The sequence below is a fragment of the Varanus komodoensis genome, unplaced genomic scaffold (assembly GCF_004798865.1).
Source record: "Varanus komodoensis strain SLA01 unplaced genomic scaffold, ASM479886v1 scaffold5, whole genome shotgun sequence".
NCBI classification, from domain to species: domain Eukaryota; kingdom Metazoa; phylum Chordata; class Lepidosauria; order Squamata; family Varanidae; genus Varanus; species Varanus komodoensis.
In genome coordinates this window covers 34,219,316-34,363,494 of record NW_025336087.1, presented here as the reverse complement: position 1 = coordinate 34,363,494, position 144,179 = coordinate 34,219,316, and the positions used below count along the sequence as shown (strand labels likewise).

Below are 144,179 nucleotides of genomic sequence, written 5' to 3'. Positions count from 1 at the left end.
GATTAGGGGGGTTCCGAACCCGGTTCTATGGTTCGGACGGCTGATTTTTTTTCCCCGGGAATAAAAAATAAAAAGCCAGCGACATAGCCAGTAATCTTTCAGAGTCGAGAAAAAGGAACACCAATAACCCAGCAACGAAGGGCACGCTCGTGGCCGATTCGCTTAAATGCATTGTCAATAGCTGAATTTGTCTTCCAGGCTGTTGCAGAAGGACAGACGGTTCGATGAGGACGGATTGACTAGCGGCTCTCGGCCAGCAGGAATCCAGCGGAACCGTCTCGGAGCCCACAAGCGAGCCCCGTGAGCTCGGCGGCGAGCTTCTCCTGCAGGTCGCTGCGGGATTTAGGCGCGACTTCAGAGGAGGTTCTGCATGAGCTGAGTACAAAAGTTTTGCCTCTCCCGCACGCAAAAACCATTTCCTGAAGCCTTAAGGCCTGGGCACGTGCGGAGGAGCAACGGCGCTAGAAGCTCTTCCCCCCCAAGATCACTTCTCCAGAACTCTCCGGCAGGTTTAGACCGGGCTTGCTGGACACGTGCCGTCCCCCGCCAGTTTCTGGCTAAGCCTGGGAATGCATTGCTGAGCAAGCGTCGCTTAACTGTCACTAATGCGCAGTAAAGCGACCTACTCAGATCTGTGCTCGCTGGGGTTGATGGGAGTTGTAGTCCAGCAACACAGCTGGAGGGCACAAGGGTAGGAAAGCCTGGCCTAGGCGGGCTTTCGCTTGCTGCCTACGGAAAGGAACAGGATTCAGACGCTGCGAAGTCCTGGCCACGAAAGGGCAACGCGACGGCTCAGGAACGGCGCCCAGGCGAAGGGCCCTCTCCGCAGCCGGGCAAGGGACGCAGCCTGCGCCCTCGCCCGCCGGAGCCACCGCCTGCTAGGCTGGGGCGAAGCTGTAGAAACGGTCCGGCGGGAGGGTGCGGGCGAGGGCTGGCGGCGGGGGGACGCAGGCGCCCGGCGATCGGTGTGGCGGTCTGTGGAAAGCCGGAGTGTGACCAAGCAGTGACCCTGTTACTTCGCGTCTTCCCTCAGACAGTTTGGTCTGTCCCCGCCTGTGTTATGTCTCGCTTTTCTTCGCTGGTTTTCTCTTAATACGCCTCTCTGGAGGATTTCAATGCTGTTATTTCTTGCTAGTTTTCAGAATGTGACTTCTGTGCTTAAAGAGGCGACACAGCTATACCTACATCTCGCTAGTTCTAATCGGTTTTTTTTAAAGATGATTATTTATAAGACAACCATTGAAACAAATCAGATCGACCGTTTCGAAAGCGATCAAACTTTGGTAAAAAAAGAAAAAAAAGTCCACCGCCCACACGAAATCGATGGGCGAATATTTGTTAGGAATCCATTCCCAGAGAAATAAATAAGGAAGGGCAAAGAGTATTACATGCAAAAAGGTGAGACGCTGAGGTGTTTTTCTTCATTGATTAATGACCTCTAAAATAAAACAAGCGGGAAGAGGAGCCAGGATCGATAAATTAACTACCCCAAATCCATCATTTTTTTCCCTGGGAATATTGCACGGCTCGGCTACTCGCCCCGCCCCCAGGATGGGCATCCTCGGCCCCGCGTCTTTCTTCCCGAGAAAGCTGAGGGAACGCGCGCGGGGCGAGCGAAGGCCCTGAAGAATCTATTGAATCGGGGAGACCCTATCTGATTTCGTTTGACACGCAATTAAAAAAGTTTCCTTTCATATTAATTAATTCTCCCGATCCGAGGGGGAAGCCAAAGGGTCGGGTGCCTCTGACAGGAGACCGATAAAGGCTTCGGCAGCTCCCCTCCTGCCCTGGCGCCTCTTCATCCCCCTCCCGAGGTCAGGAGAGCCGAGTTAATAATGCATTAATAGAGACGTTTCTGCGGAAGCGGTTCGTGCCCGGCGCCCGGCCCACCCCGGCCTAGGAAGGGTGAGCACTAGTTTTCTGCTCCCTGCAGCTGTGGAGCGTGGCCCGGGAGGGGCAGAGCAAGGCGTGCAGCCTGGTCAATGTCCCTGCCCTGAAAGCACCAGGGGGGCAAACAAGCTCCCTGCTCTTGAAGAGGAGGCTTCCAGGCCGAGGCCATCAGAGAAGCTGGCTGGCTGTCCTCCTTCCTTCCTGTGCAGCGCAGCCCTCCACAGCCATTAGAAATGTGCCTTTCCCTTGACCCCCTCACCCCACCCACCACCTCGTCCCATCTGCCGTGCATCTCTCTGGTTTGCCGAGTCTCCGCCTTTGGACCAAAAAGGTATGTTGGGATGGAGGGTGGGAATCATCTGATGGGCCCCTGGAAGTTCAACTGGTACGTTAGGGCTGGACCCAGAACAGGACTGGACATCCTGCTCTTAACATGAGAGCACCCTCATTTTAGGAATATATATAGTGAGAGAAAGAGGCTGGGCAGGAAAGAGTAATAACCTGTCTGTGTGTAGCAGAATGCAAGAAAAGGCAGAATTCCTTACAGTTCAGAGCTTTCAACGGAAGGGACATGGTGCAGTCTTTCACCCTTGTCACAACTGTGCAGAACATGCAACACTTCTCTGTTTCCTGGCTGTGAAGGCACAAGAGCACTTTTCTCCTTTTAACTGCACTTCTTATTTTCTTTTTAAGGAGAAAGGTATGCATAATATGAAACAATAAGTATTGTGACCTTTTTGCAGTTTCCCACAAGGCCCTGGCTCCTCAAAGTTACTGGGTAAGTCATTCTTCTGATTCAAGGAGTCCACAACTTCCTATATACTCCCCAAATTTATTTGCTGCCACCACGTACTAAGTGCAGTAGAGAGCAGTAGGGAACTCCATTTTATAATAAATGATGGTGAGCTTCAAAGTCACTGGTGGGGTGAGATACTGCAGCCTTAGAATCAACCCAGACTGAAACATGGGCTGTCAAAACATTAAACATACATAAATTTATGAACAGCATAAGAGTTACTCATCTGATGTTGGTAATGACAACAATGCAAATCATATTCTGATGACCTAACCTAATGCTTCTGATCCCACTTGTCCCTCTTACTATCTCTGAATCAACCAAAAATCTAGGTTCCAAATTCCGACCCAGTTAACTTTCTCGTCTTCTAACCCTCCTGTTTTCTCTAATCCTATGCATTGGGACTGGACAGCCCACATTGCAGCTCAGCACGGCTTAACAGGACACACTGGACAGGGGTGAATGTGCAAAGTGCAAAGGCTTTCCAGGTGGCCACTAACTCCACCCATCGCCCCGTTCTGGGCTCTCCTGTTAATTTTTCTTTCATTCATTCTTCTGTTATACTCATGTCATTGGGCAGAATTAAGGGCTGGTCTGAATCTAAAACAGTTTAAGACAACTGTCCCACTCTCATTTAGCCTTTGTGATATAAGCTGGACATTATCCAACACCACGTATTACTTCCACTTGACAGGTCAAACTGTGAGCTGGTTCATACGTGCAAGTATATAATTTGATTAGCGTACACTTGCTGACTGGCAGCTGAACGGTGGTACTGACTCTGTTGAAAAGACCTGGATTTAAACTTACATTGTGAGGTCATGCAAACACATCGGTGGTGGTATATCTGCAATTAGCCCATTCACATCTGTCAGTCATCACTTGATATTGCTGTCACCAAGGGATGAACATACAAATTGAACCATCCCTGTGCCATCCTGTTATAGGTGAGTCTAGGGCAGGTGTCGGCAACCCACGGCTCCAGAGCCACATGTGGCTCTTGAATGCCTCTGCTGTGGTTCTGTCTCTCGCGTCACAGCCGCCGGCCGATCCGCAGCCCGTGCCGGCACAGCGCTTGGATAAATCAAAGAAAAGAAACGTTTCTGAAGAAAACCAAACGCCTAATGGTACGTGGGTAGATTCATTTGCTTTTACTGCTGACAAACTTATGGGGTTTGCTGTTTAATGCATGCAGCCCTTTAGCACTGACTTTGACTCTTCAGGAAGCTGTTCTCCTATTCAAAATATATGAAAGGAGTCCTACTAATTTATAATGTAAGGTTAAAAATAACAGTTTTTAGTGACTGAACAAGAGCTGCAGCTAAATCATAATGAAGATATACATAGCATTAAGGTAAAAAATGATATATGCAGTGCTATCTTCATTTTAGATGTCAAAAGGGTTTTGTGGCTCCCGGTGTTTTCTTTTGTGTGGGAAACGGGCCCAAATGGCTCTTTGAGTGTTGCCCACCCCTGGTCTAGGGGAAGCATGATGATGATTCCAAGTATAATTGTAAGTATGTTCTAAAGAGGGCTGGGATGCCAAGGTCTTACAGCTCAGTTCTGTGGCTTCAGTTTCCACTCAGTCTCCAACTATTTATGCAGTTAAAAACAAACTAGTACGGGCTTTTTGGAGATAATTTAAACAAGTTCTTTAGTCAAACACTACAGATTCAACTGCTTCCCCAACCCTTTGAAGAACTCATTTCCTTAATAAACTAAATTTTGCATACTAAGATTGCAGCCTTGAATTCTCAGCTACTTACAACAAGCAACTGGCTACACTAAATTCAAGGGAAAACCTATGTTTCAGGATAGCTTATTCTCTAAAAATGGCAGAGATATTCTACAAGGATCTGTAGAGGCACAGTTATGGTCACAACCTGGGAGTAAGTCCCACTGAAGTCAGTGGATTTTTCTGAATAGACACAAACAGGGTTGCAAAAATAAACTGTGGTACTAAGCACACTTACCTCTGAAATCAACAGGATAAGCTGCTGAGGAAATATGACAAGGATCAGGTGGAAATACAGAAATTCAGGGGCAAGCTAATCTAGGTTACAACAGCTTTCCCCAAATTGGTGCCCTCCAGATGTTCTGGGCTACAACTTCCAGCTTTCCTGACCATTCTGCACTAGAGCTGGAGGGAATTATAGCAGAAATATCTAGACGGATTCAGGTTAGGGAAGGCAGGGTTGGGGTAATCACTCTATATCTGCAGTATGCGAGAGGATAAAATCACCCCTGTGTTATAGAATACTGTAATCACTGCACTAATGAAAATCTGGTTACTGTTTCCTAGCTTAGAAGTGTGTTAAATGATCTGGAAAATGCATTTCCACACACATTATGGATCCAGCATTTTGCTTCTGGGACAGGTACAAACCTAACCTGGTAGAGGAAAGAATACATTTGGATGTCTTGTCGTATCTTTAGATGGAAGTTCTTGTGGATTCCTTTTCTTCTTTATTTCATTTCTTGTTTTGCCCAGTAGCTGAAGTTCTTTGGGCGGTTTAGAATAATTAATGTAAGCACAAACCACAAATACAATACAAGTTTTGATGTACAAATATTAAATATAATTTAAAACGATCTGAGCAGCTAAAACATTTTTAATTAGATAATTATAAAAGTACCCGTCCAATATGCCACAAAAGGTCATTGAATTCAACAGAAAAGAGAGCATTCCTAACCTAGTGCTGAAAAGATAACACAATTGGCGCCTGGTGGGCCCCAATAAGGCTATCAGTCCATGATTAGAGACCATCTCAGCCCCCAAAGCCTCCCTGGGAGGGGCACTTAGGCATGGTCTCAATTGTGTATGCAGAGGCTGGGTAGATTCAAGCTGGAAGAGACATCCTATTGAGCACTGTGGTCCCAAGCTGTGTAAGCCTTTACAAATTAAAACTAGCACCTTGGAAGCAGGCAGGTGGACAATGCACACAGGCCAGAATCGGTATTATATGTTCAGAATTCCTGGTCCCAGTTATTAAGCTAAGAACTTCATTTTACACAAACTACAGCTTTTGAACCGCCTTCCAGGTCAACCTCATATAGAATGCACTGCTGTAATCTACCCTGGAGATTACCAGACCATAGAAAGCAGGCTATCTCTGCTCACGAAGGAGCATGGCTGGGCCACCAGCCCAAGCTAGTGGAAGGTACACCATGCCACTGAGGCCACCCGAGTCTCCAGTGACAAAATAATTGGTAGGACAACAAAGCTACACACCTACTCCTTCAAGGGAAGTGCAGCCCTAACCCAGAGCAGGTTGAACACCATCCACCTGGTTAGAACCACCCACTAGTAGCATTTCACTGTTCTCTGGATTCAGTTTTTGGTGCTTGCCTGACCTCCAGGGACAGAGATTTCTGCAGACAAAGATGTATAATTACTCCACAGTTCTTTCTCCTCCTTCATAGTGAAAGAAATAATTTTGTATTAAACCATTGGGTTTATCTCTCATATCCCAGGCTTCATTTTTACAAATAGTGCATGAACAGCTATGCCATTTCAAATTGCAGTGGGCTCATATGAAAATTTCTGCACATAGATACCAGCACATGCAGTAGAAGCCTAAATCAAAACACTTTTTCCTGGTATTATTTTATGTGTGCATTATTTTATTAGTTCTCTATTAGTATGGAGAAGAATTAAACCTTGTAAGCATCTTCTTTCAGTCTGAAGTAGATGAGGTGCAGGGTTATTAATGCATAGGCTGTTTGTAAGAACAAGGTCCCAATTTAGCAGGGAAAATATTTGCATGGTTCTGTTGGAGGGATCCTTTCCATTCTCTTTGCCTGTATAGAAGGGAAGGGAAAATCCAACTTCCCACAAATTATGGTGCTGTACTTGTTCACAACATAAATTAATTACTCTTTAAACTACTGGTTTTTCAAAAAGTTTTAATGGGCTTGCAAAAAATAAAAAATAAAACTCAAATTTTGCAATGAATGGCAAGATATCTTGTGCAACTTTTCTGTGAACAGCACCTGTCTACTTGGTACCAGTCTGAATCTGTCAACTGATTCCACAAAGGCCACCAAACAGATGCCAGACAAGTAATGACTTTCTGCCACTATTGACCTAATACGGATGTGATCCACTGACCTTGGAGGTGAAAGGTCATGTATCTTATTACCAGTTCCCTTGGCCACTTCCCTTCTCAGAGTCCAATATTGGTGTCTGTTATTACAATATAATAATATGACCTCTAGATCCAAACAAGAAAAAATCAACTATAAAACTTAGTGCTGGAAAAAATTAATTTGCAGTAAAAGTTATTAGGCTATCTAATCTCCCAATAGCTGTGATGGTGCTTAAACCAGTATGTTTGAGGAGATCCTGATTGCTTTAGGTGACACTTTCCAAAAAGAAAGAGAAATCTCCTGTCTAATGAGTTGGCAGCATTTAGAATTATTTCCAATTTGAAGCAGGAGTTTCAGAATTTCAGAGTAACCTTCTCTAAATAGTCCTTTCTTCAAAACAATGGTTTAAAGACAATACACTGTAATAAACTGGGGTGCAATTAAACTCACCTCTGACAGTGACAGCAAAGCATAAAGTACCATGTAGATCAAACGTAATGATCTTGTATTTCCTGGGAAACGAATTCAGTTATGGCTGGTTGTCATTCACCTGTGAGTGGCTGATACATCCTTCATATCACCCCGTATGTGTGAGCAGAAGTGCAATAGGTTCTCCCTTTGCTCTGATGTCATGTCATGGCCTGGGCAATCTGGGTTCGGAAGCTGAACACTGGTGCAGTCTTAGAATTATAATTCTGATGCATCAGTGGCATGGGCTTTCCACTGATACCTTGTTGGTGCTGACGAGGTGAACAATTTTTGAACCTTTCAGTGTGAACAGATAGAAAACCCTTTGACTTATGGCACAGTATATGCAACAAAGTAGACGTGATGAGTGCTTTTGGTCAAAAATCAAACTTTGACTCTATCTCTAACAGAAATGTTGGTTATTGGAAGTTATGGAATAATTTAAGCTCTCTCAAGTTTTGAAAAGCCTTCCAGATAGCGATCAGGGTGTTAGACAGAGTCTTGTGGATCCAGTTTCTAGTTTTCAAATGGTCACGAAGCTCACTGGGTGACTTGGAGCTAGTCATTGACTTTCACTTAGTCCTGGGGCTGTTGTGAGTATAATGTGGAGAGAAAATGGGTCATGTGGCCAGACGGTGTTCCTTGCAAGAGGAAAAAAGTGGGATATAAAAATAAGAGTGAATACTTTAAAATCAGTTACATGTGTGGAGGATGTGATCAGATATTGAGGCAAAGAGTGGGGGAAATGAATGTCATGGATAAGGTGGATATTCTGGGTGGCATCCATATCTGTTTGTATGGAAACCATTAAGAAATTTCACCATGTTCCTGTTACTTTCATTGTAGCTACAGGTAAAAGAGTAAGCTGCCCACAAACCATAAATACACGCGCCATATAAACCACACTTGGCTAAAGGGAGATGGGACCTAATCAGTCATACTCTTTCTTCTGAATTTCAGCTTATTTTAAAAGAAGGAGAAAATAATATGTAATAGGCTACAACAAGAAGTTGGAGTGGGTAGAAAAGGATTTCAAGAAATATTTTTGAAAAAAGCATTCTATTTCAACATTAAGTGATCACACAAAAGAGTCAATTAACAAGACTAATAAGAACAGCAGGGCATCAAGTCATGTTCCTAACGGATGAAAAGATATACATTACTTGCAATTATTGAGGCCTGGACTGGGACAATATTAGACCTGTTGGATTAACAGACTATTTGTTGTGAAGATTAGTACTGTGATGCTGAAAAGGGCTATGTAGCTTTCTAATAAATACCTTTATAACTGACTTAGGGAGCACTCCTATGAATTGTTACACAGCAGAAAGTCCTACCACTTCAGCATTTTTGCATCGGTGGGTGGGGGAATGCTGAGAGTTCTAGGACTTTTTTTCTGTTTAAACATGCTTAGGGTGCATGTTTGCACCTTAGGGTGCAAACCTGGAAAAGTACCACATCAGGGCTGAACAAGAACCTCTCCGTATTACCTTCTGAAATTTGAGGTGCTTCATCTGGAGGTGGGGGGGGGGAGCCCTCTATAATATAAACATTACTGTTTTTGTGACAGCAACAGTCAAATAGGAGATGGACTCATTCCCGCTTTCCAGACCTATTTCTGTTGCTAGAAACACTAGCAGCCGACCAGTGAGTACTGTTCATTCAAAGAGTTGGAATTGACTGGGCCGCATCTCCAGTCTCAGATCCAAAACATACATTATGCTACAGGTAGCAGCCATGTCCTTTTTCTTTCTTTAAAGAAAGTGCAGGGCCCCAGTCTGGACCTTAATATCTGAACACATCCTCCCCTTATATCACTGATTTTAATGAATATATTCAGTATTACATTTATTTCCCACTTTTAGGGGGTTAGTCTTTAACACTTCCCTGCTTGCTTAGGTCTCAATCCTGCAGTAATTTATAATTACAAATAGTGATCCGTTAAAACAGATTCTAAAACCAAACTGTGCTGATTGTGACTCTCTAAATGTTTTGGCCTGCAATCTTCCCATCCCTTATGCACCCACCCACTCACGCACACTATATATATAGCTATACTGGCTAGGATTGATGGAATTGTAGGCTAAAATATCTGGAGTGCCGTAAGTTATCTACCCCTGCATTAAAGCAAATGGATCATATATGAACATACATTTTGCAGTGACAGGTTTGTGATCCTTCTCAGGATCTCAATGGAGGATGAATTGAGGATGTTCCCATCCCTATGGTAAGGTCTCAGTCTAGGTTGGGGATCCTGCACTTAACCCAGAGCAAGCTACAATATTATAGTAGTGTTTGCTTTGGACCTAACCTATGAACATCTGTTCCACAACACTCACAATAGAGGGGGAGTTACATTCAGAATATGCATGCAGGAAAACATAGTGAAATCTACTGAACGTTTTTAGTCAGTTTGGTTAGGCTTGGGGTATAAAAGAAAAAAAAAAACTAATCAACTTCTGTTTGGTTAGCATTAATGCTACCATTAGCACGGATAGAGACTACTTCTGCTGCTTTATTTCAAAAAGATCCACGCTGCAGACCCCTTTCATTTGTGAAATATCACTGTGACTTTTTTCCTAATGCAATTGCTTCTTTATGGACACCTGCTCATAAATACAGTGCAGTATCCATTGCATTTATAATGGGAACTGGTGCCACACAACAACTGTAATTGCAAGTGTAGAGGGAGTCTGAAAGGTTCTGTGTACTTTACATTTGTGCTTTGAGTTTGCACACTGACACAGTGTAGCAGTGCAGTTGTGGAATGGCTGGGAAGTTGTGTTGCTGTTCTGGGTTGTTCCTGCTGCTGCTGCTTTAAAAATGAAGTCCTTTAACTCCATTAAAAATGAAGTCCATGGTTGCAAATGAAGTCCACCTTTGCAACTGTGCAAGAATTGAGGTTTTTTTTTTAAAGTGAGGTTATTCACAGCTGCATAGTCTTAAAAACCACAGCTATTCTGAGGAGGAGATAGATGTGTGTAGGGGAAATGTCACAAAATAGGTTCTCAATTTTAAAGCCCCTCACTCATAAGAGCTATGCTATTGCTGCATTGGAACACGGAAGACTCAGGAGCACTGAAGCACACAGGTGCCGGAAAAAAAATAGGCTATTGAAGGAGAAATAGTGAACTATTAATCACTGCATCTACTTAAGATTCGGGTTCTATAGGTAAAGCTTTTCCTTCCCTGCATTTCCATTATATGATGTCTAGGTGGAGCTATGCTGTAATGAAATAGGTCAAATACTCAGGGATAAACAATGCTAGTTTCCTTGTTCTAAAATAATATCCCATTTCCAAGCTCTAAAGTAAAGCAAAGCAAGTGAAAAAATAGAAGCAGAACTGGAAGATCAGGATGTCTTATAAAGAGCTCATCAACAACTGTAACTAAGAAATCATAAATGCACAACAAATGCCTCATTTAGAAAAGCTCAGTGTCAGGATAATGAGTTGAGGAGTGCATTGTGTGCTATGCAAGTGAGCGGATGTTACAGTGCTGGGATCAAAGAATACTGTAGATCAGCCCGATCTCTTTCTTCCAGAACAGTGATGACACCTTTTTTTCTGATTCTCCATTGACTGAAAACTCTTTATTTCTGCCTAGTTTGGATTCTGTCCCACTACTCTCGCAGTTCCTTACTGCTGATCCTGCCTGGTTTAGAGAGATTTTTTTTAAAAAATCCTGCCTTCTTAATAGGTTAATGAAGCATATCCCCCTGCCCCCTACTCTGTGTCATAACTAGGAATCACAGGAGAGTTGCAGACTTGAAAAACACATATCAGACAGTTAAGCACAAGCCCTGTGAAATCATTTTAATAGAGTCTTAAGTCATGCCTTGGGACTAAAGTAATTCCCTAAAATAGCAATTTAATAGGGAGGAAATTGTTCCTCAGCTGAAACAAAATGGCCTGAAGAGATGACAGAATCATCATTACTTTTTTACAGCTTATCCCAATAGTATAATTGTCCACAAAAGAGGAATAACAACCACAGTCTGATAAGGCCTATTTATTATTTTCTTTCACAGGAGAACCCCCTCCCCATGTTTTCCTGTTCTGTAGGTTTACTACAGAAAGTGCTCAATTCTGTAATGATGATGACAAAGTGCTCAATTCAGTAATGAGGCATTTAATTTCTACAGAAATTTCAAGAGATAGTAGTTGATTTTAGAAATTAATATAAAATGGAATACTCTAAATAATTATTTGATAAGTCAAGTGGAGAGCAGACACTTTTGAGGATTGATAAGAACAATGCATGGTCCTCTCCTTTTATTTACTGCATCTGTCAGTTGTGTTCACAGCAGAGCATTTAGTATGCTGAGGCGATTTGAAAATTCTTTTTGTCTCTTCTGTACCAAGAAAAGCTTCTGTGCTTTCTTTAATGGCTGTTTCATATACGTATCTGCAATCACATCAATATTAAAACCAAAGTAAACAGCAGTAAAAATAGTCAAGGTATATCAGCAAGAGCAGGCAATCAAAAGTTCTGTCTATGAAACACCTGAGTCTTAAGAGCCTATTTAAAAGACAAAGCCAGATGAACCTCTTTTGGGAGATTGTTTCAGATCGTGGATGCCACAGCTCAGAAGGTCCTGACTTATTCCTAACAATTCAACTTCTGGAGGTGAAGGGTTACTGATGAAGACCTTAGAAAACTAGCATTGATTTTATTGCATGCTGTAGAGTTATCCCACTAAAATAAAGTGGATTTCACCAGAACTAGCTCCACAGAGAGTTACTGAAAACTGCTTCTTTGTGTGTCTAACTGTGCCAAAGGATCTGGTTTGCACTCTTCAACAACATGCTTGGCAAGGAAAGACAGAATGGGAAAAGATGATAAGCTTTCAATGAACAGAAGGTGGTATGCAGGGCTAGCTCAGGACTCTGCACCACCTCAGGTGGATGGGCAGACCTGCACGTCCTGCCTCCACCCATTCTGACTGTGTTTACTTGTGTGTGTTTTGCTTCTGCACGAGTGGTAGAAACACAGCCGATGCTATGATTTGTGGGGACAACCCATCTGTCAATGCTGCACTCTGAAGGAATGGTGCCTCATCAGAGTGAGGCACTGTGGATAAGGGCCCCCAGGGGTCAGCTTTAGTGCTGATTCTTTGCCACACTGGGGGAAAACACTGTTTAAAGAGATGTTAAAATTTAAAGTTCATTTAAACACCCAGCACACATTGGGTGGGTTTATATGACATGAGAAACTATGGTGAAATCTTACCATTGGGGTTCTGTTCTTTCATCCAGGCCCACTTCTGGAGTTTCTCTGTGGTAGGATTAGTTTTCTGGAACCCCAGAGAGAATCAGTGGTCTGTTCTAAGGCTTCCACATTTCATTGTAGCTTCTCCAATCGTTCAAACCCAGGATCACCGCTTTACCATTATTGGTATGGAAATACCATAAAGTCCCCCGACAAGAGTGGCTATGAAAGTGGCTGCTTCTACCTTTCAGTCTCTACTGCTCTCAGCAGCACAGCAACAGATGCATGCTTGCTTATTTTATTCTCATTGGCTGAGCAATACATTTGTCTCCCCATTTACTTTTGGAAACCGGGAGACCATGCAAATGTGCATGGAGGAAAAAGGCGGGAAGATTGTGAGAAAATTGTTCATTTTCATTTAATAAAAATCTCTGTGAGGTCTGGAGCAACCAGGAAGAACTGCAGGCATGCAAGCAGATTTGAGAAGGGGAAGGAACACAGAGGCTTCTGTGGTCCATAGACAAGAACAGGGAAAGAATTTTGCTCTCAGGGCTGCCAGGATGTGCGGCATGGCTGGGTAGACAGAGCAGGGGCAGGCACAGAAACTTTGCTGTCTGGGTAGCCACGTGATCATCTAGTGGGTTATTTCAGGCAAAACTCCATGCACTGTGGAAACACTGCAGGGTGGCTTGCTGTGTCGTGTGAACCCAGCCAGTTTCCGAGTGAGGCACAGGCTGGGCTCCCTGGAGAGCACCCGGGGCTGCTTTTCTGCAGCACCACTCCACAGTGGCTGGCGGATGAGAGGTGCTCATTGTGGTAGCAGAGTTGCATTGTGGGAGATGCGTGCTCTGTTGCTTCACCCAGCACGCCAACTGAGCCATGTGGCTCCTCATGCTTCATGGCAGGGCCGATCCAAAAGGTATCAGAGGAAGCTGGAGTTGTTTATTGTGGCACCTGCATTCCTTTTTCCTTTCCCCAATGCGCTCTGATCAAACCAATTTTTTTAGGTGGTTGTGTTGTTTAAAAAAAGCAGCAAACCCTGTTTGACCAGAGGTAGCAAGAGAACCAAAGGATCAGGGAAGGATGCTGTATGGGAGCCGCCGCCGCCTCCTCTGGGAAAAGGAGTGCCTCACGTTTCAGCACGTCCTGCTGCGCAGCTCCCCAGCCACAACCCACTTTTTAAAGGCTACTGTGAGATATCAGCTGTGACGGGCTACACTGACATAACTGACATACATGGAAGAGGGAGGGAGGAAAAAGACCTATGTACGTAGACCTATCCTACGCATGGTTATTGGAAGCTACTCCTGTGGAGCATTCTCCCTTGTTCAAAAGTATCTGCTTCCAAATAAGTAAGTCCCACTGAATAGAGCCCCACATTGCTTCTAAGTAAATGCACATTAACTAATTAATTAATTAATTAAATGCTTTTGTATGCCATCCTATTATACAAGATCTCAGGACATAGGATTGTTAGTCTGCTATATAAAGTAAGTCATAGCCGTACCATACAAAACAGCTCCACACCTCTCTTCCCATTTCTATAGTTCCGTAACATACATTTGATGCTCCTGTACTATGTAGTGACAAAATGGTTAGCAGCTGAGCAGGGTCTATTGGAATGAGAAATGTAGCCATGTTGAACTATTCTACAAATTCTGCATGCAGCGTGATTTTAAATTAGCTTACCTATCAATTTGCTTAGTGAGGAAAAATCCATTAAAATCCATTATTTTGTATTTTTTTCTGCACAATTGTGTCTGCTTAATATTATCTATTACTAAAATGTGATTAATGTTTAGGAAAATTGCTACTTTAAAGAATCAGCTTGCAGCAACTCCACTTTCTAAGTGTAGCAGACTATATTTGCTGTCTCAGATATTTGTTTTCTTGTTTATTATTTTGAGTTATTTTGATGTTTACAAGTCAGACTACATTTTAAAGCCAGTGTTTTCAATTAAGATACATAATAGACATCTGTTGTACTTGGCTTTTTAACCACAACATCGTGTCAATTATCTGTATAACATTCTAAGTAGAAATCTGGTTGGATTAAATCTGGAAGACTCATACCTCAAATGTATTGGCCTTGATGTATCTGCCAGCAGTGCTAACATCAGGGGTGCGTTCGCACAGTATGACAAAACACGCTGCAGCACAAACCATACAATTGGGTTGCTTGCCTGAGGGCTCAGGAGGTGCCCGGCAGGTGATCAGACATATCACGAGTCCTTGTCCTGCTCCTCGCCTTTCCTGTGTGCCTCCCAGGCGACTCCAACGGGCCGCTGAGGTTTTGCCCCTTGCTACTGCTACAAGGGGCCCAAAGGGATGCAGGGAGCAGGAAGAGCTGCCCCAGCTCAGGAGTGAGCAGCAGCAGTCTCTTCTGCTTGCCACAGCAGTGGGCTGAGGGCCTCCCGCCATGATGGTCACCTGGGGAGCAGCGATTGCTGTGCCTGCAGTCCTCACTGCTGTGCCGTGCCCAGTGCTGGGGAATGTTGCAGCAGTAAGAACCAGTGGTTGCCACATCTGCTCCTCTGTTCCCTGCCACCACACCAGGTCCCAGTGGAGAAGCCTCTGCCGGCCACCTCCAATCCACTCGGGCACCTTTGGGGTGACTTTCACTGGCACTCACCTGGTGGCCACTTGGCAAAAGCAGCAAGGGTTTTCTTGCTGTTGTTTTGCTGTTCTTTGCAAGCAGCTCACTTGCAGGAGGGCTTGATCATGGTGGCATATGTCATCCAGGTTTGGATAATGTAACAACTTGTCAAACAAACCTCACTACATTGCATGGCTGGTTGAAGTACAAAATGAGCCACCGTAACAAGCCCATCCCAGAATTGCACAACACTATGACCAGCATGGCTTAGAACAGGGGTGGCCAAACCAAGGTTCGGGAGCCACATCCAGCTCTTTGAGTTTATTTTGTGGCTCTCTGCTCACTGCTGCAGGTAGTCATGGGCCCACTTGTGCCTGCCAAGATCTCTCAAACATCTGGCCTGTATGCTATGTGACTCTTCTGTTGAGCAAGTCTGGCCACCCTTGGCTTGGAAGCAATGGTTGGTTGTCATGTCGTGTGACCCCAGCCACTGACTGGGTTTTCACAACTTAACAATTCATAAGTGTTGACAAGCTAGTGTGGGTTATCCTTGTCATGGTCTGGGTTGTTGGACAGCAGGAAGCAAGGCAGATGTACTGGAACCAAGAACTGAGGCAGCACAAAAGTCCAGAAGCCAATAGTGTGCAAAAACTTTTAAAGCTTTTCTTAAAAAGGGAATTGCAAACCTGTGACAGTCCCTCCAATATGCCTGCTAGGACTTTGGAGGGGCTGACACTAGGTGTTCCTTCAGGTATCACAAAAAGGGAAGGGAGAGGAGGCAGCTTTAAGCTTCCAGTCCTCGGGGAGACCAGCTGGAGAACCAAGAAGGAACCCATGATGAGGCCAATTGTCTGTTGAGTGCACTATCAGCTATTCGGAGAACAACCATCCCATCCTTGGTTATTTTCAGGGTGGTTAGTGTTACATGAAGAGCCGCACAATGCCAGCCTTTGAGAATCTAGGTTACCTATGAACAGCAAACCTACCTTGAGTACTTCTGAGTTGGTGTCTCAAGCATGAAGATTCCTGCTACAGAATAAATGGTCTAGGAGGTCCACAAGGAACATAATAAAGGAGAAAATGCTATGAGAATATATACAAGACACAATTGTGAAGGTCACAGGCATTACTGGGTGCCTGAAGAACTGCAGATTTCCCTCCTTACATCCTGTGAACTTGTTGGCAAGCACCTGTTTCCGTGTGCAGAGCTAATTCTCTGGATTGTGGCCATTCTCTTTAAAACTAACGTAATTCGGAATGGAAATAATATGGTACAAATTAAAGCAGATGTTTATAGTTAAACTAATAGAGTCATGCAAAAATAACCCATTCTTGCATCAGTTGGCAGCAAAAGAAACATATATATGGGCACACATACACACATTCATTATACTGCATATCCAAAGTGTGACTGATGTTGACATTTGCATGTGAATGTTCACAATGTCATGTAAATATTGGGAACATGTGAGCACATGTTGGTGCAGAGAGGCACAACAGTATAGCATCAAGGTGGTTCTGCAGCCACTATTGATGCAGTCAGCCTTCAGTTAAGACATATAAGAAAGATATAGGTAAATAGATTAACATTATTTGGAACACACACACACACACACACACACACACACACTTGCTGACAATCACATGTAAGTGATGGATGCACATGTAGTACGTCTCTGAATTTTCAGAAGTTCACAACTGTGTTTGGGATAGCTGGAGTGTGCATATTGTCACATAACCAATGTTAGACATTCACTGTCGAATGAGTGTGAGAGAGACAGCTGGGGGAGAGGAAGGGAGAATATGTTTCTGCCAAGTGAATAACTGTAGCTAGTTGTTAGCTGCCACTTTCTGCAACCGTGCCCTCAAAGGGAATGGAAAGTTCCTAATATGTATATGTGCCTGTAGACATTCAGAACTCACTGTTCTTTTGAAAAAACTTCTCTCTCTCTCCCTGCTTCATGTGCAGGAAGAATCTTCTGTATTTTCTGCAGAATGCCTGTAAAATCATATGGAAGTGTTTAATGAGGCCCGAGGAATATAAGTCTGCAAGAATTTTCATGCACATGAAAATAAATGAAGAGAAAGATTTTAGGTATGTGCACAATGAATATGCTTTATCACAAAATCAATAGTTCTAGATATTTATCTGTAATGAAGAGAGTTAAATGTGATAGAAGTTAAGCAGCTTGGATCTTAACTTCCTTTCTGTGAAAAGAAGAGAGTTTCATGTGGGTTAGAGTTTCCCCCTTTCTTCTGCAGCCTTATGAGTTCTTCAAACATCTTCTCTTGGCGATTGGTAGACTCATGGGAATCATGAATGATGGGCTGGGCAACATGTGGCTGGCAGATTGCATGCAGCCCCTGCTGCCCACTAAACGGATAATATTAAAATGCAGAAATCATGACAGCTTTGGAATGCCCAAGGTTTGTTTATTTGCAAGCTAAACGTGGCCCATGTGGTGTCCCACAGTGGTAAGAGAGCAGCAAAATGGGTACTTTTAGCTTGTTAACAACCTAAATGGAATTGAAGTAGTGCTAAAGAGCACTTTGCCACCAAATGTTGCTGGCAAACACCAGTGTTGCTCTCTTTGTGGGGGAAGAGTGTCCCAAGGCAACGTGGGGTCTGAGGCCCCCAGACCTCTTGTATGTACCCACCCCTAAACTCTAGGGTGTAGGAAAGAGTGCCAGGTTGAAGAGCTGCTGCATATGGAGATAGGAATTAGCAGAAATCACTCTCTCCCTTATGTGAACAGAAGAGTAATGTTGGAGGCAAGCCATTTTCGATACTATTTTGAATGAACCTAGATAGCATTCCTAGAGACATCTGGTTCTAGGCTTTCCTTGCAGGGCCAGCCAAGACATTTTGCCGGCTCTCCACACACAGAACACAAGCAGAGTGTAGCTCAACCTAACTTCACCCAAGGCGATGGACAGCACCAGTAACATAGCACTAGGTTTCACTGTACAGGCTTTCATAGTGGCAACTTCATAGCCATGCCTGCAAGAAGAAGCCAAAACGTTGGGCAACTGGGTTGTTCCATATCAACCAACTGATTTTTGATGATTTTACCAAATCATATCCAGGAATTTTCAGCTCTGTGAGGAGCAGGTCTTTCATGAAGCCAATGGCTTAATTACCACCCAGGACCCACATCCTCCAAAATACGTTGTGTTGTTGCACAGAACCATGTATGCTAACTGGCGAAATTCCTTCCTAGCTTTGGTGAGAATTACCAGTAAGCTCACAGGGGGCAGGGAATTCTGAGATGCCATCAGTGCCCCTGCTGGGCAAAATTCCCAGTGTTGTGTCCCTCCAAGCCCTGGCTCGGCTCTACCACGGGACCACGCTATCCGCCACACCTGAGGGCAGCAAACTAGCACCCAGCCAGCTTAGTGGGTGGGGGGCCAGGGCAGGCAGCATAGCAGTCACAGCTCTCTTCTGTCATGCCTCACTGGTCTCCCGCATCCCCGCTGCCGGAAGCAGCTGCCTCACTCTGTTGTATGGTAGGGCCAGCCCTGCTTCACTGAAAGTGCAAAGAAGACCGTGTCCATAAGCAGTGTTACCACACAGACCTCTGTACACCATTTCTCCATTTTCAGTTTGGTGCAAGGCCACTGGAACAGTCCTGCGAGCCATCCTCTGGCCTGCCTTTGTTACTAGGGATGCTTCACAAAGGCAGGCAACGACTTTAATTAATTCCTTTAAGATGCTTCTAGGCTGGCCTTTAAAGAGAAAGACGGACTGCGGTTATGATAAAGCCATTAGAATTGAGTAGCAAGAGCCAATGTCAAACAGATTTCCCATCAAGAACAAACGAAAATTAATTGCATTTCAGGTCAGTTTCCAGTCAACACACCTGTGAGATTCATACTTATGTAGATTCACCTGGATCATCTACAGTGACTAAATAGGTTGAGTCTGGTCGCTCTGACAGCCTTGCCTTACATACCAGCTTAGGCACTGGATTTACCTTAGATTTAGAGTCCATGCTTGCCATAGTCTTCAAAGTGGAGGCGGGGAAATGATTTGTGCAATTCAGATTGGGCATAGTGACAGATTTTATTTTCTTGGGCTCCAAGTTCACTGCAGACGATGACTGCAGCCAAGGAATTAAAAGACGCTTGCTCCTTGGGAGGAAAGCTACGGTAAATCTAGACAGCAGACTAAAAAGCAGAAACATCACCCTGCCAACAAAAGTGCGTATAATCAAAACTATGGTTTTCCCAGCTATAATGTATGGCTGTGAGACCATAAGGAAGGCTGAGCGCCGAAGAACTGATGCTTTTGAATTGTGGTGCTGGAGGAGACTAGTGAGAGTCTCTTGGACTGCAAAGAGATCAAATCAGTCAATCCTAAAGGAAATCAACCCAGAGTGCTCTTTAGAAAGTCAGGTACTAAAGCTGAAGCTCAAATACTTTGGCCACCTAATGAGAAGGAAGGACTCCCTGGAGAAGACCCTGATGCTGGGAACGATTGAAGGCAAAAGGAAAAGGGGACGGCAGAGGACGAGGTGGCTGGATGGGGTCACTGGAGAGATGGGTGTGGGGTTGGGCGTACTCCAGGGGATGGTGGAAGACAGGAGAGCCTGGAGGAATGCTGTCCATGGGGTTGCAAGGAGCCGGGCACGACTTTGTGACTGAACAACAAGAAGACTTGACTCAAAAACATCAACAATTGGGGGGGGAACTTGATATCACGTATTGTCATTTATTCAGAATGATTTGGAATCACCTTTTCCCATTTAATTGCAATTCCAAAAATCTCTCTTGATGTGACAGAAATCATAGTTGATGTCAGTTGGTATACGCAGCGTAAGCAGCTTTTTATTAGGCTACACTTGATTAACTTTGTGTATTCAGTCTAGATGCCTGGTATGCATGGGAAACAATGAAACAACCTGACTGGAACGATGATTTGACTCTTTAAACCCCCCAAAGAACACCGAAATGGCTCTGCTTTGGTGACTTCATGTTCAGCTTGATGAAACTCAGATCACTTATTTGAATGTCCCGGATAATTTCAAAATATTGTGGCAAATTGATGATGACATAAAGAGGGCTTGAGTCTATAAGACATTTAAAATAATCTAATCTACAAAGTGGAATGAATCAGCATTTTGGCAGCGGTTTAAAACACACAAACAGTGCAAACTAATTCCAAAAGTTTGGGGTTGGCGTTGGGTTTCGGAGAAAGCAAATTTAAATCTCTTACCTATTCAAAGTGTACAGTGTAATGTATTTTACAAAATTACACTTTCTTTACAACCTCAATCTAAAATTATTTGGCAAGGGTGCACATAAGGAAATTGGTTACAATATATCTGAAACTAATGACTGACAATTCAAGTTTTTATGGCTGCAATCCTAAACACACTTACTAGAGAGTGTTCCATTGAACCTAGCGATGGTGATGGTGGGGGCTTACTACTACTAAGTATATATGCTTGTGGTTGCACAGTATGAGATGGAGTTACCATGAAGAGAGTTTAGTGATTTTGCTGAGCAACTAAGAAGAATTCCACCATCAGAAAGAGGTGGAAATCTGTACCTTTAACTGCAAGACATCTATTATGATGTCCATGTTGTGTCTCCCAGTTGTTAAAGGGTTTTTCCATAAATTAAATTTCAATAAAGTCACCAAATCCAGGTGCAGACCTGCTGCTTCTATGGAGAGAAGTGGGACTCATATCTGTACAATGAATTCAAGAGACCATGACAGAAAACACATGATATGTACATTAATATATGTGAACAAGGAAGCACCTTCAAATGAAGTTAAATGTAACCTATCATGGGAGGGATCTACTGGGAAAGACGGGATACTTCAGAACTTACACTGCAGCATAAAGGAGCTGGGATCTATGGACCTGGGGTAGGAAGGGGCTTGGAGTTGGAGCCTGGCGATGAGACTCAGGGTGCAACTCTATACTGTTGGGCAGAGAAAAGCCCTATCAGGCTGAGCATGTCCCAGCTGAAAATTGAAGAACTATTCTCTGTCTAAGGCATAGGATTGTACCTTTAGGGTATAATGCATCACTGGCTGCAGAATGCTTATTTAGCAATAATGCTATTTCTGGCTAAACATGCATAACATTGCACCCTTCAAGGATTAAATCCCCACTTCCTTTGGCCTTTGGTTGTGTTCATGGATTCCATGTATAACATGGAGTCTCAGTAAGTGGTAGGGAATTATGTGGGCTGATATTTGGGCATTTACTAGTTGTGGGTGCCTTTTTGGGCCAATTGGTTCTGGATATCGAGAAGACAAAACAACCCCAAAGCAGCTATGTTAAAGCTTAATATATGCCTCAGTATGATTTCAACATAACTGAAATAAGTTATCAATACATGACTATGTTTACAAATGGCAGTCAAACTGTAATTTATTTGATTTCAGATTAGCATTTATTGTGTCTGTATTCATTTATACATTTATGTTTCAAGTATGTTTAACTGCTTTTCACAGAGGCATCAAAGAAGTGAACATAAAATACAATAGCATAAAAACAACAATAAAAAAACACAGAGTACAAATGGATCAGCAAAAAAACTGCATGCTTTACTGGGTGCTTCCAATCATAGTTGGACAGGTCACACTTCAGGGAAAGTGATGAGAAGAGATGAAATTCTCAGTGTCAGAATTGTGGGAGCCTATCCAACGTCAATTCATAAAGTGTTCCAGAGGGTGTGTGCTGCAACACTGATAAACTGAAAGATTTTGTGAATCTCTGCTGTTTTTAATTTCACCATATAAAGTCATAAATTACAGAGTCTGGATGTCAGTGCATAGAAATACTTTAAGTGAAAGATACTACTTAGAGTAATAACTTGTTTTGTTAATGGTATGGTGCATGAACCAATGGGATTTGGTGAGGTAAGTAGGATTATCAATCTTTAAAATATTTTGATTTTAAAGCAACTCTGTAATAAATGATTTATTATAGCTTTATATGTTGTTTTGCAAATAGTGTATATATGTATGCATGCATCATTCTTTTTTCAGAATGGTGCTTCAGCCAGCTTGATTCACAAACAAATCATTTATTTATTTAAATAATGTTTACCCTGTTAATTAATGAAAGACACTCTCAAAATGGCTACATAAAATCAAGAAAAATAAGATAGCACCTAACACAAACGTAAAAGGGGATGAAGAAGAAGAGGAAAACACCTACACGTAGTTACAAAATTCTTATAAGGGCTGGCTTGAATGGAAACAGTTTAGGGAAAGAATTGAATTAATTTCTGTTTCTTGCCCTGTTTTCCATTTCTCCCTTTGCAGAGGTCTGATGAAATGGTCGCTGGTTGCTGTTCTCTGAACAGGTTAGGAAGCTGAGGGAACTGCTTTCTCAGCAGAGCTGATGGAGAAGTTCTGCTTTCCCCCTTCCCTTTCCTGCAGCCTAAATGCCCCTGAATCTAGTTTTAAACTGATTTTGTTCTACTAGAGTAAAGGTTGGCTTTTGGTTTCAGTAGTCCTATTCTATATGCAGAAAACCATAGCAGGCACACAAAATTAAAAGAGGATTAATTAATTAATTAAAAGAAGACTGATTAACTCCCCCTATAGGCAAAAACACCTGTAATTCATAAATACATAAATGGACCATAAGTATAAACCAAATATTTCAAAATCAATCAACCTGTTGCATGGACAAGAATTCCATGTGATAGTCTCTTTAGATTACACTCCTACTCACTCACTGAGAACTAAATATGGATGAATTTAGTGGGCCTTGCTTCTGAGTAAGCATGTGAAGGACTGTGCTATTATAGTTCCAGAACATACTGGCTTGGATCTAAAAATGAAAGAAATGATATTTCTCTTCTGTGAATTCTTGCCTGAGCTGGTGGAAGATCCACCATGCAGTGTCATAATGTTTTTGGCAATGTGTCGCATTACAGTGTGAAAAAAGTACAGAAGAAAAACACAGACTGTTGCCCTTAAACTTTATTGGGCTAAATAAAGGTATTGTGAAAGAGCGTGTGCAAAATCTTGCACAAATAGAAGAATTTCTGAGGAATCACTCCTTTTACATGATGCTTTTCCACTAGAGTGCAAACATGAGTGGAACAGCATCTTTGACTTTAAGTCAATAAAATTTTTGGAGTAAAAATAATAGAATAAATAATCACATGACCAGCTCATATTTTTGAAATTGTGGACATTTTTCATCTCCTAATTACACTCCAGGTTTTTCTGCACTAGTGACAGTTTTGTCCTCAAAGTGGGATACAAGCAGCTTGCAAATCTCTTTTGGAAAAGGAAAGGCCAGATTAGATGGTTTCCCCATGGTAAAAAATAGTTGTAACAGATCAGGGCAGTCTGCCCGTTCTGCAATTAAGTTGGAAGAGTAAGCAGATCTGGCTTGTTTCAAATGTGCCTGTACACATTTATATGTCTCAAAACTCTAAATGTACATGAAGTCAAGAAGCCCCCAAACAGCATTTAAGTTATGGTGTATACCTTTGATATTTTATGGCATCCAGCATGAGAATACAAGAGCAGCTGCCAATAACTGGAATAATGTTGAAACTTTGATTAGTAGTGCAAAGTCCAATCAATGCTTGTATCATGGAGAGTGATTACTATCCTTTCACAGGTTGAAGTCACATTTTTAAGAAGCTTTGCATACAGCAAACAGGGCTTGGGAGCTGATTCCATGACCCTGGCCAGCGTTCCAGAGTGCCCAGTCATCATGGGATGGTATACATAAGGAGGGGAAACTAAGAATGGTGGCTGTACGTTTATCTGTTCCCCTTTGTGTAAGACCTTTCTGTCTTACACAATCCAGCTTGTTGAGTCACTTAAGCATGAAGCCTTGGTGCCTGGTAAACTGGAGGGGGTCTTAATTGCAGGAGTCCAATTATTTATTTAAAACATTTTTATCCTGTCCAATAGCATGGACAGTGATACAATAAGCAGCACACATAAATAGAATATTAATATACAATAAAAACAATCAAATATACAATAAAAACAATCACTAAAACAGCATTAAATGTTAAAATGTAGGGAAAATGCCAGGGTTTGACCTGGCACCGAAATGAATAAAGAGTTGGTAGCAGGCGCACCTCTCTAGGGAGCAGGTTCCAAAGCTGGGGTGCCACTGCATAGAAGGTCCTTCTCCAGGTAGCCACTCTTCTGGACCTCTGCTCCAGATCTTATTGGCCAGGCAGGTATATAAGAAGGAGATGCTCCTTCACATTAATGTGCCTAGATTTTTAAAATTTCAAATGTCACCCAGGAGCTGCTGGGTCATGCTTAGGCAGGGTGCATTGGGGACAACCCATTCATGAAAGACATGCCATGGCCCCAGTGAAAATCATTCCCACTTCATAGAGGACCATTAATAGGAAAGAGCCATGAGCAAGAGACAGCCATTGGTATGAACATGTACTAATTTAGTAAGCTGTGGCAGATAAGGGGGTGGTAAGCAAACAGTATAGACAGGCAACAGATAATATTTGTTTCTTTATTCTTGGGTATCCTCTTTCTCAAATGCACCTATTTTAATAACAACATTTGCATTAATGCTAGCCAAGATTGCAAATCCTATTCATATTAACTCAGAAGTAAGACCCAAGGTCCAAAGTGTTTATACAACTACACTCTTAAAGTAACAACAAATGGAGGTAAAGGATTAGAGTCTCCAACTTCCAAAAAGTTGGTTTTTATTGTGTTGTATCACAGAGGTGTTGTGACACAATTGGGTGGCATACAAATGTTTTAAATAAATAAAGTTGAACTATGCTTGCTTTTAATACTAATATTCTCCTCCTCCTCTCAGTCTGTGACTGGTCCAAAGCCGACCAGTTAGGGAACTAGCATCTAAATCTTCTGAGTCCAAGTCCTGCACTCTTAGCTGCTACCCAACACTGGTTCAGCTTGGATTCCAACTCTCTCTGTATATCTAAACTAATAAAAACATGATATAAGGCTTCTCTGACCTTTGCACACACACATATTACCACTGCCCATTTACTGTCTGATGCACTGTAATGTTTAAGAGGTTGCACTGGGAAGCCCATGACTTGAATCTTGCATAGCTGACCACCTTCCCTACAATACAAAGGGCAGTCCTCTAAAGGACTGCTAGAGGACCATCCTCTTTGAAGACATCTTCTCTATAAAGATCTGTCTGGTGCGAGACCACTTTAAAGGCACGGAACCCTAAGAAGGGAACACAGCAGGTACCTTGAAGTAACTTATCAATGCTTAGCACATGGACAGCAAGCACCATTTTAAAAATAACATTACCCTGAAATGGGATTATAGGAATTAAGATTCTGCTGAGGAATATGAATAGCCTTTTATTGTCTTGAGATGGCTTCATAGATTGCATGGAAGAAGGAATATTTTTCTCCCGACTCCTATATTTCACCATGAGAAATACATCATCACCACCACCATCATCGCTACCACCATTTTCATCATCATTTAAAAGATTTATATTCAGTCTACCATATTTAAAATTACCTCTGATGCATTAAATTAAGTTAAAATTTATCAGGATAAATACAAAACCTTTATCTAAAGCATTTCTAGGAGTATTAAAACCACATTAAACAAAATGGCAGCTCTACCCCAGCATTGCTGTCGGTTGGAGTGGGAACTGCCTATGGCCTAGGCCTTATCTCATGTGGGTTGACAGAGAGGTTGGGTTTCAGCCCTGGCTCCATGCACTGGTTGCATCCCTATTGACTTCACCCATGGGTCACTGGCCCTTCATAGGAATGCACGATCTATGCCTCACAGCAGGAATGGGGAATCTCTGGATAGGGGTGGGTTTCTATGCAGCCTGTGGAGCCCTGGACTTCCTCTGTGGGTCCTCCATCAGCCCCATGTCTCCCTAAGCCCCCTGTCTAGAAGGTGGCCGGCAGGTGAACCCATTTCTCCTCCCAACAGATCAGAGTCAATAGCAGAGGTTCCTCCTACTTAACCTGCCACTTGTCTGCTCAGTTGGAAAGACAAGGAATGGGTTATGTGCTTCCTGAGCTGAGGTGATGATGGTCTGCTCCTTCACCTAGCCCCTTTGCTTTCACTAGCTGGGGAGAACTGCATGGCAGGCAAAGCTGCTGCAGCTGAACGTGGCTGAACTTGCTGCGAGCACCTTAGCCAGGTCAGCTTTGCTGTTTTGGACTTCCTTGGCCAAGGAAAGCCCACATGCAGAAACCAGTGCACTGCTACACTTCATCTGAGCCTTTCCAGCTGGAGGGAGTTGAGGCAGCTTGGCTTCTTCTATCCCAAGCTCTCCCCAGTGGGGGGAAATGTGCATGAATCACCACAGGGCACCTCGGAATGAGGAATGTTTCTGTGCAGCAAAGGCGGATTGCTAGCCAAAGCCCCCGTATTGGCTGGAAGCATTTCAAAGCAATTCAGCCCACAGCTAGATGATGTCCAGGAGGATAGCCTGATGTTTCTTGGCCAGAGAGGCCTGGCCAGCTGGCTGGGGGTCCTTCTGCACATTAATCAAAAGTATTCCCTCATTCCTGCTGCTTGTGTGAATGCTGCTTCTATGTGGCTGGATCCCAGCACTACCTGGTATCCATTAAAGAAACAGAAGTCTCTATGTCAGTGCCATAGGGTGCCAATGTCTTCCCATCCCACACAATTCTCTTATTCAACTATGATGAGAGCAACAACAAAATTCCAGTTATTTATACAGAAACCTAAGTTCTTCAGCCAAAGGAATGTATGTTGTGAACATTCTTGCAATTGCCTTTTTGTAGTTTCTATGGAATTGAGGTGCCCACTTGAAACTTGAACTTGCAGTGATTCTTTTAAAAATTATCCCCATCTCCCATCCTGCTCCAGAGTTCACTAATACCAATGAGAAATGTTTCCCTTGGTTCCTGTAGTCAACAGCTGAGGGGCTCTTGGTATCTCGACATTCTCTGTTCCTTTCTTTGTTGCAGCAGATGCATTTCCCATTTTAATCTCCTGGGGTTCCATTTTATTTTATAAGGCAAATACTCAGTATCTTCAAGTTCTCTGTTCTATTGCCAAGTTTTTATATTAGAACTAGATTTACTTCCTAATATTTTTCATATCCATGTCAAAGTGTATTCTGACAGTCAGGAAAACCCAAAAAGTAAAAACCAGTTGCTTAAGAGGTCTTCTTGTGAGTGACCCAAAAACTTGAAGTATCCGTGAGAAAAAAGAGACTTCTGGCTGCAACTTGCTAGCTTATTGAGCTCATAGGCTTTGCGGAAGCCAAGCGTACAAGGTCAGGTGAATTAAATGTGTCTGTATCTCCTTTGGAATCCTGGAGCATTACATATAGCAGAACACCAAATGGCTAAAGAACTTACACCAGGTTGTAATAAGCCACAGTTATAGCAATGCATACTGGAACATAATCATTTGAATGTAGCTATGGAAGGGAACTTGTCACTGTATAAGTTAAGAGACCATTCACATACTTACACAGACTTTCTTCTCGAGCATTAAAATAAATATTTAAAAACTGTTTCTGCATGCTAGCGAACTATTACAGCATCACAACACATTAATGAACTGTATCTCGAAAGCAACAAGAAATCTGAGTTATCTATATCAGAAGGGTTCTAACCCATGCAAGGCATTAATTAGCCTTTAATTGCTAGAAGAGTCTGTGTTTTTTGCTACAACAGATTGACATGACTATTTTGGAGTTGCCTTGGGTTACTTGCAAGAAAAAGGAGGGATCTCACCATTACCTCCATCTAACAAACAAGCAAAAGAGATGAACTGAGACTGGGCTAATTTGATTCAAGGTGATTGCTCACATGAGTGACTAGATCTTGTAACGGGACTTTATTTTCCCATTCATTTGTCTTTCAGTAAGGCTGGAGTTCGATGACACAAGCAGACAGCGTTGAATACTTTCAAGTGACAAACATGATGTGGGGCTTCTATGGCATATTGTAACTGTTGTTACTGGACAGCATCCATTGTTGCTTATCTGTGAACAGATTCCCTGGCTACTTCAGTTCTGTTAGGGAATTGGCTATCCAATGGTCAGCGGTCCCAGTTCCTTGTGGATTGGAAATTTTGTGTTTCCGGGACACAAAATATTTACGCAGTGTGTTTCCATGGAACATTGTCTTCTGGAATGAAGAAGGTCAGTAGAGTTCCTCTATGCAAGCTCCATCAGCCCCAGCTAGGCTATTGTCTGCTCATTTCAGGTTGGTTCCATTCTGCCAGCAATGACTGCCACCTCCAGGAGAGAATTAGAAGTCAATGGTCTCTATTGGGCACTCCCCATTAATATATTTATGCACTTTTAGGGTGGAAGAAGATCTCCCTGGGAGATTTGAGCTCCCTCCTCTCTGCTGTGTTTCCAGCAATGGTGATATGTGCATTACCACCTTCCCACCCCATTAGGGCAGAAAGAAATGGTCCTCTGCTGCTGAGTTGCCTACATAAAAGGGCAAGCCAATGGTAATTGCAAAGAGTTTCTGGACTTGTGCCTGTCCTCCTTCTGGGATGTGGCCAAAAGAGGCATTCAGTGAAAATGCATGAGTAAGAAGAGGTGGTACTGCAAGAGCCACTGGACACAGGGCCTGATCTGGGTCACGTGGAGAGGCAGCACAGAACCCATCTCTTGCACCAGCTCACCCTCTCCATGTCTGCTGGGCGTAACAGACAGGCAGGACCACTGAACGAGAGCACGGAAAGCTATCAAACCATCTAGCTCAGTACTGTCTGAGTGGCACTTTCCAACCTGTCAGACTGGGGCATTTCTCAGCCCTACCTGGAGATGCAAGGAAAGGAATCTGGGTCCTTTTGCAGGGAAAGCATGTGCTGTGCCACTGAGCAATGGACATTCTTCACAAAGAGGAGAGGAGACCCACTGCAGGCATATTGTCACCTCTCCCCCACCAAAACTGGCACTGGCTCTATCCTATACACCCTTTCCAGCTCGATCTTTGCCTTTGGCTTTCACTACTTTCAGTACAATGGTAATCTGAAATTCTATTAGCCATCCTTTATACTTTTGAAATAAGAATAAATGGTGACACTGAGAGAAATGAACTATTTGTTTTGAGCCTAGAAAGCAGTCATTCTAAGTAAGAAATTAGATTTTCTTAGAACATGCCACTGACACTGAATTATAACAAACCAATTCAAAACAACATTAGAGTGAATAAACATTTATGTTTAATAATACAGTAACAACATGTATTCAAGGACAGCTTTTGAACCAGACATTTTGCAATAGCAGGGGATTATGGATATACTGAAGTAAGAGGAATAATAACTCATTAGAAAATTGCAAAACAGTTTAAATAAAAGTAGGCCATAATCTTAATGCATATATAGACTGGAAAACATTCTATATATGTTGTAAGACTTTGTCCCAGGAGTTGTAGGACTTTTCCTGTTTAAACAGAAGAAACAGTGCACCCATATGTTTGAAGTGGTTATATGATTTAAATAACATTGTGATTTTAAGTAAATAAGTTTTACTTTGTTTATATTTACAAGCCACTATTGTGCCAAAGGGAGTACATAATAAAAATGTATTACAATGAAACAAAGTTAGTTAGATCTTTTAAAAAGTTAAAAGATCAAAAAGTTAAAGAATAAAATTAATGATCCATGTCAATACTAAATGCAAATCAAGCAGCACTAATGAACCAGTATGAAAGAAGAATAGTAGAAAGAAAAATAAACTATTACAAGTTAAAGGCAGGAATATCAAAGACTAATACTGATTGTAAACATGTCAAAAAAGTGGGCCTTGTGTTGTTTTCTCCTTGAAGAAACAGGCTCAAGCAATCTTCATTAACATAAACAAAATATATACAGTAAGTTTTTAAAGAGAGTGCATTTTTCCAACAGAGCTAGATTGGTCTCTCCATATCATGAGTCCTCAAACTACGGCCCACAGGCTGCATCCGGCCCGCCTCAGAGGTTTTGAACTCCCTGAGCTCGCGCCCGCCGCCACTACCCGCCTCGTTGTGACTTGCATGGGAGGCAAGGTGGTGACTTGCTCGCTCAGAGAGGTTTTGGAATCGCTCTGAGATCTCCGAGTGAGCAATCCGCCACCGCCGCCTGCCTCACCATGTACATGGGTGGCAAGGCAGCAGCTTGCTCGCTCGGAGATGGTTTTGAACTTCCAGGGAGATCAAGTGAGCAAGCGGCTGCTGCGTGCGCCCGCCGCCACCTTGCACGCACCCGCCACCACCTCACCTCACCCGCCACCACCTCACCGGCCTGCGCCCATTGCGCCGCCTTTCAGCTGGCTCCCTGTTGAAAAAGTTTGAGGACCCCTGCTCTATATCTTGGCATATTCTTGCTCCCTACATTTCTTCTTCCACCTAAAGCCTGTAATCCTGTGTTGAAAACACTGCAACCTGATTCACACATAATAGTAAGCCATGGTTTATTTAACTTATGGGTTGCTGTAGGTGCAACGTGTACACCCAGGAAGAGAATCCATGGTTAGGTCTTGCTGTGAGCCGCCCCGAGGCTTTGTTGCGATGGGGGCGGCATAGAAATGTTTTAAATAAATAAAAAATAAACTCTGAATGGCTTAAACAATAGGTTGCCCTTATGTGCAAACCCAGAACCATGGGTTGTTTCTCTGGGTTACAGCAGCCATGAGCAAACTGGGTAGCAAACTCGCTCACACATACTCAGTCACTCTACGTGCCAGTAACTACACTTTTGGGATACAAGCAGGGAATGGGTGAAATAAATGGATAACAAATAAACCGAAGACTGAATAACCAAAGCAGGATTTGTTTGACTACCTGTCAATCTCTGGATAAGACAACAAACCATGGGTTACCATTATGTGTGAGCTTGTTGTTTGGTATGCAATGCTGAATAGCCTGCATTCAGCAGTGGCAATAATGTGCTTCTTTGTCAGTGACCACTTTTAAAATGGTCTTATAAGGAGTTGGCAAATGTGGAGCAACTATTCTTTTAAAATTTCAAACACTTCATTTTGTTCTCATCATTGTTTTGAGTCTCATTTCCTAATTAATGACAATATAATTTATTCCTCATGTTATTAAAAGACAACACTTTTGAAGAGGATGACAATGTTTAGCTTCCCTGGGAACACGGGTTGCTTAAGACATAAACACATCACCAGGATGTTTATGAAGTGGCTGCCAATTAGATTTCTGATTTCAAAAAGTTTTACCAGTTTGAATCTATAGATTCGGATTGTATAAAAACTATGGAAAAAAGTAGAGAGCACTTTATCTTTCGCTTCAGTCTGATTTTATGGTTCTCTCTTCTCACAACAGTTGTGAATATAGACTGGATTTACAATTCTACTAAGCTCTTCTACCAGGAGACACATATAAAGCTGTCATTTGGCTGCTTATGCTGTCTGAGGTTAGTGGATGTTGACAAAGAACATTGCTAAGACTGAAAAAGCACCGACTTTTCTTCCAGTAGAGAGTGAGACAGGACTCAGGCCCAAGAGGCTGGTGGGGGAAGGTATTGGTGAGTTTACTTAACCGTTCACCATAACCTCCCTGACTCAACAAGCATCCAGGGCTGGCAATCTTAAGAATGACTTTTTTCTCACTTGTCAGATTGATGGAAGGAAAGACCTGAAAGGAAGAACCCTGTAAAAGCTAATTTGCTAGAAGCCTGTGTATGTAATGGGTCCGATGTAACGATTAGAATGCTAATGTTTTAGAAAGCTTGAACATTTTGGAACGCAGTGGAATATGGACTGTATCAAGCTGATGTTTTAATGAGGAGAAAAATGCCACCAGTTGTCTTGCCAAGCCAAATCCTTCTGCTTCTAAGAATACCATTGACATGTCCCTAGATACAATCAAAGAAACATCTGTACTCCTTTCAGGCTGCTGTTGCTGCTGCTAGAAACCAGGGACATATTCAGACATATGCAAAAATGGATTTGAGTAAATCATTCACAGAGAGACATTTAAAACCTGCATTTGAATCCCCAAGACTAGATGTCTGAAGAAAAAAAACCCTAAGAACATCAGAGAATGTTATTCTTAATATCTCTGAGCAGATTTGATAATATGAGCATAATTTCTTAACATTATAAACATGTAAGGGCTTTGTAATAGAAGAAAAATTCTTCAGATATGTCTGTGCAGCCATTTGATTCATTGTAATTCATTGATTTTTAGAGATAAAGAGATATAAGGAGTACAATCACTGGAGTCCTAGCATGCTTTATTAGATTATTTAGTCTTCCATTATCTGAAAATATTCTTCATCAAGGTATGTCATAAAGCATGCTAGAGTTCAGGGGACCGCTGTCCTTACATCTCTTCATCTCTAGCAATGTCAATGAAGTCTACAGGATTATTTGCAGAGTAAGCCATTTGTGGATGCTGATGAAGATACTGTGTGTGCAGGACCTAAAACCCGAACATTTAATTTCATTTAATTTCATTTCATTTCTGTACTGCCCAATAGCTGAAGCTTTCCAGGCAGTTCACAGCAATAAAGCAAACCAATACATCATTTACAATAAGTACATAATATCAATAAGAAACAAATCAAACAAGTACAATAAGTACACAATTATGATAAGAAACAACCCAAATGATTTTAAATTGCTGCAGAAGGGGGAATTTGCAAGGCTTGAGTACCTGTTTGAAAAACATGACCTCGAGAATACAACTGTCCTTCTATTCTAATGTATTTGTCCTCAGTAAGTGGCATAGTGCTGATTGTAATTTTTCCTCTGCCACAGTGCTGTTGCCATATAAGATCAGTGACCATTAAAAAGGTGAAGAAGACATCTCTGCAGATCTAGCTCAAGCCAACTTGAACATGAATGAAATAATACCCAGGCAAAGGAAGCTTGGCTGCCGGATGATATTCGGTACCTGAGATGGAAAATCCAACTGGCTCCTATACGACATGAACTATGTAACACGTGACATAATCCATGGGGTCAAGGTGAAGAAAGCAGAGGTCTCCCAGAAACTTTATTAGTCTTGTGCCTGTGTGACATATTTTAGCAAAATGCAAAGTGTAGCAGTACAGTTCTTCCTCTTGAGTTCTTCATGGCAAGTGCCTTCGATCAGAAGATTTTGACCAGTCATAAAGTTCCTCAGTTCCTTACTATTATGTTTAAATAGTTCAGATCAGGGCAACAGTGGATAAAATTAGTATCACACATGAGCTGTAAGAGTGTGTAAGGAACACACATTAACAATGAAGTACATGTTGGAAGGAATGTTGAACAGTAAATATAGAAGGCTTATTCTCTGGATCCTGGACTATGTTGTCAATTGACAGGGCCTTCACACCCATCCATGCCTAACTATAGCCTTTGAGTTGATTTTAACTGTAAGTCATTTCTTGACCAGAAAGTGGGGCATGAGTACAAATAAGGGTGAAATCTTTTGGTCCCTTCGCACTCAGAAGGCTCCTTGCAGGAAGGGCTGCCACTTTTGCTCCTCCATAGGTGCTCCTCACACAGTGGGAAGAGGCATTCTGGGTGGATCAGGGGGATCTTCTGAATCCAAAGAGCCCCACACCCAAAGAGAAGTAGGTTGGCTATTGAGTAGGCTGGCTTTGTTTCCCTGCTTGGGGGAAACAAAGACATTTGCAGCAGGAAACAAAAACAGGAAAGATACCTTAGTAAGTTCTTTACCACATATTCTTTGCCACCCACCTCCTACTGGAATATTTGGTTGGTAAACAAAATGGCAGCACCATGGGTTCTTCATGCTTAGGAAAGTGTCAGATTAAAAAAGAAATAGCTGTCTTATTATAGTTATTGGGATAGAGAAATAGTTCAGGAATTTGTGTCCAACTTTGATCAAAGACAAGAAGCTGCTTTCCTTGCCAGAAATATTCCTGAAATGCATTGCTTGAGTCAAGTGATTTTTAAAAGAAGTTTATTCATTGCTACTATGAGAGCATAAGCAATTGGGTATGACTAACTTAAAAGTATAATTCAAAAGAAAACATGTAAGTATTTTTGTCAGATTTATTTTGTGGTTATTCTACCAGCAGGCAATTCTGAGAAATTTAATATCTGATACTGTAATTTTTCTGAAGTTACTTAAATGGAAAACATCCAAATCACTTGTTAAATTCTTGATCAAAATCCCATAAAATGCATGTGGAAGGCATTGTTGTTTCTTATGTATGCAAAGCCAATTGTTTGACTGTTGTCATTCCCAGTTACTACTATAACTGAGCAAAACATCATGTTTTCCTTCACATAGGTTTACTAGGGTGCCAGTAAACTATAGGTATCCTATTTCATTGAAGCATATTTAATATGACTAACCACATTTATTGGGCTTCATAAACAAATATTAGCTGTGAGCTTTGAAAAAGAATGCCAAAATGCATTATCTGAATTGTTGAGTGTATGGCAAAAACAGGTCTATCATTGTTTATGAATGCATCATCAACTACTATTTTATAAAATATCCAAATATTCATAGCAAATGTGAATAATGGCTGCATTTGGATGATTCAATCCTGGTTTGATAAACCAGAACATGAATGAATTCCATACATCCACACACAGCCCCTCTGCTTCTGCTTCATTCCTTCCTTTGCATGAGAGGATAATGAAACCAGGAAGCTGCAGTTAATCATAGCTTTCAATCATGGATGACACAGAACAATAACCTATACTTTGGACTCAGTTTGGGTTATTGTTGAATCATGGGTTGTTGCTAAGTGAGAATCCTGCACTGTGACTTCACTTTCAGGTTGCTGACCATGAATAAATCAGTGTTCATAATCCAACAAGAAGCCATGGGTTCTCTTCTCAGGACTTTCACGGTTAACAAGGGTTGGTTAAACAACACAGGTTTCACACGACACCCCATGACTAATCAACAACCACAATTCAACAACAACTCTGTACTCTGGCTTATTGTTATCTATGCACTAAAGCTATATGTGAAATTCTCACTTCCAATATGTGACAGTTTGGAAGCTATGTAAACCATGTCACATACTTGCAAGTTTCTCTCAAGATCTGTGGTTGCATCAGGATTTATTTTCTACTTCTAGACATCCAGTTCTCTAACAAGGGCTGCTGTCAGGAATGAAGGCATTCCTGTTTTTCAGTTCCCTTTATTCCAGTCCATGTATGAAATTGCAGGAGTGATTCTAGGAAGACTCCATTTGGTGAAAAATGGAGTGCCAAATACCATTATTAAAGCTTCCAGCCAAAAAGCGAAGATCCTCTGAAGAAGCTTCACTGGCTCTTGTGTGCTATGTTGGAAACTGGGAAGGTTTTTTCCTTCCATTTTTTGCTATATGTAAGTGGGGCCTGGATCAACATATTGCAGTATGAAGTGGACTTAAGGGTTCTAATCAGGTGGCCACTCCATCTTTACTTGTAAATTGGGGAATTCATGCAAATCACTCTTCTAAAGACTAGTGGCTGAATGCAAAGGAATTGTGGTGCCTGAGGAAAGGAGGATGAACTGCATCCTTCCCACTCTATTGCTCTGGGTAAAAACAAAGTTCCTTTTTAGACACATATTTTCTGTGCACTGTGCTATGTGATCAATGATCCACTCTTGTCCACATGCACAAATAGTATTACTGAACATGAGAAGGAGTGCCCAAAACTGTAAAAAGTGATCACTTCATATGGCTATGAAATGGGGGTACAAATTGGTCAACATAATGACCAGCCAGCCTGAAAACTAGTGGCTTCTTTTACTTGTAAAACTGCAGTTTAATGCTGTTCTTTTCAAAAGGTTGAATCGGGGTGAATAAATATTTGTGTTAATAATATTTATAGCCAAGCGCTGTTCTGGCAGTAGTTAATTGTTGACAAAAGGAGCTATGAAAATCTAAGCTAGGACCACTCTGTCACAATCAAGGTGTTTTTTTTACCTGGAGCATATGATATATTACTATAGTTTGTGTGTGAAATATTTCTTTATCTGTACAATAAATCATAGCAAACAGATGCATTATGTAGCTGAAAGGAAATATTGCTTATTTCATAGAAATCAGAACATACAACTTATAATATGGTTTAAAAGCCATTTTATAGTTTGAAAATTAATCTGAAGTTTTAAAAAGATCACTGGCAATGCTAGTTGTTCAAATGATACTTATCACAGATTGAACCTGTCACAAATAAATAAAAATGGGGAACAAGGGAACATTGCAGAAAACATTTGGAAAATAACTAAACCATTTTTGTTCTGTCAAGAGACAGCCTTGTTCATATTTCTTCCCAAGGCTTCAACTTTCTGGAGGAATCCTTGTATTTTTCTGGTTGTGATTCTAAAGCCTGAAGCTGTGTCCTCATTTGCTGTTTGTGAGGCCTCATTAGTTGTTGGCCATAATGCAGTTGTCCTGATTGTGCAACTGAGCATTTAATGCAGGTATTTTGGTTGCTTCTCCAGTGTGAGAAGCAACACCTCATTCTTGAAACTTACTCTCCGGTAAGTGACAAAAGACTACAAGCCTGGTTTGTAATCCCATGTGAACTTAGTTACGATTGAAGCAAGCATGCATAGGAGCAGGTTGCTAGCCTTGGTCCATGGGCTAAATCTTGATAAGAAACCTGTTGCATCCAAAAGCTAAAACTGGACTTAAAATAATGGCACTGAAAATATGGACTCATACTTCTCTTGTTAACTTAGTTTTGCTCCCTGACCAGAACCTGCTCTGCCGTTAAACAAAGAGAGGTGGTTGCTTCATATGGCAAATGATGGGTTTTGGAAGAGAGAATGGTATCTTGCACCCTACCCTGTGACACCAAAGCTTGCCTACTGTCTTCGGGTACGGTGGAAGACCCCACTCTATCATTGGTGTTGAAGAAAGATCAAAAGATAGTCTGACTGGCTTTTTGTACATGGAATGGGAAGGGCTGCTGTTGCATTCTCTGCCTCCACGAGCAAATACCTTAGGTTGACCCTGTCTCTTGATGGATCTCTCTTTCAAAATGTTTTATGATGTAGTTCTACAACTTCTTTCCCAGTTGTTTTTAGATTGCTCTAAAACGTCTCCAGCATGTTCAGATCTGTCAAAATGTGATAGCTAACAAAGGGTACAGTAAGCCTTGGCAGTGAGAAATGCCTGATGTTCAAACTGGACTCCAAAAAGGAAAAGAGCATGATCTCACACATAAACACAGGCTACTGGGGCACACCAAAGGATTTCCTAAGATCTTTTAATGTTTTATATAGTACAGAAAAGCCTCTGATTGTCTGGATCAGAGAAGTTATTCAAGGCTTTGAAAGGATGGGTGTGCTCAAGTGTTGATTTTCCTGATGTGTAACCTGTATAATATACAAGAAGCAAGTGTTAGGACAGAATACGGACAAACAGAATGGTTTCCCATGAGCAAACTTGTCAGACAATGGTGCAATTTATCTCCCAATCTGTCCAATCTGTATGCAGAACATGTCCAAAGGAAATAGGACCAGAGGTAGAATGAATGAAAATTGGCAGAACATGGATCAAGAATTGAAATCATGCTGATCATACTATATTATTGGCAGAAAGCAGCAATGAATTTAAATGACTCCTGATAAAAGTGAAAGAGGTGAAAAGGGAGAGCAAAAGTGAAGGTGGACATTAGGCAAACAGAAATCACAACTACAGAAGAATTATGTAACTTTCACGTAAACAATGAAGAAATGAGAATTGTGGAAGATTTGGCATACGTTGACTCATCAATTCAGAGGGAGACTGCAGCCAAGAAATTAGAAGACTGAGACTGGGAAGGGGAGCAATGAAGAAAAAATAATCATGCTAGTTATTTGCTAGCTAGTTTTATGCTAGTTATTGCATTTGATAGTGTAAACTTGCTTTATAGTTTTATGCTGATTGTTTTGGCCGTTATTGTGAGTTTCTCAGAGAGCCTCTGGGCTATGGGGCAGCATACAAGTGTAATAAATAAAATGAAATGGGATTACTGAAGAAAAAATGGTACTTGGAGGAATCCCAACATTTTCAAAAATAGAAAATAAATGGTGGGGGGCAATGAAGCTAATCTTCTGCAAATAAAACAGTTCAGCTCAGTAAAGACTGAAGATGTTCAGTGGAGGTGCTTGCAGGTGGTAGAATGGAGAGGAACATTCTGACACAACACACAACTAGGGGCTTAACAGGAGCGTTCCGCGCTGCAAAACCTTGCACTGCAAGTCCTCTTTGTGCATGCATACTGGTAACTCTTTTTAACTGATTGTTTGAAACTTCAAACATGATACTTCTTCAATTATAGCAAATTAAAATTTAACCTGCCTGCGCTTTCAGAAACAGAACTTACTAACAATAGATGTTATTTCCTCTTGACTTACATCTGCTGGCAATTTGAAAATTCTTGGCAACATACACATAATTGCCTCTTTGTAACCTCAAAATAATCTTACAATAAAAATATTTTACTCATTCAAAGTGTGTGTGAGTGAGTGAGAGAAAGAGAGAGAGTTAGAGTTGAATGAGTGTCACTATCAGTTAGTAGCATCATGTATTTTTCCATCTTTACGGCTTTTCCTTTTATATAACATTTAAATTAATATTATTCCAAAGATAATTTAACTAGTAAGGTTTACACACTTCCTAAGTAAATTTAAAACAGAGTCTACTATACTGGTGTTTTTTCAAATACAGTTTTCTTTTGATACTATCCAGAGTCTATCCAGATTTTTTTTTCACAATTCTAAGATGAATTTCACCTTGTAAATCCATGTATTAATAAAATGAAAAAAGCATCTGTTCAAAATCTTTTTTATAAGATATTTAAGACTGGAAGTTTAAAGAATGTGTGATGTCTTCATCCTGACATACTATTAGTTTTGCTCCAATTGTTTCCATTTCACTAGCCAAACTATGTTACATTTTCAAATGTGGAATAATCTTATTCAGTATATTCACTACGTCTAAACAATATAACTGTAGTGTTATATAGGAAATATAACATCTAGTTTACATTGCAAATATGATGATCCTAAGGTCTAAGCGACCCAGAAAAGTCATTTTGCTAAGTTGTCTTATTAAACCACATTGCCCATGCATTTTCAGTGATTTTGCTTATGTCTTCCACTTAACACTAAGGCATTAAAGCAAGAGTATGGGATGCTACTTTGCAGTTTAGCCCAAAATAGCCTTAAATAGAAAATATTCACTTATTGTAGCTCTGCTGCTCATTAAAACCTCTAAGGACAAACACTAGATGTCTAACAACTGTGCAATTTCTTAGAAACATACACTCAAGGAAATTGACCTATGACCAAAAAAGAAATGAGTTTCTCAGGACCATAAAGCTAAGGAATTCACAGAAAAATCTATCATACACAAATCTGTATCCGAGAGCCACATATGACACAGTAGACTGGTGATAGGAATATAGGAAGTGGCTGTATCCCAGGTCAGACCACTGCTGTATCTAGTCCAGTGCTGTTGACACTGACAGGCAGTAGTTCTCCAGGATTCCAGGCAGAGTTTTTCTAGCCCTACTTGGATATTTTAGAGGTTGGCTCCAAGACCTTCTGTATGTAGAACAGATACTCTACTGCTGACCTACAGCCCTACAAGTTAACAGTTAAATTTGCTTTAATTATAATTTCTCAATTTGTGGATACCCTGTCTCTTCTGTAAAGTGTGAAGCAAATATTTACCATGGTCTTGACCTGTGCCAAGGTATGACAAGTGGCATCATGAACAAATATAATAATTATCACAACATAGTAAACTTAAACAATCTGTACATCGCTCATTGTTCCTATTCTGTCAGTGTAGCTTCATGCTAAGGGCACAATCCTATACATGTCAATATTGCAGCAGTTTAAGTTGCCATTCTACAGGCTAGGGCTCGTCAGCAAGTAGGAGTGATGGAAGGTTTTTGTCGCTTTTTAATTTTTTAAAAAATTCTTCTCTTAAAAAAATGAAGTACGGAAAGGAAAAAATGTAAAAGAAAAATAAGAAAACCAATGGATCTTTCACAAACATAATACATTCACAATCTGCAAATTCCCCAAAACGCCAAAAATTTCTATCTTTCTGTCAATTAGTACTTTGATGAGGCTCACAAAAAAGATAATTACTGTTCTCTAAACCAACAAATTTTCCAATAACTTTGAATCAATTAAAAATCATCAACAATATTTTACTAGCTTGCTTTTGTTCTCTTAATTAAACTGCATATAATAGAATTTCCATTTATCATTAAATTCTTCAAGCAGTCTACTATTTACACAATTAATTTTGCCATCACTGCAAACCCAGCCAACTTGTTTTTCCAATCTTCAATTGTTGTACAGTCTATTGTTTTCCATTTAGAAGCAATTCTAATTCTTGCTGCAGTTGTCATATATTATTGCAGTTGTGATATATTATGACAAAGTCTCTGGCATTATATTCAAAAGCATATTCTTAGGACTCATGGGAAAGTTAATTTTAAAGTATTTATGCATGTGTTAGTTTCCAAAATCTTTTAATTTTATCACAAGTCCATCACATATGATAGAAAGTCACATCTACTTTTTTACATTTCCAACATTTTCCATTATAATTCTTGTCCATTTTTTCCTATATATTTTTTCTATATATATATATATGTATCTGTAAAAAAATTCTTATACTAAGGGGGGGGGGGTTTGGCCTCTTTATCCTGCTTCAAAGCATTTCTTGTTAGGCCGGCTTCTGAGCCCACTGAACATGCTTTCTGCACTGGGGCCAGGCATGGGGGCCATGTGGTCTTTAGATCCAGTGAACCATGGCCTCACCCATCCATGTCCACTGCCTGAACATATGCATTTCTCCCTAGATACAACACTTGTTCACAATGTCATGTTAACAGATTCTGACTATTTCACCTGAATATTAGGTAAGCACCCTACAGTGTGGTTTTCACTCCATAACAGCACCATCCTCAATAAAGTATTCAAGAAAGAACAAACACTTCACATACATGCTGATGGGGTCTGAACTGGCAGCGACTGACCAAAAAAAAAAAACCCAAACAGATCATGGGATTGTGCTAGATAGCTCAATGAAACGTTGGCTCAAAGGCATGTCCCTTGGTGGGTGCAATTCCAGGAGCACGTTCTCTCAGCTACGATTCATTTACCAACTTCAGCCCTGCCTTGCCTCAATCGCCCACACTTTGGCGACCTCTTGACTGGACTATTGTAACACACTTTACAGTAGTCTTGGGCTTGAAAATGGCCTGGAAACTTCAACTGGTACATAAGTGGGAGGGTGGCACGACTGCGTGCCTACATCATTTCAATACCTTACCAAGTTCATAGGTTACCAGTTCAGCTCTGGACCTAATTTAAGGTGCTTGTTTTAACATACAGAGTCCTAACTGGTTTGGGACCGTCCACTTCCATCTGCACCCGCCCAACCCCTAATATCGGGTTTGGAGGCCCTTCTGAAGGAGGGTAAGAGGTAAGCAGGCAAGGAAGATGGTGAACAGAAGAGTGCTAAAAATATGAGGTTGCTGTCGCACTAGTGCTCTACTTGCAGCGTTTGATGAATATTTAGCTAGGTACAGGAGAATATTGCATTAAAAAGGCCTCCGATTTCATCCAAATCAACTTTGATGTTCTTAGCACGCTATTTCTTAGTACAGTTCTTGCTTTAGAGCAGAAGCGCCCAAGACATACAACGTACAAGTGCTTGCAAGAAAAGTGATTAGACAGCTGGGCTTCGTCTATAAGGAGCCAGAGAGCCGCCCCTAATCCCTCTCAGCTCTTCTAGGCTGCTCCTGCCTCGTCCCGTCCCGCCCTGCGCCGCGGCGAGCGCTTCTTTCGAGGCCAGACGCGTGGCTGGCTGGGGCTAAAGCGAGACCCCCCCGCTCCGCGTCTCCCCTTCGGAAAACACCGCGGCCCGAAAGAGCCCCCGGGCCCGCTTCCCGACAAGCGCAGCCCTGCCGCTGCCCGCCCATCCCAGAGCAGCCCCCTACGTCCCCCCCGCGCGGCGCCGCTTCCTGCCACAGTGTCAGCCGGGAGGGGCTGCCGGGCCGGGAGAGCCGCGCAGGCGCCTCGCGCGTCCCCTTGCAAGCCGACGGAGGACGGGATGAGCTCTCCCGCAGCGCGCTCGCACGGGCCGCTCGCGCTCCTGGGCCTCCTCTTATGCCTTTGCGGGAGCTTCCCCGGGGGGGAGGGCTTCAGGAAGAGAGGACCCACCGTGACCGACAAGGTGACTATCAGCGTCGCGCCGCCGGGAGCGACGCTGCGAGGCGCTGGAGGAGTCCCGCTCCGCTCTGAGAGCTGGAGCAGCGCCCCCCCCCCCCGCTTGTATGCTGAGGGCGAAACTTTCTCCTCGGGTAGCTCGGTATTTCGGTGACGCGGGAGGATCTCCCACCTTCTCCTAGGCCTTTTCTGGCCAGAGCTGATGGGAGGCAGCATGGAGGTGGGAGGGCTTCTTCCTTTTTCCTGACTGGGCTACCCGACAGACCAAAATTCCACTCAGGAGACTGAGCGTGTTGGAACTGCATCTCTTGGCATCTTGCTGGCTGTCGTTGCCGCGGAGCTCTGCCAGAAAAATGTTGGTTGCCGTCCCTGTGTGTGAACTGTCGGTGCGCTTGCTCGCCTGGCTGATTAAAGGGGGCAAAAGCCACAAAGCAATGCTACCCATGTTTAGGCAAATAAAGATCCTAGCATGCCCCAGCCAGCATGGCTAGATGGGACATACTGGGAGTTGTAGGACTTTTTTTCTGTTCATGCATGCCTAGGATTGTGTCCTGACAAATTACTTTCATGGACTTCCTAAGTGGGCCATCTTCTGTGAAAACTTCTGCCACAATGAATTTGTTAGTCCTTATTTTTGCTGCAGTAAAATAACAGCTAAATGGAGTTTTGTAACTTCATTGTTTGGGGAGGGATCTTGATTAACAACCACCATAGCTGGTTGCAGGAAGGATACAATCTGCTTGATTCCCTCCCATCATTTATATATGTAATGGCTTCCTCTTGATGCTCTCCTTGATATTCTAGGAGAGTGTCAAGAGGAACATGAGCCTACAACTATATTCAGAAAGGCCTGTGGGAAAAGGTGCAAAGGCTCTTTCTACCTAGGTCATATCAGTTCTAGGGGTGGGGGTTTGTTAAGATTCATAGAATATACCCTGGGAAGTTGTTGGAAATGAATGAAGATAAAAATTGAAGGTAAATGTAAAACTGGAACACAGGAAGCCACTTTACACCAATTCAGATTGTGCCATCTAATCTGGTGCATCTAATCCAGTATTACAAACACTGAGGCTGTGACTTTCTAGAATTTCAAGTAGAATTTTTCCAGTCCTACCTGGAAGTGCTGGAGATTGAACCAGAGACCTTGTGCATGCAAAACATCCATTCTACTACTGAACCATGGTTATTCCCTGTTAAAATGTCCTCTGGCATAGTTAAGCAGCAGCTCTGACTACTTTTTGGGTGTACATGTGTGACTTAATTGGAACTTGTACCAAGCCCCTAAGGACATACCATAGATGACAGTGGTTATTCTTCAATAAAATCTTCTTGAAAAGCTTAAGGATAGCTAGCAGGAAATAATGAGTGAAAAACTTTGCCTCCACACCTCTAGATGCTATGTTAAGGAAGAAGATGCACATACCTTGTAATCTGTTACTGATTTGCTTCCAAGAATGTTTTCACATGTAGGTCTAAAAACAGGAAGTATGGAAAAATCTTGTGCAGGTGTATCCACTTCAGATGGATGAAGGCCTTCCACTTTAAAAAGATAATGTTGGGGGTTAGGAGATGGTTATCTTCTACCTTTACTAAATCCTGAAATATTTGCCCTGGGCAATTAATACTTAAGTGGTGAAGAGGGGAACACTTGAAGCATACTGAACACATGAGAAACTATTCTTGGATTGTATGGAGCCTTGGGCTGAAATAAAACTATGCTATAATAAAATAAAATAAGATGCCAAAAAGACCAACATATTCTGCATTGTTTGACTGCTTTCTGCTATGTACACCCGTGGGCCCTTGAGATCTTCAGTGGAAACCTTATGGGTCATTCTGTGACAAACAAGGTAACCATGTAATAACATGGAAGCTGGACTTCTTGCTAGTGGCTCCCACTTATAATGCTCCACAATGTGCTGTTTGAAAGGCAGAAACTGGTGACTTTGAAACTTCTTCTGAAAACCCATTTGGTGACATCAGGTATCCCAGCCTTGTAATGGACAATGACATTGCATTGTCTTATTTATTGTACCTATTGTACCTTTCTTGATTTATTATTTCATATCGGATGTATTTTAGCATTAAATGCTTCATGATTTTATTATATTAAGTGATATAGCTATATTGCAAAGAGAGGCGGTAAGACTGATTAGAAGTAAAAGAGACCTCCACAGGAAGTGGACATTGTAGCATGTGCACAAAAAGGCATCGTAGGAGGAAGTGGCTTGATGCAGAAGGACTCTGCAAGGCTAAAGCTGATTATGAGCTGAGCTTGCAAATAATGTTACGGGCAAGAAAAAAGGCTTCTATTCTTATGTAAATAGTAAGACAAGGAGACAGGCAGTGGGGCTGCTTAAAAGAGGGGATCTGGTACCTGATATAAGGGAACAGGCACAGATGTTAAATGATTATTTTGCTACTGTATTCTCCCCAAAGCAGATTGGGGGAGATGTGCCTGGGAGGGCAAATGAAGTTGGGGTTATAGGAGCACAGATTAGAGTCACTCTCCTAGAAATTGAGGAGCTCCTCATGGCCTTGGATGTTACAAAGGTGCCGGGTACTGACAGGTTACACCCAAGGGTACCTCAGGAATTAGCAGGGGTACTCTAGTATTCATTGGCCTCAATTTTGGAGGCTGTGTGGAAAACAGGAGACGTTCTGGAGGATTGGAAGGTGGCGTAAGTGTTCCCAATCTTCAAAAAGTGTAGCAGAAGAGACAAGGAGAATTACACACCAGTTAGCCTTATGTCCATTCTGGGAAAGATGATGGAAAAGTTCATAGAAACCCTGGATCGGGCAGGGAGGTTGGCAGCCACACAACATGGCTTCCACAAAAATTGGTCCTGCCAGAAAAACCTTGTGGAGTTCTATGACAAGGTTTAAAGATGGCTAGATTTGGCGGACATGGTGAATGCGGTTTTCCTTGGTTTTGGCAGGACCTTTGACAAGGCCCCACATGATACCCTGGTTGAGAAATGGATGAGCTCCAGGGGGGACAAGTGGCTAGAGAGTGGCACTTGTGAAAGGAATCTCAGGTACTTGTTGACAGCAGGCTAAACATGAGCCAGCAGTGGGATGTGGTGGTTAAGAGGGCGAACACCACCCTTGGCTGTATAGCCAGAGGTGTGGCTTCCAGATCAAGAGAAGTGCTGGTGCTGCTCTATGGAGTATTGTGTCCAGTTCTGGGCTCCACATTGCAAGAGGGACATAGCAAGGCAGTTCAGTGCAGGATCACAAGAATGGTAGCCGGAGTGGATTGCAGTATGGAACGAGATTGAGGGAACTGCTACTTTTCAGCTTGAAGAAGAGGAGACTCTGAAAGGATCTTATAGTGATCTGCAGGTATGTGAAGGGGTGTGACATAGTAGAGGGTTGTTCCCTGTTCTCTCCTGTGGTGGAGGGAAGGATGTGATCCAGTGGGTCAAAACTAAAGGAACGTAGTTTTAGGTTAGATGTTAGGAAGTACTTCCTGACAGTTAGGACCCCTAGGATATGGAATGAGCTTCCACAGGAGGTGGTGGAGGCCCCATCAATGAGGGTGTTCAAGGAAAGATTAGACACCCACATGTTAGACATTATATGAGTGAAGACAGTTTATGCTGGGGATCAGACTAGATGGTAGAGAGAGAGAGAGAGAGAGAGAGAGAGAGAGAGAGAGAGAGAGAGAGAGAATTGATTCTGTATATGTGCATGTCTTATACCTATGGATGTTTACACTTGGCAACTGGAACGTATTTTGGATTTCATATAGAATACTTTAAATAACTGTTCCTTGGCTAGTTTAGTAAGAATGAAAGAAAGTAATGTCTTCTAGCATTTGACAAGCTGCAGACCTTAAGAGGGCTTTTAATTCCCATAAAGTAGTTGTTATAATAAATGGCAACTTTCAGCAGGCATCTGATCTGTACCAATTGATGAGTAACCCAGATTTTTCCTTTAAATAGCCATTTAAGAAAAAAGCATGAAAAGATTAATGGATATATTTATGTTTCCTTCTAATATAACTTAATGTTTATGTCTGTTTTTTAGCATATGCAATCAATTTGGTAGTATTTAACCATCTGTGCTTGTGAGCTCAGGGGCTTCTACCTCTGACCCCTTTTTCTGGAAGAAGTTTTTTGTCTGAAAGCTGGATCATCTCATTGCTTTGCCACCTCTCCTTTGTGTTCTGTTCTCCTGACATCTTCTATTTTTGAAGAAGTTGCTTTGGAGAACAGGTACTATGAGATCAGCCTGGTAAAATTCATGGCCTTAAACAATTGACCTTCTGATATCAATTAACTAAGAACATTCATCTCAATTTAATATTCCTCTGTGTTTTGCTTTCAAGGCAATCAACAGTCATTGAGACATGTATTCAGATCTGTGCATAATTTTATATATTTTTTAAAAATCTCAGAAATGTGTAGAATCAATTCCATTAAAGGGAAGTATTTGGCATGGTGGAATATGTCATTGCTATCACAGGATAATCACACCACTGAAATGCTCTATTATGCTTTATTACATAATATATTGCTGCATTGTTAACAGTTTTAATGATGAAATAGGTAAAATAGCTGGGTCAGATAAAAGTGGAAGAAAGGAAAAATGAGGTTTACTGAACTTAGAGAAATGATTAAGATAAAATAGTGGGATGTACATGAGTGGAAGCATACAGCCATGTGTCTTAGGGCCAAACTAGATGTGAGGAAAATATGCCACATACTGTTCTTTCTTTGTGTTTTAATTGCTAATGGCATGTGTGAATCTTATGAACTTTTTTTAGTGCCATGGTGTGTATGCATGGGTGACTGGCTCTCAACAAAAAATAAACATGTTCAAATTCCAGAAATGAGCCAGTATACATCAGTCTATCTGTGAAAATTTACTTAAATAGTCTAATTTCAATGTTTAATAATAATAAACAATCATGGGGATTGCTGGCCTAAACTTGTACTCCTACTGAAAACATTATTCATGTGTGCCCAGCAAAAAGTCATATGCATTTCATAGTTTAAAATTGTCATCAGTATCATGCCTTCTAACAGCAGATGTGACTAGTTGAGTGCTGAAAGAATGGAGCTAAAACATGGCCTTGGAGTAACAAGAGGAACATGTCCGAATCCTTGATAAAACCTTGAGTTTTGCAGAAGTGAAAAATATTGTTAACCTTTCCACTTTAGTATCCCCACAAAAGAAAATAGCCAGTTTGTTCATTCACAGACTACAAAAAGTGGAATGCTGAAAAGCAGTAAAAGAGGGGAGTGGAATTGTCTGCTCGAGTTCTCTGTTGTTTATGTATAGTTGAGGAAGTCAAAATGACTCAGACCCTCAACAGGATTAAACCTTTTAGGAGAAGAGAGACAATGCAATGTAGGTCTCATGTGTATAGGTGTATTTCTGATTCAGCATAGTTTCATTGTGTATTATATCCCTTGAAAATAAGGCAGAAGCAGCCGTGATTAGGAGGAGGAAAGTCATTCTTTCCAGTCCCTCCTTGTAAATGTGATCCTGAGGATTGGGAAAATAACATGGCAGGTGATACAATGGCTGCTGCGGGACAAGGAAATTAGCAAAGGTTGCCTTCCTCTCTTTAAAATCATGGAACCCTCAATTAGATCAAGGAATCTTGTATTCAAAAGAAGCCTCTTTCCATGAATGAAAGGACACTTTTGGATTCCAACTGTTTTTAAAAACTGTTTTCACTTAATCATGTGTTATCATATTTGTAATGATTTACTTTTATTTCTGAAAATTTCCAGGTATTCTTTGATATACAGATTGGTGGTCAAGATGCTGGCAGAATTGTAATTGGCCTGTTTGGAAAAGTAGTACCAAAGACTGTAGAAAACTTCGTTAAACTTGCAACTGGAGAAGTAAGGGCTTTAAAAATGTTGCATTCACACGTTAGTGAAAAGACAGGCATATGTAATTCTCTTTTTACAACTCACCATCTGTTTATCTGATGCAGCTGTGAGCAGTTCTGACTGTCACCCTTACCTGGCTAGCAGCAACCCATTGTCTTCTAGTCAAGGTGACTGAAGGACCAGTCCTCTTCAAGTTTGAAGCTGGGATGGGGATTATCCTCAATTGCCGTGTGCTCAGAAATACTTAGGACAGGCTGCTTTAGAGTACTTTCCTATCCAGTACCAGTTTTCTGGAGGTGACAGTAGAAGCTGGCTGTTACACTACTGAATGCGGAAGGACTTGTATTCCTTTGAAATCAAGAAACAAAACAAGCTCAAGCCTGCTTTGGGAGAAGCTAGGCTTGAACATTTGTGCACTAAGATGCTGAAGCAGTCATTGTCCCAGCAGGCTAGTGTCACACAACAGCTCCTCTCGACCTCTGACTTGGGAGATGGAGTGGCAGATCATTATTGTTACTACACGGCATTTACGTCCTGCCTTTTTTCCTCTTGTGAGGAACCCAAGGTGGCTGACATAGTCCTCTTCCACTCTGTTTTATCCTGCTAGGTAGGTTAAGCTGAGAGTGAGTGACTAGCCATTTTCCAGGTTCCCAGGCCAGCACAGCTATTGCACCACACGTTTGTGCTAAGCTCAGAATCCTGAACCGTGGGGATAATCTCTAGCCCACCTTGCCAGCTCAAAACTTGGAGATGGGGAGGGGAGGCCAGGAGAGAGCCAGGGATAAGGGAAGTGGCCATGGCCTAGAGTGTACACATGTTGGCTTGGCAATCAAAACTGGCCAAAATTTGTGGAATGCTGCTCTAGTAGTTTCTTCACTTTCTGTACATATCTTAGATGAGAAAATCTTCCCATCTGCTTCTTTTATTCAGTATACAGGGCCTATTTGTGGCTGCATAGAGTTTGTTCAAATGGAAACATTAAAACAAATAGATTTAGCAATGTAAGAAATTTAAGAGAACATTTTCCATAGGGTCTGTACATGGCAGCATAAAAAATCATCTAAATGCTGTCCATTAGAAATTGCATCTTGGAACTTGTAATTCATTGTTAAAGCAGTATGACAAAGGCAGGACCCAGTGTTGCCAAAAGTAAATTTGCTTGACAAGGTATTGCTGTTTCATCTCACTACTGGAATATATAACCTTTATACACAGTTGTGTAGTTCTTAACCATGCAATGACTTAACCTGGAAATAAATGCCTTTGAGATTAAGTGAGGATACATAGGATAAGGTTTATACATTCTGTGAAACATTTAATCATATGAGTGTGTTTTGACTATATTGTGTGTAATACCTTACTAAATTTCAATTGTGTCATTCTAACTTTTCTCCCTTAGAAAGGTTTTGGCTACAAAGGAAGCAAATTTCATCGTGTAATCAAAGATTTCATGATTCAGGGAGGTGACTTCACAGCTGGAGATGGCACTGGAGGTAACTCTTTATGAATTTCATCCATAAAATGTAAAAACATAACTGCAGTCAAGCTGATGAGCCTTGGGTCAAATTAACATAGTGGGCTCCATATAACTATTATTTAGTTCATTTCATTTCTATACTTCCCCATAGCTAAAGTTCTCTTGGTGGTTTACAACAATGAATAAAAACAGTACAATAAAATACTATAAAACATAGAATCTTATCGAAAGAAAGTTAAAAAATTAAGAACAGCTTAAAATCATGAGAAGGAAGAATGGCCCCGCTATACTGTAAAGCTCCCAGATAAACAAATATATCTTCGAAAGCCTTCCCAGAAGGGGCCATCTTAATTTGGTGCTGAAAAGATGACACGGTTTGTGCCAGGCTGGCCTCAGTGAGGTCATTCTATACCTGGGAGTCACTACAGATAAAGCCCTCTTCCTTATTAGCACCCTCCAATCCTCCTTCACGGGTGGCTCTCACAGGATGGCCTCAGATGTAGAGCATAGTGTTCAGGTAGATTGCAGTTGGGAGAGCGGGGAGAGGCACTCTGATAAGTATTGTGCTTTGTAGGTTAAAACCAGCATCAGATGGCCCTTCAAGTAGGAGCAGAACCACTGCAGTCAAGAGGGTCACCACAGAAATACTTGGTTGATGGTATCAGAAGCTGTTGAGAGGACCAAGACTATCAACAGGGTCACACTTCCCCAGTCTCTACCTTGGCATAGGTTATCAAACAGGGCAACCCAAGCTGTTTTCATGCCAAACCCAGGCCTAAACCCCGACTGAAACTGGGGCTTTCATGCCAAACCCAGGCCTAAATGAAACCAGTTAATCAGTCTCATCCAGAAGTGCCTGAAGTTGGCTGACAACCACCCACTCAAAAACCTTGCCCAGGGAAGGAATATTTGCTCTTGGCCTGAAATCCTAAACGCCTTTTGGGTCAAGAGAGGATTCTTTCAGACGTGGTCTTACCTCCTTCTCTTTCAAGAGGGAGAAGACTACTCCCTCTTACAAGGAAGCAATAATCATCTCCCTGACTCAGCTGGTTGTTAATTCCTTTATCTCTTTAAACATACCAATCTGAAAACTGAAAGTTAAACTTCAGGAATTTCCGACCAAGATGAAACACAAATTTACCACACAGCACATGGTGTTTTTAAAAGACTCCTGACTGTGCAATTCTGTGCCTGTCTGCTGGGAAGTAAATCCTATGGAATTCAATGGGGTTTACTACCAAGTAAGTGTTTATAGGATTGCAGCCTAAATTTTTAATACCATATTTAAGCAAAAAAAAAAAAAAAAACACAACTAGTTTAGATACAAGAGACATCACAGTAGTACTGTGGTAACCTTTAGATAAGTAGTTCTCCCTTTTCTCCCCCAAACAATGTCCAGCTTATTCCACGTGTTTTTCCTTTGACCCATTGCATCAGTCGTACCTACATGTACCTGACAGTAAGCCCAGTGAATTCTATCCATACGGCTTCTTGTTACTTAGCACAGATCTACATTCATCATAATCAAGATATTGAATCTAAAGCCCTAAAAATGCTAAATGAAGTATCTCTGTTGCTCTGATTCAGCAAATATGATAAGGCATTCTTTAGGAAAGTTTAAAGGCTAAATCAAAGTAGTTTGCAAGAAAGAACCTTATTTGAATACAGCATTCTTGAATCCAGTATTGCAAGGAACAATTGAGGAAGCATGTGAAAGCTGAATCCATCCTGCTTCCATCTGTTGGCCAGTGATATTAAATCAACCTATGAAAATGTGTACTTTTTGCCTAAATATTTTGGAACTATCTTCTAAGTTATCATTATAAAGATCTTGACTGCTTTTTTTCCTTTGCCATAATGCATATGATGCAAACTCAGTCACCCAGTCCTCCCAGATTTGGTAGAAGTAGTTTATGGAGTTCAGCCAAAGTGAAGACAGTAAAATGTTGGGGGCCAGTACTTAGTAAGCACTCACTTCTGAGATTCCTCCAATTGCCACACAGCTTAAACTAGGTATTGAACCTCTTTCAACCTAGAAGAATTCAGTGAACGGAGAAGTTTGCAGGGACTACATTCCATTGATGGATGAAGCCAAAGAGAGCAATAGCTTAATATTTTAGCTTAAATTTCCTATCAGTAAACAAACCTCAGGAGAGGTATTTCAACCTTCTACGAGGTGAAAAACCAACCACACAAAAACCAGGAAATGACTGAAGGATCAGCCATCAGAAGAAAGGGCTGTAGCCATCTGGAAACTGGAGGGCTGTATTTGACTCACAGGCCTGAGGTTCAGCAGCCCCAGTGGCTAATACAGCAGCCTTCTAGAAAGTTATATCTGCCTTGATGGAAGGGACTGTTTAGAGAACCCTGCTAGTTCAGGTATTGCCTTACAGTTTAAAAAATTCTAAACAAATTTATCTTGCCTTTTCTGGTAGCTTCATCTAAGCCTATTGTCTTGTTTCCCAGGGATGAGCATCTATGGAAATAGGTTTCCTGATGAAAACTTTAAACTAAAGCACTATGGTATTGGATGGGTCAGTATGGCTAATTCTGGTCCACATACTAATGGTTCCCAATTCTTCATTGCTGTGACAAGGCCCGGCTGGTTAGATGGAAAGCATGTAGTATTTGGAAAAGTCATTGATGGAATGGTAGGTTAAAAGCTTTATTGGTTTTGTACATTGGTGGAAAATGGCTTTGACCATGTTGTCATTTTAAAAGCACTATGTTCAGGTCTGGTGTGTTGTACCTGCAGTATAAACCTTTGTTATCTTTACAAATTCTTAATTAAGATGTATGTATACCAATTACAGAAGAGGTGAAAGACATTAATCCAGACAGGAGGCAGCTTATCCATATGCAGGTTACCTCCAGAATCAACTCTTGTAATGTGATGTTCATGATACTGCTTTTGAAGACTCCTACTCTGCAACTGGTACAAAATACAGCTGGCAGGTTATTGCCTGGGAATATCTCGCTGGGATTTGGACAACTTCCCTGACTCATTGCTGAGTACAAGTGCTAGTGCTTACTTTTAAAGCTTTATATGGTATGGGCCCTGGGTACTTAAGGAATGAAGCTGCTTCTTTCAGCCTGTCTGTGCACTGGAGTCATTTTAATGCAAGGTTACTACAGAAAGTGCCTTTTCTGATGGTGGTACCATGACTTAGGGACACACAACTGGAACACACATTGAACACACATTGTTTTCAGCACCAAGCAAAGAAGTTTGTATGCTTTCAGAATTCAAAGTTTTGATTGCCTTCAGTTGCTGCTATGGTTTCTGGAACAGTAATTTGTGTTTTATTGTGTGTGTTTTTTAAATGTAGTCTTCCCCGAAAGCATTGTTAGAGTGTTGTGTACATTCTAAAATAGGTCTCCTTGCTTGCTTTCAGATTTCTATAAGGCTACTTCTATAGAGGCTGAATATTTTTCCTCTCAACTCTCCAACTTGCCTAAAGCAGCCTCTGTTTTTGCTACCAAGCCAGCACAGGGCTTCCTTTGCTTTTGGGTGTGGCTGAGGATTCCCTGGATAAAAGCCAAGAAATGCAGTGCTTTCCCCTGTAGATGCCCACTTCAGGTTTTCCCCCTTCCTTGCGCAACTATGCGTGGGTTTGCCTCAAAAGCAGCCCCAGGCAAGATAAAGCAGTGGCTGGACTGAATTACTGTACAGCCGGTGTGGTGTAGTAGCTGGAGCGGTGGACTGGGACTCAGGAACACGCTAGCAAATGTGTTCTAGTTCTCACTAAACCATGGAACTCACTGGGTGACTCATGTACTCTCACCCTACTGCACAAGGTTCATGTTGATGTGAAGCTAAAATAGGAGAACCTTGTAAGCCACCTTGGGTTCCTTGCAAGAAGGAGAATGGTGGGGTGTTAATTAGTGTAAAAACAACAGTAGTAATAATGATAATATTTAAAAGCTGGACTGGGCAATGTTGGGAATTTCCATGCATGTTACATTTACATTCTGACAATATTTTTAAAAAAAGTTTAAGCGAAAATTGGCATTCTTAGTATTACAGAGTGTCCAAAAGGACCAGTTAACTTGTTCCTTGCAGACACTTAATTTCTCCATCATCATCATCTAATGGGAGAGGGGATGGTGGCAGAGGGAGCTACATGAAGCTCATGGGCTGCTTGTTGCCCACCCTGTTGTAAAGCTTTAGTTTTCTCTTAGGTATATTGGAGTGGTGGAGGTGGGCAGAGAGCTGGTTTTCAGCCAAAATGCACCCACTATAGAGGAAAAGAGGGGGTTTAACTCTGCCAAAGTGATGAATAACAGAAAGGGGCACACATGGAGCTGACCCCAAGCAAGAGCAAGCAACAGGAGACACATGGCAAAACTAGTGACAGTAGTAGAAGTTTATTGCTGAGTGTGCTGGCTCAGTAGGGGAAATGCCTTCTCCCAGAAATCTACTCCAGGTTTTTCTGGCAGAAGAATTCAGCAGCATTCTTCCAGGGATAACAGTGGCCATTCTTAGTACCTGAGATGAAGCAGTTCTTGCATTCCTACTGCTAGTCAGTACTGACCAGGTTTCCACAACCTGGTGCTACCTGGGTATGATGGACTACAAGCTCCAGATTCCCGCCATTAGCCATGCTGGTTAGGGCTGATACCAGTTGAAGTTTGGAATGTTTGGAGGACACCAGGTGAGGCAACGACCAAGCCAGATTGACACAAGGCATCTTCATTCAAATGTTGTTCCCTCTCTCTGATCTAAGGGTAACACACAGAGCTGATGGGTTCACTTGGGGTAGCTATTCCACACAGACCGCTTCGAATTAAGGAATGTTCTCCCCAGTTCTTCTTGTACCAAATGTTTGCTAGAATTCCTCAGAAGCACAGAAAGACCCTTGGTCTTCCATTTTTGTGGTGTGGCAAGATGAAAATGTGGAAGAAAGGAGAGCATACTGGGGGTGCTGAGAAACAAATCCCAATCCCATAGACTTCAGCTGATGTTTTCCATTGTGTATTTGATATCTAGTTTTTCTTTTCATAAAAAGGTGCGCTCTCTCTCTCTCTCTCTTTAGTCAGTAGTGCACAATATAGAACTTCAACCAACTGATGACCATGACCGACCTCTTCAAGACTGTGTGATTGTTAACAGTGGAAAAATAGATGTAAAAGAACCCTTTGTGGTTGAAGTAGATGACTGGATAAGTTGACAGCAACACGAGCAAAAGAACTGCAGTGGTTATGCAATGCTTTTGGAAGGCAATTCAGCAAGCGCACAGGTAATATAAATCAAGAGGATATTAAATCAAGAGGCACTGAAGACTACGTGTGCTGCCTTCCCTTGGGAGTGATAGTTTTATGAAAAGCAGCACAACAACAAAAAACATTAAATATGTATTGATTTAAGTAGTTGAAAAATAGCTAGTTTTCCTGTTCTATGAGTTACATATGATACCATTAACAGCTGCTCCTCACTTGTTGGTCACCCATCAGGGTTTCACCTCACTATATGTTTCTAAAGCGGCAGTTAAGATACTTATAAAATGCCTGCTTACTGGAAACATGATAGAGTGGTCATTTTCACTGAGAAATTGATTCTTATTCAACCAGGACCTGCAAAGTCACTTGAAGTGCTGCTTTTTTAATTTTAAGAACATGCCAGTGGAAAAAGAAATACTATCTCCACTTTAGACACATGATACAGCACCAGCAACTTTCCCCAGAAAGTTCTCTTTCAAATGAAATTGACATGAACACCCTTTATTAAAGTGAGTCCATCTTAACTCCAAATACATTTCCTTGCAAACATTATGAACATACTTATTTACTATGCCACATAAAGTTTCAGTTGCAACCTGTTAAAATATTATTGTTAAAAATACATTATGTAACTTGTTTACTCACTAATATGCAATGATATATAAACATTAAACTGGCTAAAAGAAATGATTTCTTTCTAAAAGTTATTGCATGTTTTGTGATGCATCAGTTGCAAATAGTCCTAATCAGCTCACTTATATAGATGCAAAAGTCTATTAATTTGCTGGGCCTGGTATAGTCATAACTAGTTAAGCTAGGTCTTAGAGCAGATAGTAGGATGTGCAAGCTGATTCGGTATGTAGTTGTAAAAGGGAAGCTAGTAAGTGGCCATTTAGCCATCTTTCATGAAAATAAATCTTCCAATTCTGGAGCTGTCAGGGAGTTACCTACTCAGAGAGGTAGAGAACCTCTTTTAACCAAAAGACTGAATTAGATTGGAGAGCCATACCCTCCAGCATAACTTAATTCATTGGAACACTTCATGAAAAATGGTAAAATGTGTTTACTGATCTTTGTCTGTAAAGCCCATGCAGTAAATAGAATGCAGAACCAGCTTAATATGACATAAGGACATGTCTTACTATTTCATATAATTTACATTGCAGCCTCTTCATGGCTTGATTTTTGTCTGTAACTTTGACATGAAAAAATAGCCACATCAGAATCTTACCTGATAACTCATATCATCCAGGCAATAATGACAACGTAATGTAAAGATTTTGATTAACAGACTTGCATAAATGGACAAAAGAATTCCACTGGAAAGGCTGCAGTTTGACTATAAATTAATACAAACAGGACACAAACAACTGTATGTAATGCTAATGTTTTTATTTTGGATTCTAACATCTTGCAAAATGTATGCATATGTTCATTTAGCCAGTTGACCTGTGAACACTGATTAGCTGATTACTGTTACTAATCAGTCCTCTTTTTTACATGGAGGTATGGATTAATTAACATGGGAAAGTATGCAAGTGTAGTGTTGTCTGGAAGCACAAGGATTGTGGCAAGGTTCTGAAGGGAAATTAAAGCTACATTTGAGCCCAACTTCAAGCATATTTCAAACATTTCTCTCCATCTCGAAGAATGTGAATATGATACGACATCACATCAGAAATATTGATACAATAAGCATATGTTACATTTTCAGTTTTGGCAGTGATTTCCTTAACATTTGCATTTTTCAATTTCACATGGGTTAGAATGTCCTGTGTATCTACTGCCAGCAGTGGATACTAAAGTGAAAGGCTGGTGTGTAATTACTCATTACAAAAAATCAAGTACATAATGTTAGTGTAATTCAGAAAATGAATGTCAGCTATTAGTTTAAATATTTCAGTATAGTAAACAGATCCAACAGAATAGCATTTTCTCTGTTCATAATTTTTAAAGCAGCAATGTTAGTGATAACACTGAATTAATTTAAAAACTTGTCATGTTCCATTGTTTTGCGTTTCACTAAAAGCCTAGATCAAGGAAGAGGGATTGCATGAATTTATATCCATCCAAACCCATTTTCTACCTGGGTTGTAGGTGAGGATAAAACAATCCATGGAGAACACCTTCGATAACTACATTTGGAAAGTCATCTGGAAAAAAAAGGAGAGGAGAAAAACTGCTTTCTTACATATGTCAATACAGTATAAATGTTTTTGTAGAACTTAACAAGGCAAGGCCCTGTGTAATTTAGGATATTGCATCACCACCATGTTTATCTATGCTTAGGACTGTGCTATTAGTAATGCTGTTTCAGCACTAAGCCCACTTTAGTGTAGCACTGGGCATTGCTTGAATGCACTGCCAGATTTGTAGCTTATTGATTTAAAGGGATGTTCTAATACTTAATGCTGCTAGGCTCCAGCTCTTTATCTGAATCTTTTCTCACAAGGAAGATGGATTACACTGGCAATTCAATTTCTAACAAAATCTCAATACACTTGAAGGAATTCCAAGATTTCTACTGGGAATACTTCACAGCAGTTTTTCCATTGTAGTTTACAGCACTGTTTAGTCCAAGTTGTCTGGAAGAGGGTTATATCATCACACAAGCATCACTAGAATGGCACATCTAGTCAAGATAAAGGGACAGGTTTCTTTGGAAAAAGTCATATCTAAAGGGATGATATATTCCTAAAACCAAGCAAGGCTAATGACTAATAAACTAAATACTCATAGCAAAAAAAGACTCCTAGAGAAGAAAACTATGTCTGTGTGAGAGAGAAACTAAGTATTAGTATATTCTGTTTTGTGTTTAAATATTGACATCCATCAGTTAATAATAAACTAAATATATTGGGACAAAAGAAGTAATTTAGTTAGCAAATACTTATACTTTATTATTATTCACTGAACTGAAAACCCTGCACATTCAACAGAAGTCATGTTTTAAAACAGATGCTATTCAGGAGTTTTGAATTAAAGCCCTTGAATTTAACCAACCAGGTTGTGATAGGAAAAACACTGTCCTGGCGAATCACTATTTATCCTTGGTGAACTGAACTTGGACTGAATGAGAGGTAAGACAGAACAGTGGCTCCTCTTAATCTTCTGGCTGCACTGAAGCTGATCCAAATGATCCACTACCTCCTGGCATCTTTTCAATTGAAGAAAATGCAAAATAAAAATATGAGGCATGTGAAGTGGCTTGAAAGCAGCACTCTGCCTTCGCTTGTGGGTAGTTGGCAACTCTTACTAAAGCTGTCAGTTCAAATTAAGGTGAACACAGTAATGGAAGCAACAGTATTCAAAATATATGTAATGTATGGTCCTTCCTGCTAAGTACTGTATAATTAATTATAAAACAAATCCAACACAAGAAGTGTAAGGAACACAATGCACCTAGTTTTTTCCAAGTTATTTAACCGGTACATGCTAAGTATGAGGACCCCCAGAGCACAATTCTGTGACGGTTGCCTCAGTGCCTGGAAAGTCCCTATATTGTGCTAAGGTTTCCCCTGATCACCAACAGGATGGGCATGCCCCATGTATCATCCTGGTTATCTGAAGAGAAGTTTTCCCAACAATGTAGTGAATAATGACTTTTATGCAAGGTAGTGATGAATATGTGCACTACTTGAAGAAGCTGTTATTGCTGTGTATCTGTAATTATATTTTAAACAACAAATGTTTATCTTACATCACTGACTAAAAACAGATCTTGGCTAAAGACTAACCTGTAATGACAGTTCATGGGTTGTTAATTAATTGTTAAGAGTCACAAGCAAACTTGCTGTCTTCTGCCTAAAGATAGCAGTCTACATCGGTGAGGATTTAATGAAACAGAGGTTTATCCATGATTTGTCCTGGGGTTGAAACTCTGGGTTGATTAACCCTCAACAACACAATGTGGTGTGATTGGCTGTCATGATCAACAACCCAGGAACTGGGCATTATGGATTGTTTCCCTAAAAGGTGGAAACAGTGAACAGGTGAAAACTATGTATTTGCTCATAGTTCTAGCAATTTATGGATTCAATATATGGACCAGGTCAATGGCTCAAATCAAGAGAAGAATAGAGGGTTGCATATGTACTGCTTAGCACATGTATTCTGTTGCTTAAGAAGTAAATCAAGGTACACAAACATCCCTTTCACTGACTGGAGATAGAGGAAAATGTGGAGGGGTATTCAGATACCCAACTAGCCAATCCAGTGGGTGATTTGCATGCTCAAACTTAACAACATTGGCCATCTAGCTTTGATCCACCAAAAGAAACACAAGGTAGTTTGAGTAACATATTAAAGAACAGTATACACTGAGCCCCTGCAAGAGTGAGCAAAATGTATTGAAGATTTGGATTTTGCAAAAGCAAAAATGAAACCAATTAATTAAAAATGCTGCAGTGCAGAATTAGACATACAGTGATACGGAACTATTCCAAATTAGGAGAGGTCAGTTTTACCCAAACTGGCTCTTTTCAGATGTGCTGGACTACAATTTTCATAATCCCTGCCCAGCATGGCTATTATAGAAACTGTTAGTTTAAGACATCTGGAAAGAGACATTTTGAGAATGGCAGGAACTTATATTATTCTGGACTTTATTTTCTCTTAGAAGAATAGTGCTTACTTTATGCAAACCCCCAATGTGTAAAAAATTTAGCTAAACTATATTGAAAGCTTACAAGCTTTAAAAAATCTGAGAAAATAACTCAGCTAAATACTTGTTTAATATTTTTCTACTGAAATACTAAAATAAAAATATTCTGACTTGCTGATTAATTTTGCCCTGCTAAGTGATGCAGAGATGACTAGAACTCCTGGTCTCTTAATTTACAAGAGACTCCCTGGAGGAATCACAATCCTCCATTATTAATAATGACTTATGGGATAGTTTTAACATTTTAAAGCCCTAAGCAGCTTGAGGCCAGGTTAACTTGAAGATTGTCCCCTTCTCACATTCATTTGCCTGGACCCTCATCCTCTCAAATACACCTTTGGGAATCCCTGTTAAAGGAAGTGAATGGAAGACATCTAAGAGAGCCTTTTCTGCTGTGGCACCCAGCTATAGAATGAGCTTCCCAGAGAGGCTCATCATGTGCCTACCTTGTGTTCTTTCTGATGCCAGGTGAAGACCTTCCTTTCCCCCCCCTTTTTTTTTTTAGTCTTTTGGTTTCTCTTTATCATATTTTAAATCTTTGCTTTGATACAAGGTCTTGCTTTTTTACTTCTATTTTATACTATAGTTTTAACTTCTAATTTTTATAGTGTATCTAATGTAATTTGGGGTTTTAAGTTTTGTAAACCCAGAGAACCTCAGCTATTGGTCAGTATACAAATATAACAAATAAAAATCAGTTAGGAAATTAGCAAGGGAGTAAAAAGGTTGCAGACTTTGCAGCAGATGCTTTTTGTAAAAGGAAAGGATGCTAGGAATTTTAATCATGTACTTCCTGTATTACATATAGTTTGACATAGTCAGGGTCACCTAGTTCTGCACAGAAAATGGATATAGGAAAAATAAAGAGTGGAATATTATGGAAAAGTGGGCATTTTAAAATGGCAGAGTTAACAACTAGCAGTTACAGAAGGCACTTTCATTCTTAAATTAAAAAACATGAATAAATGGATACAAGTACTTTATATTCATCTACTGGGTGATTTTTGTTTTTGTAAAACATGTTAAAAGATCACTAGGCAAATAATATAATACTAGGAACTTAGATTCCTTTAGAATTGATGGTGACTAGCCATATCTAGAAATAGAACATCAGTATTTTAAAATTAGCTTATTTTTATATGGAAGCTTTCTCTTCATGATAGCCTCAATTCCCAGTCATTATTTTAAATAGATTTTAAATATTAACTCCTGATACATTTCCAAATTATTAGAAATGGGATCAGCATGCAATAATAAGAATGTGGTTTTTGTGGTGTAGGTTCTGATCAGTAAAGAGCTGTTAATAGATGACAGGTTTGATTACCATTGGCTCCTTGCAAGACATATGGATCCCTTAGGAACAGCAGCACAGGCTGGTGGGACAGTTTGCTGGAAAGGTCAAGAACAGGAATGTCAGCATCAAGGGATAGTAAACTGAATATACTACAAACTAGCTTTGATCAAGTGAGATGATGTGGCTGGTTAGCTAAAGCCAGGTTTATAGAAAAGGAGAAAATCCATGTGAAAGGAATAAAACTCACCTGTTAAAAAGTCATGTATACCAGGATAGCAAACATGCTTACTCAGAAGTAAATCCAGCTGAGTTCAATGGGACTTACTCCCTAGTAGGGTGAATTTAACACTGGGATGACCAGAGCTTTTATGCAGCTTTCTTCGCAATAATTCAGTTGCAAAAGCAAGCAGTTAAAGACTGCAGCTGTTAGCAACAGCCAATGCTCTTTCTTCTTAAGACTTCAGCATTAATTTGTTTCAGATGCTAAACTGCTTTGAGTATTTCAGTCAATTTAATATTGCATAATTTTATTTTTAATCTTTTTTCTTCAATTACACAAAATATGTATATAAGCAGCAGGAAAGCTGCTTGTCCACTTATTTATAGCAATAGGGATACAGAGTACACTAAACTTACCTTCATGTTTATTGAGAAATAATTCCTATTGTGTTCAGTGGAACTTACTCCCATAGGAATAAGCTTTCAACAACTAATTTTGCTAATCAGCAATTAATCATGAAGCCTATGTATCCACTGAAAAGTAAGTCCCATTGAGTAGTGAATGGGGCTTACTCCCAGGAAAGTGTGCACGGGATAGCTGCTCCTATCCCTGTGGGTGCAAGCCTATGCATGTTTAAACAAAAATAGCACTTCCCCTGCCAGTTGTAGGACTTTCTACTGTTTAGATCACATCCTACATGTTTGAAAAGATTTTTAAAAAACTCAATGAACTTTAAATTTTTCCAAATATAGACATAAGAGATTTTCATCATGTAGTTGCCATGCTGGATCTCCAGAGAAGCTTAAGATGACAACGTCTAGCATACATTTTGTGGGAAGATAGCTTTTGGATTAAAGAATGAATAACAGTGCAAATGCTGACAAAGCAAAGGGGAACTTCAAGCTAAACATGATACAAAACTTATTTGTGTAACACTTTAATGAATTAAATGAAAAATGTTGTTGTTGTTAGTGGCAAAGTCGTGTCCGACCCATCGCGACCCCATGGACAACATTCCTCCAGGCCTTCCTGTCCTTCACCATCCCCCAGAGTCCACTTAAGCTCATGCCGACTGCTTCAGTGACTCCATCTAGCCACCTCATTCTCTGCCGTCCCCCTTCCTTTGCTGTCAATTGTTCCCAGAATTAGGCTCTTCTCCAGTGAGAACTGGATAAAAGTATTAAAATTGTCCCATCTAATAGTAATGAGTGACAATAGAAATGGAGCCAAAGCAGAGCCCACTGGAAACAAGACAAAAGTATCAACATGCTTTCCCACAAAAGCTTGAAGTTTGCAAAAGTGACCATCTTTCCCCAACGGTGCACCCCCACCCCCAACAGCCCTACGAGGACTGAGCATGCTTGGTAGCCACAGAACATTCAAAGTCACTTGGAAAAGAAGAATTTAAGCACACCTATAGACTCACTGAAATCAACAGACTAACTTGTCCCATTCTTATGGGGCCACTCTGAGCATGACTAAGTCTAGATCCAACCTACTGACTTCAATCAAATCAAAAATAACTAAAGTGACTGAATTTGGCTTGAATGTGCTGATATTAAAAGTGAAATGTACAAATGCACTGTGCCAGTACACAGTGATTAAGACCATACACTATACCCCCGTGAAGTCGTGGTTCAGCGTTTGCGGCCTCAGTCTTTCACGGAATTTTCTGTGGTGGCAGCTTGCTTGCAAGGAGATTGGTTTGGATTGGCTCGGAGAAAACAATCTCTGCACATGCTGCCGCTGCCATGCGTGTGTTCCTGCCCCCCGGCCTGGCCCATGCCCCCCCGGCCGCACCGACTTGGTGGCCCGCACCCATTGCCGGCACCAAATTCACTGTTTTTCATAATTCATGGGTGCTCTAGGAACGCAACCCCTGTGAATTTTGGGGGACTACTGTATACACCTTGACACAGAAAATGAAGTCAGAAGTGTTAAATTACAAATACAACCACAGTTTATTTTGCTATAAAGTTTGATACATATAGCTTTTAAAGCTTTCTCAACTATTCTCCATTCTCACATATAATATCTACAACACACATAATTGTAGAACTGTTTACCTTGATTCTTCAGATTCTGTTTCTTCAAACGAGCTGAAATATTATAATGTATACAAAATAGGTTATAATGGATGAACAAAAACAAACCAAGGTTAAACTGAAGGTAGACTGAAATCTATTTGTAAAACTCTGGGTAATTAGGCAAAGGTTTCTGGCTCCCCATTCTGCAACTACACTATGTATTTTTCTCTTCCCAATAGGCTTCTGGAAAAAAATACTTGGAAGTAAACTGCAAATGAATCTTTGCATGAAATAATTTCTGTGCTTGGTTCTGATACAGATTGCAAATTCCTGGGCAGGGAAGGTGGTCAAGATGCATGCTTTTCCTTAATTCAGAATATATGTCCTTCTGACTGACCAAGTGTTTTGCACCTTGCTCTGGATGGAAGATCACGGGGGTTCTCGTAAAAAGTGGACACTGCACATCCAAGGTCTGCCCATCCTTGTATTAAACCACAGCAACAACAAAAGAAATGAAGTTGGTCAGTGTCTTTACTTAGAATATCAGATGTCATGTTGTCATAGCATGCACTTCCAAGAATGCTTTCTTGTAGCAAGTTGTCTAAACCAGTGGTTCCCAAACTTTTTTGGTCATGGAACCTTTCTGAAGACATTTTTTTCTCCATGGAAACCTAACTTCATCCTTGATTTTTATTAAGTATTGTGAACCCACAATGCTCTTCCTTCTTTCATTTGCACCTATTGCCTGAGTGCTTTGCATAATATAGTAGGTTTGGAAATAAAGAGAAAACATTTTAAATATAATGAATATATCATTTGGAGTATTATATGGTAATACCCCAAATGAATTCTTTCAATTATTCCCAACACTACGTAATACAGTCCTAGGAACCAAATGACATGATTAACTGACAATTGAACAGTTGGCCCCATGCGATTTCATTGTAAATTCCATTTTCAATTTGATTTGATATTTTTCGTGGAATTCCTACAAGGCTTTTGCAGACTCCTAGGGTTCTGCAGAACACTATTTGGGAACAGCTGGTCTAAACAATGTAGTCTAACTGCATTCAATATAAGAGTTCATTTCTAAAAATATTTACATTCACAATTCTTTTACTTTTAATGGTATCCAAACTATTTAATGCTATCTGAAACTATTTCTGTGGTAACATGTTTTATGTCTTTCCTTCTCATCTTCTCAAACACATCCAAAGATCTTTGGCATGTGCTTAGCCAGATATGCATAGATATGAGACATTTTGACACAGCAGAGCTCCCATGCTCAAGAGAAAAAGTTGAGTCGGGACAATTTGGAGCATTTCATGTTAAGTGCTTCTTGTTCCATGAAGTCCACATAGCCATGGCAATACCCAAACATAAGTGTGGAGTAGTTCCTTGGTTCATGTGCAAATAGAACCATTTGGATTATCCAAGCCTTTATTGACCATTTTTGATTATTATAAGGAATTACTCTTGTGGTTGATTATGAGACACTGGGAGTTGAACTAGTTCATCCCTGTGGGACTTGACCAAAGTGATTTATATGTTGCATTTAAATATTATTAAGTAGAAATCTTACCCACAACTTTCTGCTTTGGGGAGAGATGGAAAATGCCGAACATTGAGGAAATCAAGAAATATTTTAGGAAGCTCTTCATTTTCTACAATAATATTCTGTAATAAAGAAAATGCTGATCAAGACAATGGATAAAATGAGTTATGCTGTGATCACTATTAAAATAAAGGCTGTGGGGGCATTTGAAGGCTCTCTTTAAAACCACTTCATTTCCAGCATCTGAAGTGCTCTCATCCATCATGGCAACATGGAAAAGGAAGCCTCTCCTGAGTGTCTGGGGGACTAGCTGGTTTCATTAACGAAAGATTTAGCACATGCTAACAAGATGAAGCAAGTGTTTGGCTTGACAGATCAGCTTACAATGCACTGTTTCATCTATAAACTGATAGTGACCTGACCAAAGTTCTATAAAGCAGCACTACAGGTTCTCTGCGTAACTAACTTCTGAAGGCATTAACTATAATCGTTTTATTAAAAAGCTACTAATTAGCAACAGATTTAGTACAAATTAGAATACAGTAGTATGAGCACTCATTCACCAAGGTCTTCTACTTTTAGAATATAAAGAAAACAAAGACATTTCCATGATACAATCAAAAGCTAGCATTTCCTTTTAGCAACATAACTTCAAGAATGAGGAAGTATATTGTTCTAGAGAGAAGGCTGGAGATTGATCTTCTGGGTTTAAATTTCATCTAGCCAAGAAGCTCACTCTCACGCTATGAAGACAAGATGGAAAATCTCCACCAGCTCTTTGGAAAAAAGGTTAATAAAATATTCATAAAAATACACACCGAAATCACAACAATATGGCTTCTAAAGATTTGCCACCTAGAATTGTGAGCTTTCAGAGTAGACTGTTAATAAAGTACATAATCTTTCCAAGGAAAAAACAAAACAAAATCTTTGAAATCTTATCATACCAAGTTAATCCCATTTTATCCAGATGTATGGTCATGAAACTGGATAATTTTAAAACATACATGTGAAAGCAACTTCACAATGATTTTAGATGGGAAAATAAATGCAAGGGGTAGCAGTGGGACATAGTCCTGTCTGATACAGCTTACTGAAGCTGCTACATCAACACCTAGTAGATCCTTTAATCCAATTGGTAGGTATTCAGCCTGTACCGTAACCAAATACTCATAATACTTTTGCCTGATATTACTTTGATCACAGCATTAAAACAGCAAGTGTCAGAAAAGTATATTCTAGAGAAGTGCATCTAAAAGTATTGGAAAGGAAGAAAAAAGGTGAAACCCATGAATCCTGCTTTTGTGATTTATGACCTTGCTCTTTAGTCATCTTTTTTGAGCTGAAATCAGGATATTTCCATTTCTCCAGGAAAAGCAGATAACCTTGAGCATCTATTAGATCAAGATGGCAGTAAGGAAAATGGATGGGGGTACAGTAGATCATTCTTCAGAAAAGCCACCATTGTTTCCCAGTTGACTGCCAAAGGGTCAATAAAAGTTATTTGTTGTGGTTGAACCACCACCATTGAAACATTATTGGTTTAATCTGGATCTGATCTGAGTCATGTGAAAGTTTGCCAACCAGCCAACCAACACAAAGGAGGAAGCAGGCAACCTTGAAGTAGATATTCATGATTACATCAATGCTTACAGTAAAGACATAAAACCTTGGGATTCTGGCAGGTGCAAAGCCTTTCACTTCACCTTTAAATGAGAATTCTGCATTAAATATCTCTTCTATTTGCATTCTGTAAAATCAGCACTCCACTGCTACAAAATTCATCTTGCTTTGCATTTGTTACCTATGAAGGGAGGGGTGAAGGGGGATGCAAATCAAAGGATATGTGAACTGCATAACAATATATGCTGTTAACCCAAATAAAACAGTTTGGGTTAATAGTTCTTGATGTAGGTACTGAGAGAAAATACTGAGAAAGCTGCTCAGTATTTTAATACAGTCAGGAAAAGTATTGGTCTATAGGCTGCTTAGCCACTGGAATGTGGCTTGGTGCTATAATCTCTTTTTGGGGACTTAATTCTGACATTATACTGAACTATGATTCATCCTTGAGTCCCTTTGCTCAGTTCACTCTTCAGTCTATGCCAACATGGGTGCAAGATTAGATGCTTTAGCATATGTTTTCAATTAACTGTGGTTTGTTATGCCCAAACCTGGGACTGTGGTTAATTTTAATCACCATTTAGAGCATGCATCCTCAAACTAGGGCCAGTGGGCTGGATCTGGCCTGCCGTGCCCATTTATCCAGCCTGCCATAGCTCACTGTGCATGCGCGCGTGTGTGGCGAAGTGCCGGCTTGCTCGCAAGGAGATCGTTCTGGACTTGTTGGGAGAAAGTGATCTCTGCACACACATGCCCCTGCCTTTCTGTGTCCGCGCCCCCCACCCGCACCGCCTTGGCGGCCCGCACCCATCCCTGGCACCTTTCTACTGGCCCCCTATTCAAAAAGTTTGAGGACCCCTGATTTAGAGCAACACACCCTAAAACACCTGGCTTGATGTTAGTTCATTTTACTAAACCAGCAATGGGTCTGCTTTTTTTGTTTTGTTTTGTTTTGCAACCCTTAGTTTTTTACAATTGGCTACATTGACTAGGCATGACAGGAGTTCTGCCCTTCCAATATGCTGGGCAATGAGTTGCCCATCTGTGTGTTAAACCTGTGTTAAATCAGTTGCTGTGTTAAATGAGTTCTTCTTATGACTAGAAACAATCCATGTGGGTTTGGATAAAACAACAGACTAGTTAATTGAAAATGGAAGTGAAAGTTCCTGAATTTATGTAGTTGTGGGAAGAGAGAGCTTGCAAGCGTGAGGCTTTTTAATATAACACTTAACCATTGTTTAGTACATATGTGTACACAGCCAGTACTGCTTTCTAAAGATAAACCCAATAAGATATATATATAGAGAGAATATGTCTCCTGTGGAAGGAAAGTTTCTTTCTGTCTATGGAAGGTTTCTGATGCAGAAAAGGAATCCCAGTAGCAGAATGTGGGACACGATCTTACATTCTCCCAGCAACCCCTGGAAAATGTGATACAAAGAACTGGAGAACTATCTGGAATAGTGTTTGTTTATGTGAATGAGTGGAGGGGAAGAGACACAGGGAGTTGCAGGTCAGAAAAGAAATTAGCAAAATCATCTCCCCAGTTTCCACTGATGGGAGTGGAAGTCAGCTCAGGAAAACTATCACTGATAGAACACCATATCTTATTTATTTATTTTATTGTATTACCGCTCTGCGACCCTGTGAAGAGTGAGATATAAAAGCTTTAAATAAATAAACAGAATACTACTCTAGAACCTACCCAATGTATGCATTGCTTTTGTTACATAGTCAGAAGGCTAATATATCTGGATTATTTTGTACATATCCTATCAACTTGAGGCTGTTTTTAGCTATTGGATAGAGCAAGCACTCTATTTTTTATGTCAAAAGCTGGCTAAAGCAAGGAATGGGCTAGCTGTTTAAACATTAGTTGTTGCTGCTGTTAGATCCAAAGAACATATTTCATTAGATTTGCATTCAAGATTTTTATGAAATATCCATCAAAGTTATATGTGTACAGCTCAGACTACTTCGGTATGGGATTGAATTATGTCTATTTATGGCTCTTTTAGGCAATTCATTTGGCACAAGCAAGAGGAATTTTGACAGAGACATTTAACTTACTATCCACATACCACCTGCAACATGGCAGAATATACAGGTCAACATTTCCTAAACTTTTAATAGTCTAGAAATAGATGTATTTTTCCTGATTTAAAATGTAGACCCACTTACATATTATACATTGAATATATGCATTTTATCTATCTATATGCACACACACGAGTTAAAAATATTCTTTTTTGTATGTACAAGGTTTTTTTTCCAGGGGCTGCAGAAGTGAACTTAAAGTAGAAATCCTCTTTGTTCTACTGAATATATAAAGTGCTCTCACATGATCAAATTGAAATTGAGCTAAATGATTGAGTAATATGTTTTAGAGGAACTAATTGTTGGTACACTTCACTAATTGTTTTGAAGGATTTTTTAAAATGGTTAAAGTTTTTACGGAAATATTGTTTCAGAATGGCAACCTATTATGTAACCGACCCCTTAAAATCCCTTTTTTTCTACTTTCTCAACTTTATAAAAACATGTCCCTAGAGAGTGTCCTTGGTTAGTTGCACATGTTCCCTCAGTGACATCCCAAATCCTTAATTGTCAGTTATCTTTTCTGTTTCAGTAAGTAAAATATAGTCACAAAATTGCAGAGGGACTTGTTCTGCCTTAACCTTAGCTAGATGCCATCATGAAGTGGAAAACAGTGCTATAATATCACAGGATAATGCTCTCCAGGATGGGAGACATATAAACAGCATAATGATTTCCCATGAGTTTCCCTTTTAAAAAATTGTCACTAAAGCCAGTATAAATGGTGACACATCTTCACAGAGGACACTATGAAATCGAACCCTGGCATTCTAGTTAGGTCCAAACCTACTCATCAGCCAATTATAACAGTAACTGAACAGCTCGCTGAAAACTTGGACAAGACCGTTTTGCTAACCTTCTGAGAGCGCACTAGAGGATTGCATTGTTTTCACTGATTGATTTTTTTAGCACACAAAACAGCTCTAAAAATTCATCCCCCACTTCTCTAGTCATCCAACCCAAGAACTTCAGCACTCACGGCTATCTTTTGGCCAGAACAATCACTGTTGTGTTGTATGCACTCAGAGGCTATGTTTTTGAAGGTTTAAATCCTTTTTGCAATCTTTTTGTCTGAAATGCCCTATTGTTAGGGTGAAAAAGTTCATGACAGTTTTTCCTCTCTTCACAAGGAAAGATGCTTCACAATATCTAATTCAGTGGTGCAGCTAAAAATGGGGGAGAAAAAAATCAATACATTCTAGCTACAGTAAGTAGGCTGGAGCGTCAGCCTCCACTGGGACTTAAACGCACAGTCTTTATAGAACACTTTTTAGTATATATTCCTCTGTTTGCCTTGTCTCCAGCAGTCGCTTAAAGGGCTCTAACAATGATAAAAAAAGTTAGCAAAGGAACAGCATAGACTAAAAATCAAGCAGTCTGGAATATTTTCTCCCTAACCTAAGAATGAACCCCCCCCCCTCTCTCTGTGTGTGTGTGTGTGTGTGTGTTTTAAGGAAGACAAGGCAGGTCTTGCTCATTTGTAGCATATTTCCTTCCCTCAACGTAGACTAGAAAAAGAGCCTTTATTTTTGTTCCTTCAAAACTAATATTATCAGAAGCTGTTAGTGGTTAAACTGTACTCTATACCTGCATAGTTCACCATTAAAGAAGAGTCTGAACACATGAGTGAAATGCTTCACAATCAAAAGTGACATGACCTGCCAACATACCCATAGTTCATCATACACTAATTAGCATGAGTTCAACTCCCAAAACTCAGAAATCAGCCCAAAACTTAGAAATAAGAGTTGAGCATGCTGCCAACAACCAAAGGTTGGAACTTCCAGTTATTATTGTTATTACTATTACTATTACTATTACTATTACTATTACTATTATTATTATTATTATAACATTTCTATGCTGCCCCTTGCCGAAGCCTCGGGGCGGCTTACAACACAATAAGGTACATTGAAATACAATAGAACATAATAAATTACCACTAAATACAAAAATACAAAAAATACACTGAGATACAATAATATAAAATTAAAATTAACAGTATAAAATAAGTAAATAAAGAATAGAGGAGGAGAAAAGAGAAGGAAGAAGAAGTTGCCCTGGCCAGATCATATATTTTAACAATTAAAATGATGTTTAAATAAAAAGGTCTTTACCTGGCGCCGAAAAACCAGTAACGACGGTGCCAGGCGGACCTCTTTGGGGAGTGAATTCCATAGGTTGGGTGCCACCGCAGAGAAAGCCCTCCTCCAAGTACCCACCCTCCTAATTTCTTTCATGGAGGGTTCCCGGAGAAAGGACTCTCCCGCAGATCTCAAGGGGCGGTCGGGCATATACGGACATAAGCACTCGTTCAGGTAGCCAGGACCCAAGCCGTTTAGGGCTTTATAGGTCATGACCAACACCTTGAATTGGGCCCGGGCTTCACAGGTGCACAACATCTTGAAAAAGAACCCTATTATGCCTAGTAGTGGACAAAGCAGAAAGCCTGTATGACACTGGCGTAGGCGAACAGATAGGAAGTTAGTGTACGAACAGAATACTAGAGTTGAATGTGAGGGGTGGCAATAAAAAGGGAAGGAATGGGACAAATATGACTTACATCTTGCCTTTCAGCTCTCACAAGCAGAGAAATGGGTAGCAGCAGCAAAGAGGAGGAGGCCACAAGAAGAAGAGTTAAGAGAACAGGAAACCTATCTGGATAGCCATCTAAAAGGGATGGTTTAACTTGGTGTCCTGCACTGAGCAGCAGGTTGGAATTGATTGCTTTCTGGCCTCTTCCAACTCTACTGTTCTATGACTACAGCAAAGATACTGGACTAGGCAGGAGGTCCGGAAAGGAAAGTGGGGTAAAGCGGGCTGGGAGCAAAGAGGAGAATTTCAGGGGCTCTTGGTACCTATTCAGCTTCCAACTAAGTTTATGAACACTATTCTATACACATCCCTACATTTTGCTGGTTTCTGTTTAACATTCCAAAATCATTAAGTCTACTGGTTTGCAAGTTTGTCTTCTTGCCCTGAACTGTTCTGTATTATCAGAAGGTTAAGTGGGAAGGGTACATCAAATTATTATTTGAGGGTAATTCTCTCTCTCTCTCTCCTTGGAGAAAGAAAGCCACAGCAATGCTGTTCAAATTTTCAGGGATTTTGTGACAGCAGCAGCTGGTGGATCCCACACCTATTAGTACGATAGCTCCAATTGGAAATTGGTGGCCTATATTCCTATACCAATGATTAAAAATGTTGCTTAGACTCTCCCCGCACCAGCACACAGAAGACTAGATAACTTATTTCTTGTGGCCTGAGTTCTGAGAGAACCAGTTGCCCTGCAAACATGTGGGAGAATCATTTTCTGGAAAGCAAAAGCAAGGATTCTGTATGTCTTTTAAACAAACAGAGCCTTTATCTGATTACCACAAATATACCTGGTAGGCATGGTTCAGAATCGTATTTATCACCATGGAATGCTCAAAAAGAAGCCATCAGTGAATTAATGACCGACCAACAAGAAATAAGCCAACTCGACTTTGAGCTGTGATTCTAATAAAGCTGATGATAAAATCAAGTGAATAGCATATGTACACTTTACAAAATAATGGGCAGTTGTACTTTGTTAGTACAGGTTTCAGATTAGAGCACTCAATAAAGTAATCAATTTAATTAGACACCCTGGTTTGCATTGTATAATGAAAAATCAGAATATAGGTTGTCATTATGTGCAAACTGATACTCTGATATTCAACTAATACTCTACATTGGCATTCTCTGTAAACTAGGTCATTGTCTATGACTTGGCTCACATGGAACATTGAAACCTGGGCACCTTGTCTTTGGCTTTGAATTGTAAGCTCCCCCTTCCTCACCAGGGTCACCAATCAAACTGCTAGTGCCTGTCTGGAGAACCTGTGGTGGTTTGGTGAATCTGTGGCTGCCTGTCTTGGTAGATCCCAATTCACATCACACCCAACCAGCGTGGTGGTTGTAGTCCAACACCCAGGGGGCTACAGGTCCCACAACCCTGTGTTAGTGAAAGAATAGCATTACTAACACTGTAAGAAATCCATTTATTCGAGGGTTAGGTTTAGGGTTAGCTACCCGCTTTACTGTTTCCAGTACATTGCTCCCTAAACTAAAAGGTAGTTAATGGTACATGAGGATGCCCTGAACAATATTTGCAAAGGTGACTTGTTTATCAAGAACCTGGTGGCTGAGGTACATAGCTGAAAGCTATGTCACACTAAGTAGTGCATGCCATGCAGCCATATATTAAGAGAACAAATCCATCAGATGATGATATACCAGCAATCTGATACAGATCCAAGGTCTGTCATGTCTTGCCACTGAATTACCATAAATGAATTTAGTGTTTGTAGACCACCCAGAGAGCCCTCTGGGCTATTGGGGTGGTATATAAATACAATAAATAAATAAATAAATAAATAAATAAATAAATAAATAAATAAATAAATAAAATTCTGGAATGGTGTGGGGAGCTGGAAGATCTGGAAGGATTCTCATTAAAAATGTCACACACTTGGACAAACATCAAAAAGGGAAAAAGTATAAATTGCAAAGCAGTTCTTTAAAATCTTACTGTATTTACTTGGTGGTAAAATGATAGAAATGGAAACCTCAGTTCTTCACTTAGCAATCAGTATGGGTTTCCTATTCCAATTCCAACAGAAGTGACATTTCTTCTCCTTTGTTTATACATGTAATGTGTTTTCCCCTGTTACCTCCAGCATAGTTCATATGGTTTTAAAAATTGTTTTATAAAAGAAGGGTGCTGCTTCTGCCAAAAGGATGGGAAAGGGAAGGAAAGTAAGTGGGGGAAGGAACAGCAACACACCAAAACCCACCTGAAATGAGCATGCCTAGTTACGTGCTGCTCAGTAACTATAGGAGCTAATCGATAGCAGCTGAATGCCATCTGCTTCGGGCAGCAGAACAGCACCAAAAGTGTGAGCAATGCATCTTCCCTTATTGAAAGGTTATTTTATGCAAGTAAACAATTCATCGTCTTCTTGCACGCTTGATGCTCATTTACCACTTTTGATCAATAAAATATGCAAAACAACAAAAAAATTGAATCCTAAGAGTAGTTCTGATGCCAGTGTGATAGCTAATCAATATTCAGGTCTCCACACTTAAGAAGGCAAGTGGTGGGAGTACTTCCTTTATACAAATCCATGAATTTAAGGAAGTGTGTACTACCGTTTCTAAAACGAGATCACTTCAAGAGTGACAGCTTTTATTTATGCTAAATAGAAGAATAAAAATTAGAATCCACTGTTTAACGAAACCTTTCTCCAAAGCTCTAATACTACTCTGTTCATGGCCACTCCTACTCTGGATTGTATTGTATTATTCTTTCAGAAGAATTCAGTTTTTCTACTAAAATTAGACTGCAATGCGATTTTCTTTTACAAAGTGTTCTTTTAGCCAGATCACAACTGAATCATTACATTAAGTCTCCTGACAATTGATTCAAGTAAAACAATTCTTGTCCAATAACAAAAACTATATAACTTTATTTGGTAGAAAATGTGTTGGAATTTCTATTTTCAAAATAGAAATTTTGAAACCTGCCACACCTCATTTGGTTGATATTATGATAAACTAAATTCAGTTATTCATGAACACCTAACTAGGTAAGCTTGAGAAGTAAAGCTTGTTGATTTCAATACTATTTAATTACAGCAAAGTGAGTTTGAAACTTCATCCAGAGATTCGGAATTGCCATTTGGAAACAAGCATATCCCATAAGCTATTAGAAGATAAATATTAAATTTATCAAACTTTCCTTCCAACTTTCTTTTGGCTTGTAAGACATTTAAGTATTTAGAAAGTAATACAAGAAAACATTATTAACTTAAGGGTTTAGGGACAACAAACAAAGGATTTTGTAGGTTTTTATGTGTAATTACATATTGATTTAGAAACAGCTAGTTAAAAAAAAAGAATTTATCAGAGTGATACCTTTATGGTAGAAACACTTATCAGCACTTGTGTTTCTGTTGTCCAATTATTGCCAGACTTTCCAAAGGAAAATGGATAACATTCAGAATTCTTAATCAGAACAGTTAAGAGACAAGACATGCTCTGACAAAAAGCCTAGTGAAATTAATGGCAGTCAGAATTCTGTTCTCTGGTGGCACCCTGGAAGTTGTGTTGAGTTCATCTGCAATTGTGTTCACCTGGAAGGCTAAGAGCACAGTCCTATGCAGGTTTAGAGAAAGAAAAGGCCTACTGGCCATGGCATGCTGGTAGTTTTAAGCTTTTTTCCTATCAAACCGTATCCAAACTTGCATAGGTCTATGAGTCAATTTAATCTGCTTTAACTTTTTGGAGCATCCCTTGTACCTTAACTATTCTGAATAGGAATTCATTCAGTTTCCTTAGGAAAGTTTTCTATAACTAGAATTGGACAAAATATTTATACCGTGTAATGCTGATTAGTGCTTTAAGTGTAAAGGTCTCACATTGCTTCTCTTTACAATGCAATACACATTCCACCTCTTTGTTTTCTCCCTAAATGATGCTTTCTATGCTCACAATGAAGCTTTCAGCTGCAGCACAATTTGGCCCTGCAAATCTCATCCTATCAAAATTCACATACGCATACCTAGGAATGTAGTTTTTGTAAATCTTCTACTGATGAAGCTAAAGAAATACATATTCCTTGAATCTATACACCTTTTATGCAGTAAATGTTGATTAATCATATTCTGTAAATGTCCTCTCTGACCATTTGGAAACAGCTCAAGCTTCACAAATTACAGCAGCCAGCTTTGATTTAATTGCACAAGGCACGCACCTTAATCTAATGCTTTTAAACTATAGACTATTCCTTTATAAACAGTCAGGTGCAAGCTTCCATTAAACCATAGCTCTATAAACTACACAGTTTTGATCAAATAAATAATATAGAACATGGTCATGGGAAGTGCAGTAGCATTGAGTCAATGACCCAACTAGCAGCAAGAGTATAATTTAAAGGCAGAAATTTCCAGTGCATGCACCGTTAGCCACAGTGAACCTGTTACTACTCTAAAGGGAATTGTTTGCCTCTTATTAGATTTTCTACAGCACAGCCATAAGTGATAAATGTACTGCTGTACTCACTGTCAAGTTAATCAATGCTGCCAAAGTTTTGTTGACCTAACAGTAATCCATAAAGTGAGCGGCATTTTCTCTATCCATATGACATCTCAGTCCACAGTGGGATAGGAATCCTACAGCAGCTTGGGAGTGGGGGTGGGGGGGAGACTGAAATAAAGAAGGGTGGGGAAAATAAAGAGGAGACTTTCAGAATTCTGCTTTTAAAGGATTCTTTGCCTGCTCAAGGAAAAGAAACACACAAAAGACTGTTTGTGGGTTAAAATGCTAACAAATTGGTAACTTCACACACGAAAGAACCTTGACTAGAGGAGTGCTTGCTTGTTTGTTTGCTTGTAAAACCTGCATGTATCTCAGGAAGAATAGCTGTATCTAAATAATGTTTGTCTATAATTCAGTACAAACACAGAGCAGTAATTAGAAAACTTGACTTCTGTTGTTACAGACTGGAACAATTTAGCCCCTATGAAAGGGATGACCACTTAAAAGAGCCAAACACACACACCTCCCTCCAAACAAGAAACATCCAACAACAGAGAAGACTTCTCTATAAAGAACTGCTCCTCTGCTTTCACCAGCAATTATAGGCATATGAAATATGAATTGCAATTGATTTTTCTTCAAGGGGTCACTTGGCTCCATGTTTTATGCGCTCTAGGCATTTATTTGGGTGGCAAACTGACACTTTTTATAGAATGCACTGAGCAATGTAATTCTTGCTCAATCAAATGTACTTCATTGTAGCTCCTGTTCTCTGACACTGGTCCCTCCCAAACTCATGTGTGAGCGATTTCTTAATAAAGGCAGGGAAGATGAAATTGCCAATTTGGAAGGCCAATGTAAGGCAGCCATTCAACCCTTCCTAACCCTTTCTGTGTTGATGACAAACAGAATTTGCTTGACAACCAGTTACATAGATCAGCAGATCTATTCTGACATCATTCCAGTCTTTATGATATAGTTTTGTGATTTTTTTTCTTTACAGAAGGAAAACCAAGAGGAAACTGTCTACTTGTTCCATAAAATTGATCGAATAATTTATTTGAAATTGAATTAACCCGTTTCTGGCTAAGCAGATTAAAAGTGGAAAACTTGGGGAGGTTTGAATGCAGCATAAACACTAACATAAATTACCCTGCCCTAGCACAAGGGTCCTCTAGCACAATGCCAGTAGCATTAGGTGGCATGACATGATTCCCTGGAAAATCTGTTGTGCCAGTTAACACTATTGGCATTGCACAACAGGTCCTTTACAAGAGCACAATGTAATCTATGTTAGCACTCCTGTTGCATTGGATGCAATTCTATCACATGCACACAGAGACACGTACACACACACACACACCACACAGCTTCACCATGAACTGTAATCTAGAGTAGTTGCCAAAGAAGCAGTGGCTGGAATATGCTGATCATGTAAATGACCTTCTCCCATTCCACTAGAGTTGTAATTCTATGGCAACTAAGTAGTTTTTCTTCAGTAATTATTTCTTATTCTTCAATGTAGTGCTAATCAGCTCAATACAGAGACTTTACGGTAAATCTCAGTTTATGTTCCAGCTATGGTAACAGGATCTCACTGCCACAGGGCCTTGTACGATGCCACCTCCAGCAGCGGCAACCTCTGAGAGAGCTGTGCTTGGTGCTCCTGCCTGGCCACTGCCCTGTGCTGAAGTGGTGCTTTAAAGTGGCACTGTGTCTGTGCCACCAAAGGAGCCAGTGGTCTCCTCATGTGAAGGCTGCCCTGCACACAAGGGGCACATAGACAGCACACTGGACTTTGCCAACAGGGTGAACATTTAAGGACCCCTTTTCCTGCTCTTTCTCCTGCCCTCTGTCAGGTTCTCATCTTGTCCCTGACAAACCTTTGGACTTCCTGCAAGCCGCATTATCTTCTCCCCTATACAAAGCTGCAGGACTCAGCGCTGAGAATGGGAAGAGGCTAAGATGCCACCATGAAACGTTATAACTTGGCAGTGCCATTTCCTTGTCCCCTAGAAATCTCCCAAAAGCTCTTCTCCAAGGTTGCTGTTACAACCTTGGAGAAGCACCAACTGCAAAAGGGTGGAAGGGAACCGAGTGCAGATGCCCAGCTACAAGATTGCACCAGTTTTCTAACCTGGTACCTGGGAAACTGAAAAATCCTATGGCCATCTAGACACTTTCTAGAAGCCATAGGATACAACAGTGCACATTCTGCATTGTTACTGAATTTCCGTTTCTGACCTGGTAAAAGTTCATGAACAGGATACTTTACAGGTTAATTTGAGTAACTTATGCTTCAAAAACATAGCAGTACTGTACTATACTTACATTTTGCTTATAATGTATCTTGCTTCTTATATTGCCTTTTTTTCTTTCCCTGCAAACACTGTTAAACATACTGTGCAAATTGTACTTTGGACCCCACTTGTTACCATTAGTATGTATAAATTAATCATTCTGTTAACCTAAACACTACAAACACCTTGCCACATTAAATGGACTTCCACATATGTTATGCAATTTCCAATGGTGTAGTGGGGCTTCCCTGTCCTTTCCTCCTCCGTAACTTAAAGTCCAATCATTTCCAAAGGCCAACTATATAATCTGAACAGGATGTGATAGGAACCACTAGATTTCAGCAAAAGACTCCACAAAACATGATAAACAGTAGACTGCAGAACTGCAGTGCTGCATTGCATAGGCCATATTAAATAGGCGTTTGCACTTCACTGAAGCTGTGCACCATTGCTACTCAACCGGGACTACACCAGTAATATAAAGTCAGTGATTTATGGCTGGTTCTTAGGTGACTTATATACTTTTGGTAGTTGAAAATAAGGCTGGGCACCAAAGTGTTTAAAAAAGTGGGAGAAGTTATTGCTCTGGAAAGGAACACGAAACATTGGGTGGGGGACAAAAATTCTCATTTGGCAATGTTGTCCTCTTGCTATTTTGCATTGAACTGACACTCGTCAGAGGCACAGAGGAGACATGGTATCTCCTCAAGTTCCAGATAAATGCAAATGGAAGTGGTGGCTTCTCCCACTTTTTGGGAGTCCTTTTGGCTCCTTTGGAGCCATTACTGCTGGGGTGACTGTGCTTTGAACAAATTTGAACAAATCTCCCTGACAAGCCCTTAAAAGGCGCTACATGGGATGGAGAATATATTGTCCCAAGTGGGGTGGTGGGTATAAGTGGGTGGTATTATAACATACTAAATATTCAAACTGTGAACAATATCCTCTTAGCACTCATATGCTTCCACTTTCTGTATGAAGCTGATAAAGAGTCTTGTGGCACCTCAGAAACTAACAAACCTATTCTGTCATAAGCTTTTGTGAACTCATGCCCATTTAAAAGTAATATTCAGGTTTAGATACAGGACATATGCTGAGTGAAATGCAGGAAAGTATTTCATGAAGGAATGCATTCTTTACAGCTTCTGGCTGCATCCCTTTCCCATGAAAACACCCAAACATTAACCGACCAGACAACTACTCTGAATTGCACTACATACACTACTCTCCCTCCCAGCAATATGTGTTTAACACCCATGGATTATTTTGCAATGTTGACATAACTCTCAGTCACCCACAGAGGTCTCACCCAATAGGAAAACAATGGCAGACTTTATTTGCATTGGTCAGGGATTTGTTTTAGATAATGGTTATAAATACATCTTTAAAAGTAATCGTTTTATTTTTGTTTTGCATGAAATAAGACCTGAGTCAGAAAGAACACAGCCTGCTGTCATTCTAGCTATCCATTGTTTGGTGCTAGATATGCTACTGTCCAATCACAGCACACTAAAATTCTAGACTTTCCTATTATTTTCTATGGGAGATACTCCCGATTCCATGGAGAACTCTGTGTAAACCAAAATAAAGCTCAAAATGAACAAGTAATTCTCTTCTGCAGACACGTCTTCATTCTATAGTTAGCTGTAAATTTATCTAAACACTGAAAAGTATTATTATTATTACATTTCTATACCACTGTCTGGGCGGTTCACAACCTTTAAGTCACCTATCCAGATTTCAGTGAGACCCAAGCCTGCTTAGCTTCCAAAATTAGGCAAGATGAGGCACTTCAGGCTATACAGAAGACAACTTATTCCTCACAAAATGAATGGAATGTGGCTGGATGCCTTGCCTTATATCTCAGGATCCATAAGGACTATAGATTTGCTCTTTTTATTTAAAAGCTGGGAATCTAGGTTAGCATGTGGGCCCACTGAGATGTTGAGCCAGGGGGCTACAGCCCTGTGGTTAATCTGGCTATGTTTAGTACTCTTCAGCTACCTCACGAGCATTAACCTTTACTCACAAAAGCAAGCAGGGAGAGGAAAGAATCTAATCACACACGTTGCCTTGCCATACCCAGGTGCCTTCTGTTTGTCTACTTTCATCATGACTCAGAATTAAGGGCTCCTCTATCTATTCCATTATTTTATTTTCAAAAGCAGCCAGTCAGATGTCGCTGGAAGTTCACAGGCAGAACACAAAGGAAATAGTGCGATTTTGTTCCTCATTCTATTTGACATCTCCATGAAACCATTAAGTGGGGTTGTCTGGAACTTTGCAATGCATTGCCATTAATATGCTGATAACATGAAACTCTATTTCTCATTTTCATCTGCTGACGAGGCTGTGTGCCTGGATATAACAATGGACTGAATGAGGGCTAACAAACTAAAACTCAGTCCTGATAAGACTGAAATGTGTTTCTCTGACCAGATGGAGAGTATTCAACCTGCTCTGGATAGGATTGCAATCTTCTTGAAGAAGTGGGTTCATAGTTTTGGAGCCCTCCTTGAGTCATCTTTGTCACTTGAGGCTCAGGTAGCCCCAATGGCATAGAGGTTTCTGCTTTGGCTGGTACTTCTATCCCAGCTGCACTTCTATCTAGTCAGAGACAGCTTGATTTCAGTAATCTATGCACTAGTCATTTCTGACCTTGGCTACTGCAATTCACTTTACACGGGGCTGCCCTTGAATGTTCAGGAGCTTCAGTCTGTGCAAAATCTGGCAGCCAGACTGATAACCAGAACCAGAAGGTTTTTTACACATAACACCAATTCTGCCCCACTTGCAGAGGGTGGCTATGGACTTCCATGCCCAATTCAGGGTGCCAGTTTTAATCTATAAAGCTCTACATGGATTGGAGCCACAGTACTTCCGATGCCTCTTCCAACCTCAATCTACCCTGACACTAAGGCAAACGTCATCTGATTGCCACCTCCAAGGGCAATAAACAGGAAGGTATCCCCCAAAGTTACGAAAATCCCCCAAATTATGAAATCATCTCTCCACCAGGCTCAGCCGGTGCCAACTTTACTACCCTTTCAGCAGGCTATGACTGCTCTCATGGTGGGGCATTTAATAGCTGGAAATAGCACTTGGGAAGTGGCTACTCTCAGCTGCATTTAGGAGGCTGAGCTGTTTGAACCTGCCTTAGTTGTTTAGGTGTTACATTTCATTTTTAAAATTTCAAATAAATGCTTTTAGGGTTATGTATATTTTATATTGTATTTTGTTAATTGCCATGCACTGCCCAGAGTCCTTTGGCCAGAAAGTGGTACAGAAATAAAACTGATGATGATGCACCTGCCATCATTTTCCCATCCTGCCACACATCCTACTTGGGTGTTGTGATCATTAATGTCCCATCCAGCTATCCAGGCCAACAGGCACCAATAGACCTATCTTCCCTTAGTTTGTCTAGGTGAAGGCATCTATTAACCACATTGCACCATGATATCTAGCATACTGGATCAAGACTATATTTCCATTTAGACAAATATACTGCTTATCTATATTAAAGTATACAAAAGTACAGCTACAAAAACATCAGAATTTTTTTTAAAAATGGGGAGAAATTCATGATTTCTTAAGACTGATGGGCACTTTCCAACCATTTGTCTTCATACTTACATTTCTGCTACCTAAGTGACAGAGGGAGGATCAAAGGACACAGATTAAGGCTGCAATCCCCACTACTCCAGTTCTGTCACTCAAGCCTGCTACAGTGACTCGCCCAAAATCACTCACAACATACCCTGGCAGTGCAGAAAATTGAACCCCATCCTCCTGAGTGTTTGCTGACTAGGATAATGAAAAGGTAAGAGCTAAAATGTTTCTAATCTAAGAAATAATTTATTTTATGTCAAATTTGTAGTCACTGACAGCATTGGCTTTGTCTGACTTTTATACTAAGCCTTGAATTAATTGCTCTCAATTAATCTGTTCCAGTCTTTGATAGCTTATTTATCAGACAGGGAAAGATAGATTTAATGGTGCCTGCTTGAAACAGATTCTTTAATTGGAAACACCAGAGTGTTTAGCTCACTTTGTGTTCTAGCAATTAAGGACAATTTGGAGAAGTGTTTTCCCCCCCCCTTCTATTGTTTCCTTGATTAGATTTCCAAAGAAGAAGACAAAACAAATGACAATACTACCTACCAATATTGGGCCAAATAAAAGCCCAACAGCCAAATTACTTACTATGAGAAATGTGAGCCATCCCCATCAATTTCAGCACTGTCTTACATTTATTTCATTTTATCTTTGCCTCCTGTGTAAAGCAAATGGCTACATTTCTTACAAAATGCATGTCCACCACAGTTCCTTGCCACAATTATGCATCTCTCCAAATAAGCCAAATCAACAGGAGAAATTATTTTTCTTGATTAAGGGCCCACATTTCTCTTGGGATGAAACAAAACGAACAATTAATCTTTCCTTATTTGTTCTCGGAAGGACCTGCATTCTTTATGTGTACAATAGCCAGGTACCTGTGGCAGCCAGTCGGCAGCAATTAGGCTTGAGCTGAAAATGAATGGACTCCAGTCCGAAAGCCTAATCTGCTGAGAGTTTCTACTAGAGGGCAAGGTTATGCAGTGAAAATTCCCCTGTTGTGGAAATACTGTTAAAAATTACCTCTTGACTTCAGCATAATTAACCGGGCTTGGGAATTTATATGAACTAAGTAATTGGAAAGAATTAGCAAGAGATATATACATTAATCTTCACCAGTTACAAAGTGCTTAATGAAATTAAAGAACCAGCTTCACTTCATGGGCATTTTAGTTATGCAAACTTTAAAATGGTCACCTGTAGATTAAGAGCAATGTGTAAGGGTAAAGGAAGCAGTGGTGATGGGCAGGGAAAAGAGAAAGGGAGAAATGCTCCTTCCCATTGCTACTCATACACTGAGTTGTATCCTGTGGTAGTCCTACAAAGAATAGACCAATTGAAATGAATGTGGCTTAAGTCAGGCAGACAATGGGTACAACACACACTGCTCTTTGCCCACCTTATATCAACAATAGGACTGAAGTGTATTCTATGGTTTGGAGATAATTTCATTCAAACACACATATTTGGTAAGTCACACTGAATCCAAAGGAGTAAGTTGTGCTGACTGGAGGAGCTAGGTTTTTACAAATCCATGGCTAAATATGAAACACAATGTGAGTTTGAAGGCTGGAATGGAATGCAATATGGGAAACCTCAATGACAGTGTAAGAAGCATACATCAGAGGCAATTCAAAAGCTAGCCAATTTATCCCAAGACTTGCAAATCCCCTCTACCTGTCTGGATGGGAGTTAAATAGTTTCCTTCAAACTCTTGATAACTAATGCAGTTTAAGATTTGCCAATGGAATTCTTATGTTTTTCTAGGTTGGATCTACGGTCTGGTCTGGAGCAGTCCTTGTGCTGACAGAAAGTGCTTGTGGAGATTAGAGGCATTTCTTTTGCCAAAACTCCCCCTGCCCCAATCCACACATCAAGTTGAATATTTAGCTTCAGGGAGTTGAGGATATCACCCACAAATGTGTGAAAGGTGGCTCAATTTGCTGAAGGGAAAGGGGAAATAAGCAATCCCATCACCACTAGGGGGGCCCTTCATTGGATCAAATAAGTTAGACCATATAGAAATTTATCTGAAATTTGGTGAGTCTCAGAGTCTCAAATTTGCACAATTCTATCTGCATATCAGACTTTCAGATTGCTATTGTAATCATAGTATGAAGTTTCTTCTGTTTCTTTGAGTAGAAAAAATGAGATGGTATGACTGAAATTCTCACATGCTGATACAATAATGCTTGTGATACAGCCCAAATCATACTGTGCCTTGAATGTGAAATGCTTAGCTCTGTAACTGATACTGGGTAAGTGAAAACACAGAACAGCTGTATTGGCATATTGGATCAAAGGCACTCTAGGATTCAACACAGAACTCTCAAATATAACTGAACAGAAAATGAATTTTATTATTTTGTTTTAGACTGTATTTTATTCTTTCAGTTCTGAAAAGTGCCCAAACAACCTATGTGACTGGGCAGAACAAAAAAATTAAAATAATAAAGTCCACATGCTTGGACTTTTGAGCAACTCTGGGATGATACTTTAATGCACAAGTTAATGGAGAGAGCAACCCTGTGGCCTCCTAGACACTGCCAAATTCCAGAACTGGTAATCTGCGCCTCTGGTCTCCCTTCACCCAGCATTCAGTGTAGAACGAACTACAATGTCTGCCTCTTCAATGTTGAGAAAGACTGGGTAAAGGAGCCATTCTAGGGAAGAGACTGAGATTGCCAAGCCATTGTGTATCCTGTGGGTGCTGCAGCCTCCCGTCCTTTCCCCATCTGAACTGCCTCAGCTAGAATGCAGCATGGGAGGTGAAGACTGCCTCCACCAGTCACTTCTTCCACTTCGCATTGCATGCTCATAGGCATCGAGTCCAGCAGCTTATCTACATCAAAAGTGCAATAGATAAGGTCTGCCCCTAAGCCAACTCGGTTTTGCTCAGCTGCCCAGTGCTAGAAGCTGCCACATTCCCATCCAGTCCCTGAACAAAGTGGTGTGAGATTGCCTGGAGGTCACTGTAATTATACATCAACTCTAACTACATACATCTTCATGAGTTATTTCAGGGTGCTGTTTCATTTTCATGTCACTTGTATGTGTTGAACAGGTATCTGGTTGCCCTGTGTGCGACTAGAATGCTGGTCTAGATACAATTCTGGTCTGATACAGCCATTCTTATGACTTTATGATGTATTTCCTGTATGGCATCACGCAGAACATGGTTGCAATATCGGTTCAAGGCTTTCTGGATTGGCCACAGTTAGGAACAAGAATTTCATACAATGAATGAAGCAATCTATCATTTGCATAACGTTATTTTTTAGACAGCTAACAAGATTGTATCAGCAGAATGTGTCCATGTGCTGAATAATCAGTAATGACGAGGAGAAGACCCAAAACACGCAGGGTTTTCATTCTGAAATAAAAGTGGTGGTGGAGGTTATATAATTCTAAGTCTCATGTTCATCCACCAAGTGGCTGTTTTTCACTGGCAGAGAAAATGTCAGTGTTCCAGTGGTTCCATTCCTACGTGGCAGCTGGGGTCCAGATGGTTGCAGGTGACTGTACTTAGTGTAACAGAGATTGCTTCTTTAAAAACTACAGGAAACACCTGACCATGTGTAGATTTGGAATACTATTAATACATCAGAACTAGAAGTGGTGGTGCATGTGACAAACAGCTTCTTAGAATCAATATCAGACTGCATAGGCATAAGGTAGTAAGTGCAACCCAGTCAGAAGGTAGGTGCTCCATCTCCCTCTTGAAAAGTGAGTTCACTGCTTAGGGCACTGTAAGATCAGATGTTCAGGTGATGTCTGGAGCACCAGATCCCTTATCCGCTTCAGTTACTGCCATGCCTATGGCCCTTCCTAGACCAAGGTAACCTTGGCACAATTATCCACGTGCTGGTAACATCACTCTTGTGAATAGTGAACTCAGCCTTTGCATGCTAACTACTTTTGAAGCCAAAGAGGGCAATGTAGAATTAGAAAGGGCTAACTACATGGTTAGATAAATCTCAAGATTTGTAGAAATTTAAACAAATCTTTTACAAGAAAACTTAATGGATGGGGAGAACCTAAAACATCCCGATCATGAAACTTTGGAAGTCAGTTGAATAGAAAACTAGGTTGAAGGAGGAATGGAAGACAGCATCCTGCAGGAGAGCAGGAAAGAATGCTTGAATGGAAGTAAATGCCAGAGATACTGAATGACAAAAGGAATGTATTCCTTTCTTTCTTTTCCCCTCCCTGTGAACTTTCCTCAACATTTGCTGCCATGAACTGCTTTATCCAGGTGTCTCTGGGATACATAGCAGTGAAAAATGAAAATGAGAGAAGGAAAACACTGCTCTGGGAGGAAGCAGGAAAGGGTTAGGGCTGAGAAGCAGGATAATCGAAAGGAAAGCACAGAGGAGGTAAGGAGGGGAGTTGAAAGTAGCCAAGATACCTCTGTTTCTTCCTCCATTGTCCTCTGCTCTATTGCTCTAGTGGATGAAATGGAAAAGTGCCTATATTACAATTGCTTCAATCAAGGCAATTACAAACCAATGTGATTAGTGAAACCACAGGTTAGATCTGGCCCTGGTCTTTTTAAGGCCATGGCCTTTTCCTGGTCTCCTTTCTCTCAAATGCCAATTTTTGGTGCTTCAGCTTTTCTCTGTACCTCCCTTTGTAAAAGGTGAAAACACAGGATGCAAATACTCAAACAGCCTAGTGCAGCAGTAAGAGGTGTGTGGGTCTATATATATTACTAGAATTTGCTCCATCCTCTGTAATTAAATGGAAAACATTTTTCCACATTGGCCTATACTATAACAAGAGGAACTGCTGAAATCAATGCCCTTCATCCAAATGGTTCAGCTCACTGGATGCCCCTACCATGAATAATCAGGGAGGGTAGGTGGCAATTTCTATGCATTTACCTTCCTGGTACAGTTTGCTGTTCTCCCCAAAAAGCTGCCCTAGAGTCCCAGGGTTCCCTCCACCAGAATATGAGAGGTGTTGCTCATAAGCATAATTTGACAAAGATACAATCTGACAAAGATTCTCCTTTTTTGGGAAAATCCACTAGATCTGGAAAGATTTTGTGTATAGAAGGAATCCTCCTTTTTGTGGATGGGCAGTCCTGTTTACTGTGGAGATTTCAGGAAACTTTAGAAATAAGGCACTACAGATAAAAATAACAACTTCTAAGATACATAGTGATATGACTGCACATCAGGCATGAAAACATTTATAGTACAATAAAAAAGAATGTACTCAGAAGGGAAAAATAAAGATATTTTAAAGTAGAATTGTGAGCAAAGATCAGTGTTTTATTTAAAAGAAATGTATTTAGACATAGAATAATTATCAGTATTTTCTGTTGTTAGAACAAGGATTTTGCTATTTCTGCCTCTAGAAGAGAAACAGCTAAATGTTAACAGATACCCTAAAAACACTCATGAAAACTTTATTGATGCATTCTATATAAAATACCAAAGAATTGTGTATCCTTTCCGCAGAATCTGAAAACAGCTAGTAGCAACAATGATGGATTTAAGTTATTAACAGATCAAAAAAAGATGGATGGTGTCCTGCTTTTCTTAATCTAAATCATCATCTAGATCTATTTAAAGATATGTGGTGCACTAACAAACTTAGTTAAGGTTTCGATAAAATCAGTAGAATAATCTGCCCCGTTACATAGAGTCTGCATTGATCAATAAAATCACTTGTACTAGGAAAGTACTGTTAAACACTGACAATCCTAGCCATTAATATTATTTAACACACTGTTCACAATCTTTAATGAGGATAAAGAACATTTTGTCTCTTTACACTTATCATACTGCCCCTTTCCAGAGACCCTTATAAACACAGCACAACGGTGATTATTCAAAACTAATCAGGATTGCAGAAGGAAAAGGACACTGAATAATTTCTTGTAGGTTTTTGGTGTGATTAATAGACTTTCTTAGTGGCACCCTTTAAAAATAGATAACATGGAACTTAAAGAAATTTGCATTTATGCTATCCAAGATGAACTTCTATTCATTAACACTCATCAGCAAGCCCAGTTCCATATTCCAAATACTTATATATCAAGGTGATGAATCCATTTGGTTTGTTAAAACATTAATTTTTCTCAGAAACAAAATCAGAAAAGCAAGGAGAAAGTAATCAGTTAAAAAGAAACTCCAAGGATTCCAATTCTGAACAGATATCCCTAAATACAGAAGTTTTGAAAATGTACACATCTGCTGATTTAAGACAGATTTAGGCTTGGGAAAAGTAAACACACAAACATAGAACAGATTACAGCTGGGTTCAGACAACATGGTAACCCAACCCATGGGCTAAGTGTGGGTTGTCACTGATCATTGGTTTGTTGGGTAATCAAGTTGCCTGAATCCAGCTGCACTAACAAGCCATGGTTTCTTAACACAAGCAATCCATGAAGCAATGGCTTGTTGTTGAGTTGTGAACTGTGGTTATTACCTTGGTTTATTATGTTAGCTGGGTTTGGACATTATAATGAAACTCATTTCAACAAACGAGCTCAATGACAAGCCACACTCAGTCCCCAAGTCTGGATTATCATGTTGCTGAACTCAGTCACAGACTTTCCAAAATAGAAATCATGGGAAGATGGTGAAGTGACTTAAGGAAAGGAATGCTGGCTTGAGGGTTCTGTAACCCTGTTGTCATAGCCAGATAATTTCTTGGAATTGACTTGAAAAACCACATGTGTAGTGGATATGAAATGGAAGATTTGGATGACACAATCTGGCTTCAAATACATAACTGGCCATAAAGCTCACTGAGTGTCCTTGAGCAAGTCATGAGTTAGCTTGATGTAAGTAAATCTCTGTGTATAGAAGCAAAATCTTGGAGTCATGTATCCTTCCCCACATTCTTACCATCCTCCTACATGGCCAGAAGGAGGCTTTACCTGGGATTAAGTTTCAGTTTTGTAGTTTATTGGTACATAGAGTAGGAATTGAGGCTTAACTCCTGGGGTTTCATCTTTCCATGCCTGCTGCTTCTGTTGAAGCCATGGTCTCATTATGGAATGGTGAGATGGGGAGGGTTATTGACCCAATTACTCACAAGCACCCTCGCCTATGTTATAGAGCTCCTTCATTTTCCAAACTGGTGTGGATTATGAAGCAGGCAGGATGCCTGGGAACAACCAACACAATGTCTAGAGCATTCTGCACAAATAAAATGGTCAGCAGGAGTGGCTACCCCACTGCTCCTAACACCAGGGACAAATAGGAGACTAAAGAAATATAGTGAAACTGAACTGAAATCTCCCTCTTAGCATCTAAATTCATAAAAGTCAGGCAATAGGCTGAAAATAAGTAATACATTAAAAATTCCAATATAACATTTAGAATTTATATGATTATCCTTTCTCTTATACACAGCTAGATGTTTCATATTCAAGCTGCAGTATACTTTTAGAAGCATTATAGGAAGAGAACATTAATGTTTCAATCAGGGAATGTCAGCTTTCTTCTCCTGACTCACAAAATCCCAGAATGTCTCCTCTGAGCAGAGTTTGACATGTTCCCCTGTCTGAGGAAGAACAGGAACGGCCTTTTGAGCCCATCCTTCCTTCTGCTATTCTGGAGGGTTCTCCAAATATCTGGAGAAGATTTTTAGGATGAAGAGCTCGTTTTAGAGAGATAGCTAATCAATGAAAGTGGCCTTATCCCTCCTTCCACCAGTAGGAATACTTTCCTAGATCAGAAGCCTCTAATGGGTGAACATTGGTTTGGAAAATGTTGGGTTCAGTTCATAATCTTGACTCAACATTAGTAAAGTTCTGGAAACAAAAACAAAAAAATCAGGCAGCTTTTAGGCAGTAATAAAAGCTTCCATCTTGGGTCTGTCTATTTAGCAAAATCTATAGGAGTGCAAGAAATAAGAAATTTTCTGTCTTGAAAATCTTATACAGCCAGGCAAAAGGCAAGAAATAGCAAATGTGGGGATGTAACAGGAAAAGTGTTAAAAAGTAGTTTTTGCTGGGGAATTTCATGGGGGAATCTGGAATTGACTGACAGAGCTTGACAGGTGTGTAAGAGACCATTTTTCCAGTCATAGTGGGCACCTTGACAGAAGCTTCACACATTAAAGAAAGGGGCAGGCATGACAACAAAGGTTCTAACTTGAATTCATATCATAATCATGGAGACCCAGTGTAGTATAGTGGTAAAGAGTGTGAGACTGGGACTTAGGAGATCTCAAGTCATGGAGCCAACTGGGTGACTTTGAGCGAGTCACCGACTCTCAGCCCAACCTACCTCACAGGGTTGTTGTATAAGGATACAATTGAGAGAAGAAAAAAATGTGTAAGCTGCTTTGAGTTCCTTGCAAGGAAAAAATGTAGGATATTAATATAATAAATAAATAATGAAATGTGGCATCTACCAATCACCAGAGCTCTTCTGACATAGCAATTTACTAATGATGTCCATCCACCAGCAGAACATACACTGCTGGCAGCCTGGATTCCCCCAGCCATGGCATTCCCTCAGATCTGCTCTGGAGCAGATGTGGGGACCATGCAGAGTGACAGAGAAGGAGGGGACAGGTTTGCATAATGTTTGTTTGTTTATACATGTATTTATAGGCCACCTATAACTTTTGAGGCCTTCCTAGGCGGCTTACAATACATAAAACATATTAACAAAATAAAACACTTTAAAACTAATTAAAACACAATGAATTAAAACATCTATGAAAACAATATAAAAAGGGCCACAGCATTCAGGCTGTGTTAAAACATTCCTAAAAAGGATGGAATATTGGATGGAATCCATAATGCAAAGGTAGCCAGCTAAGAATTTAGCTTCAGGTTACATGTGAATGTTTGTAAAAGAAGATTTCTTCTGAATTGCAAAACTGCATTGGGAACAAACAATTAAAAGCAGAGAAGTGGTGCAAGAGAGGGGTGCTTAACCTTATCAGTTGCTTCTCTTGCCTTTTTGATTTTACCCTCTACTTCACCCTCCTGCCAAGCCGCTTTCCCAAGTCTACAGGGTTTTATTATAGATATCCATATGCAATCTGATGTTAGACCTGTAGTGGAAAAAAAGTTAAGTTGGACTGTTAGATAGATATTCACTAACATAAGCAAACAGCTTATTTGTGCTCCACCATTTTAATCAGAAATTTGATTTTGATTTCTGTTCTTTTCTTCTTTTTAGAAAACAAACTTACAGGTCTAGCAGGGGTAGAACAGGAGAAATTGATTTTCTAGCTCTCCAACATCTGCATTTTAAATTATAGACTACATTTTCATAATACAACATAAAGTTCAGCTGTCTTTCAAAATGTAGTTGAACGACATTCTATACTAACATTTCTAAGATTACTAAGTTTTTTAATGAATTCAGTGAAGCTTCGCTTTCCTATTTACATGGAATCAAACTGATAATCTTCAAACATGGAAAAGATATTAGTAACATGAAGATTTGCATTAAATTTGACTGTTTGAATCATGACATATTTTTACTGTCTGATGACCATTTGTAGGGAATATTGTTCTTATCACTGAAAGAATGACCTTTTGTTGATTTCAGTTCCAGTAATTTAAATATGGGATATGGCGTACAGAAAAAAAGAGAAATAGCATAATTTCTTGTGTTCACTGACTGATAAAAGAGTTGACTCAAATGAAGCAGTACATTCAATTTAAAACAATATTCACTAGCAGTTCATTCAATCTGAAACAATATTGTTAGCCCTGTGCTAAGGACAGGATGCATCATTTTATTCTAATAACAGCAGCAGCATCCGTCATCATCGTCATCACCATATCTTTTCTTCAAGGGGCTTATGATAGTGTACATGGTTTTGTCCCAAACAGATTTAATCTTCAGAAAAAGCCCAGTGAGATAAGCTAAAGATACAGTGGTCAGCCTATCCTTCACAGTAAGCCAGAATTCCTATGTTTGTAATGAACAAACCAGTTTGCTCATGCATGTTACTTAATATGCCTTCTTGGTTCTTTCTGCTGACAAGTGTCGTGAAATAAACCAAGACGCCTCCGTGCATGGCTTTTGTAGTTTGTTTAGCATTATGTTTAAACCCGAGTTTGTTCTTGGATAAAGATGATAGCATGTTAGGAGAGCAACAAGATCCTGATTTGGATGTAACACCAAACAAACCACAGACAGTGGCTTCCTGGTTTATTTTGCAGCTTCCAGAGGCAGACAGAGCCAAATGGGAGAAACAGAGCAGAATTCCCAACAATTTTTGTTTACTATGGTGATCAACTGAGCTTCATGTTGACTGAGGTCTTGACCACAGGTTCCCCAATCCAGTATTCTAGCCACTACATCATAATTCTCAAAATTCTGATTCTCAAAATTTGTCATTCCCATGCAAAAAGAATATTATTTCTCTTTTAAGCAAATTAATTTACACTGTAAAACTTTCCCAAGTTTGACCATCGCTATATCCCAGATTTTACAGAAACAGTTGGACATTTTATTAAAAAGGTAGGACATAAACATCTTGTATAAGTATAAAATAAAACATGCTTGTTAAAATACTCACATTTGAAGCAAGAAGCTGATGTATTACCTATCCTTATGTAGAGGCCAAAAGCAGTCGATTCTCATCTTAAATTACTCATGTCGTTCTCAGAAACAGAACACTTTCCATGCATTGTTAAAAGCTGCTCACCTGTAAATAAACTTCTAAGCCATGCCGACGTTGTTCCAGAACTTTGGGCACCCAGTTTCTTACATGCTTTGAAGGGATTTCTGGTGTTCTTATGAATTTCTTAAGCTATAAAAATGTACAGAACAATATACTTCTCACCAATGTTTCTTTTAAGTCTTCAAGAGACTATACACAAACAACATAGATATATACAGCTGTATACAACTGTGTTATTACATTACCACCACTGATGTTGCGATAGCACAAGACAGGTTCTGATCTATGTGCAAAAGAAGAATCCAACTGATTTTTTTGTTTGCATAAGGGTACCTGTGCACATAATTGTACATTTTGTTTGTGCAACTGGCTGCTCATGAATCTTGTTCAACCCATTGTGCAATTCCTTGTGCAATAGATTGTGCAAGCTGTTGCATAAACAGTTGTGTAGGTATAATGGGCAACTGCTTGCACAACAAGATTACATGGAACTCTACTAGTGCTACCTGAGTTTGTGAAATGACATTGTTTGATAGTGCCCGTACTGCTATAAGTTAAAGAACAAAACACAGTAAAGAGAATATTGTTATTAAAAGAAACTTTTTGCCTCAAGTAAGTTGACCTTCAATTACAAACATCATTATGCCCAAATGGTGAAAAAATTTGAAATACATATACTTAATATGCTAAGCAATTCCTTAAGTCAGGAGCTAAACATTCTGGTATGTCAGCTAAACAGCATTATGCAGATTGGCCAATCTAAAGCTCTAATAAAATCCTCAGAATTTAGTTTAACAGAGATTTTAGCCTGAACTCTTGTGTATTATGTTGGGAAACAAACCTTTAAAATATATCAAATGCCCAAAATGCAATTGAGTTTAGTTCCTTTGCAGGATTAAGCTTTTGAAAAACAACAAATAATTGTGTAAGACTTAAAACATATAGTTCTAGTAGTTTTGTTCTGAACAGAAAAAGCAATCTACAAACACTAAATTTTAATACTTCACAGATAATGTATTTGGGGAAACAGCAAAGAATGGAATGAACTCAGCCATCACGACTGCAATAAAACCTAGAAAATGAAACAAAGCATTCTTATAACAAGCTGAGCATCTGTTCTGCTGTATTAGCACCCTATTACAGGTCCAGAAAAGAGTTCCAAATAAAATCATTGTAATTTTACATCCCTTGCATGCAGATGAATTAATAAATATATACTTGTAGCCATCTATTTTGATTCTTTCCTAGCTCCCAAACTCACATGACTGACTTCAAAAAGAAGTTGGGTAGAGAAAACTGTACCATGAGTAGGACAGAGTGTTCAAACAAATAAACAAATCCAATAAGCATACAGTATTATTTGAAAATGCATTCATCATATCCCCAGACCACAATCAATAGATTTAGGTGCAGGTGATACACAGCCCCTGTGCTTTTCTGAATGGAAATTTGATATGGTTCCTAAAATAAACAATGTATCACAGTAGAAGAGGATGGTGTAAATAACTGAAATCCACACCGCACTTATATTCTAACAAGTGCAGATTCATAACTGTACTATGAATTTCTTATAATGCAAATGTGTACAAGATTGATTTTGTAGATAAAAGAGTGTCTCACTCACAGAACTCTATTATTTAGTATCTGCAGGAGACACTCCTCTATGTGTCTCCTGACAGAGACCACAACTGACTGGGTCACAAAAGAGGACTTTCCCTGTGGCTGCACTCAGACTGTGAACTTGTATGCTGCTTCACCAAGACCTTCCTTTTCTAACAAAACTTTTCTCTTCTGAACTGAATGCTGCTCTTATCTGCTGTGTTCACTGTCAGTTTGCTTTTAATATATGTTTGTATGGATTGTTTTAATCTGATGCCAGCTACTCTGTCATGGTCTCTGACCCTTCCACCTCAGCAGCAGATGCTCCTGAGTTAATAGTTGAGGAATTGGTTACCAGAAGACATCATGACACTTCCATCTTTTTAGGATGGAGTTTTCCAAGAAGATTCTAGGAAGTTGCCTCTCCGCTTCTAAATGATTGCTGTCCTCAAATACCAAGGATTCCAGCCAAGGAGTACACCAGATGATCACAGCCTGACAGCCTGAGGCTGCTAAAATATACCAGACCTTTAAAGAGAAAAGGTCTTGGGGGTGGGGACAATCAGCCTCAAAGAAACCAAATCTCAACTTTAGCTCAGTCATTATCTGCTGTTTATTCGAACAGCATAACAGACAAGAGTATCTGGCTACAAGCACCACTGTGAGCTTTCCTAGAATAGTTTTTGTGTCCCTGAGAAACCTAACTTGCTCAGAACCTTGATAAAAGACCTGATCCACGATGGAATGCAAGGCTCACCAATGCTAAATCATGCTCACCCCTTACCAAGACAGGGTACATCTTGGACATTATTTTAACATAGAAGAGCAGGATGTATGTATTTTAAACAAAACACAGAAAAAGTCAACACATATAAACAGCTAGTAATGGACCCGGGAGACCAGGATAATGAGAAACATTCTGTATGGTCTCTTATCTGTACTAATAAAAGCAACAAGAACAATCACCTTCCTCTCAGGAGTGCTATGACATGACAGATAAATATTTGTAAAGCACTTTGCATGTAAAGCAAGCTCCATAATTTAGCAAATAAAAAGTCCCATATCATAAGTCCCATAAAACAAACAAGTATCAGGTGAAAGAAGCTGAAGCATATTAAAGGAAAAGGATGGCGGTAGAAGATAGCATCTGTAGCGGTTTTCATTATTATGCCATTCCACAGCTGAATCTCTTTGTGCAGTTTACAACAACAGTTCCCACTGCATCTATGGGCAGTCACATGGGTATGCTCTAAACATTGTATTAGCTCTAAATAAATGTGAGGTGAGAGGAAATCATATGAACAGAAATTCAAAACTGACTTTAACCCACATGTCCACAGGGATCAGTAATTTACATTATTTATTTATAAAATTTGCATGCCGTCCAATTACTAACGTCTCTGGATGGCTAACAGCATAAATAAATTGACAACTCACTCTGGCTGCAAATTAATAAAATACAGTAATAAAATTCTATATTAAAACATATTAAAATATTGATTGAATAAAAAGGTCTTAACCTGGCACCGAAAAACATATAATGATGGTGCCAGGAGGACCTCTCTGGGGAGCACATTCCACAGTCGGGGCGCCATCTCTAAATCTCAGCAAATGTCATCTGATCAAAAGCTGTGCCAAAAACAAATGTCTGTGGACATAAACCTTTAGGATCTGCAGTGTTCAGAAAAGAAACTACATTTTCTTCTAAGCACAAAATTACCCTGTGCCTAATTTCTCCAATTTGCTGTCATCCAGGTATGTATTTGACTACAACTTGCATCATCTCAACTCAGCAGAGCCAATGTTGGCTGGCAATGGTGCCAGTTACAGCACTACATATTGGGTTGATTGTGTATTAGGAAGGCTCTTCTAGGCGCTGACAAAAATCACTAAGCAAGAGCTGTTAAATCCTGGGCTACAATTTAGCAGGGCCAGAAAGACTAAAAGAGAATAACTGGAGCAACACAAAAAGCTAACCCAGCCTTCCTCCTGGAATTCTATAAACAGTTTTTGGAACCTCTGAGTTTCTATGGAGAGTTGAGGTGTTAAGGTACCTGGGCACTTTTTCACACCATACACACTGGTAAAAACTGTGAAAGTTGAGCATGCTTGCTTTTTTAAATGTTTAGCATATCACAGAGACACTGCTTAGTACATGTTCAGGAAGCAATTTCCAACAATGTATACTTCCTCCCACTTGGCCTTTCTTTTGAGATAGTCAGGAGTTAAGAATGGGATGCTATTTCTCAGAGGCACTTTCTCTACCTATTTGCTTGCCTGCCAGATGGAATTCCAATTATCTAGCAGCAGCAATGGCAGCAAGAAAGGTTATCAGAAAAAATGGATAGCAGGAAAAGAAAGAAAAGCTATGCTTCTGCCCACTTTTGCCTCTGGGCTTTGCCCACTGTCCCCTGATTTTGTCAGCAAGCCTTCCTTTAAAAAAGGCTCCAGATTCATACCCCTTGTCTTATGGGACTCTTTAAGACTACCTTTCCATTGCTGCAAAATTTTGTTTTAAAAGCAGGAGGCAATTCCACAGTAATGCATCACTTCCCAAAGTATTAAGTCTCTTTTCAATTTAACTAAACTCCAAATGGAGGAAGCAAATGGAGTCAGCACATTGGAACATAATGCAAATCAGATATATACAACATTATTTTAAGAGTTCTTACAGTGTTTACCTTTTTATGGAGAGCATGAAATTCACTATACCTCTTTTCAACATAGTGCTTTCTTCCATTCGTTAATACCTCTATCTTAAAAACCTGTAAAAACAATTTAGAAGATTACTGATTCTGACTTAGAACACTATTTCCTGATATCTTAGCTTTGTGACAGATTTCTTTTCTTTAATTATTGTAATTAATTCCACCCCCTCATGAACACCAGAAATAGTGAGATACTGCATGAAAGAATGATTAAATGCTCCTTTAACCAGTTGGTTTTGCAAATACATTTAAGGATTAATATTTGTGGTGGCTAAAAACCCTTCTGTTCCACTGTTACTGTAATGACCAGAAAGTATTTAATACAACAATAACAGAGTAATGGATTTTTTTTTAAAAAAATACAAGACAATTTAAGAATGTTTTTTTTCAGTCATACCCTACAGTATGTTAACAACCATACACATATACAATAACGTGACAGATATAGCATAGTTTGTAGAGCACATGAAATAGAAGCCCAAAGCCCACATTGCAGGTTAATTTCCACATAACCTACATATTCATCTGAAGACTCAGCTGGGCCTGATCTAGTGTTTACCCCATTAAAAAAATATGGTACAGGCTCGTTTTCTTAGCATGATGTGCCTGACAGGTTTTGCAGTAGCCTGCAGAAGGTTGAAAGGCCAGATGAAGAAGCTCTCTAGATCCACTAATTAGTAGCCACGAGCATGACATTTTGTGATTTTCAGGTCACCAGGTCAGATCTCAGGGCAGGTGACAAGGAATACCTCAAAATGCGTGCATGGAAACATAACCCAGTGAAATTGGCAAAGTAAAGCCTATCCACACACTGTACCCACATGTCTCTAACCTTGGATTTATTCTACTATGAAATAATTGAATCCGTTCCAGAAGAGATGCCCAATATGAGCTACAGGAAAGATCTAATACTAGATCAGAAACTTTTCAGACCCTCTGAAAAATGAATTTTGCAGAAGGATTTTTATTTATTTATTTATTTAAAGTTTTTGTATCCTGCCCACCCTTCACAGTGTTTTTAATGAGTCGCCCCTGAACACTTAAAAACAGAGCACGATTTCAGAAAGCTGCCTGTTCTCAATACTGAGATTTAAAGTGGCTTGCAACATTAAAAGACTGTACAATTAAATTATTAATAGAATACAAAATTGTTACAAATATACATAAATATAATTTAAAATTATATAAAACATCAAAATTAAAATGGCAAGAAAATCTATGTAAACAACAAAGGTAGTCCAATGCAATCTCATGGATCCAGAATAAGGTCTGCTTGAACAGAAAAGTTTTTGCCTGTCTCCAAAAACAGAGAAGATGCTGATCCAGCTTCTTGGGACAGGGCATTCAAGGGTCTTGAAACAGCCACTGTGTTCCCACCAAGTGCGACCAAGAGAAAGTTCTCTCCTGAAGATCTTAGGATACAGACAGATCCATTGGAGAAAATTCAACTTCCTCTATCACTGACTCTGATCAACAGAGGGCTTTATTCCCCAGAGAGGTCCGCCTGGTGCCGTCGTTATTTGTTTTTCGGCGCCAGGCTAAGAACTTTTTATTTAAAACTTATTTTAATTGTTTATTTATTTATTTAACTAGGTTTTTTTTTAAAAAAAATTTAGCCGAGAATGCACTGAGGTTTTATTGCACTGGGATTTTATTGTATTGGGGTTTTATTGTATTGTTATTTATTGATGTTTTGTGAGCCGTCCCGAGGCTTTATTGCGATGGGGCGGCATAGAAATGTTTTAAATAAATAAATAAATATTAGCCATAACCAGCACTTTGGTTTGGTTTGGTGCCCAGAAGCAAACTGGGAGCCAGTGGAGCAGCTTCAGCAAAGTAGTTCTATGGTTCCTGTAGTCAGCCCTGTATTACATTAAGTCATGTCATTATTGCTTGCAAAATATCAGTATATTTGCAAAGGATATTTAAATTGCAAAGACTGCAAAAAGAATGCACTTCTGCAGTGTTTTAGCTTTTACCCACAGAAGTAAATGTGCTGTTTGTTTACACGTGAATCTGCACCTTTGTAGTTGCGCCACAAAATTCTGGATGGTTGCTTTTCTCTAAATCATCTGCATTAAAACTTTTGAGTGAGATGACGAATGAGCTTGGGAGGAAGTATCTTTGTTGGTAATACCTGTCTCTATTTCTCTATTTCAGTGAAGTGAGGCAAGACAATGTGAACAGTATCACTCTTTTCTGGTGACTAAATAAGCAAGAGTCTGCTACTTAGGGTTCTATCACCGAAGCACAAGAGAGTAAAAAATATAAAATAAACCTCTGCCAAGAAGGTCAGAATGTGTAAAAACAAGCCTAGAGCCAGATGTTTTGACACCAGATGTCCTGAAAGGGCAGGTACATAACCATGTACGCAAGTTATCAGGAAGTGTCATGTTTTCTGCTATTACATTTTCTGTCACTAATCACTGCAAAAAGCTGAATGTATAAATTCTTTATGCATGATGACAGTGGCAGCTGGTCCTGACTTGAGATGGGCTCAATCTATACTATCAGTGTGCCCTGAGACTGCCACAGTTGCTCTGAAACTGTTAGTGTACGCCTACAACAAAGAGTATTTTATATATAAAACCATTTGCTGGTGTTGTTTGTCTCTCTCATGGTCAGACAACGAACAACAGCAACTTTATTTTTTGTCCTCAACAAATTTGGTGACCCTGACAAGAACCATCTCACTCTCCAGCCATCTATTTGGCTCTACAGCAATGTAGTGTGCACCTTTCATTTGAGGAAGCCTTATCTGGTAGCCAGGATGGTGTACTGGGGATAAGACGTTCATGTCTGAAAAGCATATTCCTTTGTGACTTTTATGCTCCTTTAACTTAAGTAAGATTTAGAAAACATGACTAGTATTTGTTTTTGTTTTGAATACCCAAAGAAGTCTGCAGAGCAGTTAAAAATAATAAGTGAAATTTGCAACTTAATTTGGACAAATGTAACAAAGAATTGTTTGTACAAGCCAGCTGACTAATTAAAATCAAGTGTTTGGGGGAACAGAGAGATTTGATAGATACAGACATGTGGACAGAAAGGTGAAAGTCTAGCAGAATGTATAGAAAGAAGGGGTTTTGTGCAGAATCAAGAGAGACAAGATGCCCCTGCATTTGTAATGAAAGCATGGTTTATGCTTGTTGTGTGACAATTGCTTCTGAAAGTAAGAAAGTGGTTGAAATGGAAAATTAGTTGACGAATGCAGAATGCATGAAGAAATTCCTGAGATTGCTGGCAACAGTCATGCACTGTATGTATTGAAGTTCTATCCAGAATCCATTGGCAAAAATGTCTGAAACAACCTTTTCTGACCAAAGAGAGGGTGTGTGTGTGTGTGTGTGTGTGTTGCTTTTGGATAAGGTTATCAGAGTGAGGCTCCCTTAAGCATCAGATTCACAGATGAAGGCTGAATCAAGACCTTGATTTGGATTCCCAAATTATTCCCAACATATGTTGAAGCTGGTATGGCTTTCCTGAATAGATATAATCAACCTAAGATTATCCCTGTCCTAGTAACATTGTGCTCTGGTTTCTGTAATGCATTCTAGGTGACTCTGCCTTTGAACACCTCTCAGAAATTTCAATGAGCATAAAATATGCCAGCTAGACTGCTGATGGATATAAATCAATCAGAACTATCCTCTCCAGTTTTAAGCCATCATCACAATTCCAAATCTGTCACAGTGCCAGTCTTAATATACAGTTTGGAATAAAAAATAGCCTGTTCATATATGAAACTTCCCAGTTACTGAGATCCTCTGAAAAGGTCATTTTCCGAGTGTCCTTTCCACTTTGAGAGATTAGGCAGATAGCAACCAAAGATCATGCCTTCATGTTGGTGCCTTGAATTTAAAATTTCCTCTGAGGTATATTTACCTGGAACTAATTCACGGGATTGCCAAGTGAAACTGTTTTTATTTTCTCAGGACTTTTTGCTAGTGCTATTTTATTACTTATGATTTTAAATGGCTGTTTGGTTTTCCACTCAATGATGATGATGATGTTAAATACATGTACACATTTACCTTATGAAACACTCAAATTGCTGTGGCATACCCAATCAGGACAGAGATAACAGCATGTGGGGAGGGATTAAACACCTCCCTTCAAGCCATGGTTGAGGAGACAGTTGCTCCTCTTCACCTAAGGTGCTCTGCCAGAGAAGGAAGTATCCACTGGCACGAATAGGAATTCTCTGTCCAAGAAAAATCACAGCCTGAAAGTTGAGATTTTCATGGCAAAGAGGAAAAGTATTTTTAAAAAATACTCCCCCCAAACCAGCATTCCAGTTCTGAACACATGCATCCTAACAAAAAATGTATTAAATGTACACACAGACTTAACATATTATCCAGTTTGAACCTTTTAGCATGCAATAAATAACCTTGTGCAGCATTACATACTGCCTTTTAATGGTATCACTGGCACATGCATCAGATACAACAGATTAGTTCTGAAACAATTTGGCAATCAAACAATTTTAATTTATCTCAATTACTGCAATAATACACACTCAGATCTTAACAAAACCTTTTCTACATGGAGCCAATAGTTAATAGATACAATAATTAGCCATTTAAAACATCCGCTAAAGCCTAATTCATGTCAATGAAGAACAGAATGAACAGCTTTTGGTTTGATATAAGTGTGGAAACTCATATTTTTCCTTGACCATCATGCCAAAAAGATGACTTTTTATCTCACAACTATCAAAAGGCTGGAGAGGAAGCACTGGGGCCTATTAAGTCAAAGCCCTGTTTTAAGAACTCTTCATGGGAAGCCATAACAAAGTCTTTCATGGTTTTTGGATCAATCTGCACAACAGCTGTCTTTGTTTAAAATGCATTTTAACAGAAACCAGTAAGTCATCATATAATAACTCAATTATAATAAAAATAGTGAAGACTATAATACATTAGGGAAACAATCTCTCTCCCAATATTACAGCACAGAAGGGCACTGTTCCATACATATATTTGTCTTCTGGATGTATCACATTATTTGGAACATTATGCCCATACAATGAGCTAAGCTAGGATTTAGCCATATATGGACACACCTCTGTGACCTGGTGCAAAACTTGGACTTGTATGTCCTGCCCTGCCCTGCCCTTGTATTCAGTTTCTGCTATTTCTGGCTTATTATATATGACCGAGGATTTCCTTGTTCAAAGCAAACTCTTATGATTTCTAAACAAACCAGTTACAAATCCTATATTGTTTATCTGGTCTGTTAAAGACAAGCTCTAGCTTGTAGAGTTCCTGGTTTCCAATTAATAGCAAGGATGGAATCATAGAAACTGAATCCTGGTTTAATCCTCCTCTTGATTGTGTAGAATTGGGAATGGAGAGAAGAGGAGTAAGTGCTTGCAAACACAGAAATGCATCTTCATAGTGCTAAACTATGGTTTAGCAATATATATCAACATGGTCAATTATATGATCAAGTGAGTATGGCTTTAAACTATAGACAAATTCACTCCAGATGTAGCCGTCAAATTCTACTGCTCAGAACAGAGAGAATCTGTGGGTTTTTGCTTTTTATTGAAGCTCCTAGCTTCAAATTCAAATTATTGCTTTTGTTCTTTCCTATGTTGGTTTTGTTTCAGTGAGTAAAACCAGTTTTCTCTCTGTTCCTTTTCCAAAAAAAAATTGAATGTGACCCAGGAGTGAGTTTGCCCTCCTGTTTCAGCAAGTATAGTTTTTACTTTTAATAATTTCCTTGCTTTCCCTTAATGATGTACACTTAACACTTTATCTTGAAGAACTGTGTATGAGCTTATGTAACTTGTGACTAACTTATTGTGCTTAAAATAATTATGATGAATCAACAAGCCAGGATTAATAGATGATCTTAATAGATGATCTGCTTAAAGAACTAATCTCATAACAAATCTACCATACATTTTGATGCCAACTGAAAATAGTATACAATAGGATTCTATTGCATTCTTATAAGCAACTATCAGAGGAAAACGATTCTACTGAAAATGAATTAATGTGAAACTGTCAAGCCAGAGAAGATGTAATTCTGACTTTTACTCTTAGCTCCTACAAATGCTGGTAGGCTTCCTAGGATTAAAAGCTCACAGGTCAGAACAGGTGTCTGTATTTGAGCCATGGCCTTACATGGTCTTTCTTGACAAAGAACTCTTAAGTGTCAAGAAAGCAAATCTTGAGAGGGAATTTTAATAAAATGATGTAATGTACTGTAGATACCTATTTTCAGATTTTTAAAAAATGTAAGTCATGCACACACCAAACTAAAACAAGTCAAAATATAGGCTAAAAAATGTAAGGCTTCAGTAACATACTTGCAAACTAACTTTATTCAACTTTACAAAATACTGGTTGAATACTAATAAACCTCATCTGCATTTTTATTGGCCACCTGTATCCTTTGAATAACTTCACCACTAATTCCCCTCAGGCTAAAATTTCTCACAGACAATCTACAGAGCTTTCAAGAGACAACGGATTTTGCAAAATGCAAAATAGATGAAACAGAGTGGAGTTTAAGTTCATTGAGTAGAAAAACAAGCCCTCCTAAATATGTTGTGCTTAACTACATCACAATGAAGGGAAATTGCTGTTTTGTGCCATAAATAATCAGATGTAAATTGGAGCAGTGAAAGTAACTGTGTGGAAATCAGAGAGGGATAGTTTTATTGGTTGTTTAGTTTTTCTGAAAAAAAGAAAAGCTTTGACTATTGGAAGCTTTACCTGGTATTGTAACACTGCAGTGATACAAAAAGAGAAAGGATGCATGCAGGAAGATCATGTTATATTTTAATGGAGTTAAAAATGGCAACAAGCTTTAAGACTTCAAGAACATTATCTCAATCTACAAGTACTACTGAATTCAGAGGGAGAGAAGAAAATAACAAGTGCAAGCAAAGATGGACACAGAGTGAATGAAAGCACGGCCTTCACTGACTGGAAATGCACCTTTCATTCTGCTTCAACTCTTCACCTCCACCCCCTAAATCGGCAAAGGAGTACACAATTTTAGTAGAAAGGGAAAGGCAGGGAAAAAAAACCTAAGGGCTGAATATGTTTTAGCTAATTCATACATGCGTAAGCATAAGCCTGTGTAACCAATTCGGATTGGGACAGTGGGGCCCCAGGAAGGGGGATTTAAGCTTTCCCTCTGTCTTGCTGCAAAATTGTACACTAACCCACATCAGGTTGGGATAGATGGGAGAAGAAGCAGTATCTCCACTGCTTCTGTCATTTTTGTTTTTCTTTTTAATTCTGTTCCATGGGGGGATGGAATTCTTGAATGGAAGTGGGAGAGACGTTTATATTGCCCCCCCCCCCCCGTGTATCCCGCTCTTGGTCTCAGTCTAAATCTGGGCAACTGACTCTAAGATCCTTATAAACTTCTTCCCCACTTCCATTCTGATGCTGATCTTTGAGCCACAGGACATCTCTGAAGAAATAATCTCTGCCTGGGAATGGTGGTTGGAGCAGCCAGATTTACTCCCTCAAGGAGCAAAGCTTCTTCACCTATGTGGACTGCAGTTGTTGTTGCACTGCACAAGAATTAGGGATCAAAGATATCCATGCACACCTGCCCCAGTTCTTATTTATTTTATGTAATACAGTTCTAATCCATCCAGTAACTAATGTTCCCTGGGTAGATTACAACTAGTTAAAAAACTAAAGTGCCATTTTTAAAAAGTTAAAGAAATAAAATATAATGCAAATATGTAAAATAATAAAATGCACATGCAACTTGTAACTCAAAACAACAAACAGCACAGGAATTGATAAAACAGCCATAATAACCTAGAACTAGGTCTCCAAAGTGGCTGGGAGAAAAGAAAAGTCTTTGCTTGGTGCTGAAAAGGTAACACAGTTGCCAGGTGAACATCCTTGGTGTCAATACTGAGACTGCCTTCTCCCTTACAGCCACCTGCCTAGTTTCCTTTGGCAGGGGCTTGGGGATGAGGGCCTCTGAAAATGACCTAAGAGCCTGACCAGGTATGTATGGGAGGAGACATGGCTTTAGATGCTCTAGTCCTAAACCATTCAGATCTTTTAAGATCAATATCAACCCTCTGAATGGGCTTTAAAATGAACTGGAAGCCACTGTAGTTGACAATCAAAAGCAGCCACTTTGCATAAAACTGTTAATCCATGCACAGGAACTGAACTTCTGAAAGCAAAGGCATGTAGTTCTTAAGGTACTCTAAATCCAGTCCTGTGCTGACAGAACGCACCTGAATGAGTACATACCTACTCAGAAATAAGTTGTATTGCATTCAGTGGGCTTAGACCCAGATAAATGGGCAAAGAATGATCACCTAAATGTTACATTCCACTCTTTGCTGATCTACCAAGTATTGTTAGTATCAAGCAACAACTAAGTGCAGTGAACCAAGTATGACCTCATATGGGAAACCTGCGAGGCTAATTTAAATCTAAAATTGTATATTGCTATGTCAAGTATCTAAACAAACATCTTGCAGTATTTTCAATGTATTTCATTCAAACATTTTTCTATTTTAATTTAAAGATAGTTTAACTTGATTAACACAATGGTTTAGTTTCTTATTTTTCTATATACATCATTGAGAAAATTCAGAGTACCCTACCTCACCTTGTCCAAATTCAAATGGCTTGCATTCAAATTGGAATTGTGTTATCCTCTCAAGACAGCTATTTACATGAAATCTCTTATAGTTTCTCTGTCGGTATAAAATGTAGATGCCACTGCGCATCAGGCCTGCGTTTGGCTCTTTGCACAGACAGTCCAAAACAGTTTTCCTGATCTGTTTCAACTTGAAATGTTGTCAATATATGGATTGTCTTGCTTTCTAATTCAGTGAAAAATCTAGTTTTCCATTAGTCTCTGCCTTTCTAATTTTCAATACAGCTTTACTAAATGTAATTATTAAAGGCAGATTCAAGAAAGCAATTACTGAGCTACTGGTTTGTATCTCTGAAGTCTTAATAAACAGCACAAAGTGGAAGTGCCAGGTATGGTTAAATTAAATATGATGATGATGATGATGATGATGATGATGTGAGTGATGGCAGATGCAATATGATACTTAATAGAACAGTTCAAAATATGGGTTTAGCTCTGCGATCCAAAGAGCCTCTTTAGGTGCTTCTCTGACCAGTTGAGTGTTCATTCTGTTCTGGAGATGTCTGCACTCTCGCTAAAACATCGGGCATGCAGCATGGAGGTGCTCCTACCACCATCATTTTCACTTAAGGCCTACATGACCTTAGTAGTCGGGAGCATCTTTTACCAGTTTAGATTGATATTCCTGCCTGCATTCCTGTCTAGTAACCTCCTGACTGGATTACAATTAGTTGTACATGGGACTATCGTTGAAGGTTCAGAAACTTCCGCTAGGTTTAAACAGCTGAAGACTTGCCAATATGATCATATGACAGAAATGCTTCTTTAGCTGAACTGGCTTCCAGTATGAACCCTATTCAAATAGTTGGCATTGACTTCTAAAGGCCTAAACAGCTAAAGAATCATTAATGCCTCCCATGCATATATCTGCTCGGGCCCTCGGGTACCTTTCTTGGGTCCCTCTGTCGAAGAAAACCCGTCCAAAAGAGGTTCACTTGGAACCTACATTATTATCTTTTCAGAGCCAAGCAAAGCTCGTTTATCTCTCTCACACATTTTAGAAACCTAACTTTAAAGCTTGATATCTGTTCTGATATATCTATGTGTGTGCTGTTCATTTTTTGCATTGTATTTTACATTTTCAATTGTTCATAATGCATTTAAGGTTTTTAATTGTTTGCAATCTTTCCATAGAACATTAATTATAGGATGGATTAAAAATCCTTTTCATTTTCCCATTATTTTAATGTTTAGTTGATTTTAATTGAGGTTTTAGTATATTAATGGCTGGATGCTGTGGGGCTATTCTATTCTATTTATTATTGTAAGCTATCCCAAGACGTTTTGTAGGGGATGGGATAGAAAAACTTTAAATAAATAACTTTTAGAACCAAATTTCACTTTTTCACTCATATAACTGCTTGCATTGTGGTAAAGGCTGCTTGTGAACTTCCTTCCTTTTTCAGCCCTACTGGATAACAGAGCTTTCTGCTTCTCGAAAAAAGGAGTGTATGTGTGGAAACTGTCATGCAAACTTTTTAATGTGTTTCCCTGTTTCAAACTGGCAATTGAGTTGCCAGTGGCAATGCAATTTATTCATAGGGGACTCAAAGAACTAGAAGATTAGAAAGACCTTCAGGGTTGTGCTTCCCAAAAGGTAGCAGCTTTAGAAAGGAAGGGTTCTTTCAAAAGTAGCTGGTGATATGGGGTGGGGGGAGTAGGGCTGTAAAAGGGTCTTGTTTTTGGGCTCCAACAGAAAGAAGGGACTGTCTCAAAATTCACATGTACACTGAGAAATTCAGATGAAAGTACTTTGGCAGCCAGAGAGTAAACCAGTTCAATGCTTCTTGTTATTAATACTCCCTTACCAGGGATGGTGCTACGTCGGACTCACAGTATAAATATGCACAACTTTGCAAATTATATTTACATTTGCTCTAAAATCCATCTGCTAGAGACATTCTGTATGTAAATAGGAATATATGGACAAGGGAGAGAAGGTTTTTGATTTCAGGAAAGAAAATCTCGGACAGAAAGGCTTGGGGAGCGGAAACAGCAGAAGTGAAGCACACGAGGCCAAAAGCCAGCTAATCCAGGGGTAGATGCAACAGAGATCAGGGTCATTGTACCTTTATTTCAGCAGGCACTCATGGATAACAAATTTGCAGGGCAGACAGGCAGAGATCTGGGGCTCTTTCCTTAGCTGACGACCCCCAGACAGTGATTCCCCTCTTCCCCTCCTTTCTTGAGCACTTTAAATAAGCTTTGTGAGGCAATTCATTGTACTGTGCTTTTATTTTTAATGATGCCATATTTTATTACTTGAGTTCACTCTGGAAACCTAAGAATGACAAATGGTAGAAATGGATGTTGATATACAGGGAACAATGTCCCAGGTTTTGGACTGGATGTCCTTGAAGATCTTTTGAGTTACTAGATGCAGTTAAGAGTGACTTTTCTGCATTATACTGCAAAGATGGCTACTGGATAGCTGGGCTTCAAAACTTCGTGAGAATAAATATTTCTTTCCTCTTTGTATCTGGCTTCTGGCGCCCCACAAAAAACTAAAAAGTCTCTATGGAAAAGGGCTTAGAAACCATGTAATTGAAAACAGAGTTTTATACTAGCTGTACCATACAGATGTGCATGTTATTCTAAATACTTTATTTTAAAATCCCCATGTCTAAAATTACTAATGAATGGTGGGACTAGAATTAATGATGGACTTCAAGTAGTGCTATCTTAAATATCTTTTCTGAGGATTAACAGTCAAATGTTTCAAATGGATCTTTTCTTTCTCCTTTATGTTCTCTATTTTCTGAACTCAACTTCTGCTTGCTGGTGAACTGAGCAGGGTTCTTAATTGGCTTTCTTCACAAAAGGCATGGAAGAGTAGGGAATTTTAATGCAAGCAATGGAAATTCTATTACATTTAAGCCAGGTGGGATATTATAGTTTCAGTTTCAATAAAGCAGTGGCAGACCATCGTGGATATTATTTTCCCCGAATCTGTAAAAAAATGTATTCTTTAGGGTGACCCCTCCCTTTTTTGCTGGCCCCAGAATTAGCAGAAATGGGATAATGGTTCATTGTCTCCCCATTTCTGAGTGTGGTGATTTGCATAAATGGGAACCTTCCCCCCACCCCCTGGGTCTTTACATGTGTGTAAAAAGAGCTTTGCAAAAGTGCATACTTGTAGAGTCTAGGTAGCCCTCTCTTGCATATTCCTCTCTTGTAAATATTCTTGTATTTTTCATCCTCTTCACACATCACTGCCTATCCAATCAGCTCTGCTGGGCTAAGTGAAGTAGTGTGTGGACAGGATGAAACTGACAGAGATATTTACAAGAGGAGAATATGCTGTACAGGATTGGATAACAGACTTCTGACATTTTAAAAATCCATTTTTTCAGAAATTGTAGCCATTAAAGCATAATCAGAAATCCATATATTGGATCAACATACTACTGATCAACACCAGTAAGGGGAAACAGAATGAAATCCACTCGGTAAAATCAGTCAAAGTTTCATCCCAGAATGGAATTCTTATATATTCCAATGGAAGATTAATTGTCTACAATATCCAATGCCTACATTTTACTTTGTCCTAAAACTGTTAAGTTCATGGAGGCAACAATACTGCCATGTATCACATTGTTTCAAAGAAACAGCATCTTTGCCATTAGCTTACTGTTTCTTAGAGGATTGTGACACAAGCCTTTGAAGCTTGTATACTTTTTATTCAGCTGACCAAATGAGCATTTAGAAAAGGAGGTACACTAGGAGATATTAGGAGACAGAGTACCCAGAGGAGGGCCTTCTCTGCGGTGGCGCCCTGTCTATAGAATGCGCTCCCCAAGGAGGTCTGCCTGGTGCCGTCATTATATGTTCTTCGGCGCCAGGTTAAGACCTTTTTATTTAATCAATATTTTAATAAGTTTTAATATTGAATTTTATCATCCTATTTTAATTGCACCCAGAGTGGGTCATTAATTTATTTATGTTATGTTAGATATTTGTATTTTATTTGTGTAAGCCGTCCTGAGGCTCTTGCAAAGGACGGCATACAAATATCCTAAATAAACAAACAAACAATACTAAAGACCTTTATAAAATTGCAACTTTTAAAGTTTGTCAAATTCCCATTTGTTAATTTATTTATTTAAAAAATTTCTACCCCGTCCTTCCCAATAAAATGTCTCAGGATGGCTTACAATAATTAAAAGCAGTGATAATAATAAAATTACAATAAATAATGATAATATAATAATTAAAACAATAAATAACTAAAGAAAGAAAATGTGACTGGATCTTTAAAACATCTAAAATCCTTAATTCTTAAAATGATGGTTGAAATAAAGGTTTTTGCCTGGCACCGAAAAGAGTATAAAGACAGCGCCAGGTAAATATGCTCTGAGGAGCGTATTCCACAATCTGGGCTCCACCACAGAGAAGACCCTCCTCCAGGTAGACACCCTCTTTACCTCTCTTCAGGGAGGGTTCCCGGAATAAGGCCTCTCCTGCCGATCCTAAGGGACATGAGGGCATATAGGGAAGGAGAATTCCTTCAGGTATCCTGGTCCTAAGCCAGTTAGGGCTTTATAGGTTAGTACCAGCACCTTGAATTGGGCCCGGACTTCAACTGGAAGCCAGTGTAGCTGACAAAGGACTGGTGTTATATAAGAATAATGACTGCCCCCCATCAGCAATCTAGCATCTCTGTATTGTACCAATTGAAGTATCCGGACCATACTAAGCCTCCTTAGAGAATGGAATACAACATGTATTCAGTACAAGGTTACACTTGATCCATCCATGGTCAGGTACCAGCATTTGCAAGAAGTGCTTTCTACTTAACATTGCATTATATAGCAACTGTACTTTCTTTCTTCCCTTTCTCAGAAATCAGCCTGTTCTCCATCATCCAGTCAGCTTCTAGTTCATTAAGATTATTTTAATAGGCTGTATCTGGACCTGCTTTTGAAAACTATTTGAAAACTTTAATTGGTAGAAATGCAGCTGCCAAAGTTTTGACTGGATTCAGTCAATCAGATCGTATTATACTGATCTTGCATCTGCTTAACTTGTTGACAATTTATTTCCAGGCTTAAAGCATGATGTTGCTTTTGGCCTTTAAGGACCTGAAAAGTCTGAGATCAAAGCACCTGCAGAAAGACCTTCTCCCAAATTAATGCAGTCAACAACTGAGCCTAAACAATGATTTTGTTCATCTTTGGAGCTCCTGCTTTGGATCTTTTGCCTTCAGAAATATGTCAAGTGGGGAAAATATGGTAGGTAAGAGACAATATGGCAGATGCAAGGCAACTATGTTCATCCTTCTGGACTTTTTCTAATTAGTCCTGAATATCTTGAATTATTCTGCTGCACACAGCTTCCTGCACTATCTATTGTGCCCTAGCCAAAAATCCACATGGATACCTTTCTGATGTAACATTTACTGTGTATAGCTCTATAGGAGGATCATTTCCAAGAAACAGATGGGGGAACAGTCAAAATATACATGGCATCAGCCATACAAAGGCTGTGACAGCAATAATGCACAAGTTCTGCAACAGCTTCCTAAGGACAGCCATCTGTCCATCTGCTGCTCATGACTAGCTGGGGGTTGTATTCCAGTAAGCCTTTGCAGGATAGTTTATGTTGCTACCTTCTTTAGATTTTTCAGAAAATATTGCTGGTTTGACAATGCTTTGGGATTGTTCTTATTTTGACTGTAGGCTGTCTTAAGGAAAGCTGGGGTATAAATATTAAAAATATGTAACGATTAAAACAAATTGAACAGCTTTTCTACAGCTATCCTATAATGGAATAGTAAAGAACAAGTGAACCTAAATCTCTTTCATGAGCACAATGAAAGTGCAAACATTTTGCCAAGTTGGATTATAGTCAGAGAAATATTACATACTCCCTGGTTTACAGCTGAAAACTGGGGCTGGGAGAAGAGAAACAAGCACAGATTTTTACTTCCTTTGCCATATTTTTCTCCACCTGGGAGGTTCATGACATAAACTGGATATAAAATATTATTTAAAATGTTTAAAAACTCCACTCATTCATTATATAGCAAGGTTAATTATTTAATAGCAGAATTCTGCAGTGCTTTGTAAAAGCATGACAGAATGGCCCAAGGGCACAGTGTATTGATCCATATGGTTAACTGTGCAGAAAATATTTTAAGTATTCATCTTACTTTTCTAAATATCAGCAAGCAAATGCATGCAGTACCCCAGCTCCAGGGTTTACAGTGACAGAAGGTACAAAATTAGAAGAAAAGTAAACACAAACATTTTACAAATTAAAGATATATTCTGTTTTACACAGATGTACATTCTTAGAAATCAAGATCTAGTACAGATGTAACATCTCCCAAGCCCTTCAGAGTCCTGTTCCTTTCTCTCCCTTTGCTGTTAATCAAGGTGTAGCTTTAAACCATACTAAACATGGCTAGCATTAGTGAAATGCAGGCATAATATTTTACCATGCTTAATGCTGAAAAGGGAAATGAAGGGACACTGTATGTGAGAGGAGACAGAAAACATGATAAGGGAACATTACATTGCAACAAGACTCATTTAAAACCAATCCCTTATTTTAAAAGGTAATTATTTGAATACCATACAGAGAACTTTACACCTCTTCTTTCCATACTAGGTTAAATGCACCAAGCCTGGCTACTGCACAATCACTGTTCTAACAGTGCTTGCAAAACACTAGCATAAAGCAAACCATAACAATTAAAAAAATAAATTGCACAATGATTATCAGAGGACTGTAAAGCTCATTTTATATGCTGACTCAGTTGAAATCTTAAGTCATAATCTATGAAATAACTCAGGTAAATTTATCACTAGATACCCCTAATGAAAATCTCCCCATTTAACCCTTCAAAATAATTACAAAGACATATCTGAATAATTTTAAAATATATATCTACTTTAAAGTTTTAAAGATTTCTTTAAAGGTTGGATTCTGGAAACCAGTACCTAACAGTTGCTCTTTACTTGTGTAATGGTAATTTGGTGGCATGTTCACAGACAATGGGAAAGAAGTTTTATGTGCAGCAAAACCAAATAATTTATACACAGCAGATGTCAGCTGTCATCTCTGTCAATTCCACTGATCTCCCCCCTCCTTCCTTCCCTCCTTAGTCTGGGTGAGCTGTCAAGTTTCCAGTTTCTGATGTGTATTTACATCACTCAATGATACCCGACAGTAGTGAAAGGCCACAGAAAACTGCTTATTGATCAGAGCAAAACTAGTTGATGGAACAGATGAGGTTGTATTACTGAATTGCAGCTACATTCAGGTGATGACATTTTGCTCCTCTGTATACAAGTGCTTAATGGAATACAACTTCATTATATCATGTCACTAGTACTTAAAACATTGCACAGGTTTCATGACTGCTTTGTCTATGTAGTGATGAGGACAATCTATTTGTACTGGTATCAATGTGTTAGTAACTGTATTTGCTCATCAATGCTTGCAAACTGCTAGCCAACGTGCCAGAATGAATATACCAGATAGAACTGAAGTCACAGTCTTGCCAAACTCCTAATTGAGCTGACCTTCTTTTGTTTCTTAAACAAGAGTTACAATTCAGCAGGCCAAAACCACCCAGGCTTACACTCGTTAGAAACTTTCCTACTCCTTAGCAAACATGCTGAAACAATTATAATGTCTAGAACCGGTCAGTTTGAAAGTGACTGAAATAGAGAAAATTGTCATACAATACAAAGTAGGAGTTAAAATGGACTGATAGGGTAGGAAAGAAGGCAGAATGGAAATGACTCCCCTTAAGGTAAGGATGGGGAAAGATGGAGATTAGAGGGACTTAGGGATCAGGTAATAGATTGTGTTGTCTTCTTAGGCAGTAACCAAACCCATAGCTCACTGGTGCAGAATGTCCAGAGCTGAGTCCCAGCTATCTGCAGAAAGGGTAGGAAAAACTCCTGCCTAAAAACCCTGGAGAGCCACTGCCAGTCTGTGTTGACAATACTGGGTTAGACAGATCAATGGATGTCCTGTATAAGGAAGCAAGGCAACAGCACCATTGTATTGCATAAATGGTTAGAGAAAATAATGTATCATAGCATGCTTTGTACAGATACATGCATTGCACATACATGCATGCAGACATGCACACTGCAGGACCTCTTGATTATAAATTATCCCCTGCTGTAGTATATAAATAATACAAATAAGTAAAATAAATACAACATAGCATAAAAAATCTATGTTGCAAAGAGCCTTCAGAGCTTGAAATGTATCAATACAATCTGCAGCATTTTAAAGATTAGATTAATTAAAACATTTTTCTTTAAAAGATATAAAGCATAACAGACATGTTGACCCTTAAGATGTCAAAAGACATTTGCTGCTCCAGAAGAAGTTCTTAGGTTCCTTGATCTGTCTTTACCATAAAGTTTTGAGTGCACTTGAGCTTCATATATTATATAGGAAACTTCCATTTTAGTGTGTGTGTGCGTGTGTGGCTGGATCCAAAAGTTCCATTCAGCACATGGACAAAGTCCTTCTCAAGGACCATCTCTTCTATGACTAGAAAAGACATGTGTTTGTGGAAGAGAATGTTTGGTCCCAATCCACAGCATACATTGCATCATCTTAACAAGTAACAGCAAATTACTGTGTGTGGTGTAGAGCCAGTGTGGTGTAGCGGTTAAGAGCATGCGGCTGGGACTCAGACAATCTGGGTTCTAGTCCCCGCTCAGCCACGGAGCCAACTGAGTGACTTTGGGCCAGTCACAGACTCTCAGCCCAACCTACCTCACAGGGTTGTTGTTCTGGGGATAAGATGGAGGAGGAGATGTAAGCTGCTTTGAGCCCTTTGTAGGAAAAAGGCAGGATATAAATCAAAAAATAAACAAACTAAATAAAAAATAAAAATTGTATTTGTTTTTCGTGGCAAACAAGTGCTGGCTACAGACATGATTTAGACATTCCCCAGAAATTCTTTTTTTTTTTTTTCCAGTTTGAGACAAATCTTAGTCATGCACAGCTTAATGCATATTTCACTGGATGCATAGTTTTAATAAGCATGAACAATATTCTGCCACTTCTTTTCCTTTTACTAAACAAATGTTTATGAGAACCCTTTGGGCAGTATTCACTACTTTTGCTCTGCCTCCACTGAACTTGCAGATCGCTGTTTGTGCAACAGGGAATTAACAGCAGCCACCTCCACTTCTGACATAGGGTTCCCAGTGTACTTTCCTAGATAAACATATAAACACACACCCCCCCCCTCTCCATTCTTCTTATTCATGCACCCACTAGAAGGAAAAGGCAGTGAACTACCAGAGTGGAAGAAGGAGATGTTTCCCTCCATGGGAGGTTTTCTGGCATTCTGTGCTGTGTGGTGACAATAGGGAGCTGCTCTGCCAGTGCGTAGCTGGGGAAAACTTTCATCTCTGATTCGCAGCTGTTTGGTGACAACAGCTTTTCAGTGCGTGTGCGCCTCTGTCACTGTGCAGCCCTGAAAGGCTATTATCAATGATAAGTGAACAGATTGGAGATAACAGCTTTTCCCAATCTGGAAAGAGGGGGAAGGCCCTGTGTAAGGACTGGCAGGCCAGTTGAGGAATCCTTCTGGGCTCTATCTAGCTTGAGGTAATATATTTCATGCCTGATCTATATGAATGTCAAAGTTGCTAAGTTATAAATTCACAAAAGGGGTAAGGATTCTTGCTTTCTATATACATACTGACTATAGGCGAAAAGCCTTCCTATTTTTCCATTAAATCAAACCTTATTTGTAGTGTAAAAATGCCGATGACATTTATCACAAAATATTTCAAGATAACAAGTCTGGGAAAGAAAATGTTTATAACAAAACAGCACTTCTCAACATGAATTGTGACGAGCTTTTAAAATTCCAACCCTCTCCCACTTCCTCTTCACCACATGTAGCAAGCACAATCCATATTCTGTTCACAAGTAATAGAGTGAGAATGTATATAGAAGTACACAAGACAACATATCATGAGTAATGTACCATGGTGGCTTGTTGTATCATATTTATTTGTATTTGCATGCCGCCCCTTAGCCTGGGGGTTCTCAGGGCTGCTGACTTAAAACAGAAGCAACAACTTAACTGTAATGAAACGATAACATCTAAAACAGCAAAATCAACTAATATATGGTGTGAAACAATGTGAACAACAATATGAACAACAATAAAACCAACAGTGAAAGGCAAATATGATCATAATTCTAAAAACAGGTACTAAATTGAAAATGTCTTTACTTGGCAACGAAAACAGAATAATGAGGGTACCAGTCACCCCTCCATAGGAAGAGAGTTCCAAAGATGAGGTGCGATAACAGAAAAGGCTCTTTTCATGGCAATTCTACCCTCACTTAATGGGGCGGGGAGTCACAAAAGAGGCTTCCACTGAAGATCTAAGTGGTCTGGTAGATATCCCAGTCTCAAGCCCTTTAGGGTTTGTATGTTAGCACAAGCACTTTCAACTGGGCCTCGGCAATAACAGGCAGCCAGTGCAGTTGGTGGAGGATTGGCATGATATGCTCTCTAGGGCTGGTCCTTGTTAATAACTGCATTGCTCCTTTTTGGATTAACTAAAGAGCCCATACCATCTTCTACTGCATTACAGTAATCCAGGCAAGAGGTTATCAGCACATGGATAACTGTGGTGATGCTCCACTCGTCCAAGTAGGAACATGCCTGGAAAATCAGACTAAGCTGATAGAAGGTGCTCCTGGCCACTGAAGCCACCTGCAGAACATGTGATAGCTCAGGGTCCAGAAGCACCCTCAAGCTATGAACCTTCCCCTTTAGAGGGAGAATCCCATCTGGGATAGGTTGAAAACTTCCCAATTGGGTGGATGGACTGCCCACCAGCAGTACCTCCATCTTGCCTGGATTCAGTTTCAGCTTATTGGCCCTCAGACAGCCCAGTACTGAGCCAAGTTCAGAACAGTCACTGCTTCACCTGAATTGGATGAAAATGAGAGGTAGAGTTGGGTGTCATAGTCATACTGGTGACACTTCATCCCAAACCTTTGTATGTCCTCTCCCAGTGGTTTCATGCAGATGTTATAAACCATAAGGGACAGAATAGAGCCCTGTGGGACTCCATGACACAGATGCCATGGCACACAGTGACAGTTAGCCAGCGCTACCAACTGGAGATGGTCAGCCACGAAGGAGTGGAGCCTCTGCAAAACAGTGCCACCAACTCCCAACCTAGCCAACCTCTCCAGTAGGTTGCCATAGTTGATGGTACTGAAAGCCACTGAGAAGTCCAGGAGAATCAACAGGGTCATGCTCCCCATGTCTCTCTCCTGGCAAAGGCATATGAACCTAGCCCACTTCCTGACAAGCTCATGTTGCTCTTCCCAGTCCTGTCCTTGCTGCTGCCAGTGATAGCTCCACCTTCTATGCCCAAGTGGTAGTTTGGAGTGACTATGGTCTGGCACCCTTTAAAAATATTGTTATCTGAATTTCTTTCTCCCTTTTCCAGAGCTTAACTTGCCCCTTCCCCAGCATCTTGTTCAGTCAGTCATTCATCTGGCCCACAAAACTGCACAACTTTGTTCCTCCTCCACTTCCTCCTCACTGACAGTCTTTTGCAAATACATGTGCAGCCATCTTGCCTCGTCAATAGCTTTGTAAATTTCAGCTGCTAAATGGAAGTGGCCAAAGTAACAGATTGACAAATCAAGACTAATTTCTGCACTAAAGACTAATTTCTGTACAGTTGCTGGAGACTCAGACAAGAAAGAGTACAAGGCCCCAGGAGCTAACAATTCAATGCTTAAAATCCAGGTAATTACATTGTTGGGACATGCAACTGTTTGAGAGAACAACAACACTCAAATGCAGGCTGTTGTTGGGTTATTCATTAGATTTTTATCCCACTTTTTCTTACAATGAATTCAAAGCATGTTCAAGGTAGGAATGTTACCTCTTTCACAGAGATACTGTTTCATTTTCAGTAGTAAAACATGGTATTAAACCAATACAAGTGATAAGCAGTAGATTCAGGGCAGACAAGAATGTCAGGCAGTACATAATTCTAGGATTCATACCCACAAAAGGTAGCTCATGATCGTTTGTATGGCTTTCCATTAAGACTAACCACTGGCAGAGTTATCCTCAGTGACTTTATTTCTGCCTGTCTGCCTGGCCTAACTTTCATCCAGCAGCATCTAGGCACTCCTCAAAGAAGTGAATAAATATTTTTATTTAATATTTTATTTATTACATTTATATCCTGTTTTTTTTTCTTATGAAGAACTCAAGGTGGCTTACATAATTCTGCTTTCCTCCTTTCAATCTTATCCCCACAACAACCACCCTGTGAGGTAGGTTAGGCTGAGAGTCTGTGACTGGCCCAAAGTCACCCAGTTGGCTCCATGGCTGAACGGAGACTAGAACCCTGAGTACCAGCCTTGTGCTCTTAACCACTTGCTGCTGCCCCCCAACAAGCCATACTGCCTGTGTTTGGGCAACATGGCAAGTTATGTCAGTGATGGATATTAAGGAAACACAGGCAACACGCATAATGTGCTCACACAGACCAGCCAATTGCTTTTTCTCTAGTATCCTGAAGTTTCCACCCTTTCCTTCCATGTAGTTTAGCCTAAACTTTTCAACTTTTAAGGTTCAGGCAGATCGTAAGAGCTAAAACAGATTCTGTATTTTTCTTTCCTGCAATCCTTTCCAAGCCTGTGTATTGTAAAATAAGTCTGTGTAAACACACACTTAAAGCTGCTTAATATGGGTACCATTAAAATGTTGACACTGGCCAATTCTTATCTATCCATTATATCTCAAGATATAACAACTATTATTAAGAGCTGTTATTTCCTGTTATTTTGAATTACTTATAACTTTGCCAGACTTCATCTATTGAGAATTTCCATACTCGGTCTTTGCCTCAGGCAGATTTCTCACCCCAGAATTCAATAAAAATAATTGTTTTTTTTTTAAAGATAAGGAGAAATTATGCCCATTTGACATTACTAAAGAGAACCTGCAGAAACTTGCAGGGCATTTAAAGAAAGGGATTTGAATTTGAATGATGGAATAAATACAGCAGTCATGTGCATATTTAGTAGCATTATCAAGTTTGGAAAAATATGTTAATATTACACTCTGCTGTGTGATCATTAAGGAATAGCTGCATCAGAGGAAAGGGAAAAATTGAACTAGTCTTGAATGGCTTCTCTCACACCAAAATTGTCTCAAACAGTGGCTATTTTATCTGGTCACTACAGGTTGTTTCCAACTTTAACTATTTCCCGGCAAAATGGATTGCTCCCCCCTCCCCCCAAAAAAACTCTACTCACCCATATCTCTAAATCTGTTTTAGAGGGTTGGGGGACATACATGTGTGCACTGAGGAGGGTCCATTGTGCATGCAGAAGTCTGCTTACATGGCTTTTGATGAAGTCCTATGAAACCATTTTTAAAAGTAGGCAGTTGAATTTGCTTGTTTCTTCTCGTTCCCCACTTCTTTTGCTATTACCATTTTTACACTGTAGGGTGTATGTTAAATTACACACCTGCAAATTATTTCATTATACTTCTGCATACTTACATACATTCCTTGCTTTTCTTCTCTACCAGTCTTTGGTTCTCTCAATGCAAGAGAATTTAAAGTAGTACTTGTGAAATTCGTTATTTAAATTTTTGCATGCACACAGAAGTATAATTTGTGCAAAAACAACAAAACTGACAATGGTTTCTTTCTGGCTGGTTCTAGATCAAACAGCCCATCTACCACTGCTTTTTTCACATGCTTATATTGGTAGCGTAGCAATGTTTTTGTACTACACACATCTCCAAATATAAATATGGCAAACAAACAAAAATGGAGGAGATAGACTCTTGCAAAAAGGCTTTTTGACTGGATCTGTCTATCTGAGGTCTCTTGTACCTGCTGAAAAGCTGTTCTAGAGAGTAAGGGTATGTGGGAACTGCAGCTGGAAAAGCTAAAAAGAGGAAATTGGTCTTCCTTGAGCAGAAGTATCTGCCAATCATAAAAGTGTTCTTTTGATCCTATGGCAAGGCATTTTCTTCCAAATTTTCCTCTTGCACCCAAGATACCATCCCATTGTTGTGCAAAAGCAGCTTTTAGTGGCTGCAAAAGAAAAGAGGGAAGAGGAAACTTCCCATCTGAGAGATTCCTACCGCTTGTATTTCTGAGAATCCAAGCCTATCTTTTCTTCAATTAATTTGTAATTCTTTCAAAATGTATGTATGTGTGTATGTATTTATTTATTTATTTAAACAACTTATATGCCGCCCCATCGCATGAGCCTAAAACAAGTGTTAGTAAAAGGTTGCCCACACGATTTGCTTGCATTTAAGGTCTTTTCTGAACAGTTTTGCCACAGGAGCAAGCAATACAATTACATATATTGTTGGTCTGGAAACACACCTCTAGAATACAATGCATGATTTGCAGGATACCCACACTACTGTATAAAGCTTCAAATGGGCAGAAGCTGACTCTTTGTGACAGGGATATGTGAACTCAGTAAATACCTGAGCCACTGCTGTAAGCATGCCTGTAGCACTATTGTTACATATTTCAAAACAGCACAGTAACTGGAACAAGGATTTCTTTACGTTTTTTCTTAAACTCACAGTAGTCAGAGTTTAAGTACACATTATGGTATACTTTCTAAATAGTGCATTTAAATTCCGTTCTTAAATTAATAAAACCATTGCTTTTCTAACTGGTGCATCAGTTTTCATAAAACCATAGAATCAGAGAACAGTAGAGCTGGAAGGGGCCATCAGGTCCAACTCCCTGCTGTTGCAGGACACCAATTTACACCATCCCACTCAGATGACTGTCCATTTTCACCTTGAATGTCTCTAGTGTGGGAGAGCCTATGACCTCTCTAGGCAACTGGTTCCACTGTTGTATTGCTCTGACAGTGAGGAAACTTTTCCTGCTATCTAGCCTGAATCTGGATTGTCCCAATTTGATTATTCCATGTCCTATACTCTGCTATGTGTGAGAAGAGATCTTGTCCTTGCTCTGAAGCACTTATAAAGTGGTATCATGTCCCTCATTAGTCTTCTCTTCTCAAGGCTGAACATGCTCAGTCTTTCCTCATAGGACTCAGTTTCCAAACCCTGGATCATTTTTGTTGCCCTCCTCTGGACTCTTTCTAATTTTTCTGCATCTTTCTTAAATCTTGGTGCCCCAGCTGGACACAGTATTCCAGATGGGGTCTGACTAGTGATGAGTATAGGGGAACTACTTGTGATTTGGAAGTAATACTTCTATTAATGCATCCCAAGATAGCATTTCCCCTTTCTGCAGTTGCATTGATTGGTGGCTCATATTTAGCCTGCTGTTCACACGATCTTTTTCAGTTCTGTTGAGCCACATACTCCACATCTTGTATCAATGCATTTGGTTTCTTTTTCCTAGGTAGAGTACTTGGTACTACTGAATCTCATTCTGTTGCATTCTGGAACAGCCCAGTGTTCAACTGTATCAAGATCACCCCAGATCTTCATTCAGTCTTACAGAGTGTTTGCTGTTGCACCCAGTTTTGTATCATCTGCAAATCGGATTATCATTCCTTGTACTTCCTCATCTAAATCATGAATAAATATGTTGACCAGCATTGGCCCTAGGACTGAACTCTGTGGCACTCCACTAATTACCTCCCTCCAGTTTGAGAAGGTGCCACTCTTGATGAGCACCCTTTGTGTCCGATTTAGCAGCCAATTTTGGATCCACCTAATAATTTTCTATCTAGTCCACTTTTTGCTAATTTGCTTATCAGAATGTAATGGGGTACTACATCAAAAGCTTTGCTAAAATCAAGGTATATTATATCCACAATGTTCCCGCTTTGTTTTGGTATTGTATATACAATTTTTGTATTGTATGTATAAGCAAGAATCACCTATTTGACACTACTCTCTTGCTGAAGGAATTCTGGGCCAGGGTTTAACATTTTGTTAGTGTAAAAAGTTACTTGGGACCAAGATACTGGACAGAACGCTTCCTTCCTTACTAACCAACTCGGTCACTGAGGTCATTTGAGGATATTCTGATGGTTTCACATGGTCCAATGGCCCAGTTGTAGTTTATCAGAAGCAGAGACTTTAGTATGATAGCCCATTTCTAGGGAACTGCCTGAATCAGGAAGGTCAAACAGACACCAGCGGTGTGCTGTTTTGGTACATACCCAAGATATTCCTGTTCTGGGAAGTCTTTCTTGCTGAGCAGCCATGGTGTTAATGTATCAGTATGTAAATATATTATTTTAATGTATTATTCTTTTATCTGTTTTAACTTTGTATCCCTACAACTCCAGAATCTGCTTAGGTACGAAGTACTATGCAAATTCAATAAAAGAAAATAAAGTTTGATTAGAGCTATTTTGTGTGCTACATTGAGTAAGGTTTTCATTGGTTTTGAACCAGGTTTCCTGTGACCAGAACTCTGCCCTCTGGACAGTCCTGATGAAGGAAGCAGGAGGTCAATTTTCAGTTATCCCACTTCTCCTTGAAGCTTCCTATGTTCCTCAAGAAAGTTGAAGGACCCTCCAGTGCAGATGTTGCAGTGGGCAGCAACAAGAAGAAACCCTCTCTCTACTTTTCTCAGTGAGATCCACTTGTATCCACCAACTCTCATTTACTTCTGCAAATGGAAAGCCCATTTATGGAAGAGAACTATTGATAGAACCACTGACTAGATGTGGTATTGCATTTTTCACTACAATCTACTCTTGGGCCTTATTTGCTTGATTACATTTTTAAGTGGCACCTGGTATTGCTTTAAATTGTCCATGCTGGAAATGAAGTAGAGGTTGATTTTCCCTGGTGATTTGGAGTGAAGACAGATGTATTATGAAAACAGAGCTCACAGCAAATTCTTATGTTATGAGGCAACTCTGGCTTTGCTAATTAAATAGCAGGCATCCCCACTGAACTAATATTAATACTAAGTATTTATCCATTCATTCGTTACCTTATTAATAAAAATTAACTCCTTTAAAATACAAAACTGTTTCAGAAATCCAGATGGGGTGATGCTTCTAAGATCATGGGTATAGTCAGCTAGTCCTTGCTGTGAACAGACTCTTCTGCGTGTCAGCTGCAGAATCATATTGTTCTAATAGTTCTTCCTGGATCTAAAACGAACAAGGCAGTGAGGGCAAATACAAGGCAATCTGTTCTAAAAATTGTCCTTTTCATCTGTTGACATGGCTGGGGAAGATTTTGGCAATATATTAGCCCAGTAATCCCCCACCCCATATTATAATTGTTCTACATGTAGTGGCACTCATTGCTGAGTTTTATTAAGCTGTGAACATGCTTAGACATCACTTCTATTGCCTCACCGTAACATACAGTCATATTAGGGTAACATTTTAAACTCTCAGACCTCTTCACAAGTTTTCTTACTGTGCACAGAAAGTAATCCTTAAACGTGAGTCATGCTAATCTGAATCTTCCCTATTGAACAATCCATCCATCTTTATTTTTGGAAGTATATTTCTGGATAGACAGGGGCAAGGGCTGCTGAGTGAATCAGATGGTCAGCCTTCTGACACAAAAGTCATGTTTTATTTAACTCAAAGTTTGTTGTCCAACCTAGGGTTTGTCTGTCAGATAATGTGCATCATACAAATTGGCTATGTCTCCAAAAAGGACATATACTCAGGATATCTACTGAGTTGAATGGGGCTTACTCCTAGGTAAGTGACTACAGAACTGTAGATTTAACTGTAGTAAAGAATGAGGCATCCTTTTACCTATAAAATGATGTAATATGTAGTACCTGCCCTAACTTTGCTGCATATATTGTATCAATATAGATTTTGCGTATAAGCATCATGGTGTAAAGATCTTCATACTTTTTTATTTTGAAGTAGGCTGTCAACGAGATTAATGCAACAGTGTCAAGAAAGAGGAAGATTTAAATTTTTCAACAGACAATAGCAAAAGAAGCGAGAAGACCCTAAGGGAAAAGTAAAGGGAAAAACTAGGTTTCAGCTAAACTACTGAGAATCCACAATAGATGCAGACGCCGAGCACCATGTCAAGAAGTACTGGTACGATACTGTAAGATACTTGTTAACTAATGTCAAAATCATTTGTAAAATGAGAACGTCTGGTTAGACATGCCAGAGTTACAATTGCATTCCTGTCAAAAATTTACCACTTGCCATTTGAAGGAAAACAAAATTAGGAAACAAAGCATGAAGAAAGCGATTACTGCATTGAAAATGAGTATTACCAAGACAAAACAAAACCTATCTATGGTTAAAAGCACCCTCAGAGCTGCACAAGGCCACAAGTTTTCCACTATATTCTCTGCATTTGTGCAAGGGAAAAAACAGTTTATCTTTTCATGGGTTGCAGAATGCTCAATTTTCACTACTGTTGTCTGCTATGATCTCAGACAGATATCTCTGTACACGTAATATACTTAAAATAACCCATCCAAATGTACATTTCTCTAAAAATGTTCATTTCAGAAAGCTAGTAATTATGAATGAAATCAGGCGTATAGATCAAATGCTACAAATGCCATAAGAGAAACAAAAGTAATACATTTCCAAGCATTTTTATTCCATTCACTTCAGAATAGTTTGCCCATACCTGCTTTTCTTTTCACAGAAAGAATTTGAGTGCATGTGGAAGAGCAACTTTTAAGGGTCTTCATTTGCAAACTTTGTTGGAACAAGTCTTTTAATTTTTAAACTTTATGTCAAATTCAATGAATGCAGTGACCCCTACTGTTGCACAAGCATTTCCAAGTAAAGCAATGACAACCCCCTCTGGAAACGGATTCATTATAGTGCAGGCTAGAGTACAGTCAATTTACATGCATGGGTTTTTTTAGGAAGAGAAAGCTAATTGAGCACTGAATGTACGATATTGCAAATATTTGCATTTATAATAATGAATGTAGCTTTTCCATTTGAATTATTGCATAATTTCATTAAGTATTTACAATGCCAGTATTGTAAATGAGTTCACATACTACGTATATTTAATTCCAATTTATATATATTAAATAAATAAATTTATATATATATTTAAGATCACCATTCAGATATCTGTGTGAGAAGATGTTAAGCACATTCATAAATGTCCCTTTGCTAAAGGGCACAATGCATGGAAAACTTATGTGGAGCTGAGAGAACTACAGCACTGGACAAATTATATTTCTTTTTTTAAAACGTTACCTTTGTTTTTAGCTGCTTTAGGAATGAATCATGGAAAAAGTTGTAATACATAAAACTGTTAGAAAGCTTCTTTACCACAAGGAAGCACAAAACCAAGAATTTCTTCTACCTAGAATACACAATCTGTCGGAGCAACTATTCTACTCTGAAACACATGAATTGTGTAACACTATCCATAGGGGCAGCCATTTTACTCTACTTCATGAAAATTAATGAAGAATCTTGTACTTTAAGGACTGGCATGCTTATTATTTATTTAAAGATTTTTAGCCTGTTTCTCATCCAGAAAACACTCCTGAAATAGCTTATATGCGGCAGGTGTTTTGTTTTCAAATAAAATCTGAAGACTTACAAAAAAGATACAACACACAAGAAGAAGGGATGGGGAAGGAAGAGGAGCAATATGGTTTTCATGAACTGGGGTTCATTTCACCAGTTTCATGAAGTGTTATTCTGAACTGGCAAGTGTACATTGGGTGGGAATGAAGGAACATTTGAAACACTAAGCACATGTTGGAGTATTCTTTTTTTCTTTATTATAATTATATATCACTTCTTTCTTCAGGAAACTCAAGGAATCTTACATAATCCTTCTCCTCTTAATTTTATCCTCGTAACAACCCTGTGAGATAGGGTAGTCTGAGAGTCAGTGACTGGCCTAAAATCATACAGTACAATTCTAGTATAAGGAATGTACTAAGCAATACTGAAAACAGCACCTAAGCACATGCTGAGAAGTGGAATTTTCCAAATCTCCTTGGAATGCATTAAAACCTGGTATATATGTTCATGTGTTCATGCCTTTCTTCATATCAGTTGTTACTAAATTCTCACAGAAATCAGATAGGCCAACATGACTTAAGGTGAGTAGGAGGTGCATTTAGGATCTTAACAAGAGAGGAGTTCAGAGTTAACCAAGATTTATTATACACCACTGAGCTGACTTTCCCGGATGAATTCTTGTTGAAAAAACAAGAATAAACTAAACAGAAAAAGTAATGTAATACCTTTCTGACTTTGCAGTTGGTTCTAATAAAAGAGTGAAAAAACTTGCATGTTTAAAACTTGTCTTGGGGAGCAGGGAGGAAGAAAGAGAACAGAGAATTAGATGTGGCTGGTTATTTGGGTTTCATGATTATAGAGGTACAAATTTCAAATATAGAGGTACAAAGCCTCTAGTGGCTCAAGACCTGAATTCCATTCTGAAGAAGCTCTCAGGGGCCTCATTCTGGCAATATCCTCCTGGGGAGACTGAGTTGGAAGTTAGGGGCACTGCACTGTAGTGGTTCTGCTCCTACTTGAGGGGCCATTTCCAGAAGGTGCTGCTTGGGGAATACTGTTCAGCCCCATGGATTTTCCAGCATAGACTTCCTCAGTGGTCTGTTCTGTCCCTCATGTTATTAAATATTTACATGAAACCACTGAGTGGAATCATCCAGAGTTTTGGAGTGCATTGCCATCAGTACACTGATGACACACCACTTTATTTCTCCTTTTCCTCATCAGCAGGTGAGGCTGTGAATGTGCTACACTTGTACCTGGCTGCGACAATGGACTGGGTGAGGGCCAACAAACTGAAGCTCAGTCCAGACAAGACTGAAATGCTGTTGCTGGGCGGTTTCCTTGACTGGATGGTGGGTTCAACCTGTTCTAGATGGGGTTGCCTTCCCCTTGAAGGAGCAGATTTGTAGCTTGGGAGTGTTCCCTGATCCATCTTCATCACTTGAGGCTCAGGTGGCTTCAGTGACTCTTGAGTGCCTTCTACCAGCCTCAGCTGGTTGCCCAACTATGCCTCTACCAGGACAGAGATAGCCTGGCTTTAGTAAGCCATGCTCTGGCAATCTCTAAATTAGAAAACTGCAACACACTCTATGTGGGTCTGCCCTTGAAGATGGTTCAGAAGCTGAAGCTGGTGCAGCATGCAGCAGGCAAATTAATAACTGGGACCTTTAGGTCTGAACCTGTAACACTGGTTCTGGGCTTCCTGCTTTGGCTGCCTGCATGCTTCCAGGTCCAACTGAAGGGGATGATTTTTAACTTACAAAGCCCTACATGACTTAGGACTGCTGGAGCACATCTACCAACTGCAATCTACCTGGATGTTAAGCTCAATCTCTAGGGCCTTCCCTCAAGTGCCAACCTCATTGGAGGCTCAGAGGGTGGCAACGGGGGAGAGGGCTTTTCTGTGGTCTCCCTCTTTGGAACAACCTCCCTGGCACTAAACTTGCCATCTTTTGGCACCAGGACAAGACAGCCCTTTATGTGGAGGCCTTTAAAGATGTTGGTTATCCAGGTAATTCTTTTTCTTTGCAGGGTCTTTTTTTTACCGTCAGTATAAAGCTATTTTAAATTAATTTTAGCACTGTTGTTCTTATGGCATTAGTACTGTATTTTACTGTTTTGTTTTATACATTGTTGTAAACCTCCCAGATAGCTCTGGCTATGGTGTGGTACAGAATAAAATATGGGCATTTCAAACTTTTAAAAAGGAGGAAAATTGTTTAACAACCAGGAAACACCAAACCATCAACGGTCTGGGAAACTGGACCATGTCCACAGGATTGAGAGGGTCGGGAAGTCTAGACTGGGATGCCTAGAAGGCTGGATGTGACTCTCCTTTCTGAAATTCTGCACCTGAGCACTATTACTTTGAGCTGAATACAGTGTTCAGCAACTTGTGTTGTGTGCAGCAGACCTGATTAATCCCACCTAATGTTTACTTGGCTTTGGGTCAGCCACATCCTCCTTTCCTTTTCTGTGCTTAACATTCAGCCTAAAAAAGAGTTCTGCTGAATTTAGAAGCTCAATACTTCAAATGTACTTTAGTTCCCAATAAAGACAGCATTCAATTGGTTTTGTAGTTGGCCTGAAAACTGTTTTTTTAGGTATTTGGGATGGATCCAGAGATGCCCTTGAACAAATGGAAAGGTTACTGCAAGTCACAAAAAGCACTCTGACTTAGGGAAGGTTCCAGAGGACGAAGATTCCCCTGTGTAGATCCCAGTGCCATATTCCCTACAGTTCTTGAGTCCCCCACAGGAGCGCTCTCCAGTTTCAGGATCCCCTCATATTGCTGAGCAATTCCTATGCGCAGAGCAGTATGTTCAGGAGGCAGGTTGAGTTGGGAGCTGAATTGTCACCATAACTTCATCATAATTCAGTATACTGAAGACAGTTCAAAATAAGCTGCTGCCTGAAGCACAGGACAGAATTGTGACCCCCCTCCCATCCAATGGAAAGAAGCTTGCTAGCAACCGATAGCATCATCCACCACCCTGAAGCACAGAGACCACCTTAGGGGGCACAGAGCAGGCCAAAAGGCAAGAATCCTGTCTGCGACATGCTGCCACTCTTTTCTTCCCTTTAACATAAGTCATTTGAGGCAACTGCTGCAGTCTGTCAAATGTTAAGGCCAACCCTGAGTATATTCTCCAAGTTTAACATGCAGACTTTGACCATGCCTCAAATAATAGTTAAAAACTCTCTTCACACAGGAAAATTTTAGACTTGAATGTATGTATGCATGTATATGTGTGTGAAGGGGAAACGAACTGACAAGGGCGCAAACTAGCTGCAGGGATGCTCCAAGTTATGCTCCTGTCAGATATCCTCTAAGGAAAAGTCAAAAGAAACGGTCTGTGTCTGAACACTTCTTGCATGAAATCCATAGAGATAAAATGATGACTATTAAAATAAACTTTTAAAAATCTCTACAGTGAAACATCAATGTGTTGACATCTTATACTGATATAAAACAATTAACTTGTTTTCCAAAAGCTCGTATCTCTAGAGAAGACCTTGCTAATCAACAGTAGCACAAAATTACAAGAATCTTTATGTTCTGGCAGCTTTTAGTTACAAAATTCCAAATGTTTCTTGGATGAAATCACTAACATTTACACCTTTATGGTAATCAATTAGTGTCAGAAGACATCTAGAGAGCTATGCTGCAGGCTCTAATAGCACAGAAGTAATCAATTAAGGGAGTGAGTTCAAAAAATGATGTAAAGATCAGAGTTGTCAACGGCAAAATAATCTCATCTTATGATGTCAAAAGCAGAATAGAATATGCCACTTATTTTCTAATGCAGCTGAATTAGTTCTTTAAGACAACTAACCACAAATTTTCTTGCACAATGTCCTAACATTCTATTTCTCAACTATTACATGATTGATTTTATGTTCTCTTAGGATTTCAGCCTTTTTCATGCAGTGCAGGACCAGAAGTTGCATAAAATCACAGTGGTGCACAATTTTTGTTAGAACAATAAGAACAACTGAGCTATTAAAGTATACATGTGTGTGCGCACACGCACACACACAGGTATGCTTGTGGTGCCAGTGTGGTGTAGAACTAACACTGGTGCACTGGAACTCAAGAGAATGCAGGTTGTAGTCCTCACTTGGCTATGAAGCTTACTGGATGTTCTTTGGATGGAAAGCATAGAGGATTATGTAAGTCAACTTGGGTTCCTTGCTGGACAAAAGTGACCCCATAAATATTTTACACACACACACAATAATAGTGATAATACAATCCAATACACTTCTACCTAGAATTAACTCCCACTTAGTTGAATAAAACTTATTGCTAAGTACATATAGTATTTTACCCTAAAATATTGTTCAGACTTCAACATATGAGGCATCACCACCAGAAAAAGTATGAAATCTAGGATCAACCTCATTTGATTTGATATAGTTTTACTCTTTGGGAAACATAAGGACTCACTGATTTATACTCACATTTTAATGGAAGAGGGCAAAACTATTTCGAAGAAATATCTTGTATTTTAGAAATAGGAATAATGATCAAGCAAGTTTTGAAGTTTCCATAGAAACTTGTCATAGCCGTCTCAGCAGTAATTTTAAAAATGCCACATGAGACAAACTCATTTCCTTTGCAATCTGTTTCATTTGGGGCTCAGCACATGAGTTTCTCTACCATGTTACACACTACAGAAAGAGGCACGAAGCAATGCAGGCTATAATGCATTCTTTACTCCCACAGAGTAAACCATCAGAATCTATTAAAATTACCTTAAACTGATAGCACCAGAGACATGACAAATCACAGGCCAAGAGTCAGATACCAAGGAATTGGTGTATCAGGGCTTTGGGGCCAGGCCGATTTGCAAGCAAATGATATTGTGTAGAGCTGGCATGCTCAGTGCATGACAAACTGATGCAATTTCAGCACTGTCGGCAAAGCTGGGTGAGATTTCTCTGATGCTGGCCATGCTTAGCTTAGAGAATTGTGCAGAGTTCCCAGATTTGAATCACTTGGGGCCGGAAAGGGCGTCACTTGACAAGTCACAAATAATTACACTACACTCTTTCCATTGTACTCTATTATTTTGCCCCTCTTATCTCTAGATTTTGAGCACTTGAGAACAAGCAAGGTCGCCTTTTATTTTGACCAAAACACTGCAAAACATTGTTCTTTTCTGATATGATAAATAAAACAAGGCACTAACCATCTTTATCAAATCTATTTTCCACTTTTATAAGCAAAAGCAAGTTTCCTTGTTTGAGCTTGTGAGAGGAGTGAGGCTACAAACAGCCATGGAGGCAGGTTCATGAGTTCTTCACTTAAGAGGGTTATGTAGTTATCTAGTTAGCAGCAAAAAAGAGATTTTAGAAACAGGGCACTGAGTTCGTAGCCCCTAAGTGATAAAGTTATCTATAGATTATTTGAAAGAGCACTTTCCCCTTTCAGATGAGTGAGTTTTGACAATTTAGTCTACAAGGTGAAGGAAATAGGTTGATGCCTGCTTTTTATTGCCAGTTTCTTAAGAAATGAGTAATCTATTCAGTGGACATTATGAAACATACATTTCCTGAAATTAAATTTATTTAATTGTAGTAACATTTATTGTGTACATGTGTACAGATTATGAAAGTGACTTTTTTCAAAGACTAATAAAAGGGTGGGGGGGAACTTGTGGTTTTGAATCAATGCTTTTATTATTTTTATTTCTCATCTGTTGTATTTTCTCCAGAGTAGACTACAAAAGGAAAATGGAAATAAATTGTGGTAAAGTAAATGTATACCATGCTGAAATTAATAATACAACAAACATTAAAATAAAATTTAGGCTATTACCCCAGATCATATTCTTAGGAAAGCTAGAAAGAAGAAAAGCTTTTTCTCCTATAATTTCTCACAGGAAGTTGGTCAATTTAAATTGTTTTTTTTTTTTTTTACTTTATCATCCCTCTTTGGCCTTTAGCCAAATTGTATAAATGGTGTAATGTTCACATCAACAAAGCATTTCATTGCAAATCTTATATAAACTGTGTTCTCACTTTTATCCTATCTTGTTTCCTTGAAATTTTTTTGAAGCTTTGTTTAATTTGGTGCCACTTTGTGTACTAAGACTTATCTTACATGTGCCAAGTTTATTTGAAATGTGTTGGCTATGTACAAAGATTATTTTGCATACTTTTAAACCAAAATCAGTATTTTTGAAGACTGACTTTCTTATTAAATTCCAGTCTTTACTCAAAGGGAAAATGTTATTAATAGCCAAGAGTACCTACCACTGCAAAATACACACACACACACACACACATATTTGGGTCTCTTTAAAGATTGGCAGATATGTATACATTGGTATATATGTATACATAAGGGGGTGGTGACCAGGAGAAGCACCTTTTCAGTAATGGCACCCTGTTTGTGGAACACAGTCCTCAGAGAGGTATGTTTGGCATCATCTATGCTTTCTTTTCTGTGTCAAGTGAAAACTTTTTTTATTTTCCAGATATTTTGATAAGCACCAGTTTTAATACTGTATCTATAGATGGCTGCTGTGCTGTGCATTAATCCTGACTATAATATGTATGTTGTTGATGCTGCTATATTGGTTTTATTGTTTATTGTGCTATTTAAATTATGTTATTGGTTGATTATATGCTTTTTAAATTTCTAAACATCCCAGAGAGCCTTCAGGCTATGGGGCAGTATAGAAGTACAATAAATACATAAATAAATAATAATGATTATTTATTTCCTGTCCAGGGATCTGATGTATTTATTTCCTGCCCAGGGATCTTATGTATTCTCTCCATCGTGTCAGTTTAAATATAAGAGCAGTGTCAAAACACTGCAAGTTTAATCACAAATTAGTTTTAAGGTCAGTACATGCGGTGTTAAAAGGACTCTGGACTTGTGTTTCCCAAAAAGGAGCTCTCATGGCAAACCACTTTGAAAACTGAAAGTGTTGAAACCAGTTTTCATATGACTTCAGGCTCTGTTGTTCAAGGAAGATACATCTTTCTTTCCCCTAGCAGCAACTCGGCCAAGCCAAGAAGCTACCTATGACCCTATCCAGTCAACCTCACTATTCCATGTATAGGACCAGATAAGTAGGTGCAGTAAAAAAAATTCAGGAAAAGGCCCTTTCTGTTCAAACAAGTATCCTTCCCATCTCAATATATCTGTACAGATGTCACTGATGAAGCAAAGCTATTATTAAAGGGAAACTGACTTGCAGAAATTAAATGTAACCAGTTAAAGTCTGCCTTCAAATCATGAAGATTTAAGTTGCAACCCTAAATCTAAGCCTCTAAGCATGCACACAACTTTCTTTGATGTCAGTATGTCTACACAGAGACATGATTTTAACTCCAGGAGTTTTTTTTAAAAGCCACTTTAGAATTATTCTGTTTTACAAGTTTTTGTTCCCCAACACCAGCAGTAAAGGTCCATAAGAAAATAATTTTCACAAAGGAAATCCAGGCAACTTAAGCACACACAAAAGATCATTTAAATGCATACGATCATTTAAATGCATACGTCTTATCTGTTACAAAAGTAGTTAGGAAGTTAGTCTTGAATCTTGTGGAAATGAACCTGGGTACTTCAGCAATACAACTGACAGTTTAAGCATGCAATCTTATATATGTCTATTCAGGTAAGAATCCATTAAGGCTTATTCCTGGGTAATGGCATGTTGGATTGCAGCTTAAGTTGCTGTAGGTGAATTACAATTATTATTGTTTTAGATAAAAAGCTGCTATAGAACTTTGTGTTAGCAGTTAGATTAAAACAGGATGAAAACATTATTTTCCAGTGGAGAATAGTTCATACCAACTCTTTCAGATCACTAGTATGTTAACTTTTCTCCACCTCAACAGTTAAAGGTTTCCAACTGAATGATAGTTTACACAGATTTAATATACACTGTACCAAATATAAAACTAATTGCTATTCCTATTCTCCATTTTTGGGTAACGCTTTATTTTTGACAGGGCTAGAAGAATATCACATATACCAATCCTGACATCTGAAAATTTAGGTGTGGCCAACTCTCAGTTTTTCAAAATAGAATAATATTTCATATTATCTTTTGTATACTGAACTCCTGTTTCAGATACTCTTTTCCTCTTTAAAGACATCAAAACCAATATAGTAGATCACACAAAAACATGGTAAAGTCTTACCATGTACCTTGGCATGTGACAGTATGATTACAAGAGTAAAAATACAACTGCCCAGGTTGCATGGTCAAAGCAATCTATGGTAACTTGTTTTAATCCCAAAACATATTGAGGATTTCCCTAACTACCTGTTCAGGTCCATGGCCTGGAAGGTTATTCGAGGGATATTTCACTCTCAAACAAGTCATGCCATCCTTGTTTGGATAACTCAAACCTCAGTCAAGCAGTAATCAAGGAAATTGTTCCCAGCTTAGACTGCAAACCACCATGGTGTCTTTAATGGTTTCCAAACAAACCAGGATATGACAACCCATGCTAGCATATTTGGAAGCCATTAACAGTAGTTTCCATGTTCAGAGGTAATGAACATATTCGGTCATCTGCAGGTTCTAGTCTTGTTACCCTTGCTTACAAGATGAGAAGATTATTGTGTTGAATTTGGGAAACAGAAATCCCAATAGCAGCAGCTGTAAATATGATAACATCTGGTTCAAAAGTAAAGAATTTTCCACAGCAATGAGATCTTCCTGTAAAGTTATGAGGGAAATCAGTTTTCACAGGACCAAATCTCTGTTTTCTTTGTCTGTATATACAAACATACAATCATTTGTTTTAACTGCTTTTCAAGTGACAATCTCCTTTAGTTACTTACAAGTTAATTTTCACTTGAGAAAGAAAACTACTCATGCACAAATACCAGGTAATTGTATTTGTGAAGAAAGAGAAATAATATACTTTGTTATTTGTATCCAAACTTTGTGTGTGTGTGTGTGTGTGGGGGGGGGGGACTTTATGCCAAGAAATAAAGTTAAAACTGCTTGAAATATTCTCACAAAACAAGTAAAATGCCTTAGAATGGGGATGGTATTATTAACATTTAGAGAAATTGCTGTAAGTCATTCTAAACCTATGGGAATGAATGGGATCAAATCAAAGCAATAATCATTTTAGGTATGTTCTAAACATGTTACACGAACAGCTGACATGGAGATGATGCTACAAGTAAGAAAGGGCAGCAACAAAATGTTGTTAAAGATGTCTGAGTACTGCACAAAGCCATTGCAGCAAAGTAGTAGGATCCTCATACCTTGATCCTAAAGCACCATTTAGCAAGTTCCACAGACCCTAATGGAATGTATATCCCACAATGTTTGCTATACTTGATCCTATGAACTGTCCTTTCAGTGAAGCAGTTCACAGACTCAGGCTGAAAGAGGAAGAAGGCAAGTCAGCTGAAATGAATTTGATTACTTTTTATAAAAGCAATTCTCCTAATCAATACATAGTCACTGCTATCCTATTGATTGTTTCACCACATAATCAAGATTCTTAATTTGTGTTTATGTAAGAAATGATGAGAAGATGCTGGATTTCATTATTTTCCAGTCTGAAGACACTACACTGTATGAATACTTTTCTATACTGATTTAAAACTGAACAAGTTAAATTCATGGAGGTGAAAAGTTTCTTTTTTATATTTGAATGCTCATAGTAAATTATCAAAGGGAGACCCTTGACCTTAAAAACTCATACCATTTTATACTACGGCACTTTATTGACCAAAATCAAAGGATGTTAGAGTATCTATAGTGTTAACAATAAATGGAATGGGACATTAACAGGTATTTTGTTAGGCACTAATTAAGGAAAGGAAGGATACAAATAATGCACACAGAAGCAGTGTATTCAAGAAAGTATATAATGCAATGATACTGTAGGAATATCAAAAATTTTAGAACCACACTCCATCCCTATAATATGTATATTAATGACATAAATTCCAGCCTAAACCTGGAATTTGGCTGAAGTATTGACAAATGTCTCATATGCTAAGAAAATGTTAAGGGGCTGATCACATTCAATAATTTGATCATATGGTCACAAAAATAACTAAATTTAAAATCCATTACTCTAGTTTTTCTTTAATTGCTGTTTTGCAATTTTTAGTATTGCAAATTTTAATAGGTTTTCATGTCTTGAATCTTTTGCTGAGACTTTCGCAAAGGACAGCATTCAAATGTCTTAAATAAATAAATAAATAAATAAATAAATAAATAAATAAATAAATAAAATTAGGACACATAAATCTGCTGCCCTAGTCTCTCCATGCGCTTCTACAAAAGCAGCCTCATATAACTAATCCAGTTAGTTTGAGTAGAAAAGGAGTTTCACCCATCAGGTGATCTTTTAGTGATAGGCCAAATGCTTGCACAGAGGCAGTGCAAGATTACATGAGACCTTTTGTAAATTCTTTCCAAGGACAAAAGACCTGCTTAAAATGCAAAATACAAGATTGGTACTATTAAAATTGGGTTGTACCAAAATTCAGTAATATTCATAGTGGGTTGTATCTGGTACTGGTTCACTGAAATGAATGGGCCTAGATTTAGAATGATATTAGATACAGTGGGATTAAATGCAATGGGATTTAAGTTAGTCATGAATAACTGAAATAACATTAACTTCAATGGGTCCACTCTAAATGTAACTGCATGGCTACATCTAGTGTACTTGATACAATAACTGTTCAAGAATCGAAACATGTTTTAAATTAAGATATTTAAATGTAAGCAAGTAAAAATCCAAAGATGTTCAAATTTGCAAAGAATTTGGAACTGTATTATTTTTCTTGTATCTTATATACCCCCATCTACCTTTCCTAATAGCATCAGACTAGAAAAATTTTATGGCAGACTTCAACAGCCTGCTGAACTCATTGTGTAGCTTAACTAATATTTAAGAGTCTTGGAACAAGAAAAGAAATTGTGTGTGTGTGCCTGTACTTTAATCCACTCCATGACAGCACAGGAATATTAACCATGGAAAAGGTACAAGCCAATAGACCTCACCTGTATTTAAGGTAATTATGGTATCAAAGCAGGCAGGAATGGCTATCTTCACCTCATCTGAAAAAATTTAGGGTAGGGCAGAAAAGGAATATTGCAGCCTCTCCCTCCCATGCATACATAAACACATGTCACCATAAGATTAATCTTTAGATGATATGGAACTATATTTAATATAAACAATGCCTCTTTAATTATGCTATTTGCCTTATAAACTAAAACAAAAACTATCTGACATCCTGTCTCACTGCTATAATTTCATTAATACAAAAAAACAACTAAGGGTCAGCATTTTTAAAAATTTAATTAAGAACACTGTAAGCATGCCAGTCAAGAATTCCCTTTGTACTCCAGTCCTCTTAAATGCATGGCTCCTTGACCTGCAACACACGAATTCAACACTTTCTGGTCAATATAAATCAAATGCACACTAATTTATTCAACTGAATTCAAAGTATCTGAATCAACATTAGAAATCTAACTAGTCTTTGTTATTCTATTATTGGCAAACGAAGCATATTTAAATGATAGCAAGTGCTCATGGGTGTAATTTTGAAGTTAAATTGTTCCCCAAGGATATGTTCACAAAATGTCTACACTTAAAAGGTCACTCACTGCCAAATTATGAACAACTGTTGCATTTACAAGCAAAGGTTCAATAGTTTGGAGATCCAGTCATCAATTTAAAGTGGCAAGAAAAAGTTTAACTGTTGACTATTAATTGAGGAGAATTTCTCTATGAACCATCTTCAACAGCCTCAACAGTGTCATCATTAATTATTGTTTAAAAGGAAAGTATAAAGATGTTCCCACTGTCAAATTGGAAGACATAAAACTATGGGCACTATCCAACACTTCCACTTCACCTAGGCCGTTAACACAGCAATGGCATAAGCAACTGCTAGTGCGATGTCAATAGCATATGTTGCAGCAATGGGGTTTCTGGGGAAATGAGTCTTCTCTTTCAGAAATCATGCTACTGGTTTCCAATAGCTATAGAGAGAATGTTAGCGTCAGCAAGTTGGTGCTTAATTAAACAAGGGTTGACATCTTACAGTGTCCTAGAGGGAATGCTACTGATGTTGCACTAACATGAAGCACTACTTAACCAATGTAGGTAGTATTAGTAGAGAGAAGAAAATGGCATAAATCTGACATTGAATTATTCCCATTGCACTAGTTAATTTTGCAAGTGTTGGTTTATACTAACACAATGTCATTAATACTAGCATTGAGACAACTGAATATTACTACTGGAGGAAAGCTGAATCTAATCCATTGCACAAACCATATTGAAAATCTGGTTAAACTGGGGTGGCTAAAATGGAAGAAGCAATAACTATACACGAACAAACTGGCCCTTTAAAAATTGTTTCAATCGCCACCAAAGCCAGTGTGATGTAGTGGTTAAGAGTGTGGGACTGGAACTGAAGAGATCTGGGTTCTGGTGCCCAGTAAGCCATATAGCTAACTGGGTGACTCTGGGCCAGTCACAGCCCCTTAGCCCAACCTACTTCACAGGGTGGTTGTTGTGAGGACAAGATTGAGAGGAGATAGAGGAGAAATATGTAAGCTGCCTTGAGTTCCTTGAAAAGAGTGGGATATAAATATAATAAATAAAATCTGGGTAGAGGAAGTTATGTATGACAGAGAGTCAAATGGAAGATACTAGTTTCTGTACTTACTTGAACTGTGTACTTACATTTTGTAAAGCTATTTTCTTCTTAGAGAACTAGTTATCAGCCAAACCAATGATCCCCTTTCTCAATTCCTGCTCCTATTTAGGTCTAGTTCTAAGGAGACAGACCTGTGTTTGAAAATTTCCCTTTGAAAATTTGACAAATCACCCTGCACACACAAAATATGACAAATCACCCTGCACACAAAGAAACAGATGCCAGGGAGAATGGTTCCAGTCTAGCCTAGAGTTGTACGCAATGTTAGTCCCTCTTACAGTAAAGTCACTGAAATTTATCATGCAACCACCCTTTAAGTACTGTATACAGTTCTAGTTATCACACCTCAGAAAGGTTCCTGGGACAATTCCCCTATAAGGGAAAGTTGCAATGCCTGGGATTGTTCCACTCAGAGAAAAGGTAAGTACAGGGAGACATGATAGAGATATACAAAATTATGTGGAGTGCGAAGGAAGTTAATAGTTCATAATACTGGAGCCAGGAGTCAATCCATGAGGCTGACTGAAGGGAGCTTCAGGATAAATAAAAATACTTCTTCACATAGTTCATACCTCAGCTGTAAAATTCATGACAGGATGTTGTGAAGCCATAAACTTGGACAGCTTTAAAAGGGGTATTAGATAAATTAATAAATAATGACACTATCCACAGCTACTTGCCACTTTTCTGAATACTACCTCCCGTATTGAGGCAGTATGGATATGTACAGAAGTTGCTGTAAAATAGCAATGGAAGGATGTATTGCACTGTGTTTTGCTTGTGAATTCCCCACAAATAATAGGGGTTTACAGGTTGACCACTGTATGAAAAGAAGGCTAGGCAGATGCATCATCTGATTCTGTATGGCTCTCTTTTCATGTCCTTAATGAAACTGAAATCAAACTAACACCAATTGTAACCCTAGTTTACTTTCCCAGGCCATGTAGCTGCATTCAGTCATATGATCCCTCTGAGACAATGAAATCTGTGTCATTCTCTCTGATATACTGAGAAATGCAGAAGCAACTTTTGTGAAGTAGGACTTCCTTAGAAGCTGCCAGAGTGGAGCCAATCAACAAAACTCACTGATACTTCCTAAAGTTAAGAATCTGGCAATTAGGAATTGCTGTATCACAACAGGGTTCCAATCAACTAGCTCTACTTCAGGAAAACCACACACCCACAACAGAAACCCAAGCACTTCTCTTCAGCAGAAGCTAGATACTTATTCACACAAGATGAAGAGAGACTTCTGAAAAAGACCTGTGCACTTCCCAAACAGTGCCAACAAAGCTTGGGAACACACCTGAGAAGTCCCCAGACAGAATGCGAGGCATTCAACTCACAAGAGCATCTACTCAGGGACACTCTGTCCTTAAGGTTTTCTTTGAAAGGCATGTTCTCCAGGATGAACTCCACACTGCTCCTAAGGGCCAGAATTTCTGTAAACAAGAAGTGGCAAGCCAAGGGCTTTGGCCGATCGGGCACTCCTCCGCATACCCTGCGATGAGACGTGGCTTCCCTCCGACCTTCATACATATATCCAGCACACACAAATGGGTCGTCATCAGCTTCCTAAGTGGCCCGCTCGCTAGAGAGCTAACTTACTGTAATTTCGGCCAAATCAATTACTCCTCATCCTACGAGCTTATTACTGCTACTACTATCTCTCGCCCACTACCCCAGATAGACAAGTACCATTCCCCTCCAGAGCAGCACCACACAGCCCCTTCCTCTGGAGCGCACAGTGCAGGCGAGCAACGCCTTGTGCCCCCGAGCCGCGCCATCCTGTTCCCTAAGCGCGGAGGGTGGGCGGGAAGAGAGCTGATAGCGCCTTCTCCTGCCCGCCACTCACCGTATAGCCTCTCTCCAGCTCGCTCTCCTCATAGCGGAACGATGGAATGAAAACCTCCATGGCACGGTCGGTGCGCGAGCGCAGGTTCCGCTCACGAGCGCCACGACGAGCGGGGACGCGAGGGGAGGAAAGCGCGGGGGGGGGGGGGGGAGAGGGCCCTGCGTGCGCGCGCGGGCCGGCACTGGAGGGCAGCGGGGGCTCTACGGCTCCCGAGCAGCGCCAAGCCCGGCGGAAGGATCCATGGGCAAGTGCAATTCACGTGACAAGCGAGAACAGCCTTTTCCTATCTCTATGGGAACAACCGCTGGTTTCCATTTCTCACGTGATTCCTGGTGCAAGATGGCCTGGGAAAAGGGAGGGGTGTTGCGGAGAGGGCGGCGGCGGCGGCCGGCACCGCAAGCGGCCCGTGTTCCCTTCTGCCCCTGCAGCGATAATGAGCACGGGGGGCGCCGCCCCGACCCGGAGCGTCGTGCAGCGCCTCGCGCCGGTACGTTATCTCGGCGAGGAGGAGCGCCGCAAAAACTGGCTGCGAGCGGAGCCACGGGCAAACTATTCTAGAAGAAATTAAATGTAACCAGTTAAGGTCTGCCTTCAAATCATGAACATTTCTGGGGACCGGCTAAAAACGTGCAGTGATGGTACCTATTGCTTCTGGATAACTCGCTTTATTTTTAGGTTCAAGCTTACATGAGACTAGCACCTTCAAAATGTCACAAATCCACCAGGCCGACTTTTTTGCTCTTTAGGCTAGATGTTTAAACAATACGTTATGAAAACGGGTGAGGGGGAAAGGGGGGGGCAAGCTGTCCAGATGGAAAAGTCCAGATATTTGCAGGACATACGATGACGTGCAGCTGGTTCTATGCACATTTGGCGCCGGTAGATGAAGAAAAGTTTCGCTTCAACTTCCAGCTGCTGTAAACAGCAGGCTATGGAGCTTTTCTGTCCTCCCCATACCGCAAGGTTGTGTTGCTTAACGTCTAGCTTGACCGTTAAGTAGTTATTGAAGGACTCGAAAGAGTTCACTACCTTGAGATTTAGCTTGATCTTTGCATTGCCTTTTTGGTTTTGGAATTTTGCTCATAGGCCAAGATTATCTACAATTGGGTGTTCTAGAATAGAGCTTCGGGAGTCATCCTGTAGATTACTTCGGGAAGAATCCTATTGTTTGTCTAGACACATGGGATAGTTCAGAGTCCCAGCTCCAAGCTCAGAAATGAACTTCTGGCTGGGATGCCAACTACTAAGCATCCTCTGTCCTTGCAGCCTGGTATGTGGTTCTTTCTAGCAGCAAAACCAGAAAAGTGTCTTTGGACCTGGCATGGTTGGGGTCAATGGGTTGTCTCAAAAGGTTTGTAACAGAGTGAATTTTTTGTTTTGCTTTTTTTTTTAAAAAGGAGCAGCTATATACCAGTTACAGGGCAATTCATAGATAATAAGCCCCATTAGAAATGCCATGTTATTTGGTTCATTTAGCTATGAATGACTCCTCTAATGAATAGAATCTCAAGGTTTTTTTAAATATAGAAAAGGTTTTCCACTGACTGAAATCTCAACATTGCTATAGCAATTCCAAAAATATTGTAAAGTTTATGATTACAATATCAACAATATTGTGAAGTGCAACCATACAGTTTATTTTTTCCTAAATCAGTTTAACAAAGGTAAACTTGAGTTCCTCTAGAACTCAAAAATAGTGATTACTATTACTAAATTGATTTGGAGTTGAAACACTGACATAACAGTGCTATTGAGAATTCAGCACAAACCGTGGTTTCTACTTGGCACCATTCATCAACAAGAAAATGGTGCCTTTAAAAGCAAACATCTTGGTATAGATCATGGGTCCTCAAACTACAGCCCGGGGGCCAGATCTGGCCTGCCAGGCCCATTTGGGCCTGCGGCACGCCCGTGTGCACACCTGCCACCCACCTCGTCCTGCGCGCAGGGAGGCAGCAGTTTGCTCACTTGGAGAAAACAGTCTCCAAGCGAGCAAGCTGCTGCCTTGTGGACCGAGCCGCATGCCCACCCCCACCTTGCCTCCCCTCACCACCTGCGTGTGCGCCTGCACGCACCTTCCCCACACCAGCCCTCGCGCACTGCTGGCAACACCTTTCTGGCCCATGCCCAGCACTGGCACCTTTCACCTGGCCCCCTGGGTAAAAAGTTTGAGGACCCCTGGTATAGATTATCTTGACATAGTTTCACAAGCATTGCCAAAAATGCAGCCTAAATATCTTAGGAATATTTTATGCATTTTATATTCTATTAGGACTAAATTTTGAGGTAGCAAATAACTCTCTAGAGTACGCCAGCCTATATTTCCTGGTCAAAAGAATGTGCAAGTTTTCCAGGGGTTTTTACCCCCATTTTTAAACAAAATACTTAAGACATGGCAGAACAGGCCAAAGCAAAAGGAGTGTTAGTACCAGTGGCATTACATCTTTCTTCTTCTCCAATGTGGCTGCAATTACTTTGTTCCATTGAGCCACTTTAAAAAGAATCATCGGAACCACAGAAATCCTCCATATATGGGTCAGGGAGATGATCACCTTTCTTTCTTGGGTTAACTTGAAATTTAGGAAAGCATGGAAAATGGGAGTGGGTGGGTTCTGCAAACTCTCAGTTCTTGAAATCAAGAGTATTATTTTGTTAAAGGGGAGATCTTTTCACCACCCCCGTTTTGGTGCATCTATTTTTCTGGCTCCCTACCCACCTACCATTGACAACTGTACTCAAATGCAGTCTCATCTTGTCATTTCCATACTTCCATATATGCAAGTTACCAACTGCACTACTTCCCTTTGACAGCTGAAACTTCCAAGGACATTGATCTGGCAAGATAACATCTACTAGAAAGCCTTAAGTGCGCATTTGCGTGCCTTCAAGAAAATACCTGACACTTTAAAAAAATTAAACACTGCACAGTTTAACACTGCACAACAGTTCCATGATTCAGTGTTAATATTTCAGCATGTCTTTGATGTGGTCATATTCCTAAATACTTATATTCAAGTGCAGCAGTTTGACTTAGAGAATCCCATAATTTCTTTATTAAAGACTGAACCATGTTAACCAGCATGCATTATTTATTTATTTATTTATTCATTTATTTATTTATTTACTTAATCTGAGGCTTTTATATATCATCCAACTACTAGCATCTCAGGACGGGCTTACAGTAAAGGCAGCATAAAATGAAATGAAGCGCAGCATCCAAATAATTCCAATAAAATAAAACCCACCATTAAAACCTAGTCAAACATGAAAATAATGGGAAAATAAAAAGGTTTTAGCCTGGTACCAAATAGAATAGAATGTCGCCGTCAGGTAAACCTCTTTGAGGAGTGCATTCTATATGCCCAGGGCACCACCAGAGAGAAGCCCCTTCTCTGGGTAGCCACCCTCCTAATCTCCTTCAAGGAGGGCTCCCAAAGAAGGACCTCTGCCTCAGATCTTAAGGGGCAGGTGGGTATATAGGGAAGGAGACACTCCTTCAGATATCTAGGTCCTAAGCCATTTAGGGTTTTACAGGTCATCACCAGCACCTTAAATTGGGCCTGAACTTCAATTGACAGTCAGTGCAGATGGTAAAGGACTAGCGTTGTATGTTCTGAACCAACTGAAGTATCTGGACCATCTTCAAGGGCAGCCCCACTTAGCGCACATTACAATAGTTCAATCAGGAAGTTACCAAAGCGTGGGTCACCTTTGCTAGACACTGCTCATCCAGGTAAGGGCACAGTTGGTGGATCAGCCCAAGCTGAAGGAAAGCACTCCTCGCCACTGTTGCCACCTAGGACTCCAGTGACAGCTCTGGGTTGAGGAGCACTCCCAAACTGTGCACCCTCTCCTTTAGGGAGAGTGCAACCTGTTCCAGAACAGGGTTGAAATCATTTACCTGGAAGGCTGAACTGCCCACCAACAGGACCTCCATCTTGTCTGCATAAAGCCAAAATTTACTGACCCTCATCCAGCCTATTAGCCTGGCCTGGCACTGGTTAAGGACAGCTACTGCCTCCCCTGGACTAGACGTAAAAGAGAGGTGGAGCTGGGTGTTATCAGCATACTGATGACTCTGCAGCCCAAACCTCTGGATAACTTCTCCCAGCAGTTTCATGTTGATATTAAAAGGGCATGGGGGAGTAAAATGGAACCCTGCGGACTCCATGGCAAAGCTGCCATTGCACAGCCACAATCCCCCAGCACCACCTTCTGGAAACAGCCAGTCAAGTAAGAACTATGGAACCATTATGCATTACCAGGAAAACTGTGTAAAATTTGCCCAGCCCTAATCTATGTAACTTAGAATTACTGACTATAAACTGTGCTTAAAATGATAAAAATTAAGAACAAAGCGAATGATTAATGGTTCACAAGGTACATCCCTTTATTACTGTAATCACAAAATCTTGATTATGTACAGGAATGCGTATGTGAACATTAATAAATGCAATTTGTTTCATAAAGATCAAGTAGACAGAACATATTGTAAAGAACAAAAATAACTTCTGGCCTTGCGTCGCACATTTTAGTGCAAGTATTAAGACACAATAGTGTTCAATTCAGCAAGTATTGCAGAATGTCATGCCACAGTCCACTTCAAAGAGGGTCAGGACATGCAGCTGTTAATAAAATGCTGTAGTATATAAAAAGCCACATGTTAAATTCATAAAATATATAGTGGTTTATTTGGATGATTTTAAAGTGATTTCATTGTGGAACTGAGCTCAGCTGGGATGAACATCCACGGGGGTCTTCATATTTGAAAGTATCTTCTTTCTAGGCAATGGCTTTGGCTTCAGGTAGGAATGCTTCCCAGTACTTTATCAGCTTTAAGAAAGAAAGTACCAGCAATTTAATTAGATACAATAAAATTTCTCCTATCAAATATTTTTCCACATCTTTCAATAGCAGGAACATATTTAGAATTTACAGTACAAGAAATTTACAATACAAGGACAATTGTATTCCTTATTTACTATGCCATATCCATTTTTCTTCAGAAAAGCAAGTTCTTAAGGGCTATTGAATTAATAAACTTCAAAGTTCATTTAATATCTTATATGCTGTCCTTCAGTTTTAAAGACTCCCAATTTATGCACAACCTACATTGTTACCTAGGCATAGCTACTACTTTAATATTTACTAGCATAGATTAGGAAAATATACTTGAAGCATGCTTTGTTTTAGGTAAACAGTCATTTTTCAAAAATCCTAGAGAGAGAATATTTATGTTAAGTTATAGAGATGAATCAAGCACAATGATTTCTCTGCTTCTCTGAAGTAACTTACGCAGAACCCATTTTTGAAGTTCTTCGCGAGACTCCTGTTGAATAAATAGTTTTTAAATCAATCAAGCTAGCAGGACTGCTAGAGACAGAGCTAAAGAGAATCTGCTGAGCAGCAATAAAAGTGGATTGCTTTTGGGCAAAGACTTACACTGAGTGG

At 39.8% G+C, this 144,179-nt stretch overlaps 3 protein-coding genes across 3 annotated transcripts in view; 1 reads left to right on the top strand and 2 right to left on the bottom strand.

Moving 5' to 3' along the window:
* The first annotated feature begins 41,995 nt into the window (after window positions 1-41,995).
* PPIC (peptidylprolyl isomerase C) lies at window positions 41,996-55,370 on the top strand. The gene is made up of 5 exons (XM_044446319.1): window positions 41,996-42,138; window positions 47,879-47,992; window positions 49,383-49,476; window positions 51,927-52,111; window positions 54,497-55,370. Exons 1-5 carry the CDS (start codon window positions 42,016-42,018, stop codon window positions 54,629-54,631), a joined length of 651 nt encoding a protein of 216 aa, XP_044302254.1. The 5' UTR covers window positions 41,996-42,015; the 3' UTR covers window positions 54,632-55,370.
* A 685-nt stretch (window positions 55,371-56,055) lies between these two features.
* Window positions 56,056-139,112, bottom strand: SNX24 (sorting nexin 24). The gene is made up of 7 exons (XM_044446320.1): window positions 138,729-139,112; window positions 96,037-96,120; window positions 91,781-91,885; window positions 64,467-64,561; window positions 62,924-62,956; window positions 60,668-60,732; window positions 56,056-56,833 (listed from the first exon to the last, which is right to left on the bottom strand). The coding sequence occupies exons 1-7, from the start codon at window positions 138,786-138,788 to the stop codon at window positions 56,763-56,765; spliced, it is 513 nt and encodes a 170-aa protein (XP_044302255.1). The 5' UTR covers window positions 138,789-139,112; the 3' UTR covers window positions 56,056-56,762.
* Window positions 139,113-143,093: 3,981 nt separating this feature from the next.
* SNX2 (sorting nexin 2) overlaps window positions 143,094-144,179 on the bottom strand; it is a 26,419-nt gene continuing 25,333 nt past the window's right edge. Inside the window, exon 14 of the mRNA XM_044446318.1 lies at window positions 143,094-143,561. Within this exon, the coding sequence (XP_044302253.1) occupies window positions 143,511-143,561 (51 nt within the window). The 3' untranslated portion in view covers window positions 143,094-143,510. The remainder of the gene's footprint in view (window positions 143,562-144,179) is intronic.

Coding starts and splice junctions, on each gene's coding strand:
- SNX24 (XM_044446320.1), bottom strand. CDS start 138,788: ATGGAGGTTTTCATTCCATCGTTCCGCTATGAGGAGAGCGAGCTGGAG. Junction 64,562..91,780: donor GCTTAGAAGTTTATTTACAG/GTGAGCAGCTTT, acceptor TCTTTATTACAG/AATATTATTGTAGAAAATGA. Junction 60,733..62,923: donor ACAGAATCTGAAGAATCAAG/GTAAACAGTTCT, acceptor TGACCTTTCCAG/CAAACTGTCCCACCAGCCTG.
- PPIC (XM_044446319.1), top strand. CDS start 42,016: ATGAGCTCTCCCGCAGCGCGCTCGCACGGGCCGCTCGCGCTCCTGGGC. Junction 42,139..47,878: donor GACCCACCGTGACCGACAAG/GTGACTATCAGC, acceptor GAAAATTTCCAG/GTATTCTTTGATATACAGAT. Junction 47,993..49,382: donor TTAAACTTGCAACTGGAGAA/GTAAGGGCTTTA, acceptor TTTCTCCCTTAG/AAAGGTTTTGGCTACAAAGG.